This window comes from Canis lupus, chromosome 5 (assembly GCF_011100685.1).
Source record: "Canis lupus familiaris isolate Mischka breed German Shepherd chromosome 5, alternate assembly UU_Cfam_GSD_1.0, whole genome shotgun sequence".
Taxonomy (NCBI): domain Eukaryota; kingdom Metazoa; phylum Chordata; class Mammalia; order Carnivora; family Canidae; genus Canis; species Canis lupus.
In genome coordinates, this window is record NC_049226.1 from 33,639,435 (window position 1) to 33,779,150 (window position 139,716).

Sequence of the window (139,716 nt, forward strand, 5' to 3'; positions counted from 1 at the left end):
AGAACCACTCATTTCTGGAACTAATCAGTTCTTTCTGCTTTAACGAGATGGTGTCTATTCTTGCTGGGGATGCTCTCATCAGGCCCTCCACTCCATCTTTTTCTTGGAAGGTGACCTCATGTGTCTGGGAGCCCAAGTCTGTCCTGAACAGGCAGGCATGAGCTTCTTTCTGTGGGTCCAGGGCCCAGGGCTGAAGTGCCTGGGGGCAGGAGCAAGGGTCTGTCCATGGCCGCTGCCCCCTGCCACTCCTCAGTGGGAAGTTCAGGAGGATCTCTGGGCTTTCTGCATGTGCTCTGCCCTCGTCTGTGGGCTTGGGAAGGAGTTTGTGGATTTGTGGCTTTGCCTGTAATCAAGAAATCTGCCTAGACCCACAGAATTTCTCCTCCCCAGCTGGGACTGGGCCCCTTTTTGAAACCTGAAAAAGTACGGTAGTATCAGAGTGACATATACACACATGTGTGTGAACACGTGTGGGGTAAGATAAGCCTGGGTGTGATCGCAGGGATTCGAAGTGTGACTCTTTACAGTTCCCCCCATTTCAGTGAAGCAGGAAACCTGATACTCCAAGGATGAGGAGCAGGAGGGAGAGGAGGGAGGGGAGGGAGGAGGAGGAAGGGAAGGAGGGAGAAGGAGGAGGGGTAAGGGGGATAGAGGGGCAGGGATGGGGGCAAGGAGGCAGAAGAGGGAGGGAAGGGGGAGGGAAAAGAAAGAGGGAGGAAGGAGAGGATGGAGGAGGATAGAGGAGGAGGGGGAGAGAGAAGGAGGAGGGAAGATGGGAAGGAGGGGGGATGGGGAAGGAGAAGGAGGGAAAGGACCTGGGGCAGGGCTGAGGGGACCCTAGGCCTCCCAGGAAGTGGGTTCAGTCCTGGCAGTCTAGACATCTCGACCCCCCCACCTCTAGGACACAGCAGAAACCAGGGGGGATTTGTGTCTGGGGGTGGGGTTGGGGGAATGGTGTGCCCTGGACCCTCTCCCACCTCCCAGGACATAGCCCAGGAGGCTCACAGGTGAGAGGAAGCTATTTTAGAGGCACACCCTTCACCCGCAAACCCGTTTCTGGAGGGCCCTGATGCCCATTCTCCTTCTGGCGGGAATCTCTACCCATTCCCCTCCGAGTACCAGCCCCAGAACTCGCCATCCCGGGTTTTCGAGAGGGCCTCTGCCTCTTGCCCCTTCCAGAGAGAAGTCCCTTTGGCCAGGAATACCACCGCCCTGGCCCTCACCTGTGACAGAGGAGACACAGTGTGGATGCTTGGGGCCAAGGCAGCTCGGCCAGGCTGCTCTGTAGTTCTCCGAGTTTCTCTTCCTGGGTGTTTCCAGAAAGGGGGCATGGGGGTCCTGGAGAGGCTCTGTGGGAGGTTTGGGGGACCTGGCATGAAGCGCACACCAGCTTGCACTCAGTCACGGAGGCCAGGACTGCTACACCCTCCTGCAGAGAAGGGGCATCCAGCTTCTGCCACTCAAGCCCTGGGCCAGGTGAATCACCTGGAGGGCTTATTAAAAAGCCCAGGTGGGGGCACCTGGGTGGCTCATTGGATGAGCGTCTGCCTTCAGCTCAGGGTGTGATCCCAGGGTCCTGGGATGGAGTCCCACATAGGGTTCCCCGCAGGGAGCCTGCTTCTCCCTCTGCCTGTGTCTCTGCCTCTCTCTGTGTCTCTCATGAATAAAATAAAAATCAAGAAAGAAAGAAAAGAAAGGAAGGGAAGGAAGAGGGAAGGAAGAGGGAAAGGAAGGGAAGGGAAGGGAAGGAAAGGAAAGGAAAAAGAAGGAAGAAAGAAGAAAAGAAAAGAGTGAGCCCAGGTGACTGGGTCCCACCCTCTGAGTTTGACTCTCTGGTCTGGGCCGGGGCCTGAACATTTGCATTTCTAATAAGCTCATAAGTTGCTGTGCTCCTGTAAGGTGGTGTCTCCAGGTGTATAAAAATGAGGGCTACCTGCTGCCCCCAGTGCTCTCAGCGGGGATCCCGCAGACCCTCTGGATCTGCTCCGCTATCTGCTTTGGTGGAGAAGGAACAATGCTCCCACCTTCCGAGAAGCAGACTGGTTGAGGGAGCAAAAAAAAAATTTTTTTTGTTTTGTTTTTGAGTGATAGAGGAAAGAAGGGTCCTATGTACTCATCCTGCTGCTGGTCTATGTCTGTGTGCAAGCCCAAGGCCTAGGAGATGCCAGGCCTGAAGTTTGTTTTTCTAGTCCTCAGACTACCTCAGTGGCCAGCTTCAAGAGGGCGTGGTTTTCTCCCCTCGGTGGATTGTCTTCCCCGTGAATAAACCAAAAAGAGACAGAACTTAGAAACAATCATCTTACAGAATTTAATGCTCAGGGATGGGGATGGTTGGAGGCCTGATGGGGGACATAGCACAGGGTGTTCGCTAGCAGAACGACAAGGGGGGTCCCAGAAGGCTGGGCTGCGCTGATGGGACCACAAGCTCACCAGGAACTTAGTCTCTCTGAGTTGCTGTCTCAGAACATTCTAGAACTGCAGCCTTAAACCCGGATTTGCTGCTGTTCCTTCTTTCTCACCTCTGCCCAGATGTCTGACAGATCCTGGATAAATTGCTGGATCTAACAAGGCAAGGGGACCAGAGTTAGCCCGCCGGGCAACAGGCCACGTCATCCATCCCCAAACAGACCATGTCCCGGCCTTCCCTGTGTGCCTTCCAGTCTGCTAAGCCTGATGCTTCAACCAGAATAATCATCAAATAAGGGAAAGTGGCCTCAAGAAGGCAGTCACAGGGGGATCCCTGGGTGGCTCAGCGGTTTAGCGTCTGCCTTTGGCCCAGGGCACTATCCTGGAGTCTCGGGATCGAGTCCCACGTCGGGCTCCCGGCATGGAGCCTGCTTCTCCCTCCTCCTGTGTCTCTGCCCCTCTCTCTGTGTCTCTCATTAATAAATAAATAAAATCTCAAAAAAAAAAAAAAGTTCCCAGACACCCACGCAAAGGGTTCTGTGGTCAAGTTAGCTTCAGAAACATTACCTGCTTGGAAACTCAGGGCAGAACCATAGCAAAGACAGCAAAGTCCTGTGTGTGAAGACCACCTGACTTTGCTTCGCTGAGAGTTTTGTAAACGTATCAGCCCATGGACTCCTTCGATTCCACCACAGGAGATGTACCCACCTTTGGGGGTCCTAGGATTTGCCAAGCACAGTTTGGAAAGTGCTGCTCCGGACAGCTTGGGCTGGGCTGCGTTCAGGGCTAATGCCTGGCCTTCCGTGACACAGGACGTGGAATTCAAATATTCTCAGGCCTTTGGCAGAACCGTGTTTCCTAACTTGTACTGAGGCACCATGCTCCTCACTCTAGGGAAGTGGCTGCCTTCCAGAACCCGTGCTTGGATGTATCTTAGGGATGTTGTTGGGCACATCCTGCACTGGGAGTCTCCGCAGCCTCCTTGGGAGATTTCAACCAGACTGAAGCACTGGGAGACATTTGCTCTGAGCACATCTACATTTTCTCATGTCAGTACAGGAACCACGTGTTGCTTTTCCTTCTTGTTACCAGACGATGCACAACTAGCTACTGACTCTGTGGAGCTACTGTCCTTTACGATCCAAGAATCCACAGTCTGTATTTTTCACTTGGGCCTTGACATGAGGTTGCAACTCCGGTTTTCCCAGGTCCTTGGTTTTTCATTTTTTCAGCCTAGTTGATCATGCGTACGTCTGTCGATAGGCTCCCATCCTACGGCGATGGGGTGGGATATTTTAAAAATAACTTGAGCAGGGATCCCTGGGTGGCGCAGCAGTTTGGCGCCTGCCTTTGGCCCAGGGCGCGATCCTGGAGACCCGGGATCGAATCCCACGTCGGGCTCCCGGTGCATGGAGCCTGCTTCTCCCTCTGTCTGTGTCTCTGCCTCTCTCTCTCTCTGTGACTATCATAAATAAATAAAAATTAAAAAAAAAATAACTTGAGCAACAGGAAGTGTTCTTGTAGCTACAGATGGAGGTTGAGAGGGAGTTAGCTCAAAATCTGCAGGGGATGGACTGGGAGCCAGGCTGTGGGCAGGGAATGCTTGGGCGGGTCAGGGAGCTGGAGGTGGCCACCTCCTGCCCCATCCTGTGTCACAATAGTTCAAGGCGAGGATCCACGAGTCCCTGAGACCCCAATACTGGAGACAGGGGTCTGCAGGGGCAATCCTTTTCTGATAATACAAATACATTATTTGTCTTTTTCTCTCTTGTTCTCTCATGAGTGTAGAGTGGCCTTTACCAGAGTGGGGTGTTTCCATGACATGGCTCAGTCACCACCAGGATGCATGCAGAAGCAGATGGGAGAACCCACCTGTTGTCCACGAAGCCAGCCATTAAGTGGATTTGCAAAAGTGCCCCTTGTCCCACAAAGTAATTTTTTGAAAATGTAGTTTTTCATCAAGCATGCTTCCTGTCGTCGTTGAAAAATGGATTATCTTTAATTTTTCTGTTGGAGTTTCTAACATGGTAAATATCAACAGCATAAGTCATACAAACAAAAGCTCTTGGTGGGGGTGGGTGTCTGCTCTTCAGTAAATTTTAAGAGTGTACAGGCCTCCTGATAGCAAAAAGTTTGAGGATTGCTCAACTTGTGGAACAAGTTTCTTATTAATCGCCTTCCACTGTCAATAGTTCTGCTCTACATACTTGGAGCTGCAGGCTGATTGTCTGGTTTGGGGAAATCCCTCTTCTGGGCTGCTCAGTGGGTAATATCCTTTACATTTCGTGAGCTTTGCTTTTTTATTTTTATTTTTAAGAAAGATTTATTTATTTATTTGAGAGAGGGAGAGAGCACAAGTGTGCAAGCGGGGGGAGAGGCAGAGGGAGAGGGAGAGAGAGAATCTCAAGCATACCCCACGCTGAGCGCAGAGCCCAACACGGGGCTGGACCTCATGACCCTGTGATCACAACCCCATCTGAAATCAAGTATTCGACGCTTAACTGTCTGAGCCACCCAGGTGTCCCCATGTTTTACTTTCTTGTTGTCAAACAGGTGAAGTACCTTCCCGTCGTCCATGGCTTTTATTGGCTTGTGTTTCATATTCATTCGCTGCTTAGTGAGCACCTACTGTGTCCCAAGCACTGTTCTAGACACGGAGACACAGTTAGAAACAAGACAATGACAAATCTCAGCCTTCTGGAGCTCACATTCTGTTATTTCACAGCAGAGCCCCGGGCTTTTGCCAAAGGAATGAAGAATTAGTCATGGTTTTCCACATGTCACGAGAAGCATGGCTAATGCATCTGCCTGTACAGAGTTGCCCAAACTGTGGGATATGTGCACCTGTGGTCAGAAGCAAGATGGTTTGGGGTCGCGCATGTGTATAGCATCAAACAGCTTTGAATCATACGGTGAGAAGGGTTATTTTGGTTATTTCCTTTCAGTTACTACTAAAGTTGCTGATTTCCCCTCCCACCTCACTCCCCATTTTTCTCTTTTCCCACAGAGTGGGCCTCAGACACGAGCCTTCAGCCTCTCTCCAGAAGTCAGTAGGGCTGTTTGGCACAAGGACTGGATTTAACAATGGGTCCCTGCTACTGCCCGTGTTGAGTGCAGTCAAGAGGGTCTTAGCGCTCACGTGGTGGTTCTCCAAGGGCAGAACCCAGACCAGCACCATCACCTGGGAACTTGTTGAAAAATGGGAATTTGTGGGTTCTCATCTCAGACCTACTAAGTCAGACACTCTGGAGGTGGGGCTCGACAACACTTTCCAGCCCCGAGGTGACTCCGATCCTTGTTAAAGAATTTAATTGAACTCTGGGGGGTTCATTCTTCCCAGCTGGGCCGATGGCCAACTGTGGCTCAGTAGACCTGGGGGGGGGCGCTGCGCCCCCTCTTACCATGTCCAGCTGTTTGTGCGTGTCCTCCAGGGACACAGTGGTGGTCTCCTTCAGCTGCTTGCTCACGATCTGGAAAAGGTTCAGTGTGGCCATCTTAATGGTGCCAAGCAAGAGGGTCTTCTTGGCTGCAGTGTTCTGGATGTGTGCCCAGCGAGATTCCTGCGGAGCGGGTGGGGCCAGGACGTGAGCAGGGGACATGGGTGTGTGTGCATGCGTGCCATCCTTGTCCGCCCCCCCGCCCCGCCCTGAAGCCCCCAGCCCCCCTGGGCCCCTGCCCTCACCCAGATGATGACATCGCTGCGGGCTCGGTCGAAGCGCATCTGTAGACGCGCCAGTTCGTTGTTGTGCTGCAGGATCTCGTCATCTTTCTCCTCCATGTAGCGCGCCAGCCTCGCCTTGGCCCGCTCGATCTTCTCCTGGCCCTCCTGCGCCGACTGCATGAGGTCCTGGTGCATGCTTACCAGCGTCTTGTAGCGTGAAATCACCTCGTGGATCTCCTCGAACTGCAGAGGGGAGGGGGAGCTCTGCTCACTGCACTGCTGCCCCCCACTCCGCCCACCCCCACCCCCTGGGGCTGATGAAGGACCGCCCCCTGCGACTCCCTGCTGAGATGCCTCTGCCTAGCCTAGCTTGGAGACCCTACTCCAAAGTCGAAGGACACTGGTGTCCACCTGTTCACCCTCCTGGGTTAGTATGGCCATGGGATGTGTGTTCCGGGCAGGTACAGCTGGAGCTGGGGTCCTCGGTGGGCATGTTGGGGTCACCTGGGAGCTTTAAAAAGGACACAAGTCTGGCTCTACCTCCAAGAGATATATTTTAATAAAGAGGTTGGAGGTGGTCCCTGGCGCCTGAATTTTCCAAAAAGATCCCCTTGGGGCACCTGTGTGGCTCAGGTCGTGATCCCGGGGTCCTGGGATCAAGCACCCCATTGGGCTTCCTGCAGGGAGCCTACTTCTCCCTCTGCCTCTCTCTCTCTGTCTTTCGTGCATGCATAAAGAAATTAAAAAAAAACTTTTTAAAGGCCCCCCTCACCCCAGGTGATTCTAGAGGACTGCTGGCTGGGGTTTGGAGTTTGGGGGTTGAGGAGCTGCATGAGACATCTCCTAAGGAAATAATTACATCCAACAAGAATGTACAGAGAACCGCTTATAGGCCACACCATAAGCTCAGTGCTAGGGACAGAGCAGGAGATAAGAAAGCCAGACGCTGCCCTTGGGGTGGTGTGGAGGGAGGACAGACAGGGAAAGAGTTATAACACAGACTGATAAGCCCTATCTATGATGGGGTGGGGCTGGTCCGAGACCCTGGTGACATCTTCAGCATAAGGCTTTCTGGTATTTGTTCACGTTTGCTGAGGTCCCCCTCTGGTGGGGGCTGTAGATGGTACCGGCAGGGCAGGTGGCCTGCCAGGTCCGGAGCCACGACACTCTGACCTGACCTCGCAGGCCGGGCACCCTCCCTCTGTAGAGGGTGGTGTGAGCGCCAGTTCCAGGACGCCAACTCACCTCCCCAGGGGTTGATCAAAGTGTGCCTTCCAGCAACCCAGGGGACAGTCCCTGAGTGCTCCCTGCATCTCCTGCCATTCCCAGTGATAGACTGGCGTTCCGGACCACCCTCCTGGCCTTTCCATGGATATGCCCCTGTGGGGAAGGGCCACCCACGGAGGAGGTGGGAACAGCCGGGAAAGGTTTCCCGGCAGGAGGGAAAGGATGCTGAAATGAGACCAGAGGTATGAACCGAAGCTGGCCAGCCAAACACAGGTGGGGGAAGGTGAGGACAGGTAGAGGGAGCAGCCCGTCTACAGATGATGGTGCGTGTGGTGAATTCAAGATGCCCAGGAGAGCTTAATATGAATAGCCTGCATTCAAGATGGGGAGAGACAGATCCACCTGGAGGAAGTAGAAAAAAATGCCCAGTCACCCCTGAGGAGGAGTGTAGAGTCCTCTGTTAAAGGATTTTAGGAAGCAGGGGTGCCTGAGTGGCTCAGCGGTTGAGCATCTGCCTTTGGCTCAGGGTGTGATCCCTGAGGTCCTGGGATCGAGTCTCCGCAGGGAGCCTGAGTCTCCCTCTGCCTGTGTCTCTGCCTCTCTCTCTGTGTCTCTCATGAATAAATCAATAAATAATCTTAAAAAAAAAAAAAAGGAAAGAGAGAGGAAGAGGGGTGAGGGATCACACTGGCTGTCGACCGTGGGACAGGCTGGTGGCCAGGAATAAGGCAGCATTGAACTCCGGATGAGGTACATCGGGGGTCTGGATGAGGAAAAGGCAGGGGCTGAATTCCAGAAATACTTAGGAGGCAGAATAGACCAGATCTGCTGATTGATGGCTGCAGGGAGGGAGGAGGGGGAGGCAGCTAGGATGAGGCCCGGGTTCGGGGCCTGGCTGTGGGTGGGAAGGCCACTCCAGGGGCAGGACTGGCCTCGGCGGCCAGGAAGCTGATGAACTGAGCTGGGGACTCCAGACCGCGGGCGGAAGGGGCATGAAGCTCAGAGCCAGACTCAGGCCAAGCTCCACGGTCATGAGACGCACCTTATCGCAGGTCTGAATCTGAGTCCTGTCTTATCATTTACTTGCTGCTTTGATACGTGGTCTCCCTGGCTTGCCCTGCCCCATTATGAGTGGACCATGTGGGTGCAACAGGTAGTATCTTAGCACAGACGAACTAACACAGATTTGGGCCCCATATACGTTAGAACACACATTAGTTCCATATGGAAACTGCTGGAACTTCAGAAAGCTGTCCATCCTCCCACCCCTGGCACCTGATCAACACCTCGCACCTGGCTCCCCCTGGTAGGGGTCCCTGCCTGCTGTGGTCACACCGGGGCGTGAGAGGCATCCGGGGGAGGCCCCAAGAATTGCCCAGGGAGAAAAGTGCACAGTCAGGGACTGCTCACCTCTGAGTTCTCCACCACCTTCTCCAGGTACTTGTTGAAAATGGAGTAGTCCTGCAGCTTGATGCTCAGCTTCTGGTGCTCCAGCCTCAGGGCCGCCATCTCCTGCTTGGCCTTGGCCAGCTCGCGCACCCGCTGCCTCTTCAGCTCCCGCTCCTTGTTGGCTTTCTTCAGGGCACGGATCCGTTTCTGGTCGTTCTCCTGGGGCGGAAGAGGTGGCACTGGTGGGACGCTGGCCCTGTCCTCCCCTCTGTCTGCCTGGGAAGGCAGGGATCGCTGGGCCAGGAGGCCTGAATTTTCTCCCGATTTGGTACATGGGACCGAAATTTCTCCAACTGCAGAAGTGAGAGGCTCGAGCCCCTCTCTTTCAAGAGCTGGGGCAACAGTGCTCCAGCCACAGGGAGGGGGGACAGGAGGCAGCCCTGCAGGGCAAGGGCCGCTCCGGAGAACCCGTTCCCATGGCTCAGACTGGCATCAGGCTGAGGCTGCAGCAGGTGGTACAGGTGACTGATGTCTTCAAAGAAAGACACCAGGCTCAGCTCCGGCAACCAGACTGACACCTCGTTCTCCTTCATTCTGCAAAGTCCTCCCTGCATGGTCAGGGGGCATGTGCACCCCTCACCGTGCACCCGTGTGGCGCCTCTTCCTCTTCAAGGGCTCTAGTGATGCCACACGGATAGAGGACCCTTGGAGGGAGGTGGAGAAGGCACAGGGAGGATTTGCTCTGTGCCCCAGGAGCCCAGGAGAGGGCCAAAGATCCCCTAAACCAGTGGCTTTCAAGTCCAGTTATGTGTCACAACCCCCTGGGGAGTTTTTGTGAAATGCAATTGCTGGCACCCATCCCTACCCCAAGGCCTGCTGAAAGCAAAGAGAGACTCCTGGGGGTTCCGTATTTGGACCAGTTTTCCAGGATTTCCAGGCTGCTGGGCCTCTGGCAGCTGTTGGAGAAGCTCTCACCCCCCCCCATCTCCTGCCGCTCTGCACATGCTCCACTACTTTTCTCCGAAGGCTGGGACCCCTGGAGAACGTGCTAGGCGTACTAGGCCCATCAGCTTCCTCTCCCACCTGGAGTAGGTGCAGACCAAGACAGGCACTGTTAAGAGCACGCTCCCTGCCCCGAGGCAGAGGCCAGGGACCCCCCGGAGCTGGGCCAGGCCCTTCAGGCTCTATCAGGGCCAGCGGGAGCCAGTCTAGAGAAATCTGGATGGTCAAATGGCTCTGCTAAGACCTGATGGAGAGTTGTCTCTGGCTGGACTCTGGTGCCTGGTCCTTCCACCAACCCCTGCCTGGACCCTCAGTGCAAGGGCAGAGGGGTGGGGGTGGGGGTGCCCGGGACTGAAACCCTGTCTGATTCATCTTTGTACCCCCGCCTGCCGAGCCTTGACAGTGGCAGGTGCATTCACTTGTCATCCTCCACCCACGCCTTCAGTCCCCAGAGACACTGTACGTGCCAGGTACAGGCAAGGAGATGGGGAAGCGCAGTCTAGAAGGGCTCAAAGTGACAGGGAGACAGGAAATGGCAAACAGTGATGAGCGGGGACTTAAGAGGAGAAGCCCCAGGCCTTGCTGAACAGTGAAGAGATGCTAACTCAGGGTAAGGAGTCAGGAAAAGCAAGGAGGAGGGGGTAGGAAGGAGGGGGAGGGAGAAGGGGAGCGGAAGGAGACAGGTGGATGGAAAGAGAAAGGGGAGAGAGAGAGGAGGGGGGAGGAGAGAGGAGGGGCTGTCTGCAGGGTGGGGGGCCCTCATACCTGGATGAACTGCTCAAACTTCTGGATGTGGGCCTTCAGCTGAGCCTCCTTGATGCCCAGCTCCTCCCAGCGCAGGTTCAGCGTTTCCATCCTGCGCTGAAACGTCTTGGGGCAGGGGGAGCGGAGAGGTCAGGGGCCCCCCTGCACCTCTGCCCCCAGGCCACCCACTTTCCACCTCACCCAGGCTTCAGAGCAGGGCATCCCAGGACCCTGCTGCCTCCCAGGCTCAGATCCTTTTTCTCTCCCCAGAGAGAACACAGAAGCTTCACCCAGGATCCCCCCACTCCAGCCACTGCCACCCACGAACTGGGGGGCTCCAGGAGGGCCCTTCCCGCACTGCACTCCTGAGTCCCCACCTCCTTCTTCTGCTCCATGGCTCGGTGCATGATCTTGGCCTCCTTCTTCTTCTCCAGGAGCCGGATGGACGGGGACTCCAACTGCTCATCAATGTTGGGGAACTTCCTGCCCAGGTGAGAGAGCAGGTGGGTTCTGAGCACCCCGGGGAGAGGAGGCAAGGGGCCCCATCCCCCACGTGAGGGAGGGCGGTGGCATGGGGAGGGCTGGGTTGGCATCCTGGGAGCACCCCAGGGCTGGGGGTGAGGGTGGCGGTGGTGGATTGGTGCGGGGGTGAGGAGGCAGGTGCTTTGGGGTGTGTTGTTATGGGGGGCAGAGGGGACAGGCTGGGAGCGGGCTGTGGGAGGCCCCAGCCCCCAGACACTCACTGCAGCAGTTGTAACAGGCGCTCCCCATACTGCAGCCGAAAGTACTCAGCGAGGTCCTCCTCCTCCATGATGCCCAGGCTCATGGTGCTGCTGGCCTAGTGGCGCCCCAGCGCCGGGTCCCCGCAGTCACACGGTGGCCCAGGGGTGTGGCTGGGCTCTCGCTTCTCCCTTCCTCCTGCTTCGCAGGGTCCCACGGAGGATGGGGGGTCTGAGGGCCTCGGGAAAGGCAAAGGCGGCTGGAGGCTGGGATCGCCGCTCAGGATGATGTGGTGGGAAGTGAAGGGAGATCTGGTTACCTGGCAACCGGCCTCCTGGTTCTGTGGACCAGCTGCGGAACCGCTTTGCTCTCTGACCCTTGTCCCCGCTGACCCTGGGCCTGCTGGAATCCTGGCTCTGCTCCTGCATTTCCACCCCCCTCCGCACCCTCACCCCAGGAACCCCGGGGAGAAGCTGGGCCTGATGAGATGCTGGCATCCAGGCCTGGGAGGCCAGGGTGTGGGTGCCCATGGCCCAAGACGGGGGCTTTGGTGGAGGGCTGTCCTGGGCGGTTCAGGGGTGTGTGTGAGGGTGAGCCAGGGGCGGGGATGGGACAGAGGGCCCACAAGACAAGGAGGCAGGGTGGGAGGGGGCCGAGCTTGAGAACCAGATGGGGGGCGAGGGAGGCGCGTGGAGATAGGCTGGGAGCCTGGTTCCGGAGAGGCCGCCGCCCCCAGGGACGTGGAGGGGCCCCGGGGTGTAGCCAACCCAGGGCCAGCGCCCTCAAAATAGGAAGAAAAGCCACACCCTGGGGCGTGTCCGGCCCATATTGACACGCGTCCCTCATGAGGGCTGCCTCCTTGGATCCCACCAGCGGCCTGTGCATAAGTTCATGGGGGTGGGGGGGTCCAGACTCGAGGCCCCCTGGGAGCTGGGCGCCCAGGAGTCGCGGATGGGGTGAGGGGAGGGTGACGCCCGCGGCCTCCCTCCCGTCGCTGCCGCGGGACACCGGCTCCCGGCTGCTCTGCTCGCCGTCCCCTCCGTCCCCCGTCCCCCGTCCCCCGCCGGGCGCGGCCGCTCCGGGTCCGGGGCGGGGTTCCCTCTCGGCCGGGCGGCTCCGGGCGCAGGGAGCAGGGAGCAGGGAAGCCCACCCCGGGGCGCGCCGGTCCTCTGGCGCCCCCTGCTGGCCCCCGACGGGCCCCGAGGGGAGGCGCGGTTGCCGGCGCTGCCCCGCATCCCCCTCCACCCCCAGTCCCTTCTCCCCAGCCCCGCTCTGGAGCCCGCCGGGGCCCCGGGGCCAGGGGAGGGCAGGGCAGCCCCCTCACACCCTCACACCCTCTCCCCCCACCAAGCAATGGATCTCACCAGGGGCGCCCCCAAGGAAATAGATCCAGCAGGGTGACAAGGGCGCCAGCAAGGTGCTCCGCAAAGGGGGATGCTTCTCTCCTTGTTTGTCCCGGAGCCTCGCGCAGCCAGTTTGGGCTCTACCCTCCCCTTCCCCTTGAGGAGGGGGCTGCCTGCTTCTCGCATCACCTGTTCGCCCTGCTGCATGGACGCACCCTCGGGTGCATCTAGAGAATCAGGTGGCCCCGGGGCCACATCCGCGCACACAGGTAGCAGCTAAGGGCACCCTCACCTCCTCCGCGTGCATCCCTCTTTCTGTTGCTTCCTCCGTACCTCTCATGAGAACCTTCCTCTCCATCACCCACCACCAGCCCTCTCTGGGGTCTGCCTGCCCTCCCCAGGGTTGGGGGGTGGGTAGGCATGGGGAAGATGCAGGGCTGTCTGCGATTCTTAGAACTCCCTCCTCTTCCTTCCCCGGGTGAGCCCCGCTTCCCTGCCCTCTGCCCCCACCCCAGTCCTTGTTGGTCTCCATCTTTGCCTCGGACACATCTAGTACAATCTCCTGTGGGACTTAGGTCTGTTGGGAAACAGCAGGCATTTCTGTTCTCTCCGTTCTAGCCTCCCTCTGAGACAATATCTGCTTCGAAAGGTCAGGAGGGACATAGCAGGAAAATAAAAGATCTAGGTTAATGTCTTAAAAAATGGTATCCTGCCATGCAGAACAGCACAGTGCTGGGCACGCGGTCCCGCACTGGTTTGGGTCCTCGGTGTTTCAATGGCTTAACAAGATCTAATTTTGTTAAATGCTTTTTCTTTTTTAAAAACATTTATTTTTATTTTTTAAAGATTTTAAAAATGTATTCATTTGAGAGATAGAGTATGGGCAGGGGAGTGGGGGTAGGGGGAGAGGGAGAAGCAGGCTCCCTGCTGAGCAGGAAGCCAGATGCACCTGGATCCCGGGACCCCAGGATCATGACCTGAGCTGAAGGCAAAGTTTTAACTGACTGAACTACCCAGGTGCCCCTCTTTCTTTCTTTCTTTTTCTTTCTTTCTTTCTTTCTTTCTTTCTTTCTTTCTTTCTTTCTTTCTTTCTTTCTTTCTTTCTTCTTTCCTTCCTTCCTTCCTTCCTTCCTTCCTTCCTTCCTTCCTTCCTTCTTTCTTTCTTTTTCTTCTTTCTTTCTTCTTTCTTTTTGACCTATTTATTTATTGAGAGAGAGAGCACGTGCTTGTGGCGGGATGGTTTGAGGGAGGGTCAGAGGGAGAGGGAAAGAGAATCTTCAAGCAGACTCCCTACTGAGTGCAGAGCCCAACTAAGGGCTTGATATCACCACCCCAGGATCATAACCTGAGCCAAAATCAAGAGTAGAACTCCTAACCAGGTGGCTCCTGAGCCACCCAGGCACCCCTCAAATGCTTTTTTTTTTTTTTTCAAATGCTTTTTCTACATCTATTGAGACAATCATGCGTCCTTTATCATTCATTCTGTTAATATGGTGTCTCACACTTTTTACATGTTAAACCAACCTTGCATCCCAGGGATCAACACCATGTGGTCTTGCTGTATTCTGTTTTTGATGAGTTGTTGAATTCAGTTTCTAGTATTTTATTGATGATTTTTGCATCTATGTTCATCAGATACTGGCCTATAGTTCTCTCAGAGTGTCTTTCCCTTGAGTTTGGTATGTGTGTGTGTGAGACGCTTGCCTCATAAAGTGAGTTTGAAAGTGTCTCTCCTCTTCTATTTTTTGGAAGAGTTTAAGGGGTTTTGGTATTAATTCTTTGAATGTTTGGTAAAATTTGATTATGAGGTCATCAGGGTCCTGGCTTTTCTTTGGAGGTTTTCAATTACTAGTTTAATCGCCTTATTTGTTTTTTGTTATTTATCTGTTAAGCCTATTTCTTGTTGATCGGTTCTGTGTTTACAGGGATTTATCCATTTCTGGGTTATCCAATTTGTATGCACCTAATTGCTCATAATAGCCCATATTCCTTTTAATTTCTGAGGCATCTGTTGTGATGTCTCCTCTTTCATTTCTGTATTCATTTGGGTTTTCTCTCTTTTTTCCCTCAGTCTAGCTAAGGGTTTGTTGATTTCATTTTTTTTAAACTAACTCTTAGTTTTATTGATTTTTTTTCTATTCTCTGTTATATTTATTTCTGCTCTGATCTTTATTATTTTCTTTCCTCTGCTAACTTTGGGGTTCATGTGATGTTCTTCTTTTTCTGGTCCTTTGAGGTGTAAAGTTAGTATTCTTTTTTTTTTTATATTTCTTTTTCCTTTTCTTAAAAGAAAGGTTTTATTTATTTATGAGAGACAGGGGGGTGGGAGGGTGGGGCAGAGACACGGGCAGAGGGAGAAGTAGGCTCCATGTAGGGAGCCTGATGTTGGGACTCAATCCCAGGACTCCAGGATCACACCCTGGGCTGAAGGCAGGTGCTAAATCGCTGAGCCACCCAGTGATCCCCTCTTTTCCTTTAATGTAGGCATTTATTGCTATTAAACTTCCCTCTTAGTACTGTGTTGGTCCATCTCATAAGTTTGTCCTCATTTTTGTCTTGAGATAATTTCTAACTTTCCTTTTGATTTCTTCATTGACCTAGTGGTTGTCCAAGAGTCTGAAAATTTAAACTACAAATGGTTATTGGTCTTAAATATAAATTGTAGATTATGTAGCAAGATATCCAATGAAAATGACACTGCTCTGTTTTCTGTCCCTGGTGAGAGAACTGCAAAAATATAGCCTTGATGCAATGAGTTGCATAAGCCACAGGTGAGCCTTTGGAGACAGTTTAAATTCTGACCAAAAGCATATGGAGTCTTCATTTTCCTGTATCCTTGCCAACACTGTATATTATCAATCTTTAAAATTTTTTTGCCAGTCAGGAGAAAATGATATTTCATTGTTGTTTTAATTTTCCTAATTATTCATGAGGCTATTCATCTCTTCATACGTATAGCTACTTCTTCTTCTGTATGTTTCTTGTTCATATCGATGTGCATTAAGAAATTGTTTTGTATTTTTACTGATTTTTAGGATATAATTGATATGTAAGATATATTGATTATGTCAATATATGTCAATATATAGGATATATTGATTCTGGATAGTAATCCTACGTTTTTGATGGTCTTCTCTACTGATCCTAATTTTTCAATTTTTGATTTCCCCTGACTACACACAATATACTTCCCTCCTCCCATACAATAGCTTTCCCTTAGGACCAGTGCTGCCCAACACACATCTGCAAATATTTTGTTTTCCTTTTAATTTGCTGATTTCTTTTATCATAGAAATTTAAAATATTTATCTAGCCAAATATGTTGATTTTTTTTTTAAATTTTAGGGGGGTGGCTTTGGTGTTTGTTTAAAAAAATCTCCCACACTCGGGTGCCTGGGTGGCTCAGCTGGTTCTTTTGGCTCAGGTCATGATCCTAGGGTCCTAGGATTGAGCCCCACATGGCACTCCCTGCTCAGCTGTGCGTGTGCTCGCTCTCTCTCTCATGCTCTCTCAAATAAATAGAATCTTAAAAAAACAAAAAATAAAGTCTTCCACACTCAAAATTATAAGTGTATGCCAACCCATTTATTTTTAGAATTGTAATTTTAAAATATTGTGTTTTTAAAAATTGTGGTAAGGCACACATCACGTGAAATTGACCATCCTAACCATTTTTAAGTGTACTGTTCAGGATTGTTAAGTATATTTATATTGTGCAACCAATCTCCAGAACATTTTCATCTCACAAAACTGAAACTCTATACCTATTAATCAACATATCCCCATTTCCTCCTCCTTGCCAGCCACTGGCAACCACAGTCTACTTTCTGTTTCTATGAATTTGATGACTCTAGGTACCTCATGTAAGTGGAATAATGCAGCATTGTCCTTTTGTGACTGGCTTACTTTTTTTTTTAATTTATTTTTTATTGGTGTTCAATTTACTAACATACAGAATAACCCCCAGTGCCCATCACCCATTCACTCCCACCCCCCGCCCTCCTCCCCTTCTACCACCCCTAGGTCGTTTCCCAGAGTTAGCAGTCTTTACGTTCTGTCTCCCTTTCTGATATTTCCCACACATTTCTTCTCCCTTCCCTTATATGACTGGCTTACTTTCCTCAGCATAATAGCCTCAAGGTTCATTTCTGTTGGAGCATGTGACAGGATTTCTTTCCTTTTCAGGGCTGAATAATAATCCATTGTATGTATATACTACACTTTGTTTATCTATTTGTCTGTTTAAAAAATTTTTTTTAATTTATTCATGAGAGACACACACAGAGAGGCAGAGACACAGGCAGAGAGAGAAGCAGGCTCCACATAGGAGCCTGATGTGAGACTTGATCCCGGGACTCCAGGATCATGCCCTGAGCTGAATGCAGACGCTCAACCGCTGAGCCACCCAGGCGTCCCCATTTGTCTGTTGATAGACACTTGTGTTGCACCCATATTTGCCAATTGTGAATAATGCTGCTATGACCATGGTTGTGCAAATACCTCTTCAAGAACCTGCTTTCAGGATGCCTAGGTGGCTCAGCAGTTGAGCATCTGCCTTTGGCTCAAGGCATGATCTTGGGGTCCTGGGATTGAGTCCCACATGGGGCTCCCCGCAGGGAGTCTGCTTTCTCCCTCTGCCTATGTCTCTGCCTCTCTCTGTGTGTCTCTCATGAGTAAATAAATAAAATCTTAAAAAAAAAAAAAAAGAAAGAAAAAGAACCTGCTCTCAGTTCTTTTGGGTAGACACCCAGACATGGAATTGCTGGGTCATATGGTAATTCTGTTTTCAATATTTTGAGGAACTGCCATACTGTTTCCATAGTGGCTGCACCATTTTACATTTCCACCAGTAATGCACAGGGGTTCCAATTTTTGCACATCCTCATCTTATTTGTTTTTTTCGACCGTAGCCATCCTGATTGGGTGTGAGGTGATATCTCATTGTAAAATTATATTCTCTTTTAATTAGAAGAACAATAAGTGAATACGTTCTCATTAGACATCATTCAAATCGTACTGATACAGCTGGAGCCCAATTTATCCACCATTCAATCCTGTTTCCAGAGCTGATGGTGTGCTCAACGAGGACTCGTGTTGAGTGCCTATACTGTCCCTGACACTCTTCTAGGTGGGGAGGATACATCAGCGAACAAAGGAAAGTCCCCACTGTTACAGTGGTTGAGGGAGGGAGCAGAGAATAAACAGACTTCTGGTGACCACATCTGGGGTTGTTGTCTTCAGGGCATTCCCCTCACCACCACCTCAAGTGGCCATGCGTGGGGAGGGATAAGGAGGTGGTACAAAGGAACCAGTCCGTGTCCACAGACCAAGGCACCTCCCATAAAAACTCCTCTACTGGGTTGTTTATCCTCCAGGACCTGTAGATACAGAGCTCAAGGTCTATGAGCTTTTCAAGAGCCTGCAACCATGTTTGAAGCCTGGAAATGATTATTGGCTCTAAAATATGAAAAGGAAGCCACAAAATAAAGGATAAATGTTTAATTAAAAGCATACAAACGTAATATTCCAACTTTATGAGTTTTTCAACTTTAGCATTTCACACATTTGAAAGTAATCTGTGGATCTGATTTTCTCACTTCTCAAGAATTTCCAATTATGAACAGATTTTTGGGAAAAAAATCAAAGCAAATTGCAAACTAAATGAGTTATACTCATTGACAATTTCAAAAGTGAGATTATAAAAATCCTCTCACTTTCCCCCCTCCAAATTGTGTTTAGTGTTGACAGCAGTGCATTTTAATTTGTTTGCTATCTTGGAGTTTGGGCCTTCGTTATGTTCCTTGCCAGGTCGGGTGTCTAAACATGGCCCAGGTGGGTTTTCACTAACAGAATTGTGCAAGGCAGCCATCTCATTGAACCCAGGAAAGGTTCTGTTACCCTATTTTGCCAGTTTGCAGAGCCTGAGGATGACAGGCTCCAACAGAGGCTGTTTCAAGGGCATCTTGCAGCAAAAGGAAGAGGCTTCTGCCTCTTACTGGCTAGTCATGGGGCAACTCTGATCTTGGAACCTGGCCCCAAACCTCAGCCTTCTCCATGGCTTCTCCTTGAAATAGTAAATGACTCCCTGCTGTGTTCTGATGCCCAATTTCCCAATGCTTGTGTTTCTGAGAACAGAATTCCCACTGGTCCAAACTAACAGCTCTGCTCAGCAGTGGCTACTTTTTCCTTTTCCTTTTTCTTTTTCCTTCTGACCTTGGTGTTCTAGGAGTGTGGCCCTCTCCCTGGGTCAGGAAGCTGGCCGATGCTCTTGGTCCAACTATGGGAGATTCACCAGTGACCTTGTCACCTAGGAGAGACCTACATGAGTAGGAATAAGCTTCTTTTTTAAAAAAAAATTATTCATGAGAGATACACAGAGAGTGGCAGAGACTGGCAGAGGGAGAAGCAGGCTCCCTGTGGGGAGCTTGATGTGGGACTCGATCCCAGGACTCCAGGGTCACGACCTGAGCTGAAGGCAGATGCTCAACCACTGAGCCATACAGGTTCCCCAGGAAGAAGCCTCTTATGCTCTGATCCAAGTTATTCCATCCATTTTATTATTCTCCTTGCCAGGGACAAGGACTTCATCAAGGACGCTTTGCTTTACCTCAGATAAGTATTTGCATAGTCTATACTTCTCCATCTCCAAACATCCAACCTGATTTTTAAAAGATAAAGTATTGCCTCTGAATACACACATATGTAATAAAAATGTGAAGAACGATGGGGAATGATAGTCGACAAATTCAGGATGATAGTTACTACTTCTTGGTGCTGATGGAGGGTTACTATAAATTGGTAATGAGTCATATTTTAGACTAGACACTGGGGACACAGTGTCCATTTTATTATTCTGCATACTTTTGTTATATCAGAAATATTTGATAATAAATTTTAAAGGAAATACTTTTGCATCTGCTCCCATGATGATTAGTCGTGTTTGTTATTCTCAGTACTTGCTGGTTCTCCTCTTAACCTCCTTTCAATCACAGGTTTTCCCTTCCCTTGTGAACCTCTGCCAGCGTCCTCCCTCTTCCCCTTGTTCTCTGAAACTTGATTGACATCCACCCTCCAAACTTGACATCTATTTTTGCTAATAACTCTCTCTTTGGGTGTTCCCTCATATGCCTCTTTATCTCCTTGGAAACTGTGTAGTCTTAAAATATCAATCTCTCTTACCTGCCACCTCTTCATTTACTATACAGAATCATAGAATTTTAGAGCTAGAACCACCACTTGAGATCATCTATTCCAAACTCCTCATCAGGTAGAAGGGAAAAAAAGGACACTTGGAGATTTAAGTTCATCCTGAGCCATAGCAAAACCAGGATTCCAAATGAGGCTAACTTCAGGTTTCCCATAAGATTGAAAACCAGGAGAATTTCTTTGCCCCTATCCCTAGAAATGCTGTGGGAGGTGGGAGAGAGGTTGATGGACCTCTGAAATGAACACAAAAGGTAAGAGGAAAATATTTACAATTGCACCAAAAAGAATAAAATACCTAGGAATAAACTTAACCAAGGAAGTGAAAGACTTGTACTCTCAAAAACTGATGAAAGAAATTGAAGATGACACAAACAAATGAATATATTCCATGCTCACAGATTAGAATAATTAATACTGTTAAAATATCCATACTACCCAAAACAATCTACAGACTCAATGCAATACCAACAGCATTTTTCACAAAACTAGAACAAGTAATACTAAAATTTGTATAGAACCACAAAAGACCCTGAATAGCCAAAGCAATCCTGAGAAAGACAAGCAAACCGTGGGTATCAGAATCTTTCAAGATATACTTCAAAGCTGTAGTGATCAAAACAGTATGGTGCTGGCACAAAAATAGTGACATAGATCAATGGAACAGAATAGAAAACCCAGAACTAAACCCACACTTACATGGTCAATTAATCCATGACAAAGGAGGCAAGAATATATAAAGGGGAAAAGACAGTCTTTTCAATAAATGGTGCTTGGAAAACTGGAGAGCTACCTGTAAAAGCATAAAACTGATCACTTTTTAACATCATACACAAAAATAAACTCAAAATGGATTAAAGACCTAAATGTGAGACCTGAAATCATAAAAATCCTAGAAAAGAATACAGGCAGTAAGCTTCTCTGACATTGGCCATTGGACTAATTTTACAGATATATTTCCCAAGGCAAGGGAAACAAAATAAAAAATTAACTATTGGGACCACATCAAAATAAAAAGCTTTTGCTCAGCAAAGGAAACCATCAATTAAAGAAAAAGGCAAGCTACTGAATGGGGGGAGACAGTTGCAAATGATATATCTAATAAGGGGTTAATATCCAAAATATATAAAGAACTTATACAACTCAATACCAAAAAACCCCCAGTCTGATTAAAAAATGGGTAGATGACCTGAATAGACATTTTTTTCCAAAGAAGACATACAAATGGCCAGCAGATCCATGAAAAGATGCTCAACATCACTAATTATTAGGGAAATGAAAATAAAAACCACAATGAGATATTACCTCACACCTATCAGAATGGCTAAAATAAAAAAAGACAAGAAATAACAAGTCTTGGCAATGATGTGGAGAAAATGCAACCTGTGTACACTGTTGGTGGACATGTAAATTGGTACAGACACTGTGGAAAACAGTATGGAGTTCCCTCAAAAAATTAAAAATAGAAATATCATACAATCTAATAATTCCACTACTGGATATTTACCCAAAGAAAATGAAAACACTCATTCAAAAAGAGATACATACCCCTACGGTTATTGCAGCATTATTTACAAGAACCAAGACATGGAAGCAACCTAAGTGTTCACTGATTGGATGGGTGGATAAAGGAGGTATGGTGTGTATTTGCAATGGAATATTATGCAGCTATACAAAAGGATGAGATCATGCCGTTTGTGACAAGGTAGATGACCTAGAGGATATTATGCTAAGTGAAATAAGCCAGGCTATAAAAGACAAATACTTGATGATTTCACTCATAGGTGGAATTTTTAAAAAGCAAACAAATAAACAAATCAATACAAAACAGAATCATACCTATAAGTACAAAGAACAAATGGACAGTGGCCAGCAGGGAAGGAGACAGGAGGATGGGCAAAATGGGTGAGTGGCAGACATAGGCTTTCAGTTATGGAAAGGATGGGTCATAGGGATAAAAGATACAACACAGGCAATCTAATCAGCAGTGTTGTAATAGCATGGTATGGTGGCAGATGGTAACTACATTTTTGGTGAACACAACAACATATAAACTTGTCAAATCACTATGTGGTATGCCCAAAACTCAAGTAACCATATGTGTTAACATTACTCAATTAAAAAAATAAATAAAAAATAAAAAGAAGATTAAAGTAAAATAGGGTCACTAAAGTGAATCCTAATTTAAGAAGACTGGTGTCTGTTTAAGAGAGGAGATTAGGACACAGATGTTCATGGAGGGAAGAGTACATGAAGACTCAGGGAGAAGAAGGCCATCTGCAAACCAAGGAGAGGTCTCAGAAGAAACCAGCCCTGACAACACCTTGATGTCAGACTTCTAGCCTACAGAATTGTGAGAAATTAAATTTCTGGGTTTAAAAAAAAAGATTTTATTTATTTATTCATGAGAGACACAGAGAGAGGGGCAGAGACACAGGTAGAGGGAGAAGCAGGCTCCCTGAGGGGACCCTGATGCGGGACTCAATCCCAGGGCCCCGGGATCATGCCCTGAGCCAAAGGGAGACACTCAACTGCTGAGCCATCCAAGTGCCCCTAAATTTCTGTTGTTCAAGCCAAACAACAAAAAAACCAAAAACCTGAGAGGAAAACCTTAGTGAGGGAGAAAGTAGTTGGTGGTTGAATGCTTCTCTCTCTCCCTCCCTCTCTCTCTCTCTCTCTCTCTCTCCCTCCCTCCCTCCCTCCCCCTTGGCAGCCTAGAGCAGAAGAGGGCCAGATATCTAGAGTGAGGTCATATTGTTTCATTTCTCTCCTTCACATTACTGTGGGAAGATTGCTGTACACCTTATTGCCACTGGGTAGAGAGAAGTGACATCTTTGTGATGTTGAGTCTACCTGTCAAAACACATGATATGCTTTTTCACGGGTTCCAGTCTTTTTTCTTTTGTTCTTCAACAGAGTTTTAAAGTTTTCTTTATACAGGTCTTGTACCTTTATTTTGGTTAAATTTATTCTCATATATTATGTTATTTTATTGTTGAAAGAGAAGATTCTAAAAGCTTCCTGAGAGAAAGAGAATCACCTACAAGAAACAATAAATATGTTGACATCAGACTTCTCAACGTCAAACTGGATGCAAGATAACAATGGAGTATTTCAGAGGACTTAGAACTTTTCAAACCCTAGAATTATTTTGTGCATTTTAACTGTTATTAAATGTGACCATGAAGGACGCCTGGGTGACTCAGTCAGTTATGTGTCTGCCTTTGGCTCAGGTCATGATCTTGAGGTCCTGGGACCACATCAAGCTCTCTGCTCAGCAGGGAGTCTGGTTCTCTCTCTCCCTCTTCTGTTGTCTCTCTTTCTCTTGGTCTCTCCCAAATAAATAAATACATAATCTTAAAAAAATGTGGCCATGAATTAAAAATATTGTCAGGCATATATATCCTCAAAAAGTTTACCACAACAATACCTTCTTTGAAACTATTTAACAAATTATTTATTCAGTGGCTTCCCTGGGGACTATAATAAGCATTTTAATTTAAAACAATCTAGTTTGGATGGATAATAACTTAATTTCAATAGTCTACAAAACTTTTGCTCCAGTATACCTTCATTCCTTAACTCCTTCTTTATACTATTATTATTGTGCGAATTACATCTTTAGATATTATAAGCCAATCAATGAGGTTTTATAATTGGTACTTTACGCAGTTGTTTTTAAATAACATAGGAGAAGAAAAGAATTAAAACAAAAATACACTTATATTGTCTTCTATATTTATGTATATAGTTACCTCTCCTGCTGCTCTTTATTTCTTCATGTGTACTCAAGATACTGTCTGGTGTCCCTTCATATCAGCCTTAAGGATTCCCTTTAGCATTTCTGAACAGATCTTCTAGTGACAAGTTATCTGTATTGTTTGTCTGGGAATATCTTAATTTCTCCTTCACTTTTGAAGGAGAATTTGGCTGCATATAGAATTGATGGCCTTTTTCTTTCAACCCTTTGAAGATATCATTCCACTGTCTTCTACCTCCATGATTTCTGATAGAAGTCAGCTGTTAATCTTATTGAAGCTCACTTGTATGAGAAATAGTTTTCTTTATGCTATTTTCAAGATTTTTTTGCCCTTGACTTTCACCAGTTGAACTATGATGTGTTTAGGTGTGGATCTATTTGAATTATTTTACTTGGAGTTTTTCAAGCTCCTTGGATGTGTACATTAGGTGTTTTCATCAATTCAGGAAGTCTTTAGTCATTATTTTTTCAAGTATTCTTTATTCTCTTTATTTTTCTCTTTTTCTGGGGCTCAAATTAAGTGTATATTGCTATCCTTGATGGTACCTTACAGGTCTCTGAAGTCCTGTTTTTCTTTCTTTTTTTTTTAGTCTTTTGTTTAGACTGGATAATCTCTATTAACCTATCTTCAAATTTGCTGATTCTTTCTTTGGACGGCTCAAATTTACTAGTTAGTCCCTTTAGTGAATTTTTCATTTCAATAATTGTACTTTTCAGCTCCAGAATTCCTTTTCAATTTTTTGGGGGGTAATTTTGTTGTTGATTTTGCTATTTGGTAAGACACTGTTTCATACTTTCCTTTAATTTTTGTTAAAGATTTATTTATTTGAGCAAGACAGAATGAGTGGGAGGGAGGGGCAGATGCAGAGGGACAAGAAGACTCCCCACTGAGCAGAGAGTCTGATGTAGGGCTTGATTCTAGGACCCCAGGATCATGACCTGAGCCAAAGGCAGACGCTTAACTGACTGAGCCACCGAGGTGCCCCTCCTTTAATTCTTAAGACATGGCATCCTTTAGTTTTTTAAACATATTTATAATAGCTGATTTCAAGTCTTTGTCTACTAAGTTAAACATCTGTGCTCCCTCAGTGATATTTTTAGTTGGCTGTTTAGTTTATTTTGCATGTGGCATTCTTTTCTGTTTCTTTGCAGAGCTTGTAAATTTTTGTGTAAAGTTAGACATTTAAAATAATATATGGTAACACCTAAAATCAGATTCCCTCTCCCAGGTTTGTTGTTGTCGTTGTTTATTATTATTATTTTTTAAAGATTTTATTTATTTATGAGAGACAGAGAGAAAGAGAGAGAGAGACACACACAGGCAGAGGGAGAAGCAGGCTCCATACAGGGTGTCCGACATGGGACTGGATCCTGGGTCTCCAGCTGAAGGTGGTGCTAAACTGCTGAGCCAGCTGGGTTGCCCTATTATTGTTTTTCCTGTGGCTGCTTATTTGCTTAGTGAATTTCCTAAATGATTTCTGTTAATTCTATGTTCCTTGTAGTGTGCAGCTCTTAACTTCTCTGCTAGCCTTTATTATTTTTTTCTTACAGTTCTTAGTTTTAAGTCTGGTTTTCTAGGGTTCACTCTTCATTCAGTATAATTTGGTGGTGAACCAGGGATTGGTCCAAAGACTTCCCTAAATGCCTTCTCTATGTGTCTCCTACTCTTTGACAAGGGGAGCTATCTCTGAAGGCACACATCAAACTTCAGTTTACCAAACAGCTTTAGCTCGCTCATCCTGACTACACAGGGCCTGAAGGTCAGCCAGAGGTGAGCGACTGGGGCCTACTACTTTCTGAGGTCTTTCCCAAGTATACACACTGTGCAGCCTTCTAGATCCCCAGGAATGCATTGGAACTTTTCAAAGTTCTCTATGATTTTCTAGTTATCCAGAGCTTACTCTTAAACTTTTGTTGGTGTTGGCCAGATCCTTGTTTCCTCTAACCAAAATCACACGCTTTGGTAGCTGATGTGTTGCCAGCAGATTGCTATTGTTTTTGGTAGTGCCCTAAATATAGTTTTTATTCCCCCCCTGAGCCAAGCTGTAACCACAGCACTTTGGCAATGAAGGTTTTCCAGGTAGCTGCAAAAGTGGACAAAATAATGACTGTGCTCTAGGGATGGGGCTCTTAACAGAGCTCCAAAAGAAGTTAGTCCTCTCCTTTAGCTTTGAGACTGTTGATGTTTCATGGCTACTGGGCCACCAAGCTGAGTAGAGAGAGAGGATAAGAATAACCCCAAGTTAAAATGTGACAAGCACCACTGTCTTATTGAAGTTCAGTAATTTCTCTTGGATTGATGATTCCCAGTTCATTTGGTGGCTTTGGCACCTTTCCAGAATTCTGAAATGGTTGGCGTTAGTTGTTTTGCCAGTATTTTTGTTGTTTTTATGGGAGAGTGGTTCACCAAGATCCTCACTTTACCATTTCAGAAGCCAATCTCCCTTGAAAGCATTTTTAAAGGAGAAGCACTTCAGCAAGATGGGAAATGAATCCAGGATGAAGCAATAAGTTATACAAAGTAAAAAAGAGAATATAACTTAGAAAAATGTAATGTTACTTAAATTAGCAATGTGTCTCTCCTGAAAAATATGTATATATTACAGATATCTTAGAAGTATAACACACTAGACTGGAAGCATGGTTGGAGGGAGGGGAATAGGGAACTGGTGGGAGGAGAAAAGACTAGAGGGTAATGAAATGTGTCTTGCTTAAGGAAACATCTAGAGCTGTCAAGGTTAAGAAATTGACAGGGGAAAGAGTAAATATAAGGGTCATGATACATTAGGGTTAACCATGTGAAGGGCATAAATAGAACGTATTATTTTCTACAGAATAATTTGATCTTGGCAACAGAAAGCAGAAGAATCCAGGGAAGGAAACTTTAAACTATTCCAAAGGTGGAAAGGAGTAGAAAGAAAAGTACAATAAATAGAAAACACAAAATGATTCAGCAGAAATGTGTCCTAAAGTAAAGTTAATAAATAAAAGTGAGGATGTGTCAGACTCACAGATCAAAATATGGAGGCTTTCTGAGTAGATATAAAACCAAGACACAATAATATATTGTTAGCAAGGACCATATAAGCAAAATTGGAAAACCAAATGTTAAAAAAGCCTGGCACATTAGGGAAAGAAATAACTCCAGGGTAGCAATTTTAACATCAGAAATAAAAATGAATTTAGGGTAAAAATAAGGGACAAATGGAGAGGTTCTATATTAAGAAGGAATAATAAATCAAAAATAAATACCAATCATAAGCAAATATGCACCCAGCAATGTAGCCTCAAAATACATTAAAAAAATCGCTAACATGGGGAAATGGATATAACTATAATTATATTTGGAGGTCTTAGCACAACTCCCAGAGTATGATACCACAAGCAGACCCAAAATAACCAGGATAGAATAACTGACTAATACAATCAATAATCTTGAGCTAAAACATGTGCACATTTGATACACATACCTTTTTATACCTAACAAATAAAGGAAATCTCCACATATTACAAAAGATGATATTAGTTATATTTTCCAACTATAATGAAATAAAGATACAATCTAGTAAAAACAGAACATTTAAGAATCCCATATTCCTAGAAAAAAATGATAACTATCTTTGGGCTAAAGAAGAAACGACAAGAAAAATCATGAAATACTTGGAACTGAATTGCAATGTCAAAGTGTGTACTAATGCAAAACATAAGGGAAATGAATATTTTTGACTTTTATTAGAAAGCAAGAAATGCTTAGAACAAAAGAGGTGAGTGTGTAACCCAAGGGGGAAAAGGTAACAGAGTAAACTCACAAAAACAAGAAGAAAGGAAGCAACCAAACAACAAAGCTAATGCAGAAATGAAGAAAACAAAAACAACGGACAAAATTAACAAAACTCAAAACATGTCTTTTGACAACTCTAAACATAAATCTCTGATAAGAGTAGCTAAGCAAAAAGGACCATGTTCAGCTAAGTGTGGCATATTTTTTGTTCATGCTTGTCAACTTAGAGTTGCCAGAGAGCTGTTTCTCCTCTCAGAAAAGAAGAGGCGTAGGCCGAGTCCCTAGAGGAGGTGAAGCCTATGCCCGGGGAAAGCAAAGACTTCTCCAGACATTCTGTGCAGATTTCCACCTGCAAGGGAATCTGGGAAGGTAAGCATTTCACTTGAACACACTTGCTGCCAGGAACACAATTTGGGTAGAAGAGAGAGAAGAATGCGTGTTGAGTATGCAAGCACAAGTTTATGTCTCGACAATACACCAATGCATTTGAAAACGGATTAAAAAAATATACAAAAATGTAAAATGTCATATGGACAAACAGAGAGATAACTGTAGAAGAGCTTGCATATAGGAAAACTTATTCTACTGACAGCTGGCTACAAACAGTTCTACCATTCGTTGACCAGCTGACTCTTACATGAGTTGCATAGAAAATAGAAAATATAAAGGCGAGGCTGGTATAAAGGCAAAACTAGTGAAGGAAAGTGAAAGGAAAGAAAAAGCAAAGTGAACATTTACGCAAAAATCTTCTTTTCAGCCGAGTCCATCAATGCATGTTTTTAAACATAATTTATCAGGATCAAATAAGGGTCAGCTAAGAATTAACAGTTAGTGTGAAACTTACCACCTGAATGGACTAGAGAAGAAAAATCACGTGACCTTCTCAAAAGATGCAGGAAATTCTTGATAAAGCTTGTGATGAAAATGGCATGAAAATGAGGAAGGGAAGTTTTTTTTTAAACTTAATAAAACCTTCAGCAGACATCATATTTAAAACTTTAGATGTGTTCTTTTCAAGGTCTGGAGTGAAATGAAAATGGTTGCTTTAGCATTACTAGTCAAGATGGTATCAGAAACCCTGGCTAACACACTTCCTGCCTAGATGGTTGCAGTGGTCTGCCCGAAACAGACTGCCTGTCCCCCAAAAGCTCCCCCAACTCAGACCCATTGCTCACAAGGCAAATGGCAAGAGAGGGTTAAAAACTTACATTTGTCTCTAGTGGCTGGTAAAACCTTCCCAGAAGCTGTGTGATGTTTAGAGGAAGGACCATGGGATTTGCAGGGGTCAGATCCACGCTCAAGCCACACTCTACCACTCTACCACTCTAACAGTTGTGATGCTGGGCAACTAGGTCAAGCAATTTCTCGAGACTCAGTTTCCCCTGCTGTAAAATGAGCATCCATGCTGTGAGAATTACAAGCATTACTGTACACAGGTGTTAGGCCCAGAGAGGGGAGGCATGGTTCAACCTCTGAGAGCTCCCCTTCCCATAGGTTGGCAGTTAGGGCATCCAGAATCTGGATCCAGTCTGTGTCTCCAACCTTGTTTCCCTCATACAAAATTCACCTGCTGGGACGCCTGGGTGGCTCAGTGGTTGAGCATCTGCCTTGGGCTCAGGGTGTGGTCGGGGGTCCTGGGATCAAGTCCCACATTGGGCTCCCCTCAGGGAGCCTGCTTCTTCCTCTGCCTGTGTCTCTGCCTTATTTATTATAAGTAAATAAAATCTTTATTATTATTTTTAAAGATTTTATTTATTCATGAGAGACACACACACACACACACACACACACACACAGAGAGAGAGAGAGAGAGAGAGAGAGAGAGAGGCAGAGACAGAGTCCCTGCAGGGAGCCTAATGTGGGACTTGATCCCAGGACCCCGGGATCATGACCTGAGCGGAAGGCAGACGCTCAGCCCCTGAGCCACCCAGGCGTCCCTACCACACTAGGATTAAGTGTTCTGTACAACTCGCTTGGAAAATAATAGTCTAAATAAGCCTGAGTATAAAGGTTAATGGGCTTACTCAGTTTGCTTTCCTCTTAGATGGAACCAGGATGTGTTAGGACTGGGGCACCTGGGTGGCTCCGTGGTTAAGCATCTGCCTTCTGCTCAGGTCATGATCCCGGGGTCCTGGGATCCAGTCCTGCATCGGGCTCCCTGCAGGGACCTCTGCCTGTGTCTCTGCCTCTCTCCCTGTGTGTCTTTCATGAATAAATAAATAAGATCTTTTTAAAAATAATAAGTGTGCTTTGTTACTCACGGTGGGCTTCTCAGAGTGCACTGGTGGTTATGCTAAGGAGGTGAGGCAGAGGCAGTATGGTGGGAGAGCAAAGCGGGGGTGGGAGGGTGAGGGGGGTGGGCAGGCAGAAAGACCAACTGTGTGGTTAGAAGTCTGGGGCTTTGAGCCTTGTGAAATCAGCCTGACATCTGGGGAGGAGAGGGGGACGGAAGATGGAATGAAGTCTGAGATTCAAGGAATCATGGGGTCCGTAAAGAAGCCCCAGGAAAAGCCATGGACACTGAAGCTTGGTGCCCCCCCTCCCCCGCCCCCCATTGGCAGCACTCTGCACACTGTTGGACATCAATGTTCTAAGAGCTAGCTGTGCTTGACTCCACAGGGCTGGGGGGGTGGGTGACCTGACCCTTCACAAAGGGTCAAGTTTGATCCTCCTAAACTTGCCCCACACGTGTTTTCTTTTGGTTGATTCTTTTATCTTTATGTTCTTTTTTTTTTTAATTAAGTATAATCTCTATGCCCAACACGGGGCTCACACTTATGACCAACCGAGCCAGCCAGGTGCCCCTCTTTTCTCTGGTTCTGAGGTGTACTCTTTGGCTGTAACAAAACTGTAAGTGTAAGTGTGACCACTGCAGAGTGACAGGGAACAGACCCGTGACTGTTTAGGACCAGGGAGGAGGAAGGATTACAAAGGGGCCGGGAGGAAATTTCAGGGGTGATGGCTAGACTCACTACCCTGACTGTGGTGATGGCTTCATAGGTGTGTATGTGTATAGATGTCAACGGGTATCAAGTTGTACTCTGAATATGTGTGTTTTGTTATATGTAAATAATACTTCAATAAAGCTGATAAAAAAAAATCTCAGTATAGTCCTCACCTGTCAGATCCCTGTCTAGAACCTTCCACGGTTCACCCAAAGTGTACAGAATCAAGGGCTTCCGTGACATGGCCCTAAGCTCTTTCCCCAGCCTTGTCTGCACTGCGCTACATGCTTTTTGCTCCAGCTAAACTGTATTTCTTGCCTTTCCCCGAGGCACCACCCTCTCTCTACCCATTAGCTTGGCCTAAATGTCATCCCCATGAAATCGTCCTCGAATTCTTGAGTCAGGAATGATCTGTCCTTTTTTTTTTTTTTTTTTTTTTTTAACACCTACGATGCTCTTGGCGTGGCTTTCTCCATGATGTCCTGTAAACCTCCCCCTCTGAGACCATCAGCTTCTTGAGGGGAGGGATTATGCGTTTGATTTATTCTTGGGTTCCCCATGACCAGGAGCATAATTCTTCACACATGGAGGGTTGTCACCTATTAACAAAGGGGCCCCAACATGAATTTCTCAGTATCCTCCCCCTTAAAATCTTTCAGATCCTTCAACTCTCACATCGCTTGGCCTCCTCCTCCTCCTTCCTTCTTCAGGTCAAACCACACTTACTTAAATCCTTTCTTACACCCAAATCCTGTCCCTTTTCCTTTTGTTTACATGAGGGGGGGACACACCTGTGTTTTTATTTTAATATTATTGTATGTTCTGTGTAGTAAGTTTTGCCTACATCCCAGGAAATCTCCGGTGATAGCTGCCTTCAATCTTAATACTGAATTTCCCTCCTTTTCTCCTGTTACTTAGCCATTGAACATGGTGGTTAAAGTCGCAGGCTCTGGTGCCACCAGGCTGCATTTGGGTCCCAGCTCCGCCACTTCCTTGCTGTTGACCTCCAGCAAGTTGCAGAGCTGTCACTGTGTCATTTGTAAATTGGAGGTGAAGATTGCATTAAAAATACAGATTTCTGGGGCACCTGGGTGGCTCAGTTTGCTAAGCATCTGCCTTTGGCTCAGGTCATGATCTCAGGGTCCTGGGATCAAGCCCTGGGTCGGGCTCCCTGCTCAGGGGGCAGCCTGCTTCTGCCTCTGCCCCTCCCCCTGGCTCATGCTCATTCCCTGTCTCTTGCAAAAATAAATAAAATCGTTAAAAAAGCCCAGATTTCTGGGCCTCAGCCAGGAGGTTCTGATGGACCTAGAACCCTAGGCACCTGTCATCTTGGATACGCTCAGATGACCTAGATGCACAGCCGGGCTTTGGGAACTACGGCACAGCAGAAAATGATCAAAATTTGGGCTAAGGAGATTAGGGCTCTGGTGGTGTTTCTGCCGGTGACTGAATGTGTGACTTTTCTGAGACTCTGTCTTCTCATTTGTAACCTGCAGATACCGAATTTGATGTAGTCATGGGGTTGTTGGCAGGGGCGGGGAATTGCTAAAGCCATTTATGTGGGGAAGCTGGCTTACCGTGCAAAGAGGAACACAGACCTTGCAATGAGATAGGCCTGGGTGTGATTCCACTTTTGATACTGTGCTAGACCTTGCTAGCTGACCATCCAACACTTAGCCCCCTCCTCTTCCTCACACAACCCTGATTTTGCTTGGGATGTAAGCGTGCCTGGTGGAAAATATTCCTATCTCCCAGACTCCTTTGCAGTTCTGGGTGGCCACGTATTGTAGTTCACTCAGAAATCTGCTGAGGGTTTCTGGGAAGGCATTCATTCCTGTTTCTCCCTCTTCTTCCTGCCTGGAACATGGGTGAGATGCCTGGAGGTGCAGCAGTCATCTTGTTATCATGAGTGTACAGACATGGGATCTACAAGCTGAAGGTGATGGAACAGAGGGATGAAAAGATTTAGGTCCCTGGCAGTATTGTGGAGCCACTGTACCATCTCTGGACCGCCTACCCCTAGACTTCTTATGTGAGAAAAACGAATCCCTAATTATTTAAGGCAGAGGTAATTTTTTGTTGATCATTTATACCCTAAATCTTAGAAGACATTGAAAAAGAATCCATTTCTAGAACCATGTCAGACCCAGCTAGGAGACATTTTTGCAATTGTAAAATGAGACCCTTCTAAATCCAATATCCTATACTTACCTGATTATAAGGTAGAAGACTTTGTCTCTGGCGTCTGGCTTCTGGAATAAAGGGCCCTTTCCTGGGAGGATGGGAGGGTTTGAGAAGTCACCGTGCTGAGTGGCTAAGCACAGGCACAAATGTGGACCACCTGTGGCATCCCAACCCTACAGAGGCTGCTGCACCCCAATCAAGCAGATGCAAACCATCTCCGTGAAATCGTGCCAGGTGGAGCATGCAAGGTATGCATCCAAAGACATGAACCTGCCCTTGCTCTGCTGTACGTATGGAAGACAATTCTAGGGATCGTACCCCTCCCTGGTGACACATACAGTTGAGAGTCAGAATGCAAACCTATTACCCTATGTCCCTTCCCCCCAACACATAGTGCAGGGCCCATCTTTGCTCTGATTGGAAACCCAGGCTCCAGGGTGTGCGTGTGGGCACCTGTGTGTCAGTGGCAGGAGAGAGAGAAGAGTGTTGGTTTTCATTGCCATTCTCACCTGCCCACAGCATGGCTTCTATAAGATCAGGCTCATGCTTTTAGGACCCATAGGAACACACATGACTCACCAAACAAAGCCAGCTGCCCCCTCTGCCACCTGTCTTCCTGGCACTGCCGGTGTAATTTGAGCACTCCAGCCGTGGCTGAAACCAATAGCACCAGAATCGGTACCAGTCACCTCTTGGAAACCTTACACACCAAAACAGGGTGAATACAAAGGGCATTTTTTTTTTTTAGCAAATGTATTTTTCCTCCATTATTTAAAAAAGATTGAACAGCAAAAAGTTAAATCTCCTTTTACCGTAAAAGTAAAGAAAATCATGCAATGAGACGATCCCGTAGGGCTTCTGCGCAGACTTGCTTTCTCTCTCTCCAGGCTGCCCTGCAGCCCCAGGCAGGACTCGGCATTCGTCCTCAGCAGGTGAGTTTTTGCCCAGCACTAGCCCCATCCACGCCTTCCCAGATCAGCACATCTCGATCTTCTGTCTGCCCATCTATTCTGAGTACTCCTCCCTCATGGCCTTCACAAGCCAGTCCCGTTCTGTCCCCTGCTCAGAGTCGCTCGTGTCACTGGCCTCCATGACCAGCAGTTTCGAGTAGTTTATTTTCTGCTCTTGGGGCAGTCTGGACTGGATGGATAGGAGCAAGGCCAGCCAGAGCAGCAGGAGCACGCAGCAGGCCCGATACAGCACAGCCAGGCTGAAGTACATCACCACGAAGCCCCCCACGAAGCTGCCCAGGCTGGACCCGCCCCCGAAAATGTGGCCTCGGAACATGGCACCCAGAGGTCTCTCTGTCCTGGGAGTGGCCAGGTCCTCCACTGAGGCCTTGACTGCCCACCACAGAGCCCCGTTGCTGACGGCGCTCAAGATCTGGGCCGGGAGGGCGGCCCACCAGCTCCAGAGGAACGAGTAGTAGAGCAGCTGGGCCGCCAGGCAGCCCAGGCCCAGCCCCACCGTGCCCATCCTCGACAGTTTCCTAAGCAACGTCGTTTTGAACGGATGCAATAGGATTTCCCCCAGCAAGCCCAGGGCCACCGAGAAGCCCATGACCAGCTCGCTGCTCCCGTGGTCTTTCATGTGCCAAAAGAGAAAGTTCTGCACCGCGCTGGTGGCGGCTCCTACGAGAAACACGGTGAAGGTGAGGAGAATGAGGCGGGGGTCGCCTCCTACCAGCGACAGCGCCTTGATGGTTTTGTAGCTGGGCTCCTGTCGCCTGCAGATGGGGACAGGAAAGGCAATGCTCACCAGTAAAGCCACGGTGCTGACCACCGAGTAGCCGTAGAAGTGCAACACGCCCCGTGGGCCACTTGTCGCCACGAAGCATTCCAGCTGTCCCACGGCGGCTGCGATGCCGCACACACCTGCCGACAGGCCCAGCAGCCTCCAGATCCACAGGCTTCCGTAGCGGTCGGTGGCATCCACGAAATCCAGGTACTCGTAGAGGCTGTCGTCGGCCACCTGCTCCAGGGGGGCCGTCAGCAGCTCCCAGAACACCACGGACCCCAGGGAGAGGAGGAAGGTCCACCGCAGCCCTTCCAAGGAGAGGCCCAGGGCCCCCGCGTCCCCCTTGGCTGCTGACAAGTTGGCTGGACTTCCCGGGGCTGTGCCCCCAGCAAGCAGAGGGGGTGCGGTCCTGCCCACCTTAAAAGCACCTGCCCTAGCGGTGTCCCTCAGCCCTGAAGCCACGGGAGGGAGAACTCGGGCTGCGGTCCCGGCTCCCTCCACGGAGCCCACGGCGTAGCCCACGGTGTAGCCGGCTGGACGGCCGGCCGGTGCGTGGACACCTCCAGCAGGTGCGCGCCTGAGGCCAGGGGCGCCCACCGCCCGGGGGATCGAGGCGGCCGCGGGGGGCAGGGCGCTGGGGCGGGCGCCGCGGCTGGCGTTGCAGGAAGGGTCTGCGGGAGCCTCGTCCGGCGGCGGCACCAGCGCCATCAGCAGGCTGGCCCCCGCCGAGCCGAGCAGCGAGCCCGTCAGAAGCGCCCTCCTTTTCCGGTAGCTTTTGGCCAGGAAGGCCCAGGAGGGGGCCCAGAAGGCGGCGACCAGGTGCTTGGCCCCCATCAGGACGCCCACCCAGGGCGCGGCCAGGCCCAGCTGCCTCAGGTAGAGGGTCAGGAACGGGGTCACGCAGGCGTCCCGGACCCCGCACACCAGGTGGAACAGCCTGGCCACCCCCAGCGCCCTGCTGATGTCCCACTGCGGGTTGGCGCTCATGGCGGCCCGGCTCCGTCAGTGCCGGGCGGGCGGGGGCCGAGCAGGGCGCGGGGCGCGGGGCGCGGGGCGTCGCCTCCGGCCTCGGGCGGCACCGCGGTCTCGGGGCCAACGGCCGCCCCCGCCCCCGCCCCCCACCCCCGCCGCGTCCGCTGCCGGCCCGGAAGTGGCCCCGCCCCCGGGAGCCGCACCTGCCGGGGTGGGGGTGGGGGTGGGGGTGGGCGCGGGGCCCGCGCACCTGAGGCTGCACCTGCTGTCCCGGGGCGTGAGCGCGCGTGCGCCCGGGTGGGGCCTGTGCCTGCGGGGTGCGCTCCAGGCTAGGGCCCGGGGGCGCCCGCACACCTGAGTTAGGTCCCTGGGCTGCCTCGGGCAAGGAAAATTGGGGGACCGTGGGGGCAGCGGGAATGGGATTCGTGAGAGGGGCCCCCTCCTCCGTCAAGGACCGCCCCGTTACCTTCAGGGACCATCCCTGTCCACCGCCACTGACAAATCCCACCCCTTCCCCCACCTAATTTTTCCCCGGTAGCATCACCACCCAGCACACAAGGGGGTTGTGTTTCGCGTGTTCATCTCCTTCCCTGACTGTCTCCATCCATTCGAAGCAGAATTCCAGGAAGGCAGCTCTCTGTCCCCAGGGCATAGAGCTGTGTCATTGGATGCCAGCTGCTCCCCCCCCACCCCCCGCAAGAGGCATTATTGGTGACACGGTTTTCTTTCTTTATTTTTAATTTTTAGAATATATTTTTTAAAAAATTATTCATGAGAGACACAGGCAGAGGGAGAAGCAGGCTCCCCGCGGGGACACAGTGTTCTTCAGCGGAGACGATCCCCACCCAGAGGGCTGAGAGCCAGGGCTGTCTTGGAGTGGCCCCCTGCACCCCACCCAGGCGGGAGCTCCAGCCCCTGTGATAGGATGTATGTATCAGACAGTTTTAATCGACACCTGAGGGGGCTCAGTTGTCCAATCAGGGAGCCCACACTGGAGAGGCAGTTAGCTGGCATTTACTCCAAAAGCTGAACTCCAGAGGCAGCTTAATACCAGCACATCAACAATCTTAGATCAACAGAACTGGTTTCATGAATGAGCCTCATAGCTACTGGAGAAATTTCACTGGTGAAATTAGTGGTGTTCGTGTCACATGGATGGGTTACAGTTTTGTCGGAGGCTTTTCTTGCGTGGGTGAGCACTTATAAGAACCTAGAGGGACGCCTGGGTGGCTCAGCAGTTGAGCGTCTGCCTTCGGCTCAGGTCGTGATCCTGAGGTCCTGGGATTGAGTTCCGCATCGGGCTCCCCGGAGGGAGCCTGCTTCTCTCTCTGCCTGTGTCTCTGCCTCTCTCTGTCTCTCATGAATAAATAAATTCTAAAAAAAAAAAAAGAAAGAAAAAGAAAGAAAGAAAGAAAGAAAGAAAGGAAGAAAGGAAGGAAGAAAGAAAGGAAGAAAACCTAGAGAACCCAGTGATCCAGCCCTTTGAAATGGTGTAGACTTTACTCCCAAATGGTCCAGTGTCCAGCCACTGATTCAATGACATTTTCATGCAAGGTGGGCTCAGAGCACCTAGTGCGGCTGGGGTTGGGGTTGAGGGGGATGGCAGTTTGCCAACGCCAGTCTGAATGTGTAGCAAAATTTGGTCTACAACTTGCTTTTATTGTGAGCTGGTAGAGAGATTATTGCAGGAGGAGCCCAGAGTTCTCACCTAATTCTAACAACTGGTAAACTCTGCCAATGTTTGCTTAAAGAACCTAGTAACCATGAATGTCAAGATTGATAGGGATCAGTTTATATCATGTCAATAGCAGAAAAAAAATAATATCTAGCCACCTCCCAGTAAACTCACTCAAATTCAAGGACATTAGTCATTTCCGGTTTAAAATCACTTCAGTCTCCCGGGGACTGTCACTAATCCCTCTCTCCCTGGGTTCTGTGGTGGTGGTGGTGGTGGGGTGACTTCAGTGGAGGATCTCACATCCATCCTCTCCTCCATCTTCACTCTGTCCAGGGCTGATATCCACTGAGGGGCAGGCACACTGCCATATAGGTGTCTCTTCAACTCATCTGCCCAGACCCCCAGGCACCCCCTCTTATAGGGGGTCTTACAGACTTGCCGCTACCCCCCAGGCAATGAGGCCAAAAGTAAAGTGCCAACCTCTCTACTCTTGGATCCCCGAACCTGCAAGGGATTTTTCCACACACCTCCTCCCACTATCCCCAGGGACCCTTCCCTCTACTGCTTTCCCGGCCACCCCACACACCTAGTCCTAGGGGTGAGGGAAATGGTTCTGTGTCACACTGATCATCCCTACTTTACATCTGGATGTAAGTTTTGGAGCTCAAAAGCCAAGCATGTTCATGTCTTTAATATCTGGCTCCTCTGAAACTACTTTGCATCCCCATCTCTGTTTTGGGACAGAGCCGGTCAGAGGTCCCTAAGTCACCCTGAATGGGGAGATGGGGTGGGCCAGCAGACAGAACAGGCCAATAAATACTCCAGGGAACTCTCAACTGGCCAAAGAGGATTCACTAGGTTAGATCAAGTATGGCCCCAGATCTCTATTAAAACCCAAATGTCGCTAGGTATTAGATAAAAGCGAAAGTGCTTTAGTGTGCCTTTATTAGATCTGACATTTTCCTCTCATCCAGGAGAGACACCTGCCCGGGGAAGGCAGGGTGTGGGCGGTGGCTGGAGGGAGAGAAAGGAACAGACTCAGGAGAGAACAGGTGCAGTTGCCCTTGCTCTGCTCCCCAGCTTCCCCCAGGCCATGGTGCCTGGGGCCAAAATAGCAGCTCACACTTGGGTTTTAAGGGCTGAATGGGGAGCTTGGGTGGGAGAGGCGTGAACTAGAAATAAATGAAGGTGTGGACAGTTGTGCACGGAGCTGGGTCGTGCATGTGCGCAGCTTTGCAGGGACCGTCCTCAGGCCAGGGCGTGGGCCCTGCTCCATCACCTGCCATGGCCACGCTCCCTCTGCTCAGGTCATTCGCTGGCTCCTACTCACAGCCAGAAGCCACCCAGGGCAGCCAGGCCTTGTTCCAGCTGCTGGCGTGAGTGTTTGGAGGTCGGTGGGGTAGTGTATCCCTCTTGGTCTGGGGCTCTCGGACTCAGCGCTTCTGCTGCCCCTTCGGGCTCACTGGACGATGCCGGAGAATGTGTTGATGGGCATTAGAAGGGGCTTGGGCTTGGCTTTGGTGCCTTCCACCTCCAGCTGGTGTGAACCGAGCCACGGCGCCTTGGTCTTACGCGCCCCAGAACATGGCTCTGGGCAGGGAGCAACCTCGAACCTGTGGTGGAGAGAGGCCAGCTCAGGAGACAGATCTCTGGGGGCAGATCTGCTGAGGCATTGTGAAGACAGCCTCTCCATTATGGGGTACGCAGGAGGAGGTCTCACAGAGGGGGGGCTCAGGACAAGGAAGGAGCACCCAGGTGGGGGGCGGGAGAACCCTGGGATAGGAGGTGGGCCTGTATAGGTCACTTCCTGACCCAGATACACCACCTGCCCCTGGAGAGACCACTAAGGCTCACATTAACGGGAGCACAGCTGCCACAGAAGGTCAGCCTGTGTCGAGGGGGTCAGTGCCAGCACAGAGGGGTTGGATCTGTGGCTGCGGCCACAGGCTGAGTGTATGTAGAGGAAATCTCCAGAAACATTGATAGCATCAGCTGCCCCATTCCTTTGCTCTTCTCCCCGGGTTCCCAGGAAATCACAGGGCAGTGGCCTAAGTCCATGCCACCAGGTGGACCACACCTGCCTGGCCCCAGGGTCCGCCTCTGACAGGTGTCCCAGGCTAGAGGCAGGAGATTGTCAGGGCTGGCTCCATGGGGCCCAGAGGGGTGGTGAGGCCTGGCCTCACCTGACCACGTCCCTGAACATGCGCCGACCATCCTTGTCCAGCAGCAGCGTCAGGAGTCTCTGGTCCTGGCTCTGGATCTGGATGGTGGCTGTCCGGAAGGTATTGGTCACCGTCTGCAACAAAGAGACAGCCTGTGTGAGTGTCACCTTCATGACACAGGGCCTTGCCAACACCTCCTGCCCTCTGTGGCGTATTTCTTCAGTTCAGCACATGGGGTCCCCAGCTCTCTTCCTGCAAGTGAGAGGAGGGCAATTCTCCCAATCTGTTGGGAGGCAATTCTAGGCAATTCTCCCAATCTGTTGTCTTAAATTTCAAACCACTGCCCTGGCTGGTACTTGCCAGGTTATCAAGATGCTTCAGCCACCCTGTATACCAGGCGTGTATATTATATGTGCAATTTGGAGGGGGTGGTATTTCAGGGGTTTTATGAGTTCTGACTACTGTTCTCAGAGTTGGATTATATGCAAAATTATTTCCCTGGGAAGCAGCCATCTGCCCTCATGATGCAGACTGGGCCTGTGGCTGTGTCATGGAATCACTTGGGGGCCAGACACAGGTGGGGCCTTCAGAGGGCCTTTCTGGATGGCCAGCCCACCCTGCAAGCAGACAGTGGCTTTGGGTGGTTCACCTCCCACAACCTTCTGAGCCTGTAGGGTTCATCTCGTTCAAGAATTCTCAAACCCTGGCTGCTCATAAGATTCACCTTTCCAAAATGTAAAATTTAGAGATTTTGCTTTAAGTGGTCTGGAGTTGAGGCCAGGTAAGGGCATTAAAAAAAAAAAAAAAAAAAGAAAGAAAGAAAGAAAGAAAGAAAGAAAGAAAGAAAGAAAGAAAGAAAGAAAGAAAGAAAGAAAGAAAAAAATTTACTTATTTAAGAAAGAGAGAGAGAGAGAGAGACACTTTACAGCCAGACTTCCTGGGTTCCAATCTCAGCTCTGCCTGGGTGTGTGACCTGGGATGTATTTCTTAATCACTCTGTGCTTTCATTTCTCCCCTGGTAGTGACAGTGATTACCCTGTAGGATTGTTTTGTGAGGATTAAAAGGGAGAGTATATACCAAGTGCTGGGGACACGGTAAGCCGGTTGTTATTGTTCTTCTTTGTAATTATAGTTTTGGGAGAAGGAGCCAAGCATGAGTAGTAGCAGCTTTGGTTGTCAGAGGGGATGGGGACCCCACTGTGGGTTCTTCTACTGCTCTGTCTCCCAGCCCAAGGCCCCCCTTGCCATCACTCTATCTCTAGACTCATAGGAGTTGGAACAGGTGGGTTGTGAGCAAAGGCAGAAGCCTTGTCAGGACAGAGGGTAACACAAAGAGAGAGAGGTTTGTGACCTTCCAGAAGTACCTGGAGAGACTGCAGGGAGGCTGAAGTCCTGTGTGGGCCAGGGAGTGGGGAAAGCCAGAGGCATTATGATAGCTGAGGGAACCCCACCTGAAATGACCCCAGCTGGCAAGGGAAACTCAAGGTTCCCACAGAGGAGAAGATGAAGTCTGGAGGGATTGACTGTGTGACCTTCTAGAGCTTTCAGGGAATGGGACCCAGCCCCCGACTCCTGATACAGTGCTCTTTCTCCACATCAGGCAGCTCTAGGTGACTCCCAGCAGGATCCGGGCTTCCACGATCCTGCCCTCCTGGTAGCCAGTCTACGGGGTCTCCTTTCACCTCCTAGATGTCTTGGTTTCCCTTTTGTGGTCTGCATGCCTGGACACACGCAGACCTGCCTGGCTTTGGCCTCATGGGACCTCAGGACTCTTGGATTTCACTCTATAGCTGCAGCCCTAGGGTCAACTGGGAGGGCCAGATGCCGAATTTGCAAAGGGTGTCAGTCTCAGCTCCTCAGGGGCTGAGCAAAGTGCTGCTCCTCACAGCTCACTGCCTCCCCTGCCCCAAAGCCCCAGCGCTACCATTCCTGCCTCATTTGCCACCACTTTCCTACCTCAGTCTTCCAGTCTGGCCAGTAGCGTTGCTGCCCCCTTAGACTCACGAAGCCAGACACTGCGCCCTTGCCCTGCTGTTCTCCAAGCGCAGAATTCCTTCCTTCTAGCTCACCACGAACCTCCCCTGCCACCCTGTGTTTATCACCCATCCATTTGTGCAGAGCACCCACTGACCAGCCTGGGTGCCCAGGGCAAAGAACAGCTTGTGGAATTACGCCTCCACAGGGCAGGGGTAAAAGGGAACTCGATGGGGTGATAAGTTTAGATTTCCCAGAAGGCCCAGAAGCAGGTTGTTTAAAGAGGTCATTGGAAACGGAAATAGTTGTAGGGAACTGACTTGGAAAGAAGAGACGCAGGAGGGTGAGGGGGGCCACCTCGGAACTTGAGGCGCCTGCACAGAGCTGCCCACTAGGAAGGCAGATTTTGGCTCAGTGCAGGAGACCCCTCAGCCCATCACAGCTCTCCTACAGAGGATGGGCTGTCCCAGAAAAAGATGCACTCGGGTTAGGGCTGAGGTCCTGGGGGGTGGGGTGGGCTCAGTCTGGAGGACTCAGAAAGCATCTGGGAGCATCGACTGTGGGTGAGACAGCACGCTGAGTGCTCTGAGTACTGAGGGAGAATGGGGAGGACCAGGACGAGGGCTGAGGCCAGGGCACTTGTGGTTCCTCACTGAACAGAGATGATGCCATCCTTGGTGTTACACATGCTCCCCGGGCTGTCTGGGAGCACCGAGGGGGTCACCTAGCTTACCCCAGGGCTGTCTGGCAGCACCGGGGGTGGGGTGTCACCTAGCTTATCCCAGGGCTGTCTGGTAGCACCGAAGGGGTCACCTAGCTGACCCAGGAGTGGAGTGGAGTGGGTAGAGAAGGGTATGGAGAACAGGGAAGAGCATCAGGGAGGGCCTCCCGGGGGAGAGGACACCTGAATTTCAATTTGAAGTACAAATATGCGCTATGAAAAGATGGGGAAGAGAAAGGTAAGAATGGGTTTTAGGCCATGCACGGCGCTTGAGCAAAGGCACAGAGGTGTGTCCGCTGGAACACTCCCATGCTCTGGTGGCCAGAGATGCGGATAAAGCAGAAGAGGAGCAGCACTATGCAACGCTGAAGAGTTTCTCCACCCTTCTATCATGGTTATGGGAAATGATGGAGGCATCTGAAGCACAGACAGACATGTCCGAGTTTTATTTTACAAAGATCACTTGGACAGAGATGTGGAGGGTGGGCCTGAGGAGCATTGCAGTGGCATCAAGGAGGACCAGCTAGGAGGCTACTGTGTTTGTCCAGGCAAAGGGGATGGTGAAGGTCTGGACCAAGGGTGGCCACCCTGTCCTGATTTGCCTGGGATGTCCCATGCCCCCAGGGAAGCAGTCCTTAGTCCTGGGCAGATTGGGGTGGTTTGTCAACCTAGGTGGCTCAGAAGGGAGGGGATGGGGAGAAGGGAGAGGTTTGAGAAGTGTTGAGGGACACAGAGAAGTGAGGAAGAGGAGGCATCTGAGGGGGCTCCCCAAATTCTGGCAGAGGTGACTGGTTAATGACGGTCCCATTAAGTGAGAGGTTAGCCACAGCAGGAAGGGGATGAAATAAAAATTGTTAGCACATAGACAGCTCTTACTTGGCCACACGCTCTTCTGAGAGCTTTGCGTGGGACAATCATGTCATCCCCACAACAACGGGGTAAGGTCACTACTATTACTATCATCCCCCATTTATAGATGATGAGACCGAGGCACAGACAGCTTGATTAACTTGCCTGAAGTCACCGAGCTCGTAAATGGCAGAGCCAAGCTTTGAACCCCGGCAATCTCAGCCTGGTTCTGGAGAGCTCTTAACAATTTGAAAGTACTGGCTTTGGTTTTGAATCTCTTGAATTTGGGGTGTTATGGGACATCCGGTCCGTGCAGAGTTGAATGCAGAGTCAAATTCAGGGGGTGATTATCAGAGCAGGAGATGTGGATTTGGGTATTCTTAACATGTTGGACTCAAACCACATATACGGGTTAGGTAGTCCGGGGACTGGGAAAAGAAGTGGGCCATGGATGGAAGTTGAGAACAGCAGCCATTTAAGGAACTGGTTTAGGGAAAAGAGCCCAAGGAAAGAGGCCAAAAAGTCACAATTCAGATATGCAGAACTTTGAGAAAGTGGTATCTCTGAAATCACAGATTTAAAGAATTTAAAGACTTGAAGAACAGAGCATCAGTCCTAGTGGTGGAACTCATTAAAAACTGGTCAAAGGATGGGGCGCCTGGGTGGCTCAGTTGGCTGAGCATCAGACTCTAGGTTTTGGCTCAGGTCATGATCTCAGGCCCTGCATTGGGCTCCATACTGAGCGTGGAGCCTGCTTAAGATTTTTTTTTCTTTCCTTCTGCCCCTCCCCCTGCTTGCACACACCCTCTCTCTATATATAATATAAATAAATAAATCTAAAAAAAACTGATCGAAGGAATAGAAAAAGAAGGAAATTGTCCATGACAGTGTTGCAAGCCAGCTGTATTAGTATATCAACACTTAAGTGGGACTTCAGATATATATATATATCTTCAAATATCTATCTATCTTCAATTTAAAGGTAACTACTAGGGCAGCCCAGGTGGCTCAGCAGTTTAGCTCTGCCTTCAGCCCAGGGTGTGATCCTGGAGACCCAGGATCGAGTCCCACATCAGGCTCCTTGCATGGAACCTGCTTCTCCCTCTGCCTGTGTCTTTGCCTCTCTCTCTCTCTCTCTCTCTGTGTCTCTTATGAATAAATAAATAAAATCTTTAAAAAAATAAAATAAAGGTAACTACTATACAAAAAGTAGGGATCCCTGGGTGGCTCAGCGGTTTGGCGCCTGCCTTCGGCCCAGGGCATGATCCTGGAGTCCCGGGATCGAATCCCACGTCAGGCTCCCTGCATGGAGCCTGCTTCTCCCTCTGCCTGTGTCTCTGCCTCTTTCTCTCTCTGTCTCTCATGAATAAATAAATAAAATCTTAAAAAAAAAAGTAGCATATACAGCTTGCAAATTGTCAGTCAGGGGAAAAATAAGCAAACAAAATGTAAGCCGCCCCCCCAAAAAAAACCAGCAAAACATTACAAAAATCAGAAAACACACCATAAGACGGCAGAGTAAGATCGAGTAGCATGTCAAGTTAGTGTCTGTGGATTAAATTCTCCTTCGTTAAAAAACACAGACTTTCAGACTGAGAACAAAATCCAACTATACCAAAATCCAACTTTTAACAAGAGGCATAACTAAAATAAAAGTGTTTTAAAAATAAAGGGATGAGGATTTTTTATTTCAAAATGGCAGAGCATATATTTTATCGTTCCTTTCCTCTTATAATTTGCCTAAAAACAAGGAGATGCATCTTTCATGAAACTAGAAGACACCCAAAGCCCTAAAGGACAATATGTGAGGACAGAATGAGGAAGGTCAAACATAAGGATTAAAGCTCTGGAAAGGATTCTGACCTGGAGGCCACACATTCCTCAGGTAGTGGGGATAAAATGGAGCCTGAATAAAGGGAATTGACTAGAAGTTTTACAAGGAATGGTTAGATGGCTTTAGGTTCCCACTTCCAGCCCGAGGAGCCAAGCAATGAGCCCTACCCCTGCCCCAGGCATCAGAGAAGCTGGACCAGAGAGATCCTGGACTTGGGGGCAGCACAATTGGAGGACGGAGTGAAAGTTGTCCATGCAGGTGGGTTACATGAACTCACTGAATGGTGAATGCCCAGCTCCAGAGTATAGGCACCAGCAGGCCTATGCCCCGAAGTCCCCAAGGCAGGAACCTAAAGGACCCTCTCTTGGGAAAACAAGACTGTCCTACCAATGAGACTTGAGCATATGGACATTTGGGTTTCCCCCATGGGAAGGTCTATGGCCTCCTGACTGCCCATTGAGTAGCCCATCATTGATTCAGCTTTTTAGTGCCCCATTCCCCAATTTATTTTTATTTTTTTAAGATTATTTATTTATTTATTCATGAGAGACACAGAGAGAGAGAGACAGAGACATAGGCTCCCTGCGGGGAACCCAATATGGGACTCCATTCCTGGACTCCAGGATCATGCCCTGGGCTGAAGGCAGGCGCTAAACCACTGAGCCACCCAGGCGTCTCTCCCATTCTCCAATTTAAACATCAGCCAAGTATTGCCAGATATTTGAAGATAGCCTCTAACTTTAAAATAATAATTATAGGGGATCTCTGGGTGGCTCAGTAGTTTGGTGCCTGCCTTCGGCCCGGGGTGTGATCCTGGAGTCCCGGGATCGGGTCCCTCATCAGGCTCCCTGCATGGAGCCTGCTTCTCCCTCTCCCTCTGCCTGTGTCTCTGCCTCTCTCTCGGTGTGTGTCTCTCATGAATAAATGAATAAAATCTTAAAAAGAAATAATTATAAAGGTAAGAAAGGCGAGCGACCCAAACACACAGAAAACAGGACTTTGCAGGAAACAGATACAAGGCAGTGGGGGTGGAAGAAAATTTTGAATAAACCATAATTAACCTCTTCAGAGAGAGAAGATATTATATCAGTGACACAAGAATAGAATGCTATTAAAAGTGAATAACCAGAGGGGCGCCACCTGGGTGGCTCAATCGGTAGAGCATGTGACTCTTGGTCTTGGGGATGTGAGTTTGAACCCCACATTGGGTGTAGAGATTACTTAAAAGTAAAATCTTAAAAAAAAATCAGAAAAGAAAGAATTCTTGAAAATGAATTTGAAGAAAACTTTTAAAGCTTGAAGAAAAGAAAGAGAAGGGTCCCGAGACAGAAAAGATGAGAAAATCAGTGTATCCCCGTAGAAGGCCTAACATCTGACTGACTGTCGCTCACGAAAGAAATAGCAAATAGAGGAGGGGAATAATTTTTAAAACTCTATTAGAAAATATATTAGAACCAAAAAATACGAGTCTCCTTTAAAGATCCACAAAAATGAATGAAAAAGATTCCACCAAGGCATATGTTTGTGATAGTCCAGAACCTTCTATGAAAGGAAGCACCAGAAACTCCTAGAAAGGGAGAAAAAGGAACAGTCTTATACCAAGACTGGGCAAACGCAGGCATTATATTTCACAGCAGCAGCGTCAGAAACTCGAACATTCAGATTTAAATGAACTGAGATCGAATTGACAAAATCAAAAGCCATCCCAGGAATGTTGGCAAACCTTTCTTATTTCGGATAGATGAAGGGGACAACAATTTTCACATTGCTGATTAAAGCAATACAATGTATTTGACCTAATAATCAAGGACCTCATTTTGTATTCTGTAGACAGAAACCATACATGTCCTCTTTCATTGTCACAGGATATTTAAAAAGGAGAAAAAATGAGTGGGAAATATCAGAAAGGGAGGCAGAACATGAGAGACTCCTAACTCTGGGAAACGAACTAGGGGTTGTAGAAAGGGAGGTGGGCGGGGGGTGGGGGTGACTGGGTTATGGGCACTGATGGGGGCACATGATGGGATGAGCACTGGGTGTTATTCTATATATTGGCATATTGAACACCAATAAAAAATAAATTTATAAAAAACATAAAAATAAATAAAAAAATAAAAATTGAGCATGTATGGGGCGGTAAACACAAGGCCATATAAATTCTAAAGTTGAAGTCGTGTGGGTCAGGTGCTTTGGTCATCCCGGGGTCCTTGGGTGATGTCAGGAATCAAGGAGCTTGGGTTTCAACGGCCATGGGGACCATGGGACAGGCCCGAGGGATTGGAAACTGAGGTCCCCTTCAAAGACTCTTGAGGGCTACACTCACAGCAAAAGACTCAATTAGAAGTCTTTTGTGCTTTTGGGTGAGGAAGATGAGTCTCCCCTGGGAATTCCGAGCCACAAGTCTGCCTGTGGGTGGATCCGGGGTGTATGTGTTCACCCTCTGCATGGTCTGGGAATTTCTGAGCCTAGAAGTTAACTTGAAATACAGTCCTGGGTTCGCAATGTCCCGGGGGCCTGTGGCAAAGGCAAATACAGAATTTCTCTAGAAAGTCAAGTTTCGACCCAGATTTCTCATAGATAAAACCCCAACAGGAAGTTGCTCACAGTTGAGGAGACGTATAAGGCACTAAGCACCCGTGTGCATGTGTACCTATCAATTATGGACAGATACACAGAAAAGACGCTGGATGTTTGCACCTTGATAGGATGATAGTCATCTCTACGAAATGGGACTAGAAGTGGTTTTACTTCTTTGTGGGTTTTTTTTTTTTTGTATTTTCCCCAAATCACTCAAGTTTTGTTTATAGGTTAAAATATTATTTTTAATGGGGAAGACAGGGACACCTGGGTGGTTCAGTGGTTGAGCATCTGCCTTCAGCTCAGGGCATGATCCTGGGGTCCTGGGATCGAGTCCCACATCGGGCTCCCCGCAGGGAACCCGCTTCTCCCTCTGCTGTGTCTCTGCCTCTCTGTGTCTCTCATGAATAAATAAATTAAAAAAAATAAAGGGGAAAATTAAGAAACATTAAGGAGTGGAAGGTGAGTGGTCTTAGTGACATGGAGGTGACTGTCACAGTGGGGTGGGCCATACGCAGAGGGCAGTGGGCAGGACAGTATTTGGTAAGGGACTGGAAACTCGTCTGGGGGTATCTCTCAAGACACTTGACTGGCAAGGGAAGGAGTACAGTGGTGGCTAAAGAGATGGCAGGTCACAGTAGAGATTTTCCTTCTCAGATGGAAAAGACCCAAGCACGTTTCCAGGCTACGAGGGAGGAGAAGTAGAGAAGGTCCACGCGGGAGAAAAGACACTAAAATAGATGAAGCAGAGCCCAGAAGAGGTGCAAAGGAAGAGGGTTGAGTGATGCCAAGGGTCCTGTTGAGGTGGGAGGTCAGGTGTTGGCACCCAGGGACTAGGATTTATTCCAGAAGCACTCAGCCACCTGAGGACACAGGCTGAGTAGGCAGCTTGATCCAAAGCAAGTGTCTGCCTGGTGGGTGTAGGGGTGTAGGGCATCTGGAGCAGGGTTCAAATGTAATCCTGGGGTCCACGTCCAGCTGAGTAGGGAAATGAGGTCCAGAGAGGTCATCAGGTAGGGAGCCTATGGGTGGGCCCTGGTCTACAATAAGGGAATTGAAATCAATGAGTATCGATATCGGCAAAGGGCAGTGGTAGGGCCGTGAGGTTAAAAGAGCTGGTTCCATGTGATCAGAGGTTTGTTGTGTGGGAGTCTGGCCGCTGGGTTGTGTGGGGGAAGCCAGAATGCACATGCAGTTTCTGTTTTGGGGCATGTCGTGGGTGCTTTGGTGGCCAGCAGGTGGAGGGCAGGGCCTTGGCTCTCAGTGTGTGTGAGGGATGCGCCTCACAGACCCGGGGAGAGCAGATGCTTTCGGTAGGAGGACCCACTGCAACAGCAAAGGCTCAGAAGTCACGTCCCCTTCTCTGAACACCCCCACCTCGGGCCCCCGGCCCCCTGCCCTCTCAGACCATCCCATTCTACCCCAGTACTTACAGAGAAGGATCTTCCCGCCAAGTTGGAGGACTTGACGACCTCCGTCACGCTGACATTCAGGCACGTGTGGTCTGTGACGGGAGCAGCAGATGGTGGAGTGTGGGTGGGCCCCGAAACTGGGAGGAATGAGGCGGGTGGGGGTGGCTGTGAGGGGCCTCTCCGGAGCCGTCCTGGCCCCTCCTGCACCCTGCCCAACCCCCTCTTTCTGATGGCATCTGGGTGCAGGTCCCGAACATCCCTCCTCTTTCCCTGTGGAACCCACGACGTTTCTGCATCCTCAGGCTTGGCAGCCACTGCCAAGCCCAGTGCCTTTCTGCACCTGCTCCTGCAGCCCTCCTCAGTGCAAGAAGGTGCTATGGAACCTCCCCGAAGCCCCTGGGCATGCTGGCAAGGAGAGGAACACTAGTAGAGTGGGGGCTGGGGGAGTCTGGTAAAAGAAATAGAAATCTAACAATTAGGGGTGCCTGGGTAGCTCAGTGGTGGAGCATCTGCCTTCATCTCAGGGCATGATCCTGGGGTCCTGGGATCGAGTCCCGCATCGGGCTCCCCGCAGGGAGCCTGCTTCTCCCTCTGCCTCTCCCTCTCTCATGAATAAATAAATAAAATCTTTTTCTTTTTTAAAGAAATCTAATAATCAGAGCTAACGTGCTAGTTTACATACATAAGTGAGGACCTTATCTTCACTTTAGAAGTGAAAGAACAGGTAAAGAGGTCGCAAGTGACTTGCCCAAGGTCACACAGATGGTAAACGGCAAAGCTGGCCCTCCAAGCCAGCTCATCTGGGGACCTTGAATCAATGCTCTTGACCCACTCTGACCACCTCTTGGGTAAGAGCACATGTCTCCCTCAACGGCGTCAAAGACGCACCAGCGGAGGAGGTCCCCATCGCTTCCAAATTCAACTCGCCTAGAAGCCAGGACTGGGCTTCCTGGGTGCGCCTCCCTGCTCTGTCTCTTCCTCACGGACGTGACCTTGGGTGGTCACTTCTCTGGCTTCGGTTCACCTCTCCAGTACGAAGCTGCTGACGCTAACAATGCCGATCTTTTAGGAATCAGAGTTGATGTGTTTGATGTAGAACGTTGCCTGGCCTCTGGTCAAGGTGTTCAAGTGATGTAACCCAGCTTACTGAACTTCCCATCGTTCCAGAAGACCCGGGGGCTAACCCAAAAGCTCATATTTAGAATTGGCGATATGCATATCAACGGGAATATCTTATCAGCCCTGCTTTAGATTTTTTTTTAAAGATTTTATTGATTTATTCATGAGAGACACAGAGAAAGAGGCAGAGACACAGGCAGAGGGAGAAGCAGGCTCCCTGAGGGGAGCCCGATGCGGGACTTGATCCCAGGACCCTGAGATCACGCAGACACTCAACCCCTGAGCCCCCCAGGTGCCCCACCCCCACTTTAGATTTAGGGAATGAATCAAAAGACCTTATCATCCACTGTATGGCTGTAATGAGGTAATTGGCCAGAAGCAGATAACTTAGACCGGTGGTGTTCCTTTGTGATCTGGGGAGTATCTGCTCCATTGGAGCATCATCCAAAATACAACATCTCATTTCCAGACCAAACACAAGTCACCCTGCAGGCCCAACAGAGGAAGGAGGGCATCCCCCTCCTGCACCCCCATCCACAGGGTCCCTCTGCCTTCCGGTCCGTGTCTCCTCAGGCTACAGGGCACGCCCAGAGGCCATGCCCCAGCATGTTCCCCACTGGTGAGCAGCCTGAGGGTAGGGACCCTGCTTCACCCAGGTACCCCATGCCCAGCACCAGCAGGTGCTCAGTCACGTTTTTGTGACCTCAGGGATGGGCAAGAGGCCCGATTCCCTGGGCTCACCCCATTTGTGGTCATTTGACCCTCTGTCTTCTTCCTCACTCTTCCCTCCTTCTTGTGCCTTCTCTCTCTCTCTCTCTTTCTCTCTCTCTCTCTCTCTCTCTCTTTCTGCTTTCTCCACTCCTCACCTTCAGTGTCACTGGCTGGAAGGGCTTTCAGGACCAGCCCGGTGGCCCGCACGGAACTGGTGACCTCTTGAGCCCGGTGGCTGAGCAGGGCCTGGGGATGAGGATGTGGGAACAGGTGGGGGTCCCCAGAAGAGCCCTGTCCCTCCTCATGTCAACAGTCCTGCTTCCTGCCCCTGCCCTGAGATTCTTGTCTGTGTCACTAGTGTCCAAGAAAGGGCTGGCAGAGAGAGGCTTACAGCACTCTTGACCCCAGGGGGTACATTCAGCATCCCAGACCCAAGGGAACATGTTTCTGATGATACGGTCAGCTAGGGAGGAGGGTATTTTTCAGTGATAGGACAGCCCCTTTGTTCCTTAAATCAGATGGCCTCCTTGGCTGCACGCAAGGCCAACTGTCATCCACCAAACCCTGCAAACCCTCCAAAGGCTGGGAGAGGCGTGGAGGCGGCCTCAAGGAGAGAGCTTGACAGTTCTTCTGGTTCTGTGTGTTCCCTTCCTGCATGTCCCTGACACTGGCTTCCACCCCGCTGGACCTCCCAACCTCCTCTGAGCACACCCATTGCCACTCACCTTCTGGTAGCAGATGGAGAGCTCGGCCCCCGGGCCCTCAGCCACACCCCTCCTCCTGGGTGAAAAGCCATCTGAGGGACAAGGGGAGGAGAGGCTGAGGGTGGGTGACACCCTGCTCCCCACCTCACCAAGGCCAAACTAAGCTGCAGATTTTTTTTTTTAAGATTTTTATTCATGAGAGAGAGAAAGAGAGAGAGAGAGAGGCAGAGACACAGGCAGAGGGAGAAGCAGGCTCCTTGTGGGGAGCCTGATGCGGGACTTGATCCCAGGACCCCAGGATCATGCCCTGAGCTGAAGGCAGATGCTGAACCGCTGAGCCACCCAGCCTCCCCTAGGCTGCAGAATTTTTGACAGCATCTCCCTCTGGATGGAAAGGAGGCATCTCAAGGATTCCAGTCTTGGCAGGACTGGAATGGAGGAGCCAAGGTCCCCCGTTAGGACCCTGGAAAACAGGGCCTGGCGGGGAAGATGAGTCAGCAAGCTCTGGGACAGGAGAAACAGATGCTCACCTTTGGGGAGTTTGGAGTCCTGGATCTTCACATTCAGCTCAGTGAGGAAGATATCCTCTGCGGGGTCTTGGCTCAGGTCCCTGAAGATCTGGAGGAGAGGAGGTCATGGAGGAGGCCAGCTCTGCCTCGGGCCACTCGCCCTCATCCCCCAGAGCCCCAGGGAGTCAATGGTTGAATAGTGTCCAGATGCAGGACCCGGGGTGCCCCCATCCTGTCCCATCCTGCTAGCACTACATCCCAAGCCGCATACAGTGATTCCTGGACCTGCTATCCACGTGTCCCCAGCAATGTGACAGGTTTATAAATCGGGGAAGAAGCTGGTTTTGAAGCCCAAACTGCCTGTAACCACTATGGTTTGATGGGGAGGGCAGAAGGGGGACACACCATTCACAGAGGGTGAGGGCAAGCCGGGCAAGGTCAGAGGTGGGAGCACTGTCCTGACTTGCACAGCCAGGCCAGCTGGGAGGGAGGGCCAGGGGGAGCTGGGCTGCTCTGGGGGAGGGTTTGCCCAGAAATCTGGGGCGGGGCACAGGACAGGCCTCTGAAGGGAGCCCTCCAGCACAGCCCTGCAGCACAGCACAGGTGTGGACAGATGTGGGCACCATGGGGAGAAGGGGCCACAGGTCTTTGAGAACAGGGATCACAGAAGAAAAGTGGCTGCCCGGGGCCGCAGACCATGCCCCAGTCACAGACATCGGAAAAACAGGAACGCTGTGCAGGCCACATCCCCCTCCCTCCCACTCGCTCCCGACCTCCCAGCAGATGCACAAGGATCACTCTGAATTAAGAATAGCAGAGGGGACACCTGGGTGGCTCGGGGGTTGAGCATCTGCCTTCGGCTCAGGGCGTGACCTGTCCTGGGATGAGTCCCGTATTAGGCTCCCCACAGGGAGACTGCCTCTCTCCCTGTGTCTCTCAAGAATAAATAGTTTTAAAGAAAAAAAAAAAAAAAGATGGAGACAAAGTCTGAGAAACGCCTCATGCTCAGGCTCTCCCTTCCAGGCCCTGTCACTTAGGCAACGTGCTTAGCAGGGAAATGAACGGAAACCTCGCAGGCTCCAGAGGTTGTTCTGTGCATTTTTGGTGACAGGGACAGAACAACGGGGAGGGCCAAGGAGAGGAGCTGGCTGAGGGGAAGGGCACGATGATGAGGTTTTGCCCGAGCTGGAGGCGCCCCGCATCTGCTAGTGATGCTGTGCATGCACTGATAGGTGTGGACAGTGGGTTTGAGGACATCTCATGGTTTCCGTTCTCCCCAGAGGAACAGGTGGCAAAGTCAGTCACTGAAAGTGAAGGGCGTGAGAAAAGCAGGGAAGGAGGTGACAGCCATAGCTGCAGGGGAAGAGGGAGTCTGCCGGGAAGTCGGCGTTCATGGGCCCAGCTGAGGCCAAACACCACGGAGACGCCTGTGTCCAGATTGCTTTCCCAGGTGGTGCTCAGGAGCCTGAGCTGAGCGAGAGGTGAGGCACACTGCAATGCCCTTTGGGCTTGGGTTTTGCTGGGAAGGGAGATGGAGGGACCAGGAAGCCAGGGTTGGGATGGAGCAGTATGGACAGGGGCAGGTGGACCTGAGAATCTGCCCATCTCCCTAAGGAGGTAGGTCCTGGGGGAGAAGGGGAGAAGGTCTTGCAGGGATGAGAGTTTGTGATCAGAGACTAGAAAGTGAGCATTTAGGATTTCCGAGGGAAAGGGATTCCTGGTGATAACATTCACAGCTGCCTGTCCCCAGCCCCCCACGGGGTCAAGGCCTAACGCATCCCTCCACGGGAAGATCTGCTTCTGCTTGCACTGGAGGTCATTGAAGCTGATAATTCTCCAATTCATCCGGAGACTGGGAAGATGGAGTTAACAGCCAAGTCTGGCGAATTGGCCATTTGTACCCTGGTAAGCTGCATTTCCCCTGAGCCAGGGTGTTTATGGGGTGGGGTCCTGGGGTCCATCAGGCTGGTACACTATCCATGGAGTCCCGGGTTGGGGGGACACTTACCTTGACTGTGTAGATCTGGAAATAGATGGGTTGGGTGCCCATGCGAACATAGTAGGTGATGACATCCAGGATGAAGGGGTCCACCTTCCGGGATGTGTCCAGGGAAGGGGGCTGTGAGGGGGCAGAGAGTGTCTTCAGCCACCAGCCTCTATGCTACTGTGGGAGGTGCTAATTTTATGGTAACACCAACCACAATACTTCCATGTACCCTCTATGAGGCACTAACCCAGCTGGTCCCTCAACACACTCCAGGCCTTTCCTTCTACCCGATTTCCCCTCCTGATCCAGATACACCTGTCCAGAGTCCCCGTTCCCCAGGGCCTCCAATTCATTCCACTTGCAGAAAGACACATGGAGTGGCTCTAGGTGGCACACACTGAGTAGGGTACTTGGGGTAGACAAGACGCTTGAGATATAGCCCATGATCACAGAGTCTGGGCTGGGTTCCAGCCACTCACTGGCCAAGTGACCTTGGACATGAGAAGTGAGGTGGTCTGTTGCCTCCTTCAGTTCTTGTGGGGGTATTTGGATATATCAACAGATTAACATTTAAGAGTTATTAGGAAAGCACTAGTGCCATGTCTTACAGGCTTTCCTCCTATGATTATAAAGCAGAACCATATATGATTATAAAGCAAAACCAGGTTTTTTTTTCCTCTTAAATAGAATGTGGGGCACCTGGGTGGCTCAGTGGTTGAGCATCTGCCTTTGGCTCAGGGCATGATCCCAGGGTCCTGGAGTCAAGTCCCCCATTGGGCTCCCCATAGGGAGCCATCTTCTCCCTCTTGAAGATCTTTTTTTAAATTTATTTTTATTTTATTTTTTTTTAAAAAGATTTTATTTATTCATGAGAGACACACAGAGAGAGGCAGAGACATAGACAGAAGGAGACGCAGGTTCCATGTGGGAAGCCCGATGTGGAACTCGATCCCGGGACTCCAGTATCATGCCCTGAGCCAAAGGCAGACTCTTAATCACTGAGCCACCCAGGTGTCCCAAATAAAATCTTAAAAAAAAAAAAAAAAAAGAACTAGAATGTTTACATATTTACCAGAGTTGGGAAGCACTAGAGTTTATCTCATCCAACTTCTACCTGATCTTATAACATCTCCTCTGACCCTCCTGTCTGGTCTATTGACATATAGTTCCCTTCAGAAAGGGCACCCTGAGGAAGGAAGGAACTCCAACAATACTGTCCTTGCTCACAGTGTTTCCAGTCTCTTCATGTGGAAACCACTTTCAGAGTTAGTGTAGGGGCTGTATAAATTGTTAATGATAAGGGGAGGGAGACCACGGAGAAAAGTAGGGACAAAAGAGCACAACTGAGACCTGCACCAGACATTCTTCCTCTAATAGCCTCTATGTTTTGAGAAAAAGTATTTTATTTTTTTTAATTAAAAAAAAAATTTTTTATGATAGTCACACACACACAGAGAGAGAGAGAGAGAGAGAGAGAGAGAGAGAGAGAGGCAGAGACACAGGCAGAGGGAGAAGCAGGCTCCATGCACTGGGAGCCCAACGTGGGATTCGATCCCGGGTCTCCAGGATCGTGCCCCGGGCCAAAGGCAGGCGCCATACCACTGCACCACCCAGGGATCCCGAGAAAAAGTATTTTAATACCCAGCTAAACAGTCTTCTGTGTCTACACACAAATACATTTTCTGGGTAAGCAATCATTTGGAAAACAGGCCTCCCCCCCCCACGTCTATTAGAAGTTTCAAGAAAGCACCCCAATCCATCAGGTGATAAAACAACATGAAGATCACAGTAGAGTGTCAAGTTAGAAATAAGGTACCTAAAATCAAGAGGATCCCCCCTTTTTTAAAAAAAAAAGATTTTTATTTATTTGAGAGAAAGAGTGCGAGTGAGCAAGCGCAAGTAGGCAGAGTGGCAGGCAGAGGGAGAGGGAGAAGCGGATACCCTGCTGAGCAGGGAGTCTGATACAGAATTCGATCTCAGGACTCATAATCTGAGCCAAAGGGAGATGCTCAATCAACCGAGCCACCCAGGTGCCCCAAGATGTTCCTTTTATAGAGGAGGACCTGCTGCCCAGATATAAGGGGAGAGAGACACCATTCACAATAGCAAGAAAAAAACTATGAAACATAAGGAGGAAATTTAGCCAGAAATGGGTAAAAGCACCATGATGGCAGTGCACAGCTATCCTGAGAGATACATAAGAAGACTTCCCTACATGAAAATAAACACTGTGCTCCCAGAGAGGGCAGCTTAACACGCTAAAAGAGGCTGGCTCTCAGGACATCTGGGTGGCTTGGTGGTTGAACCTCTGGCTTCAGTTTAGGTCATGACCCTGGGGTCCTGGGATTGAGTCACACATTGGGCTCCCTGTATGGAGCCTGCTTATCCCTCTGCCTGTGTCTCTGCCTCTCTCTCTCTCTCTCATGAATAAAATAAATAGAATCTAAAAAAAAAAAAAAAAAAGGCTGACTCTCCTCCAAATTTCAATCAAAATCCCAAGGAGAGAGATTAAATTAAAAAAAAAAACTTGACAAAATTTCTAATATTTATCTGGAAACAAACACAAACATAGTCTGAAACATTTTCAAGAAGCCAAGTAACGGGGTGTACGCTTACCCTGCCAACTATTAAAATGCAAAAGTGCTAATGGGGCCGGAAATGAATGGATCAACGAGAAAGCATAAGCATCCTGAAATAAACTCAGGCATCTGTAAAAATTTAGTAGACGATAAAAGTGGCATTTCAGACTGACGGGGCAAGATGGCTTAGGCAATAAATAGCTTTATGACAACTGGCTAAACATTTGGGGAAAAAAAAGAAATTTGCATGCTTCCCACTAAACCCTGAAATTGATCTCACAGGCAGGTTATTTAAATGTAAAAACGGAGACATTAGAAGGTACAGGAGGTGATCAGCATATATCTAGGATATAATTTAATTAGCATTGAGAAGACCTTCCTGAGCAGGAAGGTATCACAAAGGATAAAAGTTCCTTGTATAACTACATAAAATTATCAAACTTCCGTAAGTCAAAAAAACCAAACCCACTACTGACGAAATTGACAAATGAGTAACAAAGTGGTGAAAAAAAATGTCTCCAACACCCAAAATGGTGAAGAGTCTCTTAATATCAGGGGTGCCTGCCTGGCTGACTCAATCTCAGGGTGGGGAGTTTGAGCCCCACATTGGGAGTAGAATTTACTCGAAATAATAATAATAATAAAAGATTCTCTTACTAGATGAAGGCTTTTTCAAGTCAGTAAAGGATGGGAGCATCGTCCCTACCGCCCAGGAGGGTTGGAGGTGAGGGCATGGTTTGTGGTCAAGAGGACCTGCTCTGGCCTCAAGCTGTCTGGTTCCGAGTGGGACTCCACCTCTCCTTTTGCCAAATTAGGACAAAGTCACCTAATTTCTTTGTGTCCCAGGGGCTCGACCTGTCACAACGGGGACGTGGCCACAGTAGCACCTGCCAACAGGAGTGTCGGCTTGGCAGGGCTGCAGAGCGCCAGTGCTCGCAACATCGTCTGGCATGTGGGAGCACGCAGTCATACAGAGAAACCATCCCGGGAAGCTCAGAAAAGAAGAAACAAAATTGACACAAAATTGGCCCAAAATTGGCCTCCAGGCTGATGGAAGAAGGCCTCAGTTCATCTTTTCCCCAGTGTCCCACCCACAGCAGGTGCTTGCTAGGAGCTCCGAGGGCATTTCCACCCTAACCGTTTAGGGCTCCTCTCCTGTGTTCCCTTCCAGTCCCATCCCACCCTGGGGGGACCCCTGGGGCAGACTCCTGAGATTGAGAGTCAAGGGTGGGATCTGAAAACGGCCTCCTCCCACCTGCCTCCCTCCTCACCCCGCAGCCTCTCCCCCTACCATCTCTGCCAGCTTGTGGATGGCCGGGCACAGTGTGTTGACAGTGCTCTCGTACCACGGGTCTGCGCGGCCCAGGAACGTGGCCAGCTCCCTGAGCTCCGAATGTCTGCACGACGCTGGCTTCTGGGGACGAGGGGATGGGGCAGACCCATCAGGCTTGGTCTCTGGCACCTTCTTCCTGGCCAGAGGGTCCCTGGGGCAAACAGCCCCATCACTGAACCCCTTGGGACCTCAGTTCCTCTGCCACGTGGAGAGGATTAGGTTTACACCTTCGGGGAAGCTGGGATACCTTCGGCTGAGGGCCACTTGCCCGGGACACTGAAGAGTGACCATCATCAGCCTTGCAAGTTGAGCGACAAGGACTGCTTTGCTTTTAACGCTGCCCAAAAAGCAAGCAGACTGCCCGACAACAGAAATGCAGAGCTGCAAGGCTGAGCGTGTCCGCCCTGCCCTCATCCATAAACGGGCTCCCACTGCCTGAGGTTTCTTTTTAGGGGACCCCGGGAAGTGTGCTCTGCGTGTGCGCGAGCCTCTGTTTGAGAAGAAGCTTGCAATGACGTCCCTTAGAAAGGCAAAAGAAAATCCAGCAACGGGCAGGCTAGCCCCATGGGGGGATGTTGGGCCTCCAGGGCCCCCGTCCGGGGGTTCTGGAGGGTTCTGGGGGCTTCTAGAAGGCATCCCCCAGCCCCGTATCCTAAAGAGGGTTGATCCTATCCCTGGGAGCCCAGGATGGGGGGCCAGCGGGGGCCCAGCGCAGCCCCTCCCCGCGCCCCTGCTGCGGGCAGCCCCCTCCCCCCTCCCCCCTCCCCGCGCGCCCCTGCCCAGCCACCTCAGGCGCCAGTACGGGGATGTAGTACAGCTGCAGGCTGAGTCTGGGGGTGAGGCAGAACTTCTGAGTCTCTCGTTTCCTGGCAAAGGGGGGGGGGGGGGCAGAGCGTGGGGGGGCGGGCAGGTGTTGCGGCCTCCCGCGGTTCCTCATCCTGGCTCTGATTACCGATCACCTCTGGCCGCGGCACGGGGTAATCAACCCCTCCGAGCCTGTCTGCTCATCTACAGAACGGGCGCAGCAGCGCCTGTCCTGGGGGGCGGTGGCGAGGGTTGCGGGGCTCACGGGACACGAGTGCGCGGAGCCGGCGAGCACGGGGGTCCGCGGCGGGGATGCACTGCGTCTACCCCAGCCGGTGATGCCTGGGGCTCCCCTGTGCCCCGGCCAGCACCCCACCCAAGCTGCCCACCCTCTGCCCCCCGCCCCCACCCCCGCCGCCGCCCCGGGGCCCTACCTGAGGCAGTGGTAGGCCTGTGCCAGGCGCCCCAGCATCCTGTCGTCCCCCAGCACCAGCACCCTGGCCGTGTGAAGCCGGGAGACGCCGGGCACCAGCTCCCCGACCCCGCCGGGCACCCCCGTCCTGCGGTGCAGCCCCTGCGGCCCGGCCCAGCACGCAGGCATCGCCACGTCCGGGGGCCACACCCGCTTCCTGATGCCCCCCTTGCGCTGCAGCCCGGCGCGCTCCGTCTCGGGGCTGTCCGGTCCCGGGGGCTCGTCGGCCCCCGAAGGGAGGTCCCGCTCGATGCCGCTGTCGGTGGACAGCATGGACGCCCGGGCCAGCTCCCGGTCTGGCCACAGGCCCTGCAGGTCCAAGGCCTCCAGGTCGGCGCTCAGGCGCACTTGGGATCTCGGGCGCAGGAAGAGGACCAGTTCCTTCCCTGGGACACAGAGAATGAGGGGACCGTCAGGGCATAGAGGTTAGGAGAGGCTGGCTGGGCCTGTGTGTTCCGCCTCACCCAAACCCCGTTCAGCCGACTAGAAGCCCCACAAGATGCCCCACCAAGGAACAAAGATTCTGGGGACTACAAAGATGGAGAACCCTGACTATTCCTGCCACCTCTTGCTGGGTTCCCCTAGTGAGCAGATCAAAGGCTCTGAGAAGTCCTGTAGCAGAAAAGTCAGCTTCACTCAGTACCTCTTGCTTCTCCGACCCTGGAGTCCTCATTAGCTTCTTCCCTTCTTCCCACTGTCTGTGGCTTTCCCTGGGACACAGAGAGCAGACCCTACATGTGCCAGGAAAGACTTCCAGACTTTTCTAATCTACTTTTGTTTGATTTCCCATGAGAAAACTGAGTCAGTCTAGGATGGCCCAGGACCTGAAAGAAAGTTTCAGGACGTGAACCCAGTTCACTAGCTCAGCACTTGGCACCATAATCTGCACCTCCCCCGCCCCCACATCTGCCTTGAGAAGAGTTGGGGACAGCCAGATGGGACAGTGGTGTGGACGGAAGTGCCAGGCAGGCAGGTCTCCCTGGAAGACCCCCTCCAGTTGCTGGAACTGTAACTTTTTTGGTGACAGCCTCCTTCTTGGGGACATTGATTGTCTGTTGGCATCAACATGAGCATGTGGCACGTCCTGGACACAGCCCGCATTAGTTGGTGGCTAATGCACTGAGCTATTCTGATAGAGAGACAACGGATCCTTCCAGATGTGCAAAACAGCTCAGGGAGTCAGGGGCATACAGATGAACGCACACACACACGCACAGACATACAGACACACACACCTCTATTCCCAGCCAGCTCCCCACGGGCAGGGGCGAGGCATGGCACTTACAGAGCTGCTCCTCATCGGTCCACAGGTGGAAGGTGATGTGGGGGCTGGGCAGAGGGATGCTTGGCTGTGGGTCCTGCAGGGGGTCACCTGAAGGAAGCAGAGAGCTGTGGGATTCTCCTCTGGCCTCCCTGCTCCCACTCCTGTAGGGCCCAGAGGGGGTGCCGAGACCCTCTCTCCCCTACGGTCCAGCCCCAGCTTCCTCTCCGCCGCATCAGCTCATCCAGGGAGCCAACAGCACACCTGTCCCCTCTGAGCCCGACGCTGTTCAGCTTCCCCATTTCCTGCAAACTTCCTAGCTCTGCCATGAGGACCCTTCATGTCCTGAAACCGGCTCAGGGTCTTTTGGGACCTTTCCTCTAGGGCTCGCCCCTTCCTGCTAACCCCGAGCCCGAAGCGCAGCCAGGGCGCCTTTCCTGCCACTGTGTTTCTACGGCGCAGCCTGGCACTCGTTCCCCCCTCTGCCTCCTAGGAGCTGGGTGAGGTTGGGCCCGACTTTTCAGCATCTTTCTAACTCAGGCTTCTTATCTGTAAAACGGGAGATAATTTCTATCTCAGAAGTTCACTTTGATGATTGAGGTCATATTTAAATATACATCAGGGGCACCTAGGGGGCTCAGCGGTTGAGCATCTGCCCTTGGCTCAGGGCGTGACCCCAGGGTCCTGGGATCAGGTCCTGCGTCGGGTTCCCCGCAGGGAGCCTGCTTCTCCCTCTGCCTGTGTCTCTCTGTGTGTCTCTCATGAATAAATAACTAAAATCTTTATATATATATATATATATGAATTATATATAATTCCTATTTATAATCCTTGATATATCCCTATATCTATCAAGTGCCCAGAACAGCAGCTGGGGTGGAGGACATCAGCAGCGTTAGCAGGTGTTAGCTGTCCTAGTGACCAAACCACCCACCTTCTGAGCCCAGGACCTTCCAAGTTCCCGGGGTTGGGGCGCCCCAGGTCGTCCCCCCGCCGCCTCAGCGGCAGGTGCAGCGCTGCTCTCTGGCGCCCCCTGCAGGCCCCCGCCCGCTTACCGCAGTAGCGTCCCCTGGCGGCGGCCGCCGGCCCCAGCAGCGAGCAGTAGATCTCCTCCAGCCTCTCCTGGTGTCCCTCGCGGCTCGGGCTGGGGTCGCTGGCCATCTGCTCCACCGCTGCCACCACAGCGTGGAAATAGCGCTCCAGGGCGCCGCGAGGGCTGGCCTGCCGGGGAGCGGCGCCAGAGCCTGGGTCCCGGGCCCAGCACTACCCACCCAGCCCAGCCCCGACATTCCCCCATGCTGCCTGCACCTGCGGGTCCCCTCTGTCCCTCACACCATGGCCACCTGCAATGTCGGAACCCCCAGAGGGGGCAGGGATCGCCATCCTTGGACACCCCCGTCCCCCCCCCCCCCGGCCCCCGGATGCAAACTCCAGGAAGGCAGGGCTTCGTATGCTTACAGCTGCACCCAAAACACCTCTGGGCACATACCTGATGCTCAAGAAAGAGTTGCTGAGGATTTCCTAAACTTCTATCATTCGTATGCTACCTTGACATACCACCTATACGAGTATTCACTTGCCGTTTTCTTTCAATCAGCACTTTTTTTTTTTTTTTTTTTGGTTCTAAACTATTTCAGAGGGACAATTTATGTTGCTACTTTATATAAAAAGGCTAGGGTCATGCATGCTACACCGACAGTTACAAAGGTGACAATAACGATTACAAAATACTATTCTTAAGTTTTAGCCAGGTACTGTGGTCTACCAAGGCTTTAGAACTTGAAGCTTTCTCTCTCTCTTAAGATTTATTTATTTGCTTTAGAGAGAGCGAGTGCATGCGTGCCAGGGTGTGGGGCAGGGAAAGTCTCAAGCAGACTTGCATTATGGGGCTCAATTTCACGACCCTGAGATCACAACCTGAGCCTCAACCCAGGGTAGGAGGCTTAACCAAGCCATCCAGGTATGCCTGCTTCCTTCTTTTAAGGGAAGTCAGTGTTAAAGAAGTTGGTGGGGGGCACCTGAGTGGCTCAGTGGTTAAGCATCTGCCTTCGGCTCACGTCATGATCCGGGGGTCCTGGGATCGAGTCCCCCATCAGGCACCCTGCATGGAGTCTGCTTCTCCCTCTGCCTGTGTCTCTGTCTGTATCTCTCATGAATAAATAAAATCTTTTTTTTTTAAAAAGGAAGTTGGAGGTAAAGCACCAAGCTGAGCCTTTCTCCTTAATGGAAATTAATAGAAAGAGGTTTTGTAAGTCTGTGCATTCCATGCCCTGGCTGCCTCCTGCGGTAGAGTGCTGACACTCTAAGAACCAGTGCCCTAGATTATGTTCCCTGGCCATCTTCCCTCACCCCCACCCACCACCACCACCAAATCCCATCTCATAGTTTAGAAGATGCAGGTCTCCAGGACGGCTGGAGGTGCTCAGTCGGTTGAGCCTCTGGCTCTCGATTTGGGCTTGGGATGTGGTCTGGGGGGTTGTGGTATCAGGCCATGGTAGGCTCCATGTTCAGCATAGAGTCCTCCTATCTCTCCTTATGCTCCTCCACTCTCTCTCTCTCTCAAATAAATCTTAAAAAAAAAAAAAAAAAAGACAACGATGAGGGGCTCTAACAAGAACATGGGCAGGCACAGCAGGGCCTGTTCTCACCTCTGTTCTATGCTAGGGGTCTGCCAAGCAGGTTCCTAACTTCCTGAGTGAGAGAGAGCAGATTATTCTGAGTAGCTAGGGCTCCAATAAATATTTGCGGAATGAACAAATAATGCAATTAGAGGGATACAGAGTCAGAGTTGGAAGGGGCCATAGGATCCATGTCATCTTGTTGCTTAATTTATAAATATATCAATTAAATATTTACTGAGCACCTGTTGTGAGCCAGGTATTGTTCTAGGTGCTGGGATTCAGATAAAAATGCCTGTCCTCAGGGAGTTTGTATTACAGTGTACCTCTTTCTTTCTCTGTGATAATAAAGATAAGTAAACTTCATAGTGTGATAAATAACAGCTAAAGGGGAAAATGTGCAGAGAAGAAGAATGTGAAATTGGAGAGAGGGGCTGAAATTTTAGATAGCGTGATCAGAGAAGTCTCCGCAACAGGTGACTCTTGAGTAAAGTCCTAACGGAAGTGAAAGAGAGAGCTATGTTATCTGAGAGGACATCCCAAGCATAGGGAACCGCAAGTGCAAAGGCCCTGGGGTGTAAGCACATCTGGTGTGTTTGAGGAACAATAAGGAGACCTGTGTAGCTGGAGCAGAGCACAGGAATGGGAGAGTATAGATGATGAAAACAGATGGAATCAAAGGGGAAATGAGGTGGTGGGACAGATCTTGAGGGTCTTGTAGGCCATTGTAACGACTTTGGCTTTGACCCTGGGTGAGGTGGTGTGATAAATGCCATGGTGACCACGCAGATCCCTGTCTTCGGGCCTGAGGCACTCCTGAGCCCCGCTGCTGGGAGTGTTGGCAGCCGCCAGAGGTCCCCTGAGTCCCCTCTCCAAAATTGGCCTCAGGGCAGCCTGGGTGGTTCAGCGGTTTAGCGCCGCCTTCAGCCCAGGGCGTGATCCTGGAGACCTGGCATCGAGTCCCACGTCAGGCTCCCTGCATGGAGCTTGCTTCTCCCTCTGCCTGTGTCTCTGCCTCTCTCTCTCCCTGTGTCTCCATGAATTTAAAAAAAAAAAAAATCTCAAAATTGGTCTCAGCCGAAGAAAGCCACCTCCATGTTCCGGCCCCATCCCTGTGGACACCCGACACCCCACTTCCCATAGCTAGAAGATGTGGAAGTATAAAGTCCTGGCCCAGAAATCTTTATTTTTAAAGATTTGAGGGGGGCACCTGGGTGGTTCAGCAGTTGAGCATCTGCCTTTGGCTCAGGGCATGATCCCGGGGTCCTGGGATCGAGTACCGCATCAGGCTCCCCGCAGGGAGCCTGCTTCTCCCTCTGCCTGTGTCTCTGCCTCTCTCTGCATCTCTCATGAATAAACAAAATAAAATCTTAAAAAAAAAAAAAAAAAGGCCCAGTCTGTCACCCTCACTTGAGATTACCCTGAAAGACTGGCTCAACTCCAGCGTTTCCTGCAGAACCAGCTGCGGGCGAACTCTGTCTGGCGCTCAGGAGACTGAAGAACATGGGAAAAGGTGACCCTGAGAGCTGGGGCTGGTCTGCAGTCCCACCGCCCACCCAGTGAAATCCAGGCTATCAGGCTGTTTCTCCAGACCCCCTGCCTCGCCTCATCCCCACATCCCTCCAGAGATCTCTGGCTTCCTGAGCCTTTACAACAATGCCTCCCCTGGTTCTTGAACTCCTGCTCTCCCCATACCCCCCACCCAGGATAACCCTGCCTGGAGACACCGCATCTCTAGCACCCAGAACACAGCGCAGAGGGGTCAGGGAGCTGGGCTGTCCCAAGCCAATCTCCCAGCCTGGAGACCTCATTAGCTAGCTGGTCCTGCTCCCCACCTGGGCCTCAGAGCAGGCCTCAGCAGATGGGATGTTAGCTGGGGGACAGATAGGCCACCAGCCTGTGACTGGCCGCGCTGCCTCGCCCAGGCTCCACAGGTCCCCAGGCAGGCAGATATGGCTGGAAACAGCATCAGTAAAGCTGCCTCTAGGGGCAGAACTCCAGATAAGGGTGCTGGAGCTCTAGGGCGGGTGGGAGGGGGTGGACAGGTGCTGGAGAGACCCAGGCAGCCCTAGCACCAGCTGCAGAGGAGCAGTGCCTGGGCGCCAAGGACATCCTAACGCCAAGCATCCACAGGTCTCTAACTGAATATCCCCCGACGCATTCCCTATAGTCTCTCCTTGTTCCTCTCCATCGCCTTCGCCCAATTTGCTACACACAAAACTAGACACTTAGAGCAGCAGGCTCTGGATAAAGGGTTGGGGGGGTGGTGCTGGGAGGGCAAAACATTTTGACTATGCCTAAAAACCCATAGCTTTTTTTTTTTTTTAACCCATAGCTTTTACTTTCAGGATTTTTTCTGTATTGCAAAATCGCCTACGTAACAGACCTGTGGATTCCAACCCTGAACCCCAGTCCGCTCCTGACCTGGCACCTCTCGATCCTCCCCACTCCTGACACCCTCAAACCCAGCTCAGCCTCATTTCTAAGCCAAGCCCTGCACCCCAGATGTTTCAAACTTGGGGCTGGCATGACGCTTGGGATCAGCTGCTGCCCACATCAAGAAAAAAAAGCAAAACACTCCCACACCAAAACCAGCCTTCTTACATGTTTGACTCAGTTGTATCAAAAGGACACCTTCACCATGGCCTGTTTGGTGAGCCAAAAACAATCACCAGTCACCCAGCTGTTGGGTCAGCTGGTTGGGAAAGCTCATCCCCTCCCCGACTGAGACCCATGGCCAATCGAGGGGAGCAAGGGCTGAAACCTCCTCATTGGGGCCAGAGGTGTGTGGGCAGAAACCAACACGGCGCTTGGGTATGACTGGGGGCGCATTCCTCCATGACGTGGTCCCGTGCTGCGGGCAACCACAAAGGAAGGGGATCCTGAAGGCAGGAAGGGCTCTCGGAGAGCAGAGGAATGACGGAAAACAGTCCTCATGGCTTAAGGAAGGACCCAGCGTATACAAAGCACCGTCAAAGGAAGGATCCAAGGTGCTGGGCTCAGAGTATGGATGGAAGGTTCCAGATGGAGAGCAACAAGAGGAACAGGGCCACATCAGATGCATGGGCAAAGCAAGGTCTGAAACAGGGCTGCATGGAGGACTGACACCCCCCTTCCTGGGACAGGACAAGTGGGGGGTGGCTGACCCTTCCCCCCAGGGCACCCCCACTTCTGTAGCAGCGGCACCTGAGCTCAGAGCCTTAGCCACCATCCCACCTAGTGTCTCCAGAGGACTGGAGCTTTCCCCTTGGGAAAGATCGCTTCCCCCATGGGGCGGGGGGAGACACAGGCCCCAGGCGGCATCCCCGCCAACCCCAGAAGCCCAGCACCTGGTACAGCAACCCTTGGCTGGAGCATCTCCAATCTACTGGAGCCTCGGCCGTGTACAGGGGTGCAAGGCGGAGCCAGAGGGAAAAAATTAGGAGTGGGTGGGTGAGTGTTGGAAATGAACGAAATGCCCACCATAGGAACAGGGGCAGGAGTTAAATAAATGACAGCGCACTCATCCGTGCAAAGATGGTTTTTTTTTTTTTTTTCCCAGATTTTCCACCGTGAGTGTGCACTCATTTTCGATCATGGGGAAAGGTGGTATGCGAACAGGGGGAGGGGAGGAACACTGGCGTGGGCATGCAGGGCCCCCTAAGGACAGGGTGGTGATTACCTTCAGCTTCCTCTGCAGGGCACTGGCATGGCATGCGTCCCCCAGGGCTGCCTGCAGGGCGTGGGAGACCACGTGGCGCATGCAGGCCTCTGGGGTCTGCTGCACCTGCGCCGCCTCGATCTCCAGCAGCAGAGCGCTGCACACAGAGGGAGAGACCAGCTCAGGATCCACGAAGAGGAACACTCTGTGGGCAGAGGTGGCGGGGAGGGTGGAAGCTGGTGAGGATGATCAGCAGGAGAAGAGCCCCCCGGATGGGGCACCCTCAGCGCCTGGCAGCCCCTAAGTGTTTTGTTCCTTCGAAAACAGGAGGCTTGAATCCAAAAGTCTATGGAAGGAACACAATAGGGAACGGTGGGGACTGTGGCAAATAGGAGCCGTCAGGGGCAGTGTGTCCCTGTTGGGTGGGGAGGGTGACAGGGGGTGCCGGTCTCACATCCAGGGAAGTCCCAACCCCAATCTTGCTCCCTGCGCCTCAGCATCATGGTCCAGGGATGAGTTTATCCTCTAGGAGGGACCCTAAATCCCTCCCGCCCAAACGAGCTCTGGACCCTGAGTGAGCCCCGTCTCCTCTCATCGCCCCATCACCAGAAAAACCAGCCTCCTGCACCTGCTCCCCTGGGTCCTTCCGCCTCCCCGCACCGCCCCCTCCATGAACACCGCCTCGAGCTTGTGCCTTCAGGTGCTAGGTCAGTGCAGGCGCCTGCAGGGCCAGAGGCAGGACGCCCCAACTCCCTCAGCCCTTCCTTCCAACGCAAAAGGTGGGCAATTCCTCAAGCTTATGCGAAGGGGCCGGGAACACACAGAGGAAAGCCCCAGATTTCACGGGGTGCTTGTGGTGCCCGCGGCTGCCTGGCTGCACACGGCACGGAGGTGGAGGACAGAACTGCAGGTGGTTCAGTTCCTGTGTCACCTTCTGCGTGTGAGCAGGATGGCTCTGGGGTCCTCCCAAGAAGAAAGACGCAGCCGGAGAAGGCCGGCCCTGCCCACCCTCGAAGATACGCTCTACTGCTGGACAAATGTCTCTGATGGAAGCTCTGCTGGGGCTGCTCTCCATCCAGCCTGGTCCCGCTCAGGGAGTGGTCACGGAGTCCCTATGCCCGGAGGGGACAGAAGGCGACAGCCTCTCTGGGGCCACTCACCTCTCCTGGTAGGGGTACAGCTCACTCGTCAGGTTCTGTTCGGCAATGACCAGCCTCTGGTACAGCGTCCCTGCAAAGCAGACCCCATCAGCCGGCCAGCCCCCAGTCTCTGAACCCCGTTCGTCACCTTCACAGAAGGTGCTAGAACCTTCTAGCTCCAGGAAGCTTGAAGAAAAAGCAAGACCATGACGGAAGTGGCGCTGCAGCTCTTACCTGGGTCAGCTCTTACTTGGATAGCTTTTATCTGGAACAGCTTTTACCTGAGGTAGTCTTTACCTGGGACAGATCTTACCTGATAGCTTTTACCTGGGGCAGCTCTCACCTGAGATAGCTTTTACCTGGGGCAGCTCTTACCTGGGATGCCTCTCATCTGAGATAGCTTTTACCTGGGGCAGTTTTACCTGGGACAGCTCTTACCTGGAACAGCTCTTACCTGAGATAGCTCTCACCTAAGATAATTTTTACCTGGGGCAGCTTTTACCTGGGGCAGCTTTTACCTGAGATAGGTTTTCACTGGAGACAGATCTTACGGGACAGCTCTTACCTGGGGCAGCTCTTACCTGGAACATCTTTTTCCTGGGGCAGCTCTTACCTGGGACAGCTGTCTCTGTTTTCAGCCTTATGGCGCAGTCCAAGGCAACCGTGCAGTAGGGGGCGGGCAGGGTTAGCAGCCTCGTGCAAAAGGTGTAGGTTCTCCGGTACAGCTCCTCCGTGATGCCGGTGGCCTGGGTGGGAGGAGTCGGGTGCTCAGAGCCCTGGGTCACCAAAGGGCTCTGGGTGGAGCTGGAGAGTGGGACGGAGGCAAGGAGGGTGGGCCTGACAACCAGACCCTCCCAGGCGAGCACCCCAGCCTCTGCTCCCAGCGCCTGTGAGATGCCTCCTCTTGGACATCCCCACTCAAGTTCAACCACCCCCATCCCCAGCCTTCTGCTGGTCGGGGGAGCACATTCCTGCAGTGGCCCAGGCTCAAAACTGGGGTATCCCGTAGGCATGATGCTTGGGTGCAGTGCCGGGGAGGGGGGCTCCCCCTCCTCCATCCTGCCCCTGGATCCCAGCAGCTCCTGAGCTCCTCTTCTTGCCCCTTCGTCTCCCTCGCTGCCCACTCCCACCTATGCCACTGTTGACAGCTCTTGGTTACTGTGCCCAAGACACGATCTCTGAGGCCTGGCACTTCCCTGTGCAGGGGTCAGTGCCGCCCCCAGCGCGCAGAGGAGCAATCCCTGGGACCTCATTCCAGCCTCCCCCCGGGGCTCTGGCACATTCTGCACGCTGCCTTTCCCACTTCCCTACTTCCTCCTGGGGAACAGCCCTCCGTGGGTTAGGGAGAGGGCGTCACAGCTGGTGCAGAGAAGCCAGTTTGGGGCAGGCGATCCCAAGAGTTCTAGGCTCGCCCAGACAGAGACTGGGTGTCCCCTGAGGGAGGCGATGGTATCTGGGGTACCGCGAACCTCCAGACGCTCGGCCCAGCTCACCTTAGTGAGCACGTACATTAGAGTGTGCAGCAAGGGGATGATGACGTGCCGGAGGTCTTCGCTTTCTGCCTGGAAAACAGGACACAGAGGGGCATTTACTGGGCTTGGGGACCCAGGGGGCGGGGGCATCCACTCGGGGCAGGAACTGGTGCCAAGCCCCAACGTGGAGGCTCCCAGAGTGCCGTGTTTCCCAAACGGTTGCACGCAGAGCATCGGGTGGCGTGGGGGGCACAGGAACAACGAAGAAAACATTTTCAATAGGTATGCACTCGTGTTTATCCGCGTTTTCAGTTTCTGCAAGTGGGGATTTCCATCTACGGTCACGGTCTCCAGTTTCTCTTTGCAATATGCTAGGTCAAGCGAAACCATAGGGGTCAGTGGAAAGGAAAGAAATGTCCTTATAGGAGTGCGGGACGGACACTTAGCTCCTGGAAATCATGCAGGCAACCAGTGAATGACCAGTGTCTGGGGGGGCACAGCACTGAGGAGACTGAGGCCCCAGCTGGCTTGGCCTCACCTCCCCCCAAGCCCCTCTGCCTCCCCAGAGCCCGAGAACCCACCTTCTCCAGTTCTCTGAGTAGGATGCGGACCAGCGCCGGACTCTTGGCAGGATCTCGCTCGACCTTCTTGTGCAGGGACCATCTCCACATGCCTGGCCGGGACGAAGGGGAGCCCAGCACACGCGGGCAGGACAGGGGGCTCTTAGAGGGGAGCCCCCACCCCGCTGAGCAGGACCCTGAGCCTGGGAGCCCCAGACTGTGACTCTGAGCAGCCACAGATCTGACCCCACCCTGCCACCGGGCGCCTGGCTCTGGGAAAACAGGGGTGAGCTCCTCGCAGGTGGAGAAATTCTGCTCTGCTCCCCGTTGAGGACAGCAGAGTCTCAGGGTGGTAGGGTGGGGATGTGGGGCACCCGTGGGGACAGGGGTGTGCGCGCCTGTGGCTTATGGGCTGGTAGTGTTCACGTTTCAGCACATCAGGCCACGTTTCTGGAAGTCATGCGGGCCCAGAGGGTCAAGAGGAACTCTGTTTGCCAGGGGAATCGGGGAGGTGGGTGAGAAAGAGGAGGCGGGGGCCGGGGCTGCCGGCTGGCTCTTACCTTGGTTGCTCTGCAGGGCGGGGGCCTGGGCGCTGAGCTCCCGGAGCACGGCCTGTACGCTCCGCTGGAGGTCCAGCTCCACATCTGGGCAGCAGGGGTAGGGCGAGCATTGAAGCCAGCCAGGAGCTTTGAAGCTCAGCGCCCCTGGCCACACTCGCCCCCACCTCTGCTCTCCCTGAGGCCCTCTTTAGCCCCATTCTGTAAGCCCCAAAATGACCCAAGAGGTGCCCCCAAGTGACCAGCTTAGAGTGGGGCCACCAGCACACGGGGCGTGCAGCAGAGCCTTTCAAGTGGCAGCTCTGCATCCCCTGCAAAAACCAGCGTCCCCCAAAGCACCATGGGGGTGCTCCTGGCGGGACACAGGGCGGTTTTAGGGGGCACTCAGATGGTCTTGAGACCTGAATCATCATACACTCATTTTAATGTGTGTTCAAAAAAAAATATATGTATCACGTGTTCCTAAATGTCAAGTCAATTTCATGTCAGATAAGTACTGGGACAAGAGGGGATAGGCTGGCCCCCTCCTCAAACTTAACTCCGGCTCCTCTGGGTCAACTTCCCTACCAGGGCCCCCACCTCAGCCCGGGATTTGCCGTCCGCCTGCCCAGCCCCGTTTTAGCAGAACACTGTTAGCAGGAATCCAGAAGCTCCGTGTCTCCTCCTACTGATTCTCCACCCACTCGGCCCCCACGCGGCTCATGGGCTCATGACTCCCCAGATGTCTCTGTGTCATTCGGGGTTGAGCCCAAGCTCTGCCCCCTGTGGTGATTGTCTTGGATAAAGTCGTCTTCGCCATTTGAATGAGTGTCGTGGGATCATGCTTTCCTCGACGGTGGGATCTTGACCTGGCAAAGCGTGAGGGCGGTACAAGGGTCGGCAGCGAGGGGGCTCCTGGGCCATCTCCCACTACAGGGAGGTTAGCTGGCTGAGGGGCAGGGGTGGAGGGTGGTTGGGGGGACAGCTCTGGGCTGTGCACCTGACTGGCGCGGGGTCATGCTGCTGGCCACCGTGGCACCTCCTCCTCAAGCTGCCTGGCTTCTGCTGGGGGGGGTCCCCAACCTTCCTGCTGAGCCCCACTTGGCCACATTATCAGCGGAACTCATTTCCACCAGTTCTTCTCCTCTTTCTCCTTCCCTCGGAGCTGGACGGCCGTCAGCATCCTCTCCGTATCCTGCCCCTCGGCCGTGTCCCCACCTCAATTCCTGCGTGGCCACCCTGTCATGATGTCTGCTCCTTGGAAGCTCCAGACTCACACAGGAAGTATGAGAGACACTTCCCATGCCCTAAATTCCTCTTTACGGCTAGCTCTAACCAAGTGTTCGCCTTTATGGGCAAGGGTGCTTTCTTTGGTTGTCAGACAATAAAAACCACATGTCTCAGGGGTTCCTCTTTTGCTTGGCTGTCAGGAAACTTGCAGTCAAAGTGAGGCCCAGCCTCGAAAATCAGTTCCTCTCCGGGCCCAGGGACGTCTCCTCTTTGCTCCTCTTTGGTGTTCTTGCTCTATCTTCTACTTAGCATGTGTGGTAATTGCCTCGTATTCCTTTGGAAGTAGGCAGGATTGAAGTTGTGTGTGTGTGTGGGTTTTTTTTTTTTTTTTTAGAAAAGCAGCAGGTGGCCATTTGGGAGTCAGAATGTGTTTTGCCAAGGTGCTGGTGCTCAGGGACCATGCCCCCAGGGGGGGCTCTGGCGTGAGCTCTGCTAAGTCGGCCAGGGCCCCCTGGCTTCTCTGAGCCCCCCACCTTTCTCCTGCCTCTCCCTGGGTCCCCCCAGGACCACACTGAGGCCTGTTCCTGAGTCTCCCTGAGGCTGAGAGTGGGCAGCTGTTATGGTCGGAGTCTGTGCAACCTCCCCACTGGTGCAAGGACATCACTCAGCCTGGCACGAAGGCTGGTCACAAGCCGTCTTTCTGTCTACTATCTCTGCCTTGTGTGAAGATTGAACGAGTTAATGTGGGCCAAGTTATTAAAACATTGTGTTATGTCTACTTTCTTCCTCCCTCCTTCCCCGCCTCACCACGGACATCGGCACAGACTTAAAACAGTGACAACCACCATCTCCTCCCTGTCCCGTCCCCCACTAGAAGGGCAGCCAAGCCTTTGAGGTCTTCTGAGCCCTGGGTTCCCCTGCCTTGCACAGGGAGTTTAGCTTTTATGTTTCAGAGAAAAATAGAGAAGTTGCCAGTAGCCCCAGGAGACAACTCCAAATAAAGTCTGTTTTCAAAAGTCTGGGCAGCCGGAACCAACGCTCAGGATTTGGTCCACATCTGGCTTGCAGACGTGTTTTGTTTGGGCTCATAGAGGGTCTTGGAAAGAAAAAAAAAGGAAGGAATCAGCTGCTTACATTTACAAATCAGGAGATTTTTACATAAAAGTTTGGGTTTTTGGCATCTTTTGAAAGTCTGTGACACCAGGCGTGCATTCTCGTCACATGTGGAGATGGACAGGGCTGCGATGCCGCTGCACCCTTGAGACGGAGGCACAGCTACTCTGGTTCTTTATAGTGTCCACTGTCCTTGTTTCGCTCATTGACACCTTGTATCTGGCCCCTGGAGGCAGAGACCCCTGGCCATGGGACCGAGACAGCCAAGCTGGATTGTCTCAAAGGGATGGGGACAGAGGACATGGGAACCCAAGGGTGGGAGGCTGGGTCCCCCAGGACTGGGGACCCAGGGAAGGAGAAAGACCAGGGCTGGCTGGGACCCAGCTTACCAGGGGCAGCAGGTGATGGCAGGTGAGTGCTACACTGCGCTTCAGGGCTTCTGCTGCGGTCTCCCGGGTCACCTTTGCCAGCACTCGCTCAAGAACATCTCAAAAGAACCCCCTCTCTCCCTATAGACCACGCACACCTGGCTAACCTGTCCGGGGTGGGGTGCAATTGGGGCAGGGGCTACAGCTCCAGTGGACTGTAGACCACAATGGCTTCTTCCCATCGTGAGGACTCTGTAACCCTTGGGCTTAGAAGATGGCAAAGAGGGGAACAGCACCCCGAGTGAATGACATTGGAATTTGCACTAGTCTTGAAAACTGAGTGCTGAAAGCTGGGTTTGATGCGATTAACAAAAGAAAAAGAGATATTTCTTGTGCCTCAGGTGTCTAAGGGTTGTTCATATATGACATGCATGTCTAACATTATTCCTAGAACAGCCAATAAATAAATGACATTCATAATGATTTCCCTCCCCCTCCATCCAGGAGGTGGGGTATCACTATTAGGCATCACATTACTATTAATATCTGACATTTAAATAGTGCTTGAGGGATGCCTGTGTGGCTCAGCAGTTGAGCATCTGCCTTGAGCTCAGGTTGCGATCCCAGGGTCCAGAGCCTGCTCTCCCTCTGCCTGTGTCTCTGGCTCTCTCTCTGGGTCTCTCATGAATAAATAAATAAAATCTTTAAAAAAATAAAAATAAATAGTGCTCAAAAGGCATACATGTGGAGAGTCTTACAGAGGTGTGGCAAGACAATGTTTTGTGTTCATTAAACCAATTTCAGGTTTGTCCCAGGTGGACGGGAAGACTCCATTTCCCAGACTCTCCTGCAGTTGATGGGAGCCGGGCGCTGAGTCCTGTCCCATGGAACGTGGTGGACACAACATAGGTCATAAAGTCCCCTGCACTATCCTCCACCTGTCTCTTCCCGTTCCGTGGTGACATTGGAAGCCATGTTGAAGATGACAGTGCCCCAAGAAGGAAGGGGCCTTGACCCCTGAAAGACTGGAGCCCGACTTGGATGGCAATGTGCGTGCAGAAATAAGCATTCGTTGTGCCGATCGACTGACATTGGGATCATTTGTTAGAGCAGCTAACCTTCTCTAGACAGACTCGTGGACGTGCAGAGTTTTCTGGTGTATTATCTCGGACTCTGAGCAGAGCCCTGGGAGTCTGGCAGGGCCAGTACTGTTCTCTCTGGTTCTCTGGTTGTTTTGTTTTGTTTTGTAGATTCCAGGTTGAGAGCTCTTAACCTCCGCCCCATCTTGCCTCTCCAAACACCTCGGAGGCACTCGTCCCATTTGACAGCTGGGGGAAAATGAGGCTCAGAGGGGAGAGGTGATTTGTGTGTGGCCAAGAGCTATTGGAGCAGAGCTTTCTCTTTGCCAGATGCTCCTCTTCTAAAACTACATGCTTGTAGGTGCCCAATTCACCTGCTTACCCAGAAAAGGGAGAAGAACATACGTCTGTCTCTGTGTGTCTGGGCTTTGAATACCAAAAGCCAATGTGTTGAATAGTTGCCTGGGAAAAAAGAGTCCCCGCTCTCAAGGCAGCTCAAGATCCACTCTTTGATTTCAGACCATTTGGGGCTGTAGTGATATTTGGCAATTCCAGCTCCGTGTTGGCCCCATGATCCCAGACAGAATCAGATCACTCCCAAGCCCCTCATAGGATGACTGCCTTTTCTCTCCTCAATCTTGGCTGCATAGAAGAACCACCCAGAAATCTGTAAAAAACACTAATGTTAGCCCACCCCAAACCACTCTAAATCAGATATCTGAGGGTAGGGTAGGGACTAATACTGTTTTTTTGTTTTTATGTTTTTTTTTTAGGAGCCCTCCCAGAATAGTCTAGTGGATAGTTAAGTCCTCCTACCTGGACCTCATGGACTGCCCTGTCTAATGAGAATTACTGTCTTGGGTGATATGCTTCGAGTTCTGGACAATTGACCTATTAGTCATGGAAAGAGTCAAGGGCTCAGATGCTCAGAGTCCACAGAGGACAATCATCCCTGTGTGTAGGATGAAGGTCACAGGGTCAGAATGGCTTCTCCCTGGCTGTCACCATGGTGGGAAGAGATACAAAGAGTATAATTGGAGAAAGCTGATTTTTATTGTGGCTGTTTCTTAGCATATTTTGCAATAGGGGTGGCATTTGTTCAGAAATGTGACCCTGGGACCCAGTAGACACCAGTGTTGTAGCTCTCCTGGGGTCCAGCCTTGACATGAATAAAATCTTCTAAGACGAGATGCCTGAGTGGCTCAGTGGTTGAGCATCTGCCTTCTACTCAGAGTGTGACCCTGGGGTCCTGGGATCAAGTCCCACATCGGGCTCCCTGCAAGGAGCCTGCTTCTCCTTCTGCCTATGTCTCTGCCTCTCTCTGTGTGTCCCTCATGAATGAATGAATGAATAAATCTTTAAAAAAAATCTAAGATTTTTCCAAGCAGACCAGTCTGGGTCACCCCATACCTACTTGTCATAGTTCATTTTATGTGGGATATTGGTTTTCTTCCTGCCTTTGGACTGGAACTACACCATCAGCTCTCCTGGGTCTACTGCTTGCCAATGGCAGATCTGGGGACTTGTCAGGCTTCAAAACAATGTGAGCCAATTCCTTATAATAAATCTCATTCTATGCATGTGTAAACGATAGGATACCCCTACTAACACACCCATCAGAATGGGGAAGTCTCGGAAGAATAATCAAACTTAGTCCTTCCTCAGCCTTCTTCTGTTCAGGAGTGGAATTGGGGGTGGTGGTGGATGTGTCCATCCAGATGCAAGGGTTACAGGGGTAACCCTTGGTACACACAGAATTATTGCCAAAGAGGTTGACTTTGTAATTCCCAAGGGATGTTCCCCTAAATCTAGAGTATTGAAAAGAATCACCCTTTTCTATGTTCTGGGTGTCAGTCATCCGAATCAGCATCCCCTCCCTGGGAAGGAAATGGAAACTTACCAATAAACTCTTTCTGGTCTGTTCTCTTTTAAAATCACTATAAAATCACTAACCCCGGGTTCCATTTCCTCATGCTGTGGCCTTTCTCTGACCTTGGCCCCTGAGCTAGGGTCCATCCTCCCAGATCCCATGAGTCCCCACACATTGATCACCTGGACCTCATGGACTGCCCTTCCAACCAGAGCTGAGGACTCATCGGGGGTCCTCTGGTGCGCAGACAGCTGTCTCAGCACCTCAGCCGCTCACTGAAATCTAGGCTCAGCACCCAGACACGCCATCAGCTGCAGTAATGTGGCTCACTTTTCTTCCATCCCATGCCGGACCTCCTTACTCTCATGGAACAAAGGCTCAGATTGTTCTAACAATGTTTGTAATCATGGCCCCTGTTGGCAGGGATAGCAAAGTAACAATAGCTTTGGTGCTTTTGCAACATTGCTTTTTTGCAACCCTCAAGATAAATACCTTACTTTTCAGGTGCCCCTCTTCTTAACACTATAATGACAGAACCGCTTAGGGCTATAGGAAGGTGGGAAAGGCTAATAAACGTTTGTAATTTGGGGAGACAGCCCGTAAAACTGCAGTTCTGATCATGATGGGAAAAGTTCCCTTCAGAGCTCTCAGGGATCGACTTTTGGGATGTTTCCTTCTGCCCATTTGATTTGAGTGGCTGGGCGGGCAGGGTGGGGACTTCATCCTTCACGTCTCTGGTGGTGGATGTCTGTGGTTTCTCCTGCCCAGAGATCCTCCCTGCTTTGTCTGGGTCTCGGAGTGGGCACAGGACCAAGCTGGCCAGTAGACTCTCCCTCCAGGTGAACCCCTGTGCAGATGATGGTCAACAGGGAAGAATGCGTGGTGCGCTCTCCAAGGTCACCATCTACCTCTTCCTGTCCTGGTGGCAAGTCCACTCCATTCTCTGCCTTTGCTGGTGCCTGAGGCTTCAGATGTTCCTTCAATGCTTGGCCACTCTTTACTTTTGAAGATTAAACTTGCCATATGTGTTTCTACTGGTTGTACCCAAAGAAACTTTATTGGCATACCTCTCTTCCTAAAACACAGCATGGTGTGCACCTATTGTTATAATTAAAGTCAGTGCAAAATAAATTGGTTTTGAAATATGTGGAATTTCACCATGCTGGTTCCACCCCCCTCCTCCCAGTGCAAACCACAGATGGTTAAAGACAACCTGGAATATCACACCAGGATTCACGGGCTTGCCTGGTTCAGATGGAGCTGCTTCTGGCTGGGTGAGGCTCTATGACAGTGGATATGTGTAGAAAGGATGCGTGTCTTAGGGATGGTAACAACCTGGTAGCTGCACCAGCTTTGGGTGTGCTCTCCCCTCAGGATAGGGGTCTTCAAGGGCATTAGGGTCTAAGCTTCATGAGGAGTGCTCTGGAACTTTGTGGGTGACTATTAAGTGATACACATCTTGAGAGGGCCATCTCTCCTTGCTGTCCCAGATTGATAAAGCATGAAGAGTCTGGGTTTTGGAACGAGCTAGATCTTGGTTCTCAACCTGGCTCTGCCACTTACTAGCTGTGTAGCTTTGAGTGAATTACCTAACTAACCTCTTTGAGCCTCCATTCCCCTTTCAGTAAAACAAGGACAATTACATTGATACTGTACCCCACGAATCCTTCTGATGTCTGCACAGAGCAGTCTACAGTGAAATCACTAAGGGCCTGGTGCTGGAGCTAGATGGCTGGGGTCAAATCCTGGTTTGACCAAACAGTATCTATGTGGCCTTGAGAGCAATACCTGTCCCCTCTGGGTCTCACTTTCTCCTTCTGTGAAATGGGAGCAATGATAACATCTATTTCATGGGGTCTTTATGAAGACTAAATGAGTTAATATTTATTCAAGTGCTTTTATCACTACTTGATGGATTGTAAGCACTACAGAGGTTTTTGTTAAATAAATGCAAGCATTCGGTGATAGATCTCGAGTATTATTGTCATTATCCCAAACGTCTAGCTCAGTGACCTGCAAGCAGCTGGGTCTCGTACAAGAGTGTGAATGTCCACTTCTCAAGATGTTCTAATATTGGGGCAGCTGAGTGGGGGGGATCTGGGTGAAGGTGAAAGTGGTCCTGCTGGAGGCATTCTCATCTGCAAGAGAGGCCTTCCCCGTGATCCAGCCAGGTGCACTAGACCCCTCTGGCCCCGATTGTACTGACCTGAGCTCTCCATGGGAGCCTGGGGTTATGTGTGAGGAGGATGTGGTTGTCTCAGGCAGCAGAATGGAAAGTAAAGTGGTTGTCTGCACAGAGGTGGTTCTGCAAAATAAGAGGCAGTTAGCATAAGTAGTGGGAAGATAAAGTATATTTGGGGGAATGGAGAGGCTCCTAGGGGACCTAGGCTTCTAGCACATTGGAGGAAAGTCTAGATTTATTTAAGAAATTCTTCTATAGTGCTGGCTATGTGCCGGGCACTCTTCTAAACACTTAAAAACTATCAGCTCTTTAATATTCGTATTAACCTAATGAGGTAGGTACTATATCCTCCCCCATTCTATGGATGGGGAAATTGAAGGACAGAGCGGTTAAACAATTATTTAAGATCAATGAATGAGCACTGAACTCACACCAGCTGGCTCTCAAAACCATGCCCTCAGTCATAACCCCTGGTTACCTTGCCATGACCTCAGTGGGAGGGACCCACTGAAGAGGAACTCTGAACAAATCCAAGAACAAATGAATAAAGATATACCTAAGAGAGCTAATTTAGAGAGAGAGAGAGAAAAAAAGAACAATAAGAAAGACTCAGGAAAGGTTAATGTCATATATACTCAATGGAATAAAATATATTGTACTTTGAATAATGGTAGCCTATTGAAAATTCTAGAAACAAATATTAAAATGTGATATACCATTGGCAATGATTAGATAAGATAGCATACATACATACCATATATATGCATATGTTGGCATGTTTTGTATATATATCTAACTATATATATATTGCTACAAATATGTGAAAAATATGAACCCTGTCTATCACACATGGTTTTATAGGGAAATAAAAAATGACACAAAATGCTCCAGAAGAGTTAGGAAAACTGCTTGTGTTAGTGATCAGTGAAGAAATAAAGAAAGTTGTCAAAGAATTAGCTCTTAAAAAATGAAATATGTTGGGACATCTGGGTGGCTCAGTTGTCCCACTCTTGATTTTGGCTCAGGTCATGATCTCAGGGTGGTGAGATCAAGCCCTGCATCAAGCTCTGCACTCAGTAAGGAGTCTGCTTAAATCCTCTTCTTCTCTCTCTCCCTCTACCCCTCCCTTACTTTCTCGCACATATACACTCTCTCTCTAAAATCAATCAATCAACCAATCAGTCAATCAATCTTGGGACATCTGGGTGGTTCAGTGGTTGAGTGTCTGCCTTCGGCTCAAATTGTGATTCTGGGGTCCTGGGATCAAGTCCCACATCGGGCTCCCTGCAGGGAGCCTGCTTCTCCTATGTCTCTGCCTCTCTCATGAATAAAAAGAAATAAGTAAATAAATAAATCTTTTTTAAGAAAGGTGATATTGTGCCTCAGATGGTTCCTTTGATAAATTCTATCAAACTAGCAAGGAAAAATGTTAAGCTATTTCAATTCTTCAAAAGCATAGAGAAAGAAGGCAAGATTCTTTGAAAAAACCAGCTTATCCTTGATAACAAAATCTAATAAGGATAGTTTAAAAAATAGATGAAGCACTCCATACCCACCCACTGAAATAGCTATTTAAAAAAGAAAGCAACAGAAAATAACAAGTGTTGGCTAGGATGTAGAGAAATTAGAGCCCTGGTGTGTTGCTGGTTGGATTTCAAAATGGTGCAGCTACAGTGGAAAACAGTACAGTGATTCCTCAAAAAGTTAAACATAGATTTACCATAGGACACAGAAATTCTGCATCTAGATAAATACCCAAAATAATTGAAAATAGGGACACAAACAGATACTCGCACATCAATGTTCATGGCAGCATATTCAAAATAGCCAAAAATTGGGAACACTCCAGATGTCCATCAACAGATGAATGGGTAAACAAAATGTGGCATATCCATACAATGGAAAATTATTCAACTTTAAAATTGAATGAAATTTAGACATGTACTATGATATAAATAGGCCTTGAAAACATCATGCTAAGTGAAATAAGTCAAGCCAAAAAGGACAAATATTATATGATTTATTTACATGAGGCACTTACAATAGATTCACAGAGACAAAGTGTAACAGGAGTTATCAGGGACTGTGGGAAGGAGGAATGGGGAATTACTTTTCAGTGGGTACGGAGATGATGAAAAAGTTCTGTAAGTGGACAGTGGTGATTGTACAACATTATGAATGTTGTTAATGACATTGAATCTGTACACTTCAAAATGGTTAAAATGGAAAATTTTATAATAAATATCACTGGTTGAATTCAATGAATGAAAATTATAATGTATTCTGAATAATTCTAGATGGGATCGATAATCACAGAAAGGGAATATTAGAATGTGATGTATCATTGGTAATGATTAGAAAAGATAAAAAGAACCACTGCTGCCGAGGATATGGAAAGATTTGCTCTGTCATACTCAGTTGGTGAGAGTAATAATTGATGTAGATTTTCTGGAGGTAGTTGGACAATAAGCATCAAAATTCAAAATGTGTATACTTTTTGTACAAACAACTCCACTATTAGGAATTTATCCCAAGGAAATAATTGGACAAGTGCATAACTTTGTCTACAACAAAGTTTATGGAAACATTGTTTATAAAGGGAGAAAAACGGAAGAAACTTAAAGATCCAACTACAGAGTGTAAATTAAGCAAAGTAAAGTTACCTGTGCAATGAAATACTAAGCAGACATAAAAATGATGTATATCCACATTTGCTGAATTGAAAAGATTTTCAGAAGTACTCATTTTAAACACTAGGTAACAAAAAGTTAACACATTTTTAACACATTAATTTTTTAAAAAATATTTTATCCACTTGTTCATGAGAGACACAGAGCGAGAGAGAGAGGCAGAGACACAGGCAGAGGGAGAACCAGGCTCCATGCTTCGGAGCCCGACATGGGACTCGATCCCGGGCCTCCAGGATCACAACCTGGGCTGAAGGCAGCACTAAACTGCTGAGCCACCTGGGCTGCCCCACATTAATTTTAAAAAGTAGATTTCTAAATTCGTTCAGACGCATTGCAAAAAGTCAGGAAAAACTAAACACCAAAATGTGACATTGGAGATCCTGGCTCTGGTTAACATGGAGTAAGTACACTTTGATCTAACTCTCCCACTTGATACATCTAAAAACTCTGGATGGTATACATGGAACAGCTGAGGATTTGGAAAAGCAAATGGTAGCAGACAGAATGGGAAAGAAAGCCAGTATGTGAACAATCTGGCAATGAATTTTCTGCACTTACTCTCTTCCCATTATACCCTGGCCTGGACACAAAGATAGCCGGAAACTCACAAGTGCACACATAGGGCAGACAGAAAGAACTAGAAGAAAAGCCTTCTCTTTCTGGTCTGTGGAGAATAAAAAAAGGTGAGGTCCCCAAAGGATTGGAGAGATGGGGCGATTTACTTTTTCTTTTGCATTTTCTCCCTCTCTATCCCCCAGGCAATCTTGTAATAGCAATAGCAGCAACAGTGATAGCAGTGGTGGCCTTGCAGGTGCCTACAATTCTGAAAAAAGAGAAAGTTTTCCCTCTGACTAGAGGAACTATAGTTCCAAGGGCATGGGAAGAATCCTTAATGCTTTCTTCCTTCTATCAGAGGAACACCCAGAAATAACAAACAGAAGATGAGTAATAAAGTGGTAGTCCTGAATAAAAAATATATCAATAGCTATATGAAATGTAACTGGTCTAAACACATCAATTAAAAGACATAGATTATCAGCATTAAAAAAAAATAGAACCAACTCTATGCTGTTTACAATAAATTTACTTCAAATATAATGCCACAGGTAAGCAAAAGAACAATAAAAAATACTCCTGACTATTAATCAAAATAACATTGAAGTCGCTGTATTAATATGAGACAAAGTAGAGTTCAGAGCAAGGAAAATTACCAGGAATAAGCTTCTAATCACATTACATACTGATAAAAGGGTCAATTCATGAAGAAGCTATAACAATCCTAAACATGTATGCACCTAAAAGCAAGGCTTCAAAATACACAAAGGTTAAACTGATAAAACTAAATGATAAGTAGGCAAATCCACAATTATGGTTGAAGATTTTAAGAATCTTTTCAGTGATTGATAGAATCAGCAGATGGAAAATCAGGAATGATAGAGATAAACTGAATAATAATAAAACCAGCTGAATTTAACTGGCATTTATAGAACACTATACAACAATAGCTGAATATGAATTCCTTTAGAGTGCATATGAAACATTAACCAAGATAGACAATACCTTTGGTCATAAAACAAACCTTAATAAGTTTAAAATAATTAATTATACAAAGTAGGTTGCTAATCGTAATGAAATTAAACTTGAAATAAGTAACATAAAGATAATTAGAAAATCTCCAAATATTGGGATATTAAACAGCAGATTTCTAAATAATCCATAGGTCCCCAAAATAAAATAAGTGGGAACACTTCCCAACTCATTTTAGGAGTGTAGCACTCTCCTGCTATCAAGACCAGATAAAGATAGTACAAGGAAGGAAAATAGACCAATATCTTTTTACAAACATATATGAAAAAAATTCTAAGTAAAATATTACCAAACAAAAGACCAGTAATATATAAAAAGAACAATGCATAACAACCTAATGGGGTTTATCCCAGGGATGCAAGACTGGTTCAATATTTGAAAGTCAGTCAGTGTAATCTAATTTATTAAAGATTAAAAAAGAAAAACCATATGCTCCTATTAATTGATGCAGTAAAAACACTAGAAAAATTTTAACATTTATGATAAAAACTTAGAATAAATTAGGAATATAAGGGAGCTTCATTAATCTGATAAAGGGTCTCTACCAAAAAATCTTCCAACTTACATAATAGAAAAAAACTGGATATTTCCCCTCAAAGATTAGGAAAAGACAAGGACAATCACTGTCACCACTTCTATTCAACAAATCAACAAAAATTGGAAGTCAATGTAATAAGATAAAGACAAAGAAGAAGAAAAAAAAAAAAAGGAAAAGGGGTATACAGACCGGAAAGGAAGAAATAAAATTATTTGCAAATAATTTGATCCTATTCACAGGTATACATAGGAAGCAGGTAACATATGTAACAGGTATAGGTATACATAGGAAATCTCTAAGAATCTACAAAAAAAAAAAAAAATCTCCTAGAGCTAATAAATGAGTTTGCCAGAATCACAGGATATGTCAGAATACAACATCAGGCATATTTATGCTAAAATGAACAGCTGGAAACCAAAATTTAAAACACAATGCCATTTAAAACAGTTCCAAAAGGAAAAAAAGAAATACCTAAAAAAGGGAAATAAAGCTACCAAACATGTGGGATCTGTACGATGAAAACCACAAAATGCTGATGAAAGAAATCAAAGAACACAAAAATAAATGAAGGCACACACTATTTATGATCTGGCAGATCCAATATCATTGAGATGTCAATTCTCCCCAATTGATTTATAGATTTAATGTAATTCCAATAAAAATATCAGCAGATATCTTTTTGTAGATAGAAGATAAGCAGATTCAAAAATTTCTGAAGAACTGAAATAGCCCAACAATTTTGGAAAAAAAAACCAACATTTGAGGATTCATCTCCCTATTTTAAAAACAACTATAAAGTTATTAGTGAAGGACCAGGCACAGATCAAAGGAACAGAATAGAGCATCCAGAGGTAGACCTACATGGAAACAGCCAATTGATTTTTTTACAAAGTTGCAAAGGGAAGTCAATAGGGAAGGATAAGTCTTTTCAACAAATGGTCTGGAACAACTGACCATCAATATGCAAAAAAACCCGTAAAGTACCTCAACTTAAGTCCTACACCTCAAATCAAAGTGAATTGAAATGTATCACAGAACGGAGTATAAAAAGTTAAAACTATAAAGGTTTCAAAGAAAACATAGGGAAAAGTCTATGTGGCCTTGGGTTGGAGAAAATTCTTACATATGATACCAAAAGCATTATCCATAAGGGAAAAAAATTGATAAATTGGACGTTGCCAAAATAAAAAACTCTGGCTTTGCAAAAAGTACCTTTAAGATATGAAAAAGACAAAGTACAGACTTGGAGAGAACATTTTCAAATCACATATCTGACAAAGAACTCGTATCCAGGATATATAAAGAACTCTCAGAACTCACTAGTGAGAAAACAAATAATATCCCTAAGCAGGAAAAAAATATTTACTTAAACAGATAGTTGTTCCAAAAAGATATGTGGATGGCAAGTAAGTACAAGGAAAAAAAATGCATGTTATTAGTCATCAGGGAAATGCAGATTAAAACTGGGAGATATCACCGTACACTATTGGAATGACTATAATTGAGCAACGACAATACAAAATGCTGGAGAGGATGTAGAAGAACAGGAAGGCTCACACATTACTGATGGGAATGCAAAATAGCACCGCCATTCTGGAAAACAGTCTGACAGTTTTTCATAAAGGTAAACATCACTTACTATGTGATCCTGTAATCCCAGTCCTACCTATTTCCTGCAGAAGAATGACAACTTCACACAAAAACCCGTTCATGGGTGTGAACAGCTCTGTTCATAATGGCCCCAAATTGGAAATGACCTAATGCCTTCAAGGCTGAATGGACAAGCAAACTGATATATTCACATAGTGGGATACTTGCCAATACAAAGAGATGAACTATTGTTACATATGGTGACACGTGTGAATCTCATGCTGAGTAAAAGGAGCCAGAATCAAAAGCTTACATGCTGTATGTTTCTATGAATAGGACATTCTAGAAAAGGAAAAACTATAGGGTCAGAAAATAAGTCACTGTGGTTATAAGGGATCCGGGGTAGGGAGAAGGGCTGACTCCAGAGGGGCAAGAGGGAATGTTTTGAGTTATGGAACTGCTCTGTATCCTGATTGCGGTGATGTTCACTCAAATCTGTATGTGTGTTAAAACTCACAGAAGGGTCTAGCAAAAAACAGTCAATTTCACTGTAAGTAAATTTTCTTAAGTAATTTTCTTTCTACATTCTTTAAAAAAAAAAAAGCCCACACCCTAATTTGTAAATGGCATCACGTGCTTATATGCCTAAATAGTTTTTTTTCACCAAATTCTATAATTAACCAAAACCAAACCAAAACAACAACCCCCCCCCCAAAGCACTTCTCATTTGGTGACAGATCATTTACACATGTAAGTGAGAACACACCTGAGGAAATAGGGTAGGAAGACCACTGACATTTCAATTTACACCCTTCTTGGCCATTTTAATTTTTAACACTTAATGCACGTTTTAAGTTTCTAAAAGCACAAAAGCCTCTACATTGGATGACCAATTTATGGAAAATACAGAATATATGGACATGTACCACCAGGATGCAAAACCCAGACTCTGAGATCCTCTACAGGACAAACATCCTGTTCTCTTTTAACAGATAAATTGCAAGGAAAAGAGGGTGGTAGTGAGAACAGACATGAAAATGAATGGTTGGTGGGGGCGATGGCTAGGAATTCACAGGGATTTAAGAGACTTTATCATTCTTGTTTAGATCCCAATTCAAACCATTACAAAAAATACTACGTTTGAGGCAAGTGGGAATTTAAACACTACAGAAATGTGGGGGGAGGGAGATAATAGTATTGTAGTTATGTTTGGGGGAAAAAAGTGCTGTCATCTTTTTGAAAATTAAACTTTTAGGGACACCTGGGTGGCTCAGTGGTTGAGCATCTGCCTTTGGCTCAGGGCGTGATCCTGGAGTCCTGGGATGAGTCCCCAGTCGGGCTCCCTGCAGGGGCCTGCTTCTCCCTCTGCCTGTGTCTCTGTGTCTCTCATGAATAAATAAATAAAATCTTTTTTTTTTTAAGTTAAACTTTCAATTTTGAGATCATTGCAGATTCACCGGCAGTTGTAAAAAGAGATCTCAAGCACACCTCACCTGGTCTGCTCGGCGATGGCATCTTGTGAAACCACAGAATGGTATCATAACCAGGACATTTGACATTAAAACTCCTTATTCAGATTTTCCCAGTTTACGTGCACCTGTGTCTTTTGGTACCTGTGTGTGTGTGTGTGTGTGTGTTATCACTCACCCACGGGTAGTGGGATCACAGGTAATTTTCACTGTGATGCACTTCTTCATCTTCCAATTGCCTAAGATTATATCTGACCTTATTTTTATTATAGAACAGATGGCACATATTTGTACATTGTGAAACCCAGCCATAAAACGGACACCTGTGAGCCCACCACCCAACTTAGGAAGACTGCCAACACATTGCCCTGTGTGTGTTAACTTAAAAGAAGGGTAACCTAGAAAAAAAACACCCAAATGGTAAAACTATGTAAATAATTGCCCTTCTCTCCCTTCCTGGGCGCCTGTGTGGCTCATCCTCCGGGCTCTTGAGGCCAGGCTCCTCCTCTGTAGGATGAGCATCCAGGAATGCCAGTTGCAATGTCAAACTGTTACGTGACAACATTTTGAGAAGGGGCTGGGTGTGGAGATGGAGGACCCAAAACTCTACCGGGGAGAGGAATGTGTTGAGCATTCGTGATGCTCATTTTTTCTGAAAAGGCTCAGCGGCATGTTTTTGTGGGTGAGACAAGACATGGAAAGCTGAAGGAACTGTGAAAGAGCAAACACGAAGATTCAACCAACAGATGGGAGTGTGTGGCCGACCCTCGATGTTCCTAGTCTTGGGGGGCGGAACCAGAAAATGGCAACACCGGGTGGTCCAAGTGGACCCTGACTCCGGACCCAGTGGTTCAGGGAGGCCGAGGGAAGCTTCCCACGTGTTGCTCAGGATGTTGGATTCCCAGGCCCCCCTGTGTTAGCTGCGCTTAGGAGTGATCATGATCATCTCTGCTCAACCCGCGGGACCCAGCTGCCACCTCTGGCTCAGGTCGTGGCCATTCCCCCAATACGTCCCCCTGCATCCACCCTTTCCCTACAATCTAGTCCTTGATTAAAGACTTCCAATGGCTTCTCTGAGATCTTAAAATAACTCCCCTCCTTACCCGGCCTAACTCCAGCCTCAGCCCCAGTGCACCATCTCCTCCACCTCTCCCTCTGGTTCACCAGGCTCTCACTCATGGCTTCCATTGTGTCGCTCGCACTTGCCAGAACCCAGACCTGCCTCAGGGCCTTTGCACGCCTCTCCCTGGACCGCCCTTCCCCACAGCTGGCTCCTTCTCAAGACTCAAGTCTCATTTTAAATATCACCTCCTTAGAGAGCCCTTTCCTGGTCAAACTTAGTCTAAAATAAGCCCACCCCCTACGCCAGGGGATAACTCTAGCACACTCTTTCATTTTATTCAGAGCATTTATCAGGGTCAGATGTCTCCCTGTGTCATGATTAACTTACTGGGCGACTCATTAGTGTGTGAGCTCCACAAACACCGAGCCCCTCCTGCATCTACTCACTGCAGTGCGTCCAAGCACCCCGGGGAGTGCCAGCACCACGTAGACGACGAGTAAACATTTTGATGGAACAAGAGGGAAGCACCTTGCCCCCCAAATCACACGGCTCATGAATAATGACACCACAGAGCTAGAGCTCAATCTCACTTGGGGGTTGTGAGGTCACGGCCACTTCCCTCACCCTCCTCTGCAACCCCTTCTTCTCTCCAAACCCTGCAGGGCACCCTCGGCCCCAGTTGAAATGAAAAGAACCCACAGGTAAAACTTCTGTCCGGGTGGAATCCGTGGAGAAGGAATATTGAGCAGCCTCAAAGGGAATGAAAATGCAAAGATACAGATTAAAAGAGGAGTGTGCATGTCGCAGGACTCACTGGGCAAAGCTGAGGCTATTCTAGAGCTGGTTTTCTTTTTTTCTCTCTCTTTTTTTAAAGATAGTATTTATTTATTCATGAGAGACGCAGAGACACAGGCAGAGGGAGAAGCAGGCTCCCTGCGGGGATCCCAATGTAGAACTCCATCTCAGGACCCCAGGATCACGCCCCAAACCCAAGGCAGGTGCTCAACCCCTGAGCCACCCAGGCACCCTTGTTTTCTTCATTAACTGTAAAAATGGTAAGAAGTGTAAACTGTCAGTGTAGGAAAAGCCTCTTTATCCATTTTTCTATTCATTCGTTGGTTCACGCATTCGTTCACCAAACATTTATTCAGTGCTCATATGGGTTTGCATAGGGGTGGGAGATGCTTTGTACCACCCCTTTGCTCCCCTGCAGGTGGGGGGGCCTCTGTGATCTATTTCCTGCCTTAAGGGGCTGTTGACCATAAGGTGGTGGGGAGCCCTCAGGGGACAAAGCTTGCACCCAGACAGGAAATGGAAGTGAGCCGAAAAACCCGAAAACCTGGGTCATTCTCAAAATGCATCATCACCTGACTCCACTTCAGGATGACATGTATTTCATAGGAAACGAAGCTGGCCTGTTTTAGCCCCCAAACATGTCTCTGAAGGTTTTCTCGATGAATCTCAAGGGGGGGGTTGGTGTCATGGCACATTGATGCACGCCCGCTGAAGATTTCAGGGGCTGTCCACGGCTGACAGCAGCCTCCCTCCAGATGGCTTCTCTTGGAATAACTCCCCACTCCTCACCCTGCTGAAATCTGGCCTCATCTGCCCCAGGACACCTCTCAGCTTCACCTCCTCCCCCTTCTCTCTCAGGCTCCAACCTCATGACTCCTGTTGTGTTGCTCCCACTTTGCCGGACCCAGACCTGCCTCAGGGCCTTTGCATACCTCTGCCTGGATCACCTTTCCCCACAGCTAGCTCCTCCTCAATCCAAAGATTTCAGGGGGCTGTCTGCAGGAGACAGCAGCCTGTATCCTACCCCGGCATGGCTTGTGCTTTCTAGCTCCTCAGGTACGTGTCCCATCTCAGCAGTGGGGGTGCACTGTGCACATAGTGGGTGAAAGGGGGGCTACCATCGGGCTGACCATTTCGCCAGACTTTTGGTAATCTACCCCGCTGGGGAGGGTGAGGCTTCGTGAGTCGTCCATCCAGAGAGGCACTTGCTGTAACGTGTCTGCTCAGAGGGGATGCTTCTTTCTGATTCCAACAAAGTCCCCCCTGTGTCGGCAGCAGCCCTATCTCAGCCATCTCTGCTCTTCCAGAAGGCTGGGAAGCCAGGTAAGCACATGGGATTGTCTTGTAGGTAAAATACAGAAACAAAGCCTGAGAAACAGATCTAGGAAAAGAGCAGCAAGCTTCCATCCACCGACATGGAACCTCAATTTTGGGCTGCTCAGAGGCCCTGTGGCTCTTTTTCTAGTTCCTGGCAGTGTTTACAGTAACCAACATCACTGGGCCAATCAAAGAGGGCGGCTCAGACGCTTGAGCATCTGCCTTTGGCTCAGGTTGTGATCCCGGGGTCCTGGGATTGAGTCCCAGGGAGCCTGCTTCTCCCTCTGCCGGCGTCTCTGCCTCTCTCTATGTGTCTCTAGTGAATAAATAAATAAAATCTAAAAAAAAAAAGCATCTATGGAACACAGTAGAGTCTGGGGAGCAGAAATTGTGCAAGGACGTGGGAATCAGACACAGTCCTTGCCCTTCAGCCTGGGGCCCCACCAGTCAGTGACATCATAAGGACGGCAGTGTGGCCCTGGCTGCCACGCTCCAGGCCCACGATCAGCACACTGGCCTTCTCACGGACTCATACCCACAACGTGCCTGACAATGAGCCGGTTTCACAGATTCACACTGGAGCCCTGGTGTGACACACTCTGCTCAATATATGGATAAAATCCCCCTTTTGATGAAAAACCCTATCAATGGTAAATCTAAAAGGTACAAACGGCTCTACAGTGGAAAGTGAGCATCCTCGCCCCTTGTCTGGGCCATCAGCTCCCTTCCCCCAGAAGAAGCCATGGCTTTAGGAAATCTGAATCTGTAGCCAACTCTTAAAAAGTCATATTTCGCATAAAAATCCAGATTTCACATAAGAAGAGTAACTGGAAGATGTGGCAAGAGTGGGCGGACAGTTCCACACCGCAATGGCGCTGCGCTACCCCTGCACAAGGGCCACTGCTCCCCCGTGCCTGTGAGCTTGTCTGGGGCATAGTTCCTGCCCCTGCTGGGCCCCTGGAGGCAGACAGGGAGCAATCCATAGGGATGCTCGGCTCCTGTCTTCATGCTCCCAGAGGAGTTAAGAATTCTTTATTGATAATAAATAATTAATAATGATTAATTAATATTGATTAATTAATAACAACTCCTCTTTTGTGGGGTGCCTGGGTGGCTCCATCAGTTAGATATCCCACGCTTGGTTTTGGCTTGGATCATGATCTCATGGGTCGTGGGATCCAGCCCCACGTTGGGGTCTGCGCTCCGGGAGGAGTCTACTTGGGACTCTTTGCCCCTCCCCCACTCCCTCTCTCAAGTAAATAAATAAATCTTTAAAAAAAGAGAGAGAGAGACAGACAGACAGAATGGCTTTTATGAGCTGGACGCTGGAGTCGCCAACGGTGCTCACGTGAGTCAGCCAATGAACACCCACAGGGTGCCTCTCCACTTCTTTGAGCACCAAATGTGGAGTCCTGTTTGTTAATGGACAGGTTGCCTCTGTTAGAATGTTCCATGAGGGCGGGACTCTGTTTATTCACCACTGGGTCCCCACAACCTGACGCTGCTTATACCATTAGAAGGTCCCAGGCATTCGTAGGTGGACAGGACAGGGACAGGTCACTGTCCTCAACTGCTCTCAGGCTGGGGAACAGAAACAAGTCTGTGGGATGCAGCTGGTTGGACTGGTAAAGGAAGCTTATGCTGATGCTCGGAATGCTGGGGACGGAGACCATCGTGTGGGAGGGGGAACCAGACACAGGGGCTGGTGAGGGGGACATCGAGCTCTGTGTCAGAGCTCAGCTCACGTGTCCCCGTCCTGTCCCAGCTCCCCCGGGTCCCACAAGAACACGACGGCACAGAAAAGAATACACCCGCCTCTGCCAGCACTCGGGAAGATTCCAGGCAGCTGGGGTGGGCAGCAGGGAACACAACCCGGGGCAAATCCCCACAACCTGGGAGGAGCCCCCACCCTGGTTCCCCCGGGGCCACCTCTCCCTGTGCCCTGCCCCGCCACCCCCCACCCCTGGTGTTCGTTCAGTGTCTCCTCTGCTCCCCAGTTACTGAGCTTTGCTGTGTACCAGCCACCGTCCTACAGACACAGGTCCCCAGTGGGAGACCCAATAAAAGGATGGACTCATTCTCTCACTCATTCATTCATGCATTCATTCAGCCCCTTCTATATGTCAGACCCCGTTCTGGGCCTCAGGATATGGCAATAGTGTAAAACAGACAAAAACACCTGCTCTCATAGAGGCCTCGCTCTAATGGGTACGTAGTGAGCGTGCAGGGAATGGATGATAAACTCAAAAATTAAGTCATCTCTGAGCTGAAGGTCGGTGCTGGAAGGATAGGGCCAGAAAGGGGGAATGTGGGGTCATCGGAGAAGGTGGGTGCCATGCACAGCCTGGGGCAAGAGGCGCCAGTGTCTCTCCCTCCACGCACGGGACAGATTCATCCGCCTCCAGTATGGCAGTGACAATGTCTCCTTCCAGGACGCAGGTGGCAGGTTTGCTTGTAGCCACTGTGGAAGCTGGGGTTCCCTGAGCTCAGGGCTCCTTGGCTGTGGTGCACAGCATCCACTTGGCTCCACTTCCCTGCTGCCCGCGGGGGGCTTGGGTGACAAGAGCAACCAGCCAACCCGATGCTTATGCACTTGTGCCATGAGTGACCACGTCCTTCGTCCTGGACGCTAGTCTTTATGTTTCCTGCCGGCTAACCAGATAGCTACAAAGAGGGTGAAGTCGTGGACACCTCACAATTCCCCACGTAGGGACAAGGTCAGAGACAAAGAATGAGTGAGCAGGTTGGGATTCGGAGGGTACTATTCCTTAAATAAAGAACACTGGCAATAAACTGTCCTCAGGGCAGGTGCAGAAACACCAGTGGGTCACTGCTTTGGGGTGACGCACCCCTCAGGACCAACCACAGACCCACAGAGGCGGCTGTAGGGAGGGAAAGCAGCCGGAGGAAGCCAACGGGAGCCTGTTCCCGGCTATTGCCGCCCACGCCTGGTGCAGAACAAGGTGCAGGAGACTTCTAGCTACAGGAAGGACTCAAGGAAGTGGGGTGCAGAGGAGGATCTGGGGTGGCTTGGCTCAGGGCCAGTGTTCCAGCAATGAAGACTCCAGCTTCTGATGATCCCCTGTCTACGCTGGCACCCCGACCCCCCACCCCACTGGCGGCTCCTAGGCCTGGCTGCTTGTACAGAACCCCCCATGCACCCTCCCTGTGGCCATCCCCCCAGGCCTACGGCCCCGGAATGAAGACACAGTTTCCCAGGGTGGTAGCTCTGCTGCCCACCTGTCCTCCACCCCCGACTATGGTGTGGGAAAGGGGACCTCCCCGTCACCGGCCCACTTCCTTCTCCGGCCACCACTGCTGCCTCAAAATGCCCTGCGTTTGGGGGGGGCAGATGCTAATTCCAGTACTCTGACCTTTCGCTCCATGGAGAGAAAGTCATACTTGCCCAACAACACACCCAGATCTTTGGCTCAGAGCACGTGATCAGGGGCCTCACGGTAGAAATGCAGAGCTCTCAGGCCTCAGCCCTCAGCCCATGAGGCCCACCTGGGCTTTCCAGATTCCCGAGGCCCCAGGGCACGGGGGACTCTGTGCCCAGCTTCCCCTCCAGTGTCTGCTCCTGGCCGGGAGGAAACACCTGTATGTGAGGGAGCCAGTCTGGGGTGGGGAGGGAAGGAGACCATTGTTCTGGGCGGGAGGGGGTGGTGGTGGGGCGGTGGGCAGGGAGTCTGGGAGGAATCTCACGGGGTGTGCATGCAGACCAGGAAGCCCCTGGGGACCAGATTCACAGCCACCACATCTACCGAGGAGCAGGACACCCCCTCACCCCGACTCCGGGGTGGGGTGCTCTGTGGCTGGGCTGGTGGCATTTGGTGCTGGATAGCCTGGGTCCTAATGCAGACATCTTGAGCTGGTTGCTTAGAAACTTTGTGCCTCAGTTTCTCTACTTTAAAGGAGAGCTCATGATAGCACCTACCCCAGAGGATTCCTGCCAGGACGAAATGAGACGATGCTCATGAGGAAGGGAAGGTGCGGAGCAGGCTTGTGCCAGCAAGCCCTCCCTGAGCTCCATGGTTCCCCAGCCACACGGAGTGGCCAGCTGGCTTTTCCCATGATCCCTTCCTTTTCACCCAGTCCTGTGGGTTTGCACACCTTGCTCCCCACTGGGACGCCTGCTGGGTTCCCTCTGCACACAGACCCTCCCTGCCCCTCAAGGTTCAAGTGCCACCTCCTGCAAAGCTTCCCCACCCACCACCTGGATCCCAGGCCCAGGGGCACCTGCGTACCCGCCCCCCTTCCCCGAGAGCACTCACGCCCTTCACTTTCTGTTGGTCACTCACGCTGCGTCTCAGCGCCACCCCAGCTGGCTGGCTTCTCCGCCAGACACCAGGCCTTGCTCGGCCTCTGGCACCGGCTGCACGGGTAGATGATGCTCGATTGTGGTGTGTGTGCGGGGGACGGGGGGTGGGTGGAGAGAAGCGGCCAGACCAGCATGATCATCCCCTAACTGTCCCCGGGAGAGGGATGGACAGACAATGTCCCAGAAGGGGTGCAGAGGGGACCAGAAGACTGACTGTGTCCGGCGCCTTGTTCCCCTGCCCTGCAAGCCTTGGCAACTCGCCGCATCTCTCGGCTCAAAAACGGGCATGAAAACGTGTATCCGGCCCCCCTCAGATTGCTCGGGAGCACCCACTGGACAACGGAGTGTCCTCTGTCACGCCTGGTGGATGTAATCGGTTATATCATTATTGGTACTTAGAGGATTCGGGGAAGAAAGAAGGGGTCCATCCTCTCACAGGTCCTGGGTCCCTTCTTCTTGTGAAAATGAGTTAAATGATCTTAAGTTGGCACAGGGGTTCCAGGAACCACGTCATCTTGTTACCCCTTCTCGGAAAGCCTGGGCCTTGTGTACCTAAGAGCCAGGGGCGCTCCGGCCCTCGAGGGCTCCCTGCCAGCATCCCTCCTCCTGGTGCCCCCATCTGCTCTGCTTGGGTCTGCCTCTCCTGGCTTCCTCCCTGGACGCCTTACCCCAGCCAGCACCTACCTTGATTTGGGGGGAACTGGGTCCCCTAAGTCTGCCGGTTGGCTCCCCACAGCCCTGCCCAGGGAGGCTGCCCAGAGGAGAACCTGATGTCTTGGAGGAGCCCCAGTGAGCGTCTTTAGTCTCCACTGGAGCCTACAGATTTGCAGAGAAAGGCCGAGTGTCGCACAGGCCCGACTCTGTCCCCTCCTCTTCCTTCCCCTTCCCCGTGGCCTTCAAAGCTCCTCCCAGAACACATCCTGCAGTGAGGCTGCTTTCTGCAGAAGCTCTGCAGTCACCCGCTGGCACTGGAGGTTCTTTATTTTGAGGAGGCACCTCCATAGAGTCCCTTCCTGCTGCTGATGGGGCCTCGACCTTTCTCCTGAACTCCAGACATACCAACCACTGTCCATGCCTGGACACTGGACAGCCAGGGGTCATCCGACATTTCTAGCTCAACGTGTGCAGACCAAGCTCTCTTTCCACTGCCCCCCGCCCCTTGAATCTACCTCTCTGCTCCTCATCTCAGAAGCAGACACTTGGGTGCCATCTTAACACCTCTCTCTCCCTCACCTGTTCCATCTAAACAGAACCAAGTCCTAGGTCATAAATCATCTCCTTTCTCTAACCCCATGGCTGTCACCCCCTCATTGGGCCACCATTGTCCTCCTCCTGAATGACCATAAAAGCCTCCACCTCCCAACCAAAGGCCCCTCTCTGGTGCTGAAACACAAATCTGATCACATTGTGCCCCAGTACAGCCTTCAGTGGCTCCCTGCTACCTTCAGGGTAACAGCCAGACTCCTCAGTGTGACTTGCAAGGACCGTCTCCACCTGGTGGTTCCTGATCCCCAAGACCAGGCTTCATCCCATCAGTGGACCCTTCCCAGGGGTCCTGGACACCTGCAGCTCTGTAGTGGTCTAGGCGGCCCCTGAGCTCCAGGCCCACGCATGTGCAATGGTGTCCCCTTCAGTCCTCCTCGGGGTTCTAGCAGAGAAGAGAAAAAACACAAGTCAGAGAGGCAGAAAGAAAGCAGAGTGCCGTGAAAGCTGGAGGAGGAGAAAGTGTCAAGGACATGGGGGTCAGTGGTGTCGAAGACTGCAGAGAGGACACAGATGAGGAGCATGACAAAAGCATCTGCTGACCTCAGCAATTAGGAAAGAGCAGTTCCAGGGAGCAGATCACCCCCAAGGTATGGACCTGTTGGCTAGCTTTTTTCTTTTTTTCTTTTTTCTCATACTTTGAAGACACACAATATTTTTGGAAATCTTCAACACACATCTAGACCTTTGAAAAGCTCACAGACACTGTGTTCTCAACTGATTTGGCCTAGTGGTAAATGGCTCTGGAGAGAGACAAATCATTGACAGCACCATTTGAGCAGCTGGATGCAGCCATGCCTGAAACCCTGATGCCCAGATCTACTCCTAATTGTTTGACTACATGATTCAATGAATTCTCTCTCCCACCTTTTTTCAATTAAGACTGTTTGAGTTGGATTTCTGCCACTTGGGTTTCTCCTTTGCAACCAAAGAAGTGACTGATCTTTTTTCTGTTGGGACTTGGGTGGGTTCTGCTCCATCATACTCATGTTGCAGAAGAGCATACTTAAGAAGAAGAAGAAAGAGAAGGAGGAGGAGGGGGGGAGGAAGGGGAGGAGGAAGAGGGAGAAGAGGAGGAGAAGGTGAAGAGTCCAGAAATTTAGATCATTTGCTCCATGGCTCAGTCTCCCTGCCACGTGTACTTCTTCACACTGCTTCATGTGACCGGAATCATATTCTACCTCGTATCTTTGTATTTGGGTTCTTAGATCATGTGTCTGCGTCATCCGTCCACCTTCCCCCATTAAGTCCTGGGGAGGCAGAGGCTAGGTCTATCCATCACAGGATAAGAGAATGTTTGGCTCATTAAGTATAACAAATGGATGGATGGATGGATGGATGGATGGATGGATGGATGGATGGATGGATGGATGGATGGGTGGATGGATGGGTGGCTGAGTGGATGGATGGCTGAGTGGCTGGGTGGGTGGATGGCTGGGTGGATGGGTGGATAGTTGGGTGGGTGGGTGGGTGTGTGGCTGGATGGCTGGCTGGCTGGGTGGATGGTTGAGTGAATGGGTAGATGGGTGGATGGATGGGTGGGTGGCTGAGTGGCTGGCTGGCTGAGTGGCTGGCTGGCTGGCTGGCTGGCTGGCTGGGTGGATGGTTGAGTGAATGGGTAGATGGGTGGATGGGTGGATGGCTGGCTGGTTGACTAGCCGAATGGCTGGCTGGCTGAGGGAAATGAGCAAGTCCAGGACAGGCTAAGGACCAGGGGACTCTGCCCCTGCAGGTTCAGCGCTCAGCAGCAGCCAGGGAGTGTGGCCATAGTGGGCAGCTCCCTCTCCTTATCAGCTTTGGCCCAACTGAATCGGAAATCACAAGCTGACATGGGCCTCCTGTGGTCTCCTGTAGCCTCCTGTGGCTGCACTCTCCTCTTTCAACAGCTACTGTCTTGACTGCTGCACTGGGTGTGGTAGCCACGAGCTGCCTGGTGACCGTGGATGGCCCCAGAACTGTCCCCTGCAAGCAGCAGCTGTGTGATAGGCAGGCGGGAACAAGAAGGAGTGAAGAGGAGGTGGAGAGGAAGGACGGAGTGCCCCTATCTGTCCCTTATGCCATCTTGCCTCACCCAGGGTGGATGGCACTGCCCACTTGATTGATCCCAGTGATGCCTTGCCTCTCCAGATGCTCTCCTTAGGGTTGAATCTGTTTTTCAGTTGTGCCGTGGCTAGATTTCCCATCTGCATTGTAGGAAGAGCCCCTCCAGTCCCTTCTGTTATTCAGAGAGATACTTCGTATTATTTTCAGTCCATTACTAAGCAGCCAAGAACTTTAAATAAATTAAAATTTTAACTTTTATTAAATATATTACATTAAATCCTCTTGATCCTGTGGTGGCAGGTCGACCAGTGCTCCCTGGAGGACCAGGGTATTGGAGTCAGACAAGACTGTATGCTTTGGATACAAGACACCCAGGGTCACCTTGTGTTCTCGCTCTAGCTCCATCTACCTTCTGTGGGAGTTGTCTTGGGAAGCTCCAGCAGCAAATGCAGAATTCATCAGCTCTTGTTTTTTCAGGAATTCACCCACAGACAATCCTGATAAGCAATTATAGATCTCACTGGAGATTACAGAGGGAAGACAGCAAAGGTATGTACACATCTCTTAGCAAATGATCCAAAAATCCTCCGTGGGAAAGACAAATATCATTGGATTTCACTCTCTTATGTGGAAGTTAAGAAACAAAACAGAGGGACAAGGGAGAAGAGAAAGAAAAATAAAATAAGACGACAGTAGAGAGGGAGACAAACCATAAGAGACTATAAAACTCCAGGAAACAAAGGGTTGCTGGAGGGAAGGGGGGGATAGGGTAACTGGGGGATGAGCATTGAAGGAGGGCACATGATGTGAGGAGCACTGAGCATCTTGTGCAACTGATGAATCACTAAACTCAACCTCTGAAACTAATACACTTTATGTTCATTAAATTGAATTTAAACTAAAAATAAAAATCCTCCGTGGACATTTCTGTTGTCCAGATGGTCTTCATCCATGCCATGCTGTAGGACTGATGCACTGAGGCAGGACGGGCGGGGGGGGGGGTCTTCTTTCTCTTCTCTCCCCCAGTAACTCCGAATCACACCCTCCTGGTGCCTCCCGCCCAAACTTCTTCAAAAAAACAAAGCCAAGTCCTCTTAGAAGTGCATTCAGAGCACTTCACCTCCATTCTGAACCCTGAGTCCAGTTGTACACCCGAAGCTCACCAACAACACCCAAAACCAGATGGCTCTCTGGTTGGTGAGAAAGCTGCGAGAGGTAAACAGACCAGAAGAGAGGTGTTACAGAAACACAACTTGTTGCATGTGAATGACCACCTCATGGGCCAGGATACTTGTGGAGGTGGCTCACTTGAGTGGTGGGGTGGCACCCGAACCAGAGGACACCTGGTCTAGGGGCTCCTCTTGGCTCCCCAGGGAGGACCCGAGGACCCAGGCAGTCAGAAGCCTGGCCCACACTCCTCGACTCCCATCCCCACTCCAGGAAGACTCAGGTACCCACCTGACACACGCCTCTGCTTCTGGTGAATTCCATCCAGCCCTCAGAGCCACGGCCCTGGGAAGCAGGGGCAGTTTCCCTGGGTAACATCATGCTCTAGCGTAGAGGTCCACCAGGTGGGGCCCCTGAATCACCAGCATTGGTATTGCCTGGGAACTTGTTAGCAGCTAGTAGTAGTGTCTGCTGTGGGTGTGGACAGTGAGGAAGAATACACAGGTCAGGAAATTTCCATCCTTAATCTCTGGCCGAGCTGTCCTACAGGGTGTGCGTGCATGCAGAGCTGGGACTAGTGGGGGGATAGTTTTAGGAAGCAGATTTGTCCTCTACGCCCACCCACTCATTCTTTCTGCGAGTCCTCTTATTTTTGAGGAAAAGAGGGAGTTTTGGTTTTAATATCATGTTTTTTTTTTTAATTTTAGTGTTAAAAAAATGACCAAAGAAATTCACAAATACATTTTTTTAAAGATTTTATTTATTTATTCATGAGACAGAGAGAGAGGCAGAGACACAGGCAGAGAGAGAAGCAGGCTCCATGCAGGGAGCCCAACGTGGGACTCGATCCCAGGCCTCCAGGATCAGGCCCCGGGCTGAAGGCGGCGCTAAACCGCTGAGCCACCCGGGCTGCCCACAAACGCGTTTTCATTACAAAAAGCCAGTCTCACATTACAGGAGCACACGGAACGGAAAAGAGCTCCCATCCCCCACCCCTCCTTCCCAGTATCTTTTTCCTCTCCACCCAGTGATAACCATCGCTGTTGCTGGTCTGGGGTGATTATACCAACTGACCTTCCCCTTGCTTTGTTTACTTGGAGATCATGCTCAATCCGGACCTCAGGATCAATTTCTTAAATGGAAAGTCTTGATCTTCTCGCCTCTGCGCCATGCTGACGTGGATCAAGGTGCGGAGAAAACCAGCCCACTCCCTCTCCTTACAAGCTGGCTTTCAAGTCTGGGAAGAAAATTTCTCTCCCCAGGATTCTCTTTGCAGGTACACCTGTTGCCCCTCCCAGGCTCCTCTGGGGGCAGGGCTTGGTCTCCAAAGCCCCCCCTGTTCTCAGGCCAGGGGAGGGGGCTGGAGGAGGCAAGCTGGGGAGCCGGTCTGTGTGCTCCCCCTGGAACATGGAGGGGCCTGGAGCCTCTTGTCTAGAAGAGATCTATCACAGTCACTGTGTGTTCTCGCAAATACATTCCCACTAGGAATAGGGACTGGCTGGCCAGGCGAGAAGGCTGGGAGGTCAAGAAGGCTGGGGTTGACCAGGGCCTTTGCACAGGTCCCTCCTCTTGTCTGGGTCTTGGTTTCCTCCTCTGTCACTCAGGGCTTGGAGCACCTGGTTCTGGTTTTGGCCTCAAGACCTGAGCCTGGTTTTGCATAGAGGCCTCTGTTCTGGGAGTGGGGAGCCACTGCTCCGATTCCTCCCTCCCCTGCCACTTTCCCCTCTTCAGAGGTCTCCAGGGAGCCTCCTCAGGCCAGATTCATAGAGCGCCTCCTTCCTGGCTGCCGTGGAAGGCACAGGCTTGCCTGGAGCCCTGCCAACCCATCCAGACCTCAGCTTCCCCGTCTGCTCCTCCACCCCCATCCCTGGGGGATGTGCCAAGACCTCAGCTTCCACTTTAAAGCTGGCAGAGCTCCTCCAGGATTCCATGGCCATGAACCCTACCCTCCCGGAGAGCTGTGCAAACTGCTTTGCTGAGCTTCAATTTCTGCAACTCTGATGTGAGTGGCTCGAGGGAACAGCAGAGCTCAGTGGTTAAGAGCAGGGACTCTGGGACCGGCTTCTCCTTTCTGCTGTCTCTGTGACCTTGGGCAAGTTCCTTAGCTTCTCTGCCTGTCTCTGTTGGGAGGCATAAGCCTGATGACGGCAAATATATAGAGCACATGGGCAGCACTTGGCAGGTGTACAGTCGGTGCTATCAGGTGTTGGCTAAGCTCTCGTTTTGTCCTAGTTTGACGTTCAGAGGAGATTTCCTGGTCAGGCTGCAATGACCAGGAGCCTCAGCCTTCCAGCCCTAGATTTCTGAGATCTCCCTGACTGGGCACTGTTTCTTCTCACTCACCCGGTGTGGAGAGGCAGACGCGCCCGGGGTGGCCACGCCGCTTTTCCCGGGACGACACACTCAGAGTTGCTGGGGTGTTATGGACCGAGTGTCTGAGTCCAGCCCAAATTCATATGTTGACCCCCCCCCCCCAAGGTGATGGTAATTAAGAGGTTGGCACTTCGGGAAGGCGGCTCGGCTTAGATGACGTCATGAGGGTGGTGCCCCCAGTGTCCTAAGAAGAGGAAGAGACGCACCACGTGAAGCCCCAGTGAGAAGGTGGCCATCTGCAAACCAGGAAGTGGGATGTCACCAGACACAGAATCTGCCGGCACCGTGATCCTGGGTGTGCCAGCCTCCAGACCGTGAGGAATAAATGTCTGTGGTTTAAGCTGTCCACTCTATGGCATTTGTTATGGCAGCCTGAGCAGACCAAGACACGGGGACTGTGGTCTGAGCCGGGACACAGGTGCACCTGCTACAAGGAACAGAGAGAAATAAAGTGGCACAGGTAAGGGCAGTCTGCCACCTGTCTGCCTGTTCCCCCAGAGGGATGAGGAGGACAGCGTCTTCCAGGATGGCCGGCTTCTTTTACCCTGGTTGTACTGGTAGGGTTGGGGAAATAGAGGGATTCAGAGATGGTAAAGGAGGGAGAAGGCCCCACCCACAATCCCTAGAGCCATAGTGTTGAATCCCAGTGCTGGAGGAGGCAGGGGGTAGGAGACAGAGGGGGAGGGGAATCTGAAGCCTTGGGCAGCCACCAGGCAGGTGGGTCCACACACATCTCTGTGGAGGAGCTGGAAACATCTCGGCTTTGAGCAGACTGAAGGGGGTGTAGGTGTTCCCTGCCCCAGGGGTTGTGGGAGAGCTGGTCCCCTGGAGTCAGGCCTTGGATGTCAGGCGGCTCAGGGGAAGGTCTGAGGATGATGACCAACCAGTGAGTTCAGGACCCCAGAGGAAACGCCAAGCTGTTAGAAGAGAACTAATTGATAAATTGGGCATCATTAAAAGTGAGACCATTTGGTCTGAGAAAGGCATCACCGTTAAGAGAATGAAAAGACGAGCCACAGATTGGGAGAAAATATTTGTCAGACACGTATCTGACAGAAGACTGGCATCCAGAACATACAAAGCACTCTTAAAACTCAATAATAAGAAGACAAACAATCCAAATTAAAAAAAGAGTGGGCAAAAGATCTGAAGAGATACCTCATCAAAGAAGATAATCACATGACAAACCCATGAAGAGATGCTAAACACCACAGTCACGAGGAAATTGCAAATTAAAACAGCAATAAGACATCATCACTACACACTCATTAGAATGGATAAAATCCCAAACCATGACACCACCAAAAGTTGATGAGGATGTGAAGCCACAAGGATTCTCATTCATTTGATGAGAATGAAAAAGTACACAACCACTTCGGAAGAGCTTGGCTTTTTTTTTTTTTTTTTTTTTTTAACTAAATATACCATATGATGGGACAATTGTGCTCCTTGGTATTTACTCAAACAAGCTGAAAACATATGTCCACACAAAAACCAGCACATGAATGTTTAGACCAGCTTTATTCGTAATTTCCAGAAACTGATATCAACAAAGATGTCCTCAGTCGGTGAGCAAAGAAGCAATCAGGGCACACCAATAAATTAGAATATTATTTAGCAACAAAAGGAAATGAGCTGTGGAGCCCTGAAAACGAAACATAAATACATATTGCTAAGTGGATGAGCCAATCTGAAAAGGCTAGTTACTGTATGGTTCCAACTCTATGATATCCTAAAATATGCATAATTATGGAGGCAGCAAAAAGAACCACTGGCTGTCTGTCTAGTTAAGAAAAGAATAGTCTCCAGGTTGAATATATATTTGCCTATGCAGGAAATCCATTTCCTTCACAAATTGTGTTTCTCAGAAACTTCTCCAACTTATCCAAATTGCCAAATTTATTGGTGAATTTACAATTATCCTTTCATTGTATTTTTAGCGTATGTAGGATCTGTAGAGATGTCCTTTTTTTTTCAAGCATGATATTGATAATCTGTTCACTAGGGCCTTATCCACTAGTACATCGGTTTTCTAGTTCATAGATTTCTGCTCTTACACTTTTTTCTTCCCTTCTTTAGGATTTAGACCTTTCTTCTATATTTTTGAGATGAATATACTCCCTTCGATGTCAATCATTTGAAATTGGATATTCCAGTTGTACTTGAGACAATGTGAATCCTGCGGCTGGGCAGTGTTCTATTTCAATGAGATCAAATGCATTAACTGTTGTCAAGATCCTCTATATCTCTATTATTTTTTTGTCTATTTGTCTCTCAGCTACTGAGACAGGTGTAATAAAGTCCTTCATTATGGTTATAGAGACATTAAATCTATCAATTTTTGCTCTATAGTTTAAAGTTATGTTATTGCATGCATACAGGTTTATGATTGTGATATGTTTATGTTGGATTGACTCTTTGATCTTTATAAAATGTCCTTTTATTTTTTTAATAAATTTATTTTTTATTGGTGTTCAATTTGCCAACATATAGAATAACACCCAGTGCTCATCCTATCAAGTGCCCCCTTCAGTGCCCGTCACCCAGGCACCCCCACCCCCCGCCCACCTCCCCTTCCACCACCCCTAGTTCGTTTCCCAGAGTTAGGAGTCTCCCATGTTCTGTCTCCTTTCTGATATTTCCCACTCATTTTTTCTCCCTTCCCCTTCATTACCTTTCACTATAAAATGTCCTTTTAAAAAAAAATGCTTGTTGCCCTAAAATCTTTATCTGATATTAGTGTAATAACACCAGCTTTTTGGGTCAGGTTTGTTACTCTTTGGGTCAGGGTGTTACTCTTTTGATCCTTTTGTTTTCAGACTTTGTGTTCTTATAGCAAAGGTGTGTCTCTTGTGAGCAGCATATTAAAAAAAATCGTTGGACAATTCTAGATTGACTTTTTTCTAGCATGTTAAAGATGTCATTTCATTGTTTTCTGGCTTCCAATGTTTCTTTCTTTTTTGGCTTCCAATGTTTCTGTTGAGAAGGGAGCTCTCAATTTAATTGTTGATCCTTGGAAGATAAAGTAGATGTTTCTTTTGGCTGTCTTTAGGATTTTCTCATTACCTTTTTCTCCCCCAGGAGTCTTACAATGAGAGTTTCTCAGCCCTTCCTTGTTTTTCATGACACTGATTTTCTGGCGGAGTGCTAGTCAGGTCATCCTGTAGAATGTCCCACAGTCTGGGTTTGTCTGGTATCTTCCTCATGATCAGACTGGGGCTATGGGATTTGAGGAAGAAGAGCAGAAGTGAAGTCCTCTTCTCATGTGATTTTGTTTTTATCCTGTGTGAGATTTACTAAGTTTATTGAATCTATGGATTGATATGCTGCATCCATTTGGGCCAATGGATTTTAGGCAGAGGAGACACCGTGCCAGTTCCAGGCCCAGGCCCTGGGAGGCATCCCACGTCTCTGCTTACCCCTCTTGTGCTAGCATGCTGACCCAAGGTGCCTGTGAGACCCCCAGGTAGACCTGAGCCCAACCTGCAGCTTGAGGCCAAGCTGCTCTGAGCCCCACCTGGATAGAGTGATCCCGGGATGTCCTGTAGGTGCATGAGCAAGAGTAAGGGACCACAGTTTCCATCCCCCGGGTGTTAGGCATGTTTTAGTCACTAGCTGGTGATAAGCTAGAGCATCTCATGGTTCCCCCCCTCCTCTATCCCTGGGAGTTAGGCTGGCAGCCCAATGCTGACCTGCTCCTCCCAAGTCACAGGTGTGTTCCAACATCCTTTCTACCTTCACCTGCTCTTCTCCCTGTGAGGGAAGTCTAAGAACATCCCCACATCCAGAGCGCCAGCAATGAGCTCGCTTCCCTTCCTCTCAGCAACATGAGACTTGTGTGGAACAGCATCAGAGAACATTCTAGCACAAATAAATTTTCTATAGAGGGGAAAATCACAAAGAGATAAACAGAACAGTCCCCCAAGAACCTGTTTACTGCTGCGTGGGAAGCGGTTTATGGGAACTTAAGCAACTAGCAGTTAATTGTCAGGTAGCAAAATAACCGTAGGTCAAGAGATACAAGACTAATCAAGTTTTATTTCAAAATAATATTAAATTTTGTTTGTTTATTCTTGGATATCTTGTTTATCATGTAGTAGCACGACCTTCTCATGCAACAAGAAAACCATGGAATGTATCTGGCAGACCGCTCCTCTCTGGAGTCTGGAACAAGTGCAGATGGCAAGGACCGGGGACGAACAGCGACACAGGGTAGGAGCTGGCTCCGTTTGCTCCTCTCCAGTAGTGAGTACTCTGGGCTGGGGTTTCAGGGGCTCCTGCAAGCACAGAACCTTTGGAGCCAAGTAAAGCAGGAGGAGTGGAAGGAGGGGCTCTGGGCCGGTTACAGTCATCTTTTTCCATGGCTTCTTTCTCCACTTGTACCGACTGCCCACATCCTGGTCCTCAGCCCTGCCCTCCCCGATATTACCCTATCCCTCATTTGCCTCCAGCTCCCCAACCACTCCAACATGGCAGCTTTACATTTTTGGCTCTCACATCCTGTCACCCATGTCTCCCAGCCAGGCATGAAGCCCCTGGAGGCCGGGTTCTCAACCCACCCCTCTGGGATCTCACCCAGGCACCAGAATGGTGCCAATGGACTTGTGGGCTGGGAGATTCCATATGCAATGTGCACCAACGTCAGGTGTGACGGGGCCCAACCTGGGTTGAGAAGTCGGTGAGGGCTGGGGGCACTCGTGCCAACCCCCCTCTTACCCTCGCCAAGGCCATTCCTCCTCCAAAGAGTAAAACTGACCACTCCTTGCCCCTCTTAGTCTTGGTCCTGCCTCAAGGGTGAATAAAGAGCATCGGAGAGACGGTGAGAGTGTCCCAGCGCCAGGCAGGGGGAGTCGGCGCAGAAGGGCAAGGCCACTGATCTGTACCGAGCAAGCTCCAGCTACCAGCCAGCCACTGGGCCAGGTGCTTTGGAGACAATTTCAACCCCTCAAGGTCTTAGCACTGAGGAAGTAGAGGCTCAGAGAAGCCAAATCACTTCCTTCTGGCCGTTTAGCTAGAAGGTAACCGAGCTGCTGTTGAATCTATGCCTGTCCTGTCTCCCAAAGCTGTCAGATCCAGAAAAGGTCTCCGGAGAGAATGTGTTCTGGGTCCTGACCGTAGACAGGTAAAATATTAGTGCTGTTTTTCAAAGGATCCAGAGAACTTGTGAGAAAAAGAGAGAGAGAGAAAGAGAGAGAGACGGAAGGTACTGAAAGTCTGGGAAGAAATTCCCATTCTTGATTCTACCACCCGAACCCCAGATACAAAGGGTACCTGAAGACTTCGACAAAGTAAGGGGTGTCCTGGCCAAGGGTTGGAAGAGGAGCCTAAACCACCAGAGCACCAGAGCCTCAGATCTTTCTAGAAAGGATCCTAGACCATGCCAGTGGTCAAGGCCTTGGGAAGTCAGCTCATCCATCCCTCTCTTGTCTACTGTGAGTAATCTGAGGGGCCGTGTGGTGTCAGCCGCTGTCTCCCTAATGCCTGCGTCTTTCCTAAACAGCCCCAAGGGCCCAGAAACCTCCAGGCCGCTGTCTGCTGCAGGGCCCACAGCAGGACCGGATCCAACAGAGGGCCGTCCAGTTCTCCACAGGGAGCGGGACCCTAGTGGCCACCACGTGGGTTAGGGCTCCGAGGAGGCTGCCTGCGCAGGGCTTCCTGCCCTGGCTGCTGGTGAGGGCCCCCCTAGGGCAGAGCTCCGCTGAAGGTCATGATGGGCAGGCAGAGGAGGGAGCAGAGGTCAGGCGCCTCCTGGGCGGGCAGGTCGGGGGACCTCTGGGGTTGGGGGCGGAGGCTGCTCTTCTCTGGCTTGTAGCAGGGTGAGACCTCACACCTGTGGGGCAGGCAGGAGTGAGGGCAGGTCCCCCCAATCCTGCAGCTCCGTCCGGGGTTCTAGGGGGTGGCGCAGAAGCGGGCCCCCTCCCTGGGCCCCCCTTCCTACCGGACCACGCTCTGCAGGATCTTCCTCTCATCCTGGTCCAGGCACACGGCAAAGGGGCAGCCGTTGGAGCCGATGATCTGCACCTTGTCCACTTTGATCTGGGATGTGCTAATCTGGAAGCAAGGCCCTGTGGTCAGCCCCGATACCCGCCTCCCCCGCACCCCCTGGCCTCCACCCTCCCAGAGTCTGGAAGACACAAGTGCCCCCAGGAGAAGGCCCCGCGGTGAGGCTCTGGGTCCCCGACACCCAGGGTTCCCTCCAGAGCCTTTGCACACAGATACAACCCCCCCGGGCCTGCCTTCCTCCCTGGAGGCCACCGCACCCCACAGGTGTGCACCCCCACACCGCACCTCTGCTGCCTCCCCTCCCCACCCTGTACACGCACACCTGCCAGGGTCTCCCAAAGCCCTGGCTGCAGGGAGAGGGGTGTCCTTACCTGGTTGAAGCCCTTCTTGGACTTAGGGTTCTGTCTTTTCACCACTTCGGTCAGATTTAGCGTCAGAGCCTCGGTGCTAGAGTCTGAGGTGCAGGGGGGGCTCAGCTTGGGGGCAGGGTCCCTCTCTGTGGGCACGCCCCCTGCACCCCACTGCCCCCAATCGCCCCCTGTGCCCCCGTGCCCCTGCTCCCCCACCTACACCTCACCGCCCCTGCTCCCCCACCCTTCTGTGCTGCCCCCCTGCGCCCCACCCCAATGCCCACCTGCACCCCCCAGCTGCCCATCACTCACCTGCACCCCCGCCCCTCCCCGCTCACCCTACCTGCGCCCCACTCCCCTATCGCCCACCCACGCCCTGCCCCCCTCAGCTCACCTAGCTCCTCCTGCTTCCGGCAGGCTTTGTTCAGGGTGATGGATGTGCACACCTTCTCCATGTTACTCCAGCGGCTTCGTCCACTGATGGCTCCCTGGAAATGCAGCTGAGCCAGACCCTCTCAGCCAGGGAGGGGGGCCCCAGACCCGCAGGCGGACGGGCAGGCGGGCGGGAAACAGGGAGCTGCAGCAGGCAGCACTCCCCAGGGAAGCTCTCACCCATTCAGCAGCATCTGCTAGCTTCTGCTCCAAGAGCCCTCCAACCCCCAGACCCCCGTAGGGACCTTGATGACTCCAGGGAGCATGTTAGGTCCCTGGCCTGGCCCACGGTTAGCAGGCCACAGGGGCACTGAGCCCTCTGCTGTGATTGTGGGCACCCCTCCCACCCTCGCCTCATAAACCCTCTTCTGCCCACTTCTGACACGGGTCCCACGTCCCAGGCACCCAGCCAGGCACAGCAGCCCAGTGGACCCTGGGCTCCCCCTCACTCTGCCTCTGGGAACCTCGCCCTTGTCCCGCTCACCCTCAGCCTTGCAGCCAGGCCCTCACTCCATGTGGGAGCTGCTGACCACACCCAGGTGAGGGGGAGAGAACACTGGGGTTGGAGGGATGCTTTGGAGGTTGAGGGGGAAGAAGGATGTCCACTCCCTCCCCTCTGTCCAGGGGGACTGCTGCCATACATGGGGGGCCGACTCTGGGTGAGGAAGGGTCAGGAGCAGGCCCCGGACGGACACGCACCCCAGCGCCAGCCTCACCTTGCTGTAAATAATCTGTAGTGTTAGAGGGACGGCCTCTCGGTCCCCATCGATGCCCAGACGCTTGCTGCCAGGACCTGTACCACACAGACAGACCTTCACTCCCTGTCATTGCCGGCCCCCCCTCCCAGACCCTAGGGCCTCGCCCCCGGGGCCCTGTCTCCCCTGGGCTCAGGCAGCACGCACCCGAAGCCTTGATGGCACGTGTGGCAGCAGAGTGACCCAGCTCCAGGGAGTGGATGAAGATCTCTGTCATCTTCTCCCCGGTGATGAAAGTCAGCTGCAGAGGGCAAGAGCTGGCATCAGTGGGGGCTTCTGTGGCACGAGGCTGCTGGCTGCGGGGGTCCGGGGAGCGCTGCTGGAGGTGCTGCCTGAAGCAGGGGGGTGGGCTGGGGTGCGGTGGGGGTCCTCACCTCCGTCTGATAGACCTGCAGCAGCACCGGCCGGGCAGCGAAGCGGCAGTAGTAGAGCAGCATGTCCGCCAGGATGGGCAGCTGGGCAGAGGAGCCCTCCAGGGGCCGGGACTCGGCCTTCAGAGACTGCTGAGGGCGGGAGGCAGAGCTGAGTCAGAGGGACGGGTGGCCAGCGAGCGAGCAAGGGAAACGATGTGAAGAGACAGGTGTGCACACGCACACCCACCCAGAGAAGAGGGAACCGGAGGCAGACACAGCCAGGGAAGGGGTGAAAGCAGGACACAGAGTGGTCAGGGGAGGCCCTGTAGCCCAGTCTCTGCAGCGCCCTCACCTGACACCCGGCCCACTGCGGAGGGCCCTGGACGAGCTGGACAAAGCCAGGAGGTGAGGACAGGGAGGGGACTAAACACTCAGGACCGTCCTAATCACTGCCCTCAATTTGGACTCAGTCTTGCTTCTCACCCGCCCTCCCTGCTCCTTCATGGAGGCCTCAAGCTGGATCCCCCAAAACCAGGGTCTTCAGAGAATGCTCTGTGACTGCAGCCTGTGCCCCCCACCTCCCTGCCCTGCAGGGGCCGCTTACTTGGCACAGGACTTCAGGGGGCAGGTGCATGAGGCCTAGTACGTTGCGCTCATACCAGGGGTCGAGCATGCCGAGGTAGTGGGAGATATCATTGGTGCTCTCCAGCTCCTGGGCCAAGGGACAAGAGTCATTCTAGTCCCCGGGGCCCCGGACAGCATCTGCAGCCCCAACCACAGCTCCTCCCCACCCTGAGAGATACCTGCCAACTTCTAGGTGGTGTCACACGGCACACTGCCACCCCCAAGTACAGGGCAGGGGCTCTCCTGGGAGCGGGGCTCAAGCAGGGGAAGGCACCCCACAGACACAGACTGCTCTTGGCAACTTCTCACTGGCCCCCTTGGGGTGTCTGAACCCACTCCCACTACATTTGGTCCAGGGCTGGGGACATACCGCAGGGCTAGAGTGCTTTGGGGAGTCCGTGGGGAGTGGGGGCGCATGGCTTGCAGGAGCAGGGCAGGTGCTGGAGCCAGTCCCATGGCTTCGCTTCATGGGTACGTAGAAAAATTGAAGCTTGAAGAACCGTGTGAGGAGTGGGCGATTGTTCTCCAGCCGCCTGGTAAGAAGAGGGCGAGGACAAGAGAGTGCTGTGGTCCCCGTCAGCCCACAACCTGCCACCCAAGGCTGGGCGTCACCCCTCCCTGCCCCCCAGTCCGGCTCTTACCGCAGCTTGCTGTATGCCCGAGCCACCTTCCCCGAGATGCGATCAGAGCCGAAGACCACAACGCGCAGTGTGGACGCCTTGGGGTCCTCGTCCCCGCTCAGGAAGGGGCGGCGGCGCTGGTGGCGCGAGGCGGGGGCCAGGAGCCAGCTGGGCAGCTGGGCGCTGAGCTTGGGCTGGGGCAGCGAGCGGGAGCGCTGGGCCCGCGCGGGGGGCATTCCCAGGCCGTCCAGGGGGCTGCAGAGGCTCCCTGCCCGCCGCAGGGGCAGGGCTGTGTCCGCGCCCCCCTCGGGGCCCCGGGAGTCCCTCCGCAGCACCAGCTGGCTGGTGCTCTTGAAGAGTTTATAGATCCTGTTGAACTTCTGCCCCGGCCTGCGGTGGCCCCAGCGCTCCTGGCTGCCAGGGCTTGCGGGCCACTCGGAGGAGCTCTCCTCGCTGTCCTCCATGTAGCCGCTGTCCACGCCATCCGACAGGCCCGAGACAAACGAGGTCAGCAGCTGCCGGGAGAGGGCGGGCCCTGAAGCCTGGGGTGAGCTGAGGGACAGGGTTGAGTCATGGAAGACCGCCGAGCCGGTGGAGAGCACCGAATCCCTCTGGGCACAGTGCCCATCCGTTTCCAAGTCCTCCTCCTCCTCTTCCTCCTCCTCCTCCTCCTGCTCATCGTCCCCCAGGATCCCTGGCTGGAGCAGCTCCTGTTCCTTGAGCAGGATTTCCTGCAGGATGTCTATAGGGAAGCAACGGGAGGCATAATCTGGATTTTTTTTTTTTTAGATTTTATTTATTTATTCATGAGAGACACAGGGAGAGAGGCAGAGACATAGGCAGAGGGAGAAGCAGGCTCCCTGCGGGAAACTGGATATGGGACTTGATCCCAGGATCACGCCCTGGGCCGAAGGCAGACACTCAACCGCTGAGCCACCTAGGTGCCCCTGGGTGTCTGGGTCCTTGAAACCCCTCTTGCACACCCTCAGGACAGGCGACAGGCTCAGACAGACCAGCCCAGAGGAGGAGGAGAGGGTGGAAGGAGGGTGAAGTCCAGCCCAGGGCTTGAGCACTGCCCCCTGCTCTGCTTAGAGCTGCTGGGGGGGGTGGGGAGTGGCTGCACAGACCCAGGACAGGGAGCTGCCCCGGGGGTACGGGGTGGGTGCCACTAGGGCCCCAGCCAGCTGCTTACCAAAGCTGTCCTGGTTCCAGCTGTAGGTGTGGCACCTGGCGACAGGGATGGGGATGGTGCGGAGCTGGCCAGGTTTGGCAGTGTCTGTACGAACACAGGGACAGGAGATGAGGGCTGGAAGGGTCTCATAGAAGAGACCAGCGCCAGGCATACCGTGGGCCAGCTGAGGCTGAGGGGGGAAGCCGGCTGGCCCCCAGCTAGCGCTGTCTTTCCCTGTTCCCACAGGGGTGGCCACCTGATGGAGAGCCAACCCTGACAGTGTAGGCTGGCTGAAACCGGCCCTCGGGGCTGGTGGGGCATGGAGATGAAGGGAGCCTGGGTGCCCCAAGTGCTGCATGGGGCAGAACTGCTGTTCTGCCTTGGACTGCTCACCTGGGGGCTGGAACAGACCCCGGTGAGGATGCACCCCGCTCTCCCAAGAGCCTTACCTAAGACACCGGGGAAGCCAGCTTTCTCTCCTACTGCCTGCAGCTTGGTCCTGAGCCACTGCCGGGCCTCGGCTGCGTCCCCAATGCCCGAGGCCAGCTCCTGAGCTTCTGCAGTCTCCGTGAAGATGTCCTCAAGCTCGGCCAGGCTCTTGGACTGAAAACCCAGGAGGAGACAGGCTTGCTCCCGAACCCTCGGGCTCCTAGGGTCCCCCCGATGGCCGCAGTGGCCCATCTCCTCCTCTGCCTAGTCCCCACATCTACCCAGAATGGGCCAGGGAGCCAGGCCTCCTCCTGGGGCCCCTCTTCTCAGGAAACGGTCACAAGAGAAAGGCCCAGAGCCAGAGCACTGCTGTGGTGAAGGGGGGTGGGGGTGCTTCAGAGCTCCCCACTACAGCCCAGAGAGGGGAGGACACTGCCCAGGGCCACACAGCTGACCAGTCACATAGCCGGGGCTACAAGTCAGGTCTTCCAGCTTCCCTCTAGAGCTCATTCCTAGGCTACCCTGCACCTGCCACTGCAGCACCAAGATGCAGCCAGAGAGGGACTCAGCTCTGTCTGAAGGGGGTGATGATGAGCCCCAGGGGCCCAAGCACATACCTGCAGCCTGCAGTGCAGCCCTGGCAGGTCACAGTGGGCCCCAAAGGTGGCCTGGAAGGCGTGCAAGAGCAGGGTGGTGTAGGCGCTATGGGGCGAGTGCCCAGGCGTGCTCAGCTTGTTGGCCACCGCGAGGAACTCGGCTTGGACCTCCACTGGATTCAGCAACAGCACGGTGCTGGGGACACAGAGGACAAGCTATGGGGGTGCGGACAGTGCAGCCATACCCTTAACATCTGGCGCAGGGGCCACAGGGGGCGCAGGGGGCATGGGGATGCAGGGACCCCAGTCCCAAGTGCAAAGCCTATGGTCTCCTCATGAGTATTTTCCAGCCAGCATTATCAAAGACTTTTTGAAACTGGAACTTCACTGTCACAAAATAAATTGCACCTTCAGTTTCCCATCAGCATATTTCCTACAGGACGTGGGAATGGACGAGAGATGAGCCATGAGGGATGCATCCTGGGGGAGGTGGCTGGGAGTCAGGTGCTTGTTTCACAGGGGCAGCTTGTTTCGCTTGCAGCCTGGCCCAGAGGTTTGGTGGGGGGGCAGGTCAGGGCTGCCTGTGAGCCCCAGGCTCCCAGGACACGCCTTTTCTGACCCTCAAAAGCCATCACCCTGGGTCGCGCAGGGCCAAGTGTAGAGCGGGTGCCCGGCCCTATCTTCTCCCTGCCACCCTTTACGTTCTGTTTATCATGGAAAATTTCAGATGGACCCAGATGTTAAGAGAATCATGACCCCCCCTCACACCCTGCAAGGTGTCGATGGCTCAGTTAACAGTTAACCACACACGACTGTTCTCACTTCGCCCACAGCAGCCCTCAGTTGCTATGTTTTCTGGAAGTGTGTTTGAGACATCACAACATCCCAGCGGTAGAGGCCTCAGGTGAGCTGCTTGAACAGCTCCTGCCCTGTCCCAGGTCCAGCAGAGAAGCACCCTGCAGGTGGCCTTCCCTTCAGCCCCTGCAGAAGGCTGCCCCAGGTCACCAGGTCAGGGTGCAGGGAGTGGACGAAAGGGCCCGGGCCTGAGTCCCCACACTCTAGGAGGGTAATGAATGCTAATCTCTCCGTGTGTCAGAGAAACGGGGGCCTGCACGGGGGTCCCTGCCCCAGCCGCTCTCCCTGCCTGGGCACTTGCTCACAACCTCCACTGACACGTGAGGGGGTCCGCTGTGCAGCGGGATTCGACCAGCAGATGTGCGGCCTCACCTTGCACACTTTCTCTGCACCTGTGTTCCCACCTCCAGACGACCTGAGTGGGACCCTCTCCTCTGTTCCTGCCCCCTCTGCTCCCCCTCTGTTCCTGCCCCCTCTGCTCACCCCTCTACTCCTGCCCCCTCTGCTCACTCCTCTGCTCCTGCCCCCTCTGCTCACTCCTCTGCTCCTGCCCCCTCTGCTCACCCTCTGCTCCTGCCCCCTCTGCTCACTCCTCTGCTCCTGCCCCCTCTGCTCACCCTCTGTACCTCAGATCTGACAAATACCTTTCTCATGGGGCTCCCGTGGAGCTTGAATGCTAGCTACCGTGATGCTTACAGCAATGCCCAGAGCTTGGTACATGCACAGGAGCTGATTATTGGTGGGTCAGCGGTGATTAGTTGCTGTCTACCTGCCTTAGCCCCCTACCCCTCTCAAAGAGTCGTCCTCACTCACTAACCTCAAGCATTTTTGTACCCTTTCTGCCTCTCTCAAAGTCTGCCACAGGCTTTTTTGTTGGATATGACATCGAAGGAATTTAACAATTGTTTGCTCTAAGTGTGAATTTGCAGTGAACCCCGTTGGGGGAGTGAGGATGGGGTGGGAGGGGGTGGGGAAGGGGGCAGCTGTAGCTTCTGAACTGTTGGAAACCAGGGTCTCTGGACCCCTAGTGTCCAGGTGAGGTGGCCCCACACACTTGGCAGGCTGGGACCCTGAAGTAGGTAACACAGTTGATTTGGGTGATCACAACCAGCACTGCCTTTTAAATGAAATAGACTAGGATGCATGGAGCCCATCCAATGGGCATAGGGGTGAGTTTCAATTTCTAAAACTCATTTCAGGGGCACTTGGGAGGCTCAATGGTTGAGCGTCTGCCTTTGGCTTAGGTCATGATCCTGGGATCGAGTCCCACATCGGGCTCCTCACAGGGAGCCTGCTCCTCCCTCTGCCTGTGTCTCTGCCTCTCAGTCTGTATCTCTCATGATTAAATAAATAAAATCTTTAAAAGAAAAAAACTCATTTCAGTTGTGTGTGTGTGTATGTGTGTGTGTACAGCAGACTTTCATATAAAATGCTTTGTTTAGGAGCACCTGGCTGGCTTAGTCATGTGTGGAGCATGCCACTCTGGATTTCATGGTCATGAGTTCGAGATTACTTAAAAATAAAATAAAATAAAATGTTTTTTTGTTTGTTTGTTTGTTTTTTACTGTAGGCCCCCATCAAAAAAAGTTTGGAAAAGGCAAAAAGACATCGTAGAAACCTTGTGAGCCTTTGAGTAAAACTGGGCTTTAAATCCTGGCTCAGACACTTATTAGCTGTGTGACCTTCAGGAAGTTATTTGGCCTCTCTGACCTTCAGTCTCCCCCACATGAAAAGTGGGGGTGAAGCGAGGTGACATGTGCCCAGCACCTGGCATGATCCATGTGGGTGCTTTTTAACGTCTGCTCTGTTTTTAAGTCCCAGAGCCATTTAAAAATAGGAGGAAAGCCCCTCAACCCAGAGAAACAGCACTATGTACAAAAGCATTGTCAGCTAATCCAAGGGGCTCTTGGTCCTCTCGAAGACTATTTGTGGGTGGCTGGGGCGAGGGGTGTGTGTGTGTATGAGTGTGTACATGTGTGTGTGCAGTGGAGGGGAAGCCAGATGCACAGCTGGGGAGGACGCTGTGGGCGTGGGGAACCCCCCCTCGAGAGTACTCACACGGTAGAGCTGCGGTGACTTCTGATGGGCAGGCCCTGCTCCGCCCTCACCAGTCGCTGGTAGGAGATTCCTGTTGTCAAAAGAAAGGAGAGTTGGTAGGTTTAATCTGTGCCTTCAGCAGATGGCCTGGGGCCTCGCTGTAGCCCCAGGATGAGGCTCAGGCACTGGGAGGAGGCTCAAGTGCCGGAGGCTCCTCCCAGACCATGGCCAGCCTGCTGCCACCCAGTGGTTCCCTGGCCACCTCAAGAGGCACAGACCCCCCCCCCAACCAAGGGTGTGCGGGAGGGGGGGGTCCCCCAGCTCAGTCTCCATGGGCCCTCCGTGCCTCTACCCGGCCTCCCACAGACTCTTGGGGCAGCCGGGCCTCCCTGGTGCTGTGCCTCTCCAGACTGAGCCCTGCCTCTGCCCATGGGGCATCCTCGCCCAACCCTGCCCCAGCCTTTCTCTCCAGCCTCCGAGAAACCAAACCAGCCCAAAGTCTCTGCTTTTCTCCTGCAACGTGGCTCAGGTCTGCGACTGGAACACAGCCTCAACAGTACGGATTCAGCTGTGCGCCCACCGTGGTGTGACTAAACGACAGAGGACTAGCAGCGGGGGCTGGGCCTTGGGGGGTGGGGGCGGGCAGCCTCAAGGGGCTCCCGACAGGGGGCAAAGCCACCCAGGAGAGGGCGTGGGCTGGGAGCAGGAAGGCCACAACCCAGGTCAGAGAGGGCTGTAAAAGGAAAGGCCTTGACTTTTGTCTGGTCAATGGCAACAAATAAATAAAAAGACCAGCTTATACTGTTCTAATTTAGGGTCTAATTGCTTTGATTTGGGGGCCTTTTGTGTGATGTTTCTCTTATGTAATGTCCCATGCTTACAAGTTAATACTAATGTCTGTTCCGGTAGGAAAGTCCCTGAAACTGTGAAAGGCTACGGGGACCTGGGACACCCTCTGGTGGCCGCTGACATTCATGACAGAAGGAAGCTCCCCTCCTTGCCCCATCCTGCGAGACCCCTCCCCCTGGTGAAATACTATGCTGCAGACAGGGTCACCCCACCCCCACCCTGCACCCCCAGGCCCCCTGACCTCAGAACACAAAGACAAGCACAGGCCCCTCTTGACTCTTCTGCATACATTCCTTTCACTAGGTACGGAAGTCCAGAGGCCCTGCCCGGACCTGCAGGCCCCTGAGTAACGCCAGCCTTGTTCACCCAGGTCATCTTCTGCCCTTGTTTAAAGGTATGACCAGATGCAGTCACTCTGCGTGGACAGACAATGTGTGGCGGTCAGCGCCTGTGCCAAGAAGCCCAGCCTTAAGTGTGCGGAAATCCCAACGTGAGATGAGGCCGTGTTGCTTTTTCAGGGTCTGTGATTCACGTGGGCTCCCGGTGGACAGATGGAGAGCCTCATCTCCATCACACCTGGACACACACCCCTGGATTTCACATGCGGGGAGTTGCTGGGCGGTATGTCCCTGCCCCCGTCTCTGGGGTCCTGGGTTCGGGAGGGACTGGGGATGTGGGCCACGTGACGTAGGCACAGCCTTCAGCGTGAGTGCGTGGAGGGAGGAAGGATGAAACAGAAGGCTGGGGTGAGTGTCGGGGGGCAGGGAGATGGGGAGGGTGGGAAGGGATGTGGCCGTGGCCTGGGCCTGGACAGGAGGCCGGAGGAAACCATTGCATAGAGGGCATTCAGTTCTGTGAATAATCAGGCTGATGGCAAACAGGGACACATGCTACTGGGTACAAGTACAGTGACCCTGTGGAAACACCTGCAAGATGACCCCCAGCTTTGCAGAGCCACCAGGGCAGGGGGAGTGAAGTGACACCTGCCACCCCAGCTCCTTCACAGCCCTGGCCACTGTCGCCCCGACAGGACCAGGCCCGCTCCTCCAGGCCACTATTCCTAGCGGGCAGAGACCTGTGAGCATCCACCCAGCGCCCATCCCCCTTCTTCACCAAAGGGACCCCTCGCACAGGATGATAGGTCATATTTCTCGGCCTCCCTTGCAGGGGTTGGGTGGGGCTTCTGGAGGACTCCTTTCTGCAACCCACTTTCCTCTTGTCTGTTAACAGGAGTGGCACCATGACGGCCAGAGCTCCTGTAGCCATTAGACCACAAAGTGGCATCGAGGACGATGTTTCCTGCTAAGGACAGTGAAGCAGAAAGAAGGGAGAAGGCTGGTCTGGAATGTTCATGCCAACCTTGGACTGCCTTCCAATGGAATTTTTTTTTTTTAATGTAAGAAAAAAAAACCCTATGGGTTTCCACCAGTTTATGCTGGGGTTTCTGTTATGTGCGGCCAGCATGCTCCTGAATCAGCCCCTGATTTCTGGAACAGCGGCTCCCCGCTCCTTTCCCGACTACATCTCCCCCTGCGGCACTGTGATACGAGAAATACACCTGTGGTCGTAATGTCATCTTTCAGTTCCAGGATCCCATCCGGGGTCCCACACTGCATGGACTTATTTCTCCTTCGCCTCCTCTGCCTGTAACGCTTCCTCAGTCTGCCCTGGTCTCCTGTATTCCCGACACCAGAGTCCTGACGGGTTATGGCACAATGTTCCTTGATTTGGGGTGTTCCACATTGTGCCAGAAATGGAGTGAGGCAAGAATCTTCGACAAGGATACCAGAGAAGTGACGTTGTGTTGCTCCTCATCACTGTTTCTCAGTCATAAAAATCTCTTTCTTTGACGTTGTGCCATCAAATACGCAAATTTTTAAAACGTTCTCTGTATTTTTTTTTTTAAAGACAGACCACTTTTGGTCAATTATAATGAAGACTACAAAGGCAGGGAGTGGATTTCAATTACAATGGTTTCCCCTGCCACCTGTGTCCCTCACTTTGGGTTCTTCTCCCAGTGGGACTTGCCAATGGCATCTTAAATAGGAGGTAGTCTATGTAACTGAGCTCTTACTCCATGGGGTCTGCATGAACTCTGGGTAGTTGCTGTCTGGACTGAACCAGGTCTCGGGACCCTCAGTTGGTGCCTGGAAAGCTAGAGAACTGGTTGTTGTTTGGGCTGCAGGGGCGAGGGGGTGGATCTATGCACTTGGTGTGAGAGCATTGAGTAAAAGCTCCTACTTGCTAGTCAGTGATGTTTGACTTTTCTTCGAGGGATCTGCACTTTTGATTCCATCAGAGGCCAAAAAAAACCAAAAGTATGAAATGCAAATGTCTATGGTCAGTAATGTCCTAAAAGGAACTGAGGGCCACTAGAGAATATCCAGAATTCACCTGCCACCAGCTGATGGGCAAATGTAACCAAAGCCGGGCTTGCATCTGCTTTGACAGGTCCAAGGGCTAAAGGCACCAACTGAAAGGAAGAGTGGCAGACAGACTGCCCAGGGCAGAGGGTGCTTATAAAATGCCAGTGGGGACAGCCCCAGGTTTTCCCGACACGCACAACTGCCAGCCTATTGTCTCTTGGGGGAATAGCTCGGTACAAATGTGACAATACGTTTCTGGAGTCAAAGAATATGGCTCTGGGGGCTCACACAGACGTCGGCTCAAGAGGGAGAGCTCTTGGCAGCTCTGTGAGCCTGGACAAGCTCACAGGTTCATCCTCTGGAGGATGGGAAGGAATATTACTAAGCACCCAGAGTGAGGATGAGTCGTCAAGGCACGGTGAGCACACGGTAGATGCATCAGCCTCGGCATCCCCAACAGTGACAGTCCTGCTTGTGACAGGGAGGCTCGGAGAGCTTATGTAACCTGTCCAAGGTCGCTGGCTAGGAAGTGACAAGGCACAGGTCACACAAAGGCCTGTGTTCCCACCCGCTCACGCCCCATGGGCAAGACACATGACACCTGTCTGGGTCTCTGTTTTCTCGGGCGTGGAATGGGAAGACTATTGCCGTTCCCTCTGCTCCAGAGGTCTGAGGTCTGGGGAGAGGCAGCCAGTATGTGCTTCAGCATCGGCACAGTGACTCCCGGGTGACACCCACTGTCACCCCTCGGGATTACGGGCACATTCTTTGCAGCCAACTGTTGTGGTCTACACAGCCATGCGGGGGCTTGGAGTCAATACTCAACAAACATGTGGGTTGAACTCAAGAGGGCTGTGGTGGGCAGGAGCCAGTAGCACTGACGTGACGTTTCCTGCCACCCCCGGACCAGAGGCGGTGGACCACCGTTTTGGGGTGGAGTCAGGAAGAAGGGGGGGGGCAAAGGCTTGATAACCTGCCCACTTCCTCTGCCACCCGGCCACATCAAAGGGGGGTAAACTGTTTCGCTCATCGCCATGGCAACCGGCTCCCCAGGGCTCCATGGGTGGAAGGCCCAGCTCCCCAGGTCCCTTGTCATCCTCTCCCTGTGACCTTGTCAGGACCTGTCTCTTGGGCTACTGCTGCCCAATCCCAACCACTGCCCCAGCAATGTGAAATCCTCGGCAGCTGGCCTTAACCTTCACATGGCCCCGAGAGGGAGGCATCATCATACTCCCATTTTACAGATGAGGAAAAAAAAGAAAAGCTTCTTTGCCGAAGGCCCCACAGCTCTGGGATTTGAGGCCACCACAGCCTCATACCAAGTACCAGTAACCACTAAGTGATTCAGCCTCAGTTTCTCCTCCAAGAGCTCATTCCATGGCCTCCATCCCAGCCTCTGCCCCACCCCTGCCTCCCTCAGCAGGAAGAACTGGGGATGGGGCTGGGGGCACTCAGCAATGAGGCAAAAATATTCCCACGGGCCGTAATAAAAGCGCACTGAGGCACTTTCTAGCAAGTCCACTTCAGGATCCCAGAAGGGGGTGATTTAGCTTCATTTTCTAGTCGTCACTGATGAGCGCTCAGACTCTATGAACTGCGAGTGAACCCATGGATGTGAGATGACTGGAGGGATTTTTTGGGGTAGAAAAGTGTGCCCCATAGGTTATGGGGTTATCCCCCTCTCTGATATTAACTAATTTCCTATCTGATTTTGCAATTTTACTCTGGCTTACCTGAGAAACTTCTATTGGGCTCTCACACCTGCCTTTAAACCAGCTCTGCCACCTTGCTGGGTCCCTGATGGGCTCAGTGTCTCTGACAAAGGCTCACATGTTTGTACATATTAGTTTTTTAAAAAAATATTTAATATAGTTATTTTAAATGGATTTATTCTGGAATTTGCTTTCTTCTTCTTTTTTTTTAAAGATTATATTTATTCATTCATGAGAGACACAGAGAGAGAGAGAGAGGCAGAGACACAGGCAGAGGGAGAAGCAGGCTCCATGCAGGGAGCCCGACGTGGGACTCGATCCTGAGACTCCAGGATCATGCCCAGGGCCGAAGGCAGGAGCTAAACTGCTGAGCCACCCAGGGATCCCATATTAGGGTTTTTGTTCTTTTTTTTTTTAACCATTTGAAAATGACTCTCTGGCCTGAGAAAGAGTCCAGGCTTTCCTATTTCGGTTCTGCTTTCTCTGGAAGAGGAGGAGTCCCTGGCAAGGCAGCCTGGCCGACACCACCCTCTCCAAATGAGTGTTTGCCTTCTCCTCCGTCACCAGGACATCTGAGCTGTCACATAGTCCCTGGGCAATGTCAAGGGGAAGGTGCTCAGCATTTTGAGGGTCTGGGCTTCCCAGGGTCCTCTGCTCTGCATCCAAGAACCCTCATTCCCTCTCCAGTTCCCACTGCTGCTCTGCCTGGCTCTCACCGTCCATGCCACATCTGCTCGCTGGGCTGCCCAGGACAGAGGCCCTGCTCAGCTGCCCCCTGCAAAATATCTTGAGGCATCATGTGCATTCAGCGAAGAGCCGGCTGGTTCTACCGGGCGGTGGGAAGCGGTCTCCCTGCGTGCAGGGGACAGCCCTCCCCAGCCCTACATCTCTTGCACCCCTTTCAAAGTAAAAAAAAAAAAAAAAAAGTCACTTAGATCTTGGATTATCCAAGATATGGCCCTGCCAACATATTTGCATTTTGAATCCTGTCTTCATTATAGAAGGGAAGAAAAGTGTAGCCTTCTGGTTCAAGGAGCTCTGGTCACCAGCAAGAAGCCCAGAAGCAATCAACACGGAACTGTGGAGTTTTGGGGGAGCAGCTGGAAGGAAGGGGAAGGAAGAGATGAACCCTGAACTGGCTGGGTCACTTGGGGTGCCTTGCAAGTTAGATTGGCAAACTGTCTATCCGTCATGTGCCTGAGCACCTCTACCTGTCCAGCACTTCATCTTCTGGATTTCTAGATTTTTCCACTCAAGTCTCAACAGGAACAGGCGGGCTTCGGGGTGTGGCCAACCCTGCCCTGTACCTGCTCTGTGCCTCTGTAACCACAGACAGCTGATTGGCTGGGCAGCCAGGTAGGTCAGCTGATTGGTCGGGAGAAGACAAATCAATTGATTGGCTGGGAGGAGACAAATATGCTGATAGACTGGGAGACAGCTCAGCTGATTGGCTAGGCAGACAAATCAGATAATTAGGAAGAAATTCAGAAACCCTGCAAAGGTATTTACACACAGAGCTTCAGTCCTGAGCTCTCAGGCCCAGGAATTGTTGAGGAATGAGATCTGGTTCTCCTGTCCTGGGTGGGTTCAATGTGTATGATGAGAATTAAATGCTGTGGGCACGAGGCAGGGTTTGGTGCATGTATACACTTAAAAGAGAAAAAAAAAAACAAAAATGGGATTAAAATATACATAGTATTTGGGGGCCCTGCTTTTTGACTCAGCAAGTTACTACTGGACGTCTTTTGCCCTCCGTAACTCTGTATCTACATCTTTAATGATTGGATAGCTATATAAAAGCTTTAAATTTGATGCTCTCAAATCTGTCAGCCTTTTCTTTTATAATTTTTGCCTGGGGGCGGAGTAGCTGGCTGTTTGGTATCTCTTCTTCACTCTAGGTGGTTCATGTAACCTACTTTTCTTCTATTACATTCATAGTCTTATTTCCCACACTTCAACCTTTAATCTATCTGAAATTTGTTTGAGATAGGGTTCTTAATTTTTTTAAGACAAAACTATAACTCAGTTTGAATGGTCTGTCAATTGTCCTGATACCATTTATCAAATGATAAATTTTACTCATCACTGGTTTCAGGATGCCACTTTATCATATAACAGATCTTTATATATTTAGCCCATTTCTAGCCATTCTATGTTGTTCCATTAATTTATCTATTCTTATACCAACAGTGCACTATTTTAATACCTATAGCCTTATAGTTATACTTTATAGTTAACTATATGGTTAACTTTCAAAGACCTACTAAGGGAAATACCCCTTCTTCTGCTATAAGAATACATCAATAAATACATGATAAATACAGAAGAAAATGCTACTGGAGAGCATTTATTCTTTCAGATAGACTTTATCTATTTTGATAAATTTTAAAAGATATTGTTGGTATTTTTTTATCACAATTGCATTTATTTCTATAACACCTGCTGTTACTACAATATTGATTCAATCTGACAACATGTCTCTTAAGTAACTTATCCTTCAGTTATTTCTGTATGTAGGTAATTCACATCTCTTTTTCTTCTTTTATATTTTTAGTTGCTATTATAAATTGGGTTTCTTTCTCCCTCACTATATTCTCTTACTGGTTAATGCCATTAGCTACCTGTTTGTCAGTTCTGACAGTTCTTTGGGTGATTCTCTTAGTCTTGACAGATAAGCAATTGTTTGATTTCTGCATAATTAAAATGTTATCTTCTCTGGAAGAAGAAAAATTCTTTATTTTTGCCTTTTTGCATAGGCAAATACCTATAAGCACAAAGAGGAAGGTCATTGATGTAAATGGAAACACTTGTAGCATTTTACTGTGGGCTGTTACTTCCTTAAGAACACTTCCATGTGTTAATAATAGTTTCCAAATATTGTAATATTAGGAATTAATGTTGAATTCTATCAAATGTTTTAGGGGCATCTATCAGGATGTTTGCCTGACATTATTCCTTTGAGCTACTGACACTGATGAATTAGTTTAGCAGACCACCTTGCACACAGTAAATCTTACCTTCTTAGATTTTTCTCTTGCCCTAAAACAGTTTCCTAGGACTTCATTTTCATGTCTATTAGAACACCAGCAGTTTTTCAAGAATTCCTACTTTGCAGACCCCTCACTTGTGAAAACTTAGCACCAGGTGCTTGTCCACACCTACCATGGCACCCATCGACTATGGCACCCATCAACCTGTCCATTCCTAGTGCCAGCTACTTCTCTGGCCAGGACTGAAGCTATCCACACATGCATTTTCCTATTTGATCCTAAGGCAAAAAGAACCCAGAGAGGCCTTTTGTCACTATTGTGGGGGCTTCTCTCTCTGACCTGGGCAGTCTCAGAGACCTTTTGGCAAACCAGGGTACAGGCACAGACCATGTAGTGGGGTCTCCTTGCCTTGAACCCTGCTCAGCTTCCCCTAGGAATTCCTCCTTGAGTTGTGTCTTATGTTCACGCCTCTCAGCCATTTGATGCTGTGTGCACAATGAAGAGCCCATGCACCTGCCACCCCGACACTTACCTGGGGCCTTGAGTTCAGCATCAATGAAGGTGAGCAGCTCCTGGCAGATGCTGCAGTAGGGAACAGGCCAGGTCAGGAATCGGTGGTAGGTTCTGGCTGCTTTCAGAAGGAGATCTGAATCTGGTGGGAAGTGTGGCGTCTGGATGGAAAGGGAGCAGCAAGCAGAGAGGTCTGGGTATGAGACCTCATAGGTGAGAGAGAGCTCACTGGTATTCCAGAACAGACCCTGCTCCTTTCTGGAATATTCCACACAAGGTACACTCCTCCTGGCAGCAGTATGTCTCAGAATGAGACCAGAAAGAACCAGAAGTTATCCCTAGGGAGTGAGTTATAGATGGGCAAGATGGCACCCAGGGGCACCTCTACTGCAGGGCCATGATTTCACCACACACAATACCCAATACATGAAAGCACCTCTCTGAAAAGCTGCCACCCTGGAGGTCATACTACATGGTGCCATTGCTGCCACTCATTTGGGGGAGTGGTCTTCAATGCCTACACAACCTGTATTTACTATCCTTGCTTGAGGCAAAGATCTGTGCTTCAAAGTGGATTGGCACCCATGGTCCTTTGATGCCGCCGGTCTAGTGCTGCTCACACTGGGTGAACTATTAGGGTATAGAATGAGGTGGACCTCAAATCTCTCAGCAGGATCTGTGTCATGGCTCGTGCATGGGCTGTGGACAGCAGACCTTCCACAGGAGCCTGGATACACCAGGCACGATGGGGTTCTAGAGGCCTCTCAGAGTGGCTGCTCTGAAGCCATCAGAGGGCTGATACCTGTTTCAGGGTCCCGGCTTGACAGCTTCCCTCCGTGTTGTCTCTGGAGGTGTGAGGCCACCCCTCCCTGTCCCTTCCCAATTCCCCCAGCTGGCCCACCCTGGAACTTACGCAGAGGACAGTGGAGTAGAAGAGCAGGGCTAGGGGGGCCAGAAGGTCATAAGTGCCCTTCTCTTGGACCTGTGGATGGGACAGGAGAGAAGAGTGCGAGGCTCAGCACAGGTGCAGAATAGAGCAGTGCTCTCTTGTTCTGTACTTTCTTTTCTTTCTTTCTTACATGAAAGGCAATATAACCACAAGGCAAAAATTTGGGAAATGCAAGTTAAAAAAAAAAAGCATCACAATATCCCCCCTCTAAATGCAACTGCAGCTAATATCGCAATGCTTCTCCTAACACCATTTTTCTCTATGTATTTTCCTCTGGGAAACTTGATTGTAGTATGTGTATTTTTACTCCTACTGTTTTTTTTTGTTTGTTTTTTTTTACCTATAATACTATAAATGAATTTCTGTTTGCTATATCACCTCTAAAAACACACGTTTCCCCTGTTCCTGGCTATGCATTTCCTTTTTATTTGTGTTGTAAATATTTTTTCAAATTTGTTTTTTTTTTGAAAATGACTTTTAAATTTTTTTATTTATTTATGATAGTCACACAGAGATAGAGAGAGAGGCAGAGACATAGGCAGAGGGAGAAGCAGGCTCCATGCACCGGGAGCCCGATGTGGGATTCGATCCCGGGTCTCCAGGATCGCGCCCTGGGCCAAAGGCAGGCGCTAAACCACTGCGCCACCCAGGAATCCCTTTTTTTTTTTTTTTTTAAAGATTTTGTTTATTTATTTGAAAGAGAGAGAGCGAACATGCGAGCAGTGGGGAGAGGAAGAAGCAGGCTCCTTGCTGAGCAGGGACCCCGATGCAAGGCTCGATCCCAGGACCCCGGGATCATGACCTGACCGAAGGCAGATGCTTAACTGATTGAGCCACCCAGGCATCCCTGTTATGTGTTTTTTAATTTTATAGATTTTTCCCTTGATGTCCCAATATTAGAAGTGTTCGTTTTTTTCCTTCATGGATTTTTGCTTTGGCAAGCAAGCATCCTGTAAATATTCCTACATCTCTTTTCTTCTTTTCTCTGAAGCTTCGTTTTCTTAAATGTAGATCTTTAATACACTTAGAATTCTTTTTTTTAAGATTTTATTTATTTATTCATAGACACACAGAGAGAGAGGCAGAGACACAGGCAGAGGGAGAGGGAGAAGCAGGCTCCATGCAGGGAGCCCGACATGGGACTCGATCCCAGGTCTCCAGGACCACACCCCAGGCTGCAGGCAGCGCCAAACCGCTGTGCCACCAGGGCTGCCCTACACTTAGAATTCTATCTGCTGTATGGTATGCACTAGGAAACTTACTCTGAATTTTTCCAAATGTTTAGTCAATTTTCACTAAACCATGTAATAAATCTTACTGATGCAATTTTTTGTATATTTAAATTTGTTCATACCTTTGGATAATACCCATCTTTTTATTACCTGCATAATATTTCTTCTGATAGGTTGCCATAATTTATTAGCTTCATTTTGGACATTTGAGATTATCTTCTTGCTGTTTTAGATGCTTTTGCAATGCACATCACTTTGTACGTGTTGCTTTTTTCTACAACTGGGATTCTTTATCTTGTTTAGAGTTCAAGAAGTGGGATCAATAGTTCAATGAGTATAAACACATTTCTAATCTTTAAAGCAAATGCCAAGTTGCTTTCCAGAAGGACTGTGCCAATTTCAAAATGCCACAAATATGAAAGCACTGGTTTCACTCTATCCTTCCCTGCATTTCTTGTTATTTATTTATTTATTTATTTATTTATTTATTTATGCAAATTTGCTAGGCAAAAACTGTCTCATTATGGTTTTGATTTGCATTTGTTTTATTGTAACCGAGGCAACATTTTTTCCATATTGGCTTACAAATTCTATTTGTTCCCTGATGCATCATCTCTTTGACACACCCACCACACTAGATACACACATTTTTTTCAGAATTCTTTGGCCAATATGCTACACGTCTCAGCCCATCCTGGAATTCATGGGGGCTGAAGATACAGAGAAATCCCCACCATCTGTGCTGTGCTCTGCAGGCTCAAATGGAGAATTCTCCTCTTTACCCTGAACAGATCATGTGTCTGATACACCTGCTGCTCAGGTCTCTTCTACAAACCCTCCCCTATTGTTACGCAGTAGTTGATATTTGCATTTGAGTTAAACACTCCAGAGGCAGTTTAGCTCTTCTGAGTTGGTCTGCTTGTGATCGGGTTATAACAGTATCCGGTAAACGGTGGTGAGCATCTTGATAAACCAAGACTTTCCAGGGACAGCTGAGAAAGTCACATGTTTTCCAACTCATCATGTATTTTTTTAAAAGGAAAAAAATAACCACTTAAGAAGAGAATTCTTTACAAAAGACCCAGCATCCTCTTTAGGGACTCACAGGTGTTCTGGAATCCCAGCCCAGCTGAGCCTTAGACACACCCTTCTTCTTAGAAGGTCATAAAAGTCTATTTCTTATGGACCTGCCATTAGACAGGGTCTCAGTTTACCTTTCTAATCCATTTTCTCTTCTGTGTCGATTTTTATGGGTCTTTTTAAGAAAAGGAATATGGGAGAGAGCTTCCTCCCTCCTCTCTAATCAATACCTAGACTTACAAGCCATGTCTGTCTCAAGAAATAGCTTAAATGGGGCATCAGGGTGGCTCACTTTGTTGAGCATCTGACTCTTGATTTTGGCTCAGGTCATGATCTCAGGGTCATGAGATCGAGCCTGGCATCGGGCTCTGTGCTGGGTGTGGAACCTGCTTAAGATTCTCTCTCTCTCTCTCTCTCTCTCTCTCCATCCCTCCCCCTGCTTGTGTTTGCACTCTCTCTAAAAAAATTTAAAAAAAATTTTTTAAAGGCAGCTTAAACTTAGAACCCTAGCTCAGGAATCTCACGAATCCTTGTCTTGTTATTGAAAGGACCACAAGCCCTCCCTAGAAACCTTCAATCCACAAGCACCACTAGTACAGAAAACTCAAGGGGGGGGGGGGTCCCAGTGCCTTTACTAAGCTCCACGCTGGGGAGGGCACCCCAGAACTGATGCTCCGCGGGGACCTTTCCCGTTGACTCCTCAAGCCCTGGCTGGCCCTCACCTCTCGGGTTTTCTGCAGGATCTGCTCCAGGAGGATGAGGAAGTGGCCCGGGTCCCTGCTGACCAGCTCCTGCAGGCTCCAGCAGTTGAGACACAGGCCAGCTGGAAAGGTAGAGGACAGGTGAGCGTTCAGTGTAGGTCTGGGGCGGGGGGTGGGAGTCCCTCTTTTCCAAGGTAGGAGTCTGAGAACCCTCTAGATCAGCCGTCAACACTGTCATGCCTCATCAAGACAAGTTTCTGATTCCTGCAGAGAGTGGGCTCAAGAGATATAGAGACGGGCCCGATCCCCATTCAAGGCCACGGGTCTTCCACAACCATCTTCCACAACCGCCTCTTGCCCTGGCTTCCTACAGGGGGTGCCGGAACCTGCACGGTGCCTGAAGGAGGGCAGGGGCAGAGAGTGCTGGAGAACAAGCATAGGAGCCACAGCAAGCTCTGCCCCAGGAAGCAAGCCCAGGTGTCTGCCTGCCTGTGGGACTTTCCAGGACTGCCTGGCCGGGGAGCCCAGGCAAGAGGAAGCCACATCCGTCTGTCTTCTGGAAGCCAGAGTGGGTACTTTGTCCTTCTAGAACTTTCCCAGATTTTCTCACTTTGTTGGTCTCCATTTCCCTGCAGCTAGTAAGGGGAAGCCCTTAGAAACTAGCGGGGTGGTCATGGAGGCCTGTGTGTGCGTGCGTGTGTGTGTGTGTGTGCGTGCACACACGTGAGTAGTGCACGTGAGAGCATTTGGGGTGGAAGTGAACTGGCCAGGAGTTTCGTATGGACACAGGTTTTTGTAAAACTGGCCAAAGTCAGATATTTTTGTCTTCTCTTACATACCAATGCCCCCCCTCAATTCTACAGGCTAAGGCTCCGTCAAAACCCAGGCAGGAAGCAAACTACCATTGACAGACCACCCACTGTGTGCCAGTAAGGTGCTAGGTGCTCACACACACTCCCCTGAGTCTCCCAACCAGTGCCTCCTGCTGTCACTACTCTGTCACTACTCTACTCTTGACTTTACAAGGCAGGTAGGGTCCTGAGAGGTTAAATGACTTGCATGAGATGGCAGCAGCCAGTGAGAGACGGTTTTAATCCAGATCTGTTTAATCCCAAAAAGCAAGGAAAGCCTCTCAGAGGAGGGGACACGTGGGCTGAGACTTGCATGAGAAGGAGCCAGCTATGTGCCCCTTCTGAGGGAAGAAATGCAGGCAGCAAGTGCAAAGGTCCTGCGGTAGGAAGGCACCACGTATGTTCAAGGAGCTGTGGCTAGCTATCTCCTGGGCTACTTAGGGAGGCGAGTGAGATATGGGATGTGAAACGTCTTATAAGCCTGAGAAATTATTACAAGTAGGCACCAGTCTTCAGAGAGACAATCGCCCCAGCCCTGCAGATGAGCCTGTTTCTCAGTCCCAGGGAACCCACCACACAGAAGCCTCCTGCTCCCTGAAGCTCGGTTGAGATTCCCCGCTGTCCTACAGGGGAAAATAGGGGATGCGGCTCTGGAAGGAACTAAAAACCAGGTAAACAGAATTCTGGGGAGAGCTATCTACGGGTTCCTAGCTGTTCTTCTGGAATCAGCCATTGTGGGGTTTCTAAGCAGGATCGATACCTTCTCTGAGGAGTTGTGCTTCTGGCAAAGAGAGAGAGACTCAGCCATGAGGAGGAGGAAGAAGTCAGGGGACAAGAGACAAAGGACCTCACTGAGGGCCCGCCCACCGGCCAGCAGGCGCTGTGCCCGCGGGAGGCGTGCCCGGGTGCGGTCTTGCACAGTCACGTACTCGGGGGATGGAACCCAAAGCTGCCAGCCCCTGAGCATTGTTGGGTGCCCTGTGTCCCAGCCCTGCTCCCCGCTCCCCCAGACCTACCGGACCAGGAGGTAGAGCAGCGGCTGAGGCTGAGCCCATGCAGGCAGCGCTCCAGGGCATGCTGGATGCGGTCCTCCGTGCACGTCGTGGCCCCTGGCTGCATCCTGAGTCATTGCCTGCAGGCGGGGGGTGCAGGGGACAGACGCCGGTCAGCCTGGACAGCCCTGGGCTCGGGGAGCAGCTGGCCTCGCGGAGCACACGGCCCCGGCGCAGTCAGCCCTGTAGTCGCGGAGGCTGCCAGGTGACGGGGTCCCCGCGAGGGCCCGGCAGTAGGCAGACGGCAGCAGGCAGCAGGGCTCTGTGGGAAAACTCAGCATCACCAGGAGAGGGAGGATTTTTCTGAAGCCCCAGGCCCAGGGATGGGCAGGGAGAAGGCTGCACCAGGTCGGCCGGGTGCTCCAGGCCTTCACACAGCCCCATGCCCACCCCACCTCGCCCTCGGCTTGGGTGCCCAGGCCTCGGGCACCTGCTCCTACTCTGCCCTCCCCTCCACTCTTGCCACCCGTCTTCCTTTTCCTCGAGGGCTGGCAGTGTCCCTAGGCATCAAAGACCTCGTGTGGTCCGCTCCCCCCTTGTCCTACCAAGGAGGGACCCGGAGGGCCGCGGGGAAGGGGCGTTAGGAAAAGCTGTGGCACCAGCTGAGGAGCCAGGAGAGGTGCCGCGCTCTGAGAGCCACCACCAGGCCAGCCCAGCTTCTTAGCTCCGTGTGGGGGCTCCCGGGACACATGGTTCAGCACCGTGGATGAACCTGGCTTCTGCCGGCGACAGACTCGGACTCGGAGCGTGACTCCGATCGTGGGGAGTTGTGTGACTTCCAGCAAGTGTTCTTTTCCGAGCCTCAGTCTACTCCTCTGGGAAATGGGGATAACACAGTACTGACCCCAGAGGGCTGTTGGGGAGAATGCCAGAGCGGCTGTGTGCCCCGTGCGCTCCCGAGGCGCGAAAGCCAGCCCGCTCCAGGCCTCGGGGACACTCGCCCGCTCCCGCGTCCGCCCCCGCCCCGGGCAGGCCCTGCCACTGGCCCCGTCGCGCCAGGTCCTGGAGGGATGCCAAGGAAGCAACGGTCCAGCTCCGTGGAACCGGGGACAGGCCCGGAAACCAGAAGCAGAAGCATGGAGCCCTGGGCTGAGCCATGCAAACGACATGCAAAACTGGGACATCCTAGCGTTGCCCCAGCGGCATGACTGGAAGCCTGGGCTCCCGGACGCCCCACGTAGGCAAATCCTCCTACTTCCCCAGCCTGGGAGGAACTGCGAGCCCTTTGTAAGCTGTTCAGCATCACCCCGCTTCAGTGATGTCCCCCGTGGGCCATGCTCCTTGGTGTCAGAGGCTTCTGGGCCCATGCCTTGCCTGGACGTGCCAGTGTGCAGCATGGACACGCATCCTGGGAATGGACCCTCGTGATAAGGCCTCGGCCGCCTGCCTTCGGCAGCAGCCCCCAAATGAGACCCTCCCCAGCTTAGCCTATCCAGACTCGGAGCTATAACCACCTGCTGGAAGAGCCAGGAGATCAGGCTCCTTCAAAAAGATGAATTTGGGGCATGGATGGTTGGTCCAGATGGCATCAAGGGGCCCCCTCTGCCCCGCAGGCTGATTTCTCCGTGTTAGCCCCAGCGTGGGTTCCTGGAGGGAGCTCAGAGGTTAGCCCCTCACCCCTTCAAGTGCTTCATTTCCCAGAAGGGGCAGCTGAGACCCCGAGATGGTAAGGAGCAGCCCAGGGGTGGGCATCCCGCTGGGAGAGCCCACACAGCTGTAACCAGACAACGGTATCAAGCAGGACAACATCTGTGTTCCCAAATTGCAGCCAAGGCCCAACTCTGAGGACAGAAGGTGCTCAAGGATCCACCTGCTAATGTTCTAAGAGTCATGGTGAGCTGGCAGGGGTGGGGGCCTCGCTGGCAGGTGTCCATCCCCATTCAGCCAGCTGCTCACCCACCTCCACCGAGACGAGAAGACTGGGGAAGACATGAGAGCTTGTCAAGCATTCCAGAGGGCTCTCCCTTCTCTCCCAAAGCCAAGGGTGGGGGGGGGGTGCTTTAAGAGAGTCCCCTATTCAGACCTGATGCCTGCCAGCTGGGGGATGCTGCCATTTTGGGGTCACAATACTCTCCACAGCCAGCACACTTGCTCCTGTGCTAACCGGGAGCCATGGTAGGATTGAGAGCAAGAGCAGAGTGGGCAACAGCATGCAGGCCCAGTGCCGGGGGAGGACATATGAACTCCTTGTGCGGAAAGGGAGGAGTGGGAATTAGCCACATAAGCCGGACTACAGCTGTTTGGTTGACACTTGACCCTGGAGGGGTCATCCTAGCGGGGTGAGGGATCATCAGCAGTAAGAGGCTGATGGATGGGTCACCTCTGGGAGAAACTGGATTGCCCAGGGTAATCTGTGGCAGAGAGGAGTTCCCCTCCACCTGAGGTCACATAGCAAAGAAGTGGCAAAGCCAGGACCACACCCAGGGAGTCTGGTCTTAACCAGACACAGTCAGATGCCAGTTACCAGGACACCACCACCAGTTGGTGTTTTCACCCCTAAGACCGCAGACTCAATAAACTGTAACATGATCTTGCTTCAAGAGACCTACCTTCCCAGTTGCTACGACCTTGAGCCCACCATGCCTGTCTACACCAGCTGCCTGCCCTCCAGAGAGGGGATCAGGACCCACAGAGGCACTCTAGTGGCTGAACTGGGCGGTCTCTAGCCTGGGCAAGGGCTGAGCCACACCAACTGGGTTGAAAGTCTCCTCCACCCAGCCCCTGCTGCAAGGGACAACTGGGTTGTGTCACAGGGCAGGAATGAGTCACCCGCCCTATTGCGTCCCACTGTAAACACAAGATGCAAATGAACATTTCAGCCAACACGCCAACACTGCCTCTGAGCCTCCCATCTCTTGGCCTCAGTGTCCCTGGCTATTCATTGAAGACCATCAGGGCCTTCTCCATGGATGGGCCAGAGGCACTGGGCACTGGGCAAGGCTCCCGCTGTGCCAGCCCCCCTGGCATCCTGACACCATCTGAGTTGGCCCCAAGCAGGACCTGCCCAAGGCACTGGGCCTTGGGAACCAAAGGGAGGTGAGAGCCCAGTCCAGATCCTCAGCTAACCTGCCCTGGGGTTAGCCCTGCACACCATAGTTCACCACCTGGACCTCTGGCATTTCTGTGGGATGAGTCAGTCGTCAGCCATTTCTTGTGACTTGTCAGCAGAACCCCCAGTGGCTTTGGGGTGGAGATGAAGGGGGAAGAAGGTGGCACTCCCTCCCTCCCCAAAGATGATTTTAGAAAGACTTGGCAGGCGAGGCCTGGCTGCCCGGGGCCACCTTGCTGAGAGGAGCATCTGTTGTGAAATTCCAGCTGCTGCCCGGAATGGGAATGCCCCTCCCCCATGGTGGGGTCGTGTTGAAATATTGGACAGCTGGGCTTTGCCGCCACCTCCAAGTTCCTCTTCCTGAGCCAGTAAGGGTGAGTCCTTACTGGGGACCCTGAGCACAGCAGGGAGAACTGCAGTTGAGGGGGGCGGTGACCCCAGAGGGCACAAAGGGAGACCTCCTCTTCACATGCTGACCTGAGCCCATGATGCAAAACAAGGTCATCTTCCCAAAGGTACAGAACTAGTCAAAGGTCAGCCTGGATCCAGCTTCCTTGGGGCAGCCCCCACAGGGGGACAGGGACTGGGGGCTTCTTTACTCGGGGATTTCTCAAACCTTGTGGAATGGCAGAGGTAATGGGCCTATGGCCTACATGTCACAGGAGGAGAAGCATGTACCTCCAGACTCTGGCAGGCGCCCGCACAGCTTCCCTGATGTTCTGGAATGTTCTAGGCCCATGCTTTGAAGCCTCAGCTCCACAGGTGGGAAAAAGAGAGGCTGACCCTCATCACCACCAGCTTTGGCCCTGCGTCACTCCTCCCTCTGCCCCTTCCTACCGTCCCCTGTGGTTTGACTTCCCGTCCCTGGCCCACTCTCCTCCATGAGACTGTTCCAAGGCAGAACCTCTACTACGACCTAATTTTAAAATTTCTCACCATCAAAGCAGGAAAGATACACCTGAAACCAAAGATACTGAGGTAAAAAAGGGGTAAAAGAAGGAGAGGGGAATGAGATGGGGGTGATGAGGACGGGCAACGCTCCTTTGGGGCTAATTTTATGTATCCCTTTGACACTCAGAACCATAGCAAGATTTTACATACCCCAAGTATGTAACTCAAGTCACACCATAACTTAAATCAACTAGGATTTAAGGTGCGGGGGGTGTGTTGTGTGTGTGACAAAAATACAAACAAATTCACCCAATGAGTCACATAACCATATTTAAAGGGATGGGAAGTGAAAGAATTAAGCAGAGGAACTTTGGAAAATAGTATTTTGACTGGATAAGGTAAGGCTAAAGACAAAAAGAACTATATGCAAACACTATTTTCTAATTATTAAATCTGTTTGTCATAGGGTCCAGAGACTTGTGTGCTTGCTACAACTAAGCAAATAAGTAAATATATCACAGATAATGAGAGCCAGCTTCTCACTGTTGGAGAAAGACATTATAAATAAGGAATGGGGGAAATCTAGAATGAACCGCCTTGTTGGACTGGCATTGGAGAAATCAGCATGAACTCGTGGTTTTTAATGTATTTACATAGAGATACACACAAAACTGAAAAAGTTGTGTGTATGCTTGCATTAAAATGCATATATATTTTTTTCTAGCTAGGCTGGAGAGCCAGGAAATGACATCCCAGTAGCAATGAGCACACCTAGTGCCAGGTCTTCATTTCTAAGGACCATTCTCCACTCACAGGAACCAGGGCTCCTCACAGAAATGGTTGATTCCAGGACCGGGGCTGGAAATATATAAGATGAGCCTGGAACATCTTATAGTGCCAGAAAATAAGTCATTCCTTAAAAAGGGACAAGGGTGTCAGAAGGATATGGGAGCCAGCTTGAAGGAGCTCCCAATGGCCAAAGCCAGGACAATTTTAATAACAAAATAAATCATGAAAGTGTTGGATTATAATTTGTAGGATGAAATAAATACCCATGAGTTTATACTAATGTTATAAATGGAAGGAAAAAACAAACGGAGGAGAAGGAACAGATCTTCTTTATGAAAGAACAGCAGTTAATAAAGGTGGATAGAATGAGAAAAATACAAAATCACCATGAGGCCAAAATACCTCAGTAATAGCTGTCCTCAGGATGGATGTTAAAATCTGTGGATGAGAATCTGAGAGGAGACAGGATATTCGCAATCATTGAGTGTTTCTTCCAATAGATTAATTGATTACAAGGGAAAAATAATAACTGCACAGTGGAGAAACCCAGCACCACCCTAACCTTATGATCAGAGCCAATATTACCAATAATAAGATGTCAGGATCATGAATCCCCTGCTATGATGCACTTCTGCAGGATTCTTACCAAGAGAGTACAACCACAATCGAACCATGAGAAAATATTCTGTAACATAACTGGCCAGTTCTCACCAGAATGAACGTCAAGGTCATAAAAGATAAAGAAAGACTGAGGAACTGCCACAGATAGGAGGAAACTGAGGAGACATAAAAACTAGATACAATGTGGGATCCTGGATGGGATTCTGGAACTAAAAGAAGACATTGGGGGTTGTGGGGGTCAGGGAAAGATGGCTAAAATCCAAGGAAGGTGCACAGTGTAGTGAGGAGTATTGTACCAACGTCACATCCTGGTTTTGGTAACTGCACCAAGTCACGTGAGTTGTTAACGTTAGGGGAAGCTGGGTGGATGGTCTACATGGTTCTAAGACCCTTTGGAGAGCCCTGCATAGCCTTTGAATAGCCTTCCAGTTGGTTGTTCAATGCTTTGCTGTCCTTCATGACCATGTTTCAAGTCCCCATGTCATGGATGGTCAGAGTTCCTAGTTACTGGTGGGTGGGCCCATGCAGGGTTAGCTGCCTCCCCCCACAATCCAATGGTTCTCAACTGGGGTGGAGAATCTCTGGGGCTCTTGGAGGGTCTCTGAGGGCTCCATGTGAAAATAGCTAAACTGTGTTTTCATTTTGATGGCAATCTAGAAGCCAGTAGTGAGGGTATTTTGGAATATGTTGATGACACCTATGGGAAAATATGACCATAAAAAGTAGGTGCCTGGTTTGCATTTGTGTCTATCACCTAAAAGGACAGGGCACAGCAGGTGTGTTCTGGAGGTCTACTAGAGCTCAAGGCTGAATACAATGAGTTCATGGAAAATGCTTAGCAAAAGGAGAAAAACTTACACGAGCTGAAGAGACACCAGAATATAAATTAATGGAAAATGTTTCTTAAAAGTGCTTGGCACATAATAAGCATTCAGTAAATGCTATCTATTAGCTATCAGCGTGCCTTCCTCACACAAACAATTCCATGGCCAAATTCCAGAGAGCTTTGAGCCTGGGCCAAGAAATAAAACCCTCCCTGGGTGATTCTGACACAGGCTTGAAAAGTAATGTTTTCTATTTTTCTCAAAGACACACACATACTAGACTAGATGAGAAGGAAAGCATTCTGGAGACCAGCTAGTGCAAACTTCCCATTCCATGGAGGCTCTGGGCGGTGAAGCCTTGCTCACATTGGAAAGTGGTAAGTTTATTGCTAGATCTGAGCCTAGAACCCAGGGGAGTCACGGCACCCTCTTGCCTAGGTGGACACCAATCCCTGCTGCCCATCAGTGAGACATCGGCTCCTCCCCTTAAGTTTATTTCTGGATTCTTTTTCTACTTTTCTTCTGGAGTTATCAGTTTTTCAACTCCTTCATGTGTCAACATTGTGAATTTAGGCTTTCTGACACTATCATTCATTTTAATGCAAATTTAAATTTTGTTTTAAAGATTGTATTTATTTATTCACAAGAAACCCAGAGAGAGAGGCAGAGACACAGGCAGAGGGAGAGCCTCTGGGGAGCCCGATGCAGGACTTGATCCCAAGACCTTGGGGTCACGTCCTGAGCCGAAGGCAGATGCTCAACTGCTGAGCCACCCAGGAGTCCCAAGACTTAAAATTTTTTTAGCAAGGATTTCTACATAATTAAAAAAATTCTTTCTGAGCCTATAATTTTAAGTCCCACTCTTCATCTAAATGTTGTAAAATTACATTTTCTTTTAAAATACAGATCTAGATTGGGTTTGTATTAGATATTTTTATACTATATCACAATTCTTTAAATAATTCTTGTTGATGTTCACAGAAAATGTAATAACTATGAAAATGGCAGTGTTGGGGCGGCAGCAGCTTTAAGTTTGATTTACTTCGTTGCTTGCTGTTTATTTTTTTGTTTGTTTCCTTATTTTTATACTATGTCACCCGTGGTTATGAATTCTTTATTTTGATTCATTTCTTGCTCAGCTGGAGCATTTCAAGTAACTTCAGGATGAGTGTGTAAGATAGTTTATGTCTCTTTATGTGACTTTGCATGTCATGTCATTTCATTCATTGAGGCTCTCAATGAATTCTACCTTTGCCAATTAAAGAGTTCACGTAATTCATATTTTTTCACCTTCAAAATATTTATAGCAACCCAAAATAATCAACAAAAAATATGGGTACCACGAAGGTACGGTGGTGTGGTACAAAGACAGAAATTTGGTACAAGATAGAAATTAATATTGTTCAGTTTATATGAATAAAAAACAGAAATTGCATTGGAAAAAAAGACCTCTCCCATAATAGCAAGAAAAAAATAATAAGAGAAAAATAGACTTTAAAAATATGCCAGATTTTGGGACACCTGGGTGGCTCAGTGGTTGAGTGTCTGCCTTGGGCTCAGGTCGTGATCCTGGGGTCCTGGGACCGAGTCCCACATCAGGCTCCCCTCAAGGAGTCTGCTTCTCCCTCTGCCTGTGTCTCTGCCTCTCTCTGTGTGTCTCTCATGAACAAATAAATAAAATCTTTAAAAACTACATGTAACATTTTAATGAAATAAAACTTTTGAGGGACACAAACAAAGGCAAATAAATGGAAATACATATCCTCTTATGAGATAGGAATATTCAATATCAAAGAATTGATTCAAAATGGATCAGAGCCTCAATGTAAAGAGCTTCAATGATAAAATTCTCAGAAGAAAACATAAGAGAAAGACTTCCTCACACCAGATTTGTCAGTGACTTCTTGGCTATGACACCAGAAGCACAGGCAACACAATAAAAACAGATAAGGTGGACTTACATCAAAATCTAAAATTCTGCACATCACAATCAATAGAGTAAAAAGGTAACCTAGAGAGTGGTAGAAAATATTTGCCAATCATATACCTGATAAGGAGTCAATATCCAGAATATATAATGAACTCCTATGACTCAAGAACAGCAAACAATTTGAAAAATGGACAAAAGATTTGAATAAACATTGCTCCAAAGAAGACCTATAGATGGCCAAGAGCACGTGAGAAGATGCTCAACATCACTAATCAACAGGGAAATGCAAATCAAAACCACAATGAGAGGGGCGCCTGGGTGGCTCAGTTGGTTAAGCATCTGCCTTTGGCTCAGGTCACGATCTCAGGGTCCTGGGATTGAGTCCCATGTCTGTCAGGCTCCCTGCTCAGTGTGCAGGGGGGCTACTAGGGGGGTGTCTGCTTCTCCATCTCCCTCTGCGCCTCCCCGCCCCCCATTTGTGCATGCTCTCCCTCTTCCTCTCTCAAATAAATAAAAACATCTTTAAAAAAAAAACAAACACAATGAGATACCACTTCACACCCATTAAGGCGGCTGTCATAAACAAAACAAAACAAAAAAGAAGTGTTAGTAAGGATGAGAGAAATGGGAACCCTTGTGCCCTGTTGCTGGGGATGTGAAATGGTGCTGGTGATTTCCCCAAAAATTAAAAATAGAATTACCAAATGATCCAGCAATTCCACTTCTGAGTCTATATATCCAGAAGAACTGAAAGCAGGGACTTGAATAGGTCTTGTACGTCCACATTCATGGCATCATCTTCACAACGGCCAAAAGGCAGGAGGAAACCCATGTCCATGGGCAGGCGAAGGGATACACATGATGCAGTATGTACACAGATGGGGTCTTTATCGGCCTTAAAAATTAAGGAAATCCTGTCACATGCTCCGACACGGATGAACCTTGTGATCACTGTGCTGCGTGAAATAAGGCAGCGGCAAAAAGAAAGATCCTGCACGTACTCGAGGTACCCAGAGGAGGGAAATTCACAGGGACAAGGAGCTGGATGGTGGTTGTGGGGCTGGGGGATGAACACTGGGTGTGGAGTTCTAGTTTTGCGCAACATTGTGACTGTGCTTCACACTACTGAAGTGCACACTTATGCACCACTAGGATGGCAGATTTTACGTCATGTGTACTCCACCACAACTTTGAAAAAGGAATAAAGAAATAACTGATTGACATCTCTGCAGTAGCACATAGGAATGTCCATTCTCTGTAATTTTTAAAAATTTATTCATGGGAGACACCGAGAGAGAGGCAGAGACACAGGCAGAGGGAGAAGCAGGCTCCCTGCGGGGAGCCCGGTACGGGACTCGATCCCAGGACCCCAGGATCACAACCTGAGCCGAAGGCAGGTGCTCAACCCCTGAGCCACCCAGTTGCCCCAGTTCTAAGTCTGAGCCTAGACAACCGGATGGAGGGCAGGAGGGCGGGCAGGCAGACAGGCCGCCTACAGGGGAGTAGCTGGTCTCTGTCAGATATCATGCTGGGCACTTTCACTGACAGCCTAGTTTAATGACCATCCTCCCCGATGACATAATCGTAGTTTATCCACATTTCTTGCAGATCAGGGACAGTCACCCATTCTTCTGGCCCAGTCCCTGCACTCACAGCATCTATGACCTGAGCTGGAAGCAATCTGGAATCGGGCCGCCTCTCAAAGCCCCCCGGTTCTTCCCTGTGCACGTTCACAGGAAGTCATCCCTACCGCTTTCCAGACACTCCGCGCGTTGAGCATGTGGCTGCGCCTCTGTGTTATTACGTGAAGCTTCTGGGGAAGACATCTCACACACAAGCTGCCCGGGTTCTCACTGGCGGTGAGAATTCATTCTCTATGGGGGAGGATATCTCATGTCCTCCATCCTAGCTTACTCTTCGAGGTGTAAGATTTCTGGAGGGACATCTAGCAAACAGATGCATCTACGACAGTGGCAGTGGCTACGGGACATTAGAAGGCTGCCAGGGCCACCGAGGAGTGACAGTGAGGAAAGGTAATAAACAGCAGTGATGGTTAGAGGGGGTGCACGGAGCAGGAAGGGGGCAGGGTGAAGCAGACATGCACGCAAAGGGAGAACCGCCAAGGAAACACAGATAAAGCCTTCGCTCACTCGAGCAACCTCGTAAAACTCTGAACAGAGAAGGATGAGGAACGTCCTAGTGGCTACATGACTTTCCCGAGGTTGCACCATGAGCAAGGGCATAGGCAGGATGGTCCGAGTCGTTTGAACCCAGGTAATCATTTGGAAGAATGCAGAGACGAAAACAGGATGCGCACGATGCTGCCTTTGCATATGGTAATTATAGTAACAGCAGCTAGTGCTAATTGAGGGCTTACTCTGTGCCAGGGCACTGTTCTAGGCTCTTTCTATGAATTAATTCACTGAATTCGTAGGAGGTAGACATGTTCTTGTCCCCATTTTACAGATGAGAAGAGTGAGGCCTAGAGTGCTCTCTCAGTTGGCAGATGATTTACGGTCTTCCTTGGCATGCCCTAGCAACTTAGCATCTCTGCAATAAAGGGGACCACGAGACGGGCAAACCGAAATGACTGCCAAGATGGGAATAAGAGAAAGACGACAGGAAATTTTTTTTTTTAGACGATTGGAATTTACCAAGTTGTAAACTCCCAGGCTAGCCCCTGGATGCCTGGCACCAGAAACTATTTTAATCCTGCCTGTCCTGTTTGCCAGCAAATGCCTGTACCGTAAGAAAGCAACAGATAAGCGTAAATGCAAAAAAAAAAAAAAAAAAAAAAAAACTCAAGAAAGGCCAATTACGCATGTACACAGGCAGCTTTCTGGTTTTCCTGGACATGGCAAAAGACGGCTTCATTACAGGCGGCTCGCTCCTGGCAGAATCATGCCCAGTTTGTAAGACAGAGTGAATATTTCACAGTTTAGGGCAAAGAAGATTGCACGGAGCACTGTGATTTCCAGATGCTTTACCATCGGGAGAGATTAGGCACAGATTGGCTCATTCCTTATCCCTTCCTTCTGTCCTCTCTGCCTCCCTCCCAGAGTGAAAGCCACTCAGCACGCCCGTTTTCTCTCCATCAATCCATCAGCAGGTGATTGCTCTCCGGCACCGGCACATCTATCTCTGTTAGCCTCCTTCTCTTTAAACTCTTGCCAATTATTTCAGAAAAAGCTCTCACCTCCTCCCTTTTCCATCCCATTCATTAATAAGGCTTATTGGTGCAAGAGAAACTTCTCTAACAAGAAAAGAAATCATCAAGGTTTGTGGACGGAACTGAAATCAGAAACTCGTCCT

At 50.3% G+C, this 139,716-nt stretch overlaps 4 protein-coding genes and 2 long non-coding RNA genes across 19 annotated transcripts in view; 1 reads left to right on the top strand and 5 right to left on the bottom strand.

Annotated features, from left to right (window-relative positions):
• Positions 1–2,284: 2,284 nt before the first annotated feature.
• CCDC42 (coiled-coil domain containing 42) lies at positions 2,285–11,371 on the bottom strand. The gene is made up of 7 exons (XM_038535529.1): positions 11,173–11,371; positions 10,807–10,912; positions 10,451–10,555; positions 8,705–8,902; positions 6,089–6,310; positions 5,808–5,966; positions 2,285–2,561 (listed from the first exon to the last, which is right to left on the bottom strand). The coding sequence occupies exons 1-7, from the start codon at positions 11,253–11,255 to the stop codon at positions 2,484–2,486; spliced, it is 951 nt and encodes a 316-aa protein (XP_038391457.1). The 5' UTR covers positions 11,256–11,371; the 3' UTR covers positions 2,285–2,483.
• A 6,605-nt stretch (positions 11,372–17,976) lies between these two features.
• On the bottom strand, positions 17,977–28,929 carry LOC119876293. 3 transcript variants are annotated; one of them, XR_005359484.1, is made up of 3 exons: positions 28,445–28,929; positions 28,081–28,148; positions 17,977–19,150 (listed from the first exon to the last, which is right to left on the bottom strand). It is a non-coding gene; the product is annotated as an uncharacterized LOC119876293 (long non-coding RNA). The 3 variants fall into 3 exon arrangements; XR_005359483.1 differs by having other exon boundaries at positions 28,081–28,256; XR_005359482.1 differs by having other exon boundaries at positions 28,081–28,929.
• Positions 28,930–32,944: 4,015 nt separating this feature from the next.
• Positions 32,945–35,136, bottom strand: MFSD6L (major facilitator superfamily domain containing 6 like). Of its 3 annotated transcripts, none has more exons than XR_005359480.1 (2): positions 33,178–35,136; positions 32,945–33,019 (listed from the first exon to the last, which is right to left on the bottom strand). XR_005359480.1 is itself a non-coding variant. In XM_038536849.1 (1 exon), the coding sequence occupies exon 1, from the start codon at positions 35,087–35,089 to the stop codon at positions 33,371–33,373; it is 1,719 nt and encodes a 572-aa protein (XP_038392777.1). In that variant the 5' UTR covers positions 35,090–35,136; the 3' UTR covers positions 33,159–33,370. The 3 variants fall into 3 exon arrangements, 1 of the variants encoding a protein (XP_038392777.1); XR_005359481.1 differs by having other exon boundaries at positions 32,977–33,065; XM_038536849.1 differs by lacking the exon at positions 32,945–33,019 and having other exon boundaries at positions 33,159–35,136.
• Positions 35,137–37,680: 2,544 nt separating this feature from the next.
• PIK3R6 (phosphoinositide-3-kinase regulatory subunit 6) lies at positions 37,681–93,818 on the bottom strand. 6 transcript variants are annotated; one of them, XM_038536852.1, is made up of 20 exons: positions 93,622–93,818; positions 77,592–77,690; positions 69,750–69,833; positions 69,211–69,302; positions 68,667–68,715; positions 67,771–67,903; positions 67,179–67,248; positions 66,040–66,223; positions 60,816–60,981; positions 59,785–59,871; positions 58,462–58,885; positions 58,011–58,089; positions 57,182–57,304; positions 53,333–53,443; positions 51,346–51,433; positions 50,837–50,907; positions 50,267–50,357; positions 48,303–48,418; positions 38,936–39,048; positions 37,681–38,365 (listed from the first exon to the last, which is right to left on the bottom strand). In XM_038536852.1, exons 3-20 carry the CDS (start codon positions 69,831–69,833, stop codon positions 38,212–38,214), a joined length of 2,235 nt encoding a protein of 744 aa, XP_038392780.1. In that variant the 5' UTR covers positions 77,592–77,690; positions 93,622–93,818; the 3' UTR covers positions 37,681–38,211. The 6 variants fall into 6 exon arrangements, 5 of the variants coding, with proteins under 5 accessions (XP_038392780.1, XP_038392779.1, XP_038392778.1 ...); XM_038536851.1 differs by having other exon boundaries at positions 57,182–57,301; positions 68,651–68,719; XM_038536850.1 differs by having other exon boundaries at positions 68,651–68,719.
• LOC119871848 lies at positions 70,381–74,703 on the top strand. Its single transcript, XR_005359487.1, has 3 exons — positions 70,381–70,665; positions 70,862–71,009; positions 73,241–74,703. It is a non-coding gene; the product is annotated as an uncharacterized LOC119871848 (long non-coding RNA).
• Positions 93,819–103,801: 9,983 nt separating the features above from the next.
• The window catches only part of PIK3R5 (phosphoinositide-3-kinase regulatory subunit 5), a 66,570-nt gene continuing 30,655 nt past the window's right edge, over positions 103,802–139,716 (bottom strand). The window contains exons 1-19 of one of the 5 annotated variants that reach the window (XM_038536856.1): positions 137,106–137,281; positions 128,265–128,380; positions 126,419–126,519; positions 123,349–123,417; positions 122,458–122,596; positions 114,030–114,099; positions 111,138–111,312; positions 110,541–110,694; positions 110,113–110,196; positions 108,942–109,662; positions 108,671–108,833; positions 108,281–108,388; positions 107,698–107,826; positions 107,471–107,564; positions 107,285–107,361; positions 106,531–106,636; positions 106,158–106,240; positions 105,722–105,834; positions 103,802–105,613 (exon numbers count right to left, since the gene is read on the bottom strand). In XM_038536856.1, coding sequence (XP_038392784.1) covers positions 105,466–105,613; positions 105,722–105,834; positions 106,158–106,240; positions 106,531–106,636; positions 107,285–107,361; positions 107,471–107,564; positions 107,698–107,826; positions 108,281–108,388; positions 108,671–108,833; positions 108,942–109,662; positions 110,113–110,196; positions 110,541–110,694; positions 111,138–111,312; positions 114,030–114,099; positions 122,458–122,596; positions 123,349–123,417; positions 126,419–126,519; positions 128,265–128,367 — 2,637 coding nt within the window. In that variant the 5' untranslated portion in view covers positions 128,368–128,380; positions 137,106–137,281 and the 3' untranslated portion in view covers positions 103,802–105,465. Of the gene's footprint in view, positions 105,614–105,721; positions 105,835–106,157; positions 106,241–106,530; positions 106,637–107,284; positions 107,362–107,470; positions 107,565–107,697; positions 107,827–108,280; positions 108,389–108,670; positions 108,834–108,941; positions 109,663–110,112; positions 110,197–110,540; positions 110,695–111,137; positions 111,313–114,029; positions 114,100–122,457; positions 122,597–123,348; positions 123,418–126,418; positions 126,520–128,264; positions 128,381–137,105; positions 137,282–139,716 lie in introns of those variants that run through there. The other 4 variants (XM_038536859.1, XM_038536857.1, XM_038536858.1 and 1 more) reach the window with 4 other exon arrangements.

Excerpts from the sequence above, each read along its gene's own strand:
- MFSD6L (XM_038536849.1), bottom strand. The coding sequence starts at position 35,089 with ATGAGCGCCAACCCGCAGTGGGACATCAGCAGGGCGCTGGGGGTGGCC.
- PIK3R6 (XM_038536850.1), bottom strand. Across the intron at positions 58,090-58,461 it reads CAGGCCTACCACTGCCTCAG|GAAACGAGAGACTCAGAAGT; the intron begins GTAGGGCCCCGG and ends CCCCTTTGCCAG. Across the intron at positions 39,049-48,302 it reads TGGCGGGAAGATCCTTCTCT|ACGGTGACCAATACCTTCCG; the intron begins GTAAGTACTGGG and ends TCTTTGTTGCAG.
- CCDC42 (XM_038535529.1), bottom strand. The coding sequence starts at position 11,255 with ATGAGCCTGGGCATCATGGAGGAGGAGGACCTCGCTGAGTACTTTCGG. Across the intron at positions 10,913-11,172 it reads CGCCTGTTACAACTGCTGCA|GAAGTTCCCCAACATTGATG; the intron begins GTGAGTGTCTGG and ends TCACCTGGGCAG. Across the intron at positions 8,903-10,450 it reads AGTTTGAGCAGTTCATCCAG|GAGAACGACCAGAAACGGAT; the intron begins GTATGAGGGCCC and ends CTTCCGCCCCAG.